Source organism: Chelonia mydas, chromosome 7 (assembly GCF_015237465.2).
Source record: "Chelonia mydas isolate rCheMyd1 chromosome 7, rCheMyd1.pri.v2, whole genome shotgun sequence".
Lineage (NCBI taxonomy): Eukaryota > Metazoa > Chordata > Testudines > Cheloniidae > Chelonia > Chelonia mydas.
Genome location: NC_057853.1, coordinates 43122742 through 43266920, shown reverse-complemented (window position 1 = coordinate 43266920; position 144179 = coordinate 43122742). Strand labels below are relative to the sequence as shown.

The 144179-nt window shown below is 45.0% G+C and overlaps 2 long non-coding RNA genes across 4 annotated transcripts; both read left to right on the top strand.

Moving 5' to 3' along the window:
• The first annotated feature begins 72540 nt into the window (after window positions 1–72540).
• On the top strand, window positions 72541–76658 carry LOC122466666. The gene is made up of 2 exons (XR_006292370.1): window positions 72541–73717; window positions 74357–76658. It is a non-coding gene; the product is annotated as an uncharacterized LOC122466666 (long non-coding RNA).
• Window positions 76659–78391: 1733 nt separating this feature from the next.
• LOC114019979 lies at window positions 78392–130013 on the top strand. 3 transcript variants are annotated; one of them, XR_006292369.1, is made up of 4 exons: window positions 78392–78450; window positions 90078–90176; window positions 117459–117577; window positions 128853–130013. It is a non-coding gene; the product is annotated as an uncharacterized LOC114019979 (long non-coding RNA). The 3 variants fall into 3 exon arrangements; XR_006292368.1 differs by lacking the exon at window positions 78392–78450 and adding an exon at window positions 85243–85414; XR_006292367.1 differs by lacking the exons at window positions 78392–78450; window positions 90078–90176 and adding an exon at window positions 116133–116572 and having other exon boundaries at window positions 128853–129965.
• The last annotated feature ends 14166 nt before the right edge of the window (window positions 130014–144179 follow it).

Here is a 144179-nt window from a genome sequence, read left to right as displayed (position 1 = left end):
CCAGCAGTTATATTATGAGGGAGAAGAAAACACCAGAGCAAACAAAACCACAAGAATATTGAATGGAGAGATAGGAACAAGCCTTCTGCAATCAACGTTTAATTTTGTTAACACAAATTAAGTTTGATTAATTAACATGGATGGACAACGAGATCAAGAGCTCTGATGATGCATCGGACTATGGCCAGGATATCTTCCCTGTAATTTTCTGATGGCTGGAAAATTATGCTCTTGCCTGCTGCTGTTAGAAGATGCTGGTTTTAACCAGAGGCCATGGTCCCTCCAGGACCTCAGTTTCAAGAAAGGCCAAGGTTGAGTTCTGGGGAGAAGAGTTCCTACCACCGTGGCTGTTTCTGCTCCCTGGTACAGCCACTAACTATAAACCGCATCGATGCATGTTGTCTGATTCTTGGCTGCTGTAGTGCTTGGGGAGGGAGACCAGTCACTGTGTAGGGCACTCACTCCCCTACATGTTTGTTTACCCTATTGTCTAGCCACCAGTTGGCACAGGACACCACTGTGATTGCACCAAAGGGCTTAGAGAGAAGAGGGAACTAAAGCATTGAAAAGAAGGAACTGCTGTGCCCCAGCCACACGCTAACCTGGCTTTTTCAGCCTGGGACCCCCAGGGAATGAACCTGTAGCGAAGAGGGATGTAAAGAGGTTGGGCAGACAGAAGAAATGCCACTTCGCGAGGGTTCATGCAGACGTGTTGCTTCCTTTTGGTCCATGTGGGTTTGGCACCCAACTCCTGACTGTTTTTGTTTTTGTTTCCGAGTAGCAACTCAGCTTTTCAAAACTCGTCATTAAAGTCTTCTCAGTCAGCAGCGCTGTAGATTATAGCTTATTGTGTCTCCTTAATGCAGGGGCGGCCAACCTGTGGCTCCGGAGCCACATGCAGCTCTTCAGAGGTTAATATGCGGCTCCTTGCCTAGGCACTGATTCCGGGGCTGGAGCTATAGATGCTAACTTTCCAGTGCGCTGGGGGGTGCTCGCTGCTCAACCCCTCCTCTCCCCAAGCCCTGCCCCCACTCCACCCCTTCCTCCAGGGCCCCTTTCCCTGAGCCTGTCATGCCCTCGCTCCTCCCCCCACCCCCATAGCCTCCCACGCACGTGAAACAGCTGATTGTGGTGGGCAGGGGGAGTAGGTGCTGATTGGTGGGGGCTGCTGGGAGGCGCTGGGGGCTAGGGAGCGGATGGGGGGCTGCTGTGGCTCTTTGGCGATGTACATTGGTAAATTCTGCCTCCTTCTCAGGCTCAGGTTGGCCGCCCATTCTAATGACTGGATGGTTCTGTTCTTGCACAGAACAGAATGGATGTAAATATAGGCCATACCCAGTATCTGTAATCAAGGCATGACAGTGGTGGTAACAGACAACTCAACTTTATGTTCTGATCCCACTAGGTTATCCCCCTATTGGGCGTCAGATCCATTGTTTCCAGTGGCTGTTGTTATAGGTGTATCCCATGCTTTGGTGGCTTGGCTAAAACGATCCCTGATCTAAATTATCCTGGGGTTTGGATCTGCAAAATTAGAACCTGATTGCTGAGGTTCAGGGGGTAAAGAATGGCTCTTGTCTCTTCCTGAAAGAGGCTGACACTGTGTTAGTAGAACAGCTTTGAAATTCCTTTGCCTGGAGCTGTTCAACTACTACTGACAATTGCTTTAAATAAAATAAAAAGTGTGTGTGGGGAGGGGCAGGGCAGGGGCTACATCTGCTTTCTGACTTACCTGGCTAATTCCAAATCCTTTATTTTCCTTCTATTTCAAGCCAAACTGGGTCCCAAATCAAAACCTCTGAGTTTTGGGCTGTGTGAAATGTGGATCTGAAATCTGTAGCATGAGCACCTCTCGAGAAACACTCTTTCCATCTGAGAATGTAATTAGTAACAGCCTTAGTCATGTTCCATGATATTGCTCTGGCATTTATATTGAACACTGTATTGCAGTAGAGCCTAGAGACACCAGCTGAGATGGACGACCGCATTGTGCACTGTACACGTAGTAGCCTTGTCCCAAACAGCTTATAGTTTCATAACTGTTGTGGAGTTTGAAAGGCCCTGACAAACCAGAGAGAACTGGATCCTCTATCTTCATGTGTCTCAAGAAAGTCGAAGACCCTTTGAGACATGGGTAAGATGGGAGCCAGAGGGAATAGTGTAGGAAGGCTGCAGCATTTCCAAGGGCAATCTGCATGTGGTGAGGAGGTGGACACGTAGCAGGGAAGCTGTAGGGATGAAGAATTGGCTCTCAGGCATGTTAGTTCTGGAAGTGACTTATGTGATGAAAGAAAAGGAGGACTTGTGGCACCTTAGAGACTAACAAATTTATTTGAGCATAAGCTTTCGTGAGCTACAGCTCACTTCATCGGATGCAATGAAAATGTTCCTCTCCTCGTGTAAAGTGCTGACTACAAAGGTAACTGTTTTTCAGGGGAGCTAGAAAAGAGCAGTGGACCAAGACGGAACCCTAGTCCTGGGACTACTTGGCATTAGCGAGACCTGTGCATTAACCTGTGTGAGATGCTTTGCATGGCTGTGGAAAATTATGACCATGATGCTGTTGGTATGGAAGGTCTGATATTGTAAAAGGAGCATTTGGTTGACAAAGAAAATGACTAAAACAACTAGTTCAAACAAAGGATGATTCATCTGTCACGTATCCAGCAGACCCCTGGCTATGTGTTTTCAGCCCGTAGGCGATAGGTGGGGTTGGCCTGCTTTTAATTTTAGTTCTTTGACTTTGTATAACTTGTTCAGCTGCCTTATTTCAGTGATAAATGACTTCACATTCTGATAGTAACTATGCAGGAGTGAGCCTTGGAGGTTCAGTTCAGATAATCATCTTCCAGGTGCTTTTTGGATGCTTATGCTGTAGCCTGGAGCCCTGTCTCTTTTGGCTACGAACTCGTCGGCTCTCGCATACTCTGCAGCATCAGGCCAGGTCGTACTTGAATGAAGGATCAATGCAAGAAAAAAGCAGTCTTGGTGGTTTAGTAGGTGATGCTCTTCTGAGGTGGTGGCAAACCCAGGTTTTGGGATGCAGTGTGTTACCAGAGAGATGCTCTTTTAGGAGAGAGGTAAAACAGAGACTTTGAAGGCTTACAGTCACCAATGATCCACCTGCCATTTCTAAAAGGATTGTGGTGTCTTAGTCAAACTCCAGTTTCTATTATTAATAGACTTGGTTGAAACTTTTTTGTTCAATTATTTTTAATGAACATGAGTAATAATCATCACATAATAATATTACAAAAATATATTACTGTATAGCAAATTGGTGGTGAAGACACTGAGCTTAGATTTGGGAGAATCTTGGTTGAGTTCTCTGCTCTGCTACAGACACCCAATGTGACCTTGGGCAAACCACTTAATCTTTTTGTGCCTCAGATCCCGGCCTGTGAGATGAGAGTAATAGTCCCTTTCGCCTATCGTTTGTCAGTTTGCCAATTTATAGGGATAGGGACTGTCTTCTCTCATGGATATGTACACTGAGCACAAGGGGGCCCTGATCTCAGTTAGGGCCAATGAGCACTACTGTAACATACATTATATATATATAATGTCAAACAGCTGTTGTGTTCCATGCCAACTATGACTACATGTCAGTAGTGGGCATATCCCATTACCATTAGTAGTTATTTGGATTACAGTAGCACCCAGAGACCCCAATAAAATTCTGGGCTTCATTGTACATTATACATACATAAGAGACCATTCCTGCCACCAATAACTTACAGGTACAAGGGCAGTTATGAAAACAGAGGGACAGAGAGGGGAAATGACTTGCCCAAGGTCACCCAACGGAGCCGAGAATAGAGCAAGGAGACCTCAGTTCCCCATGCCTTGGACCACACTACCCTCCTCCGATATGCCAGGAGTTCTGTGTGGCTTAATAGTGTTTATAGAGTGCTTTGAAACTGTCAGACAAACAGACTTGCCAAGTATTAGTTTTGTTATTTCCATCTTCCTTCACTTTGTCTCAAATCCTTCTGGCACGACTGAGAGTCGGGCTGTGGAAGCTAGCTCTCCCAGAACCATATGCAAATCTCATTTAATTCTCGGTTATTCATTTTTTTCCTTAAGAAAAGAAGTGCGATTCCCTTACTGTCTGTATAGATTTTTCCACAGACTGGTTATGTGGCCACTTAATTATAAAGTTTTCTTTGTGTTTCAAGAGTAAACTCTCCTAGAGTTCCTCAGCCAAGCTGTAAAACAGAGGCATATTTTATTTGTCTTAGCACAAATGGCTTAAAATAAGCATCAGCCATTTCTGTGAATTGGTTTTTAATTAGATTGACAGCTTAATCTGTTTCATTATCAGTTCAGAGGATTGCATTCGAATCATGTCTACTAACGGGCTATTTAATGAATTTCTTATGATATTAGACAAATAACATCTGAGCTGTTTCTTGTCCTCTTCATATGTAGAAAGTTAATTATTTCTTCCCTTTTGTGTTGCATTGTTGAATAACAAATGATATCTCTTAATTAGCTTCTTGCAATTTAATGCACAACTGAAGGAACAGGGGTGAGTTTATTTCCTTGTGTATTTATTTTTGTGACAGTAATATCTCTCTCTTTCTCATCTCCTGCTCTTTAAGCACTATGTGCTGAATTTGTTTTTTCCCCACCCAGCAGTATCTGTTAATTCTTCCACAGGTAAGTGACTTTTCATGTTTTCACAACAGGTACTTCTACACTTCAGCTGGGAGGGTGATTCCCAGCTCACAGAGATAGGTATGTGCTAGCTCTGCTCAAACAAGTGTGCTAAAAATAGCAGTGTAGCCGGGGGTAGCAAAGGAGGTGGCTCAGGCTAGGTACATACCTCGGGGGTCTGGACAGGTTTGTACTCAGATGGCTAGCCCGAGACATGACCCATGCTACCCCCAGCTGCATTGCTTTGTTCAGCGCCCTCGCTCCACCAGAGCTTCGCACGTCTGTCTACCCAAGCTGGGAAGCACACTCCCAGCTGCAGTGTAGATGTACCCTGAAGAGAGAGAAATCTGGTAGCAGGAAATGAAACTCCCCTTTCTGGTGATTGTTAGAACTCGGGCCGAAAATTCCTTCAAGTTCAAAACTTTGCATATGAATTTTCATCTCAAAAGCAGAAATTCAGGTTCCTTCCTCCTTTTTCATTAAAACACTTAGGGCCGGCTCCTCAGCCTGGGTACATCACCAGAGCTCCCCGGACAGCGCTGACTTCTACCAGCTGAGAATCTGGCCCTGTCTTCTTAAAATGGGGATATAAAAGCTATCTGGTTGCTGCTCTTCTAGGTGCTTTGGGAAAAACATTTTAAAAGATGCTAAAACAGTCAAATTATTAATCCATGGGGAAAATGCCTACTAAGGGCCCAAGCCTGCAAAGCATTCAACACCTGCAGCTCCCATTGACTTCACTGGGGGTTGAGGCCACTCCACACTTTACAGCTTCAAGCATGAGGGTGCGGAAGGAAACAAAGCAGAGTTTACCTTGAGGGCCCTGTTCATCATAGAGCAGATGACTAAAGGTAATAATCAGAATGATACTGCGCTCCCACAGCATCTTCCATCCAAGACACTCACACGCTGTACAGATTTTCATTTAATGTGTCTTCACAAGGCCCCTGTGATGTAAGGAAGTATCATCTCTGGTTTACCCCTGGGGAAACTGAGGCATGGAGATTAAGTACCTTGCCCGAAGGAGCGCAGGAAATCTGTGGCAGAGAAACAGAACTCAGATCTTGTGACTCCCAGTCCTAGACCTTAGCTTGCTACTTTAAAAGCACTTCTTCCCACATGGTCTCATTTTCCTTCCTGCTGTTGGAGTATTTTTTCTCTCTTGCTGCTACTCTTAAGTGTAACCTTTTATTCTTAGAGCTACCTCACACTTAATCTACTCTGTCCTTTCTTTTTCTTGCTACCACTGGGTCAAATTTTCAAAACAGCTCAGTACCCAACATATTGAGCTCTGTGGAAATCTGTCACCATTGGTGGATGCTGAGCCCTTCTAACCATTCCAGGCATAAGGACCACCTGCTCCCATGCATTGTGGCCACCTTGCATTGTACCTCCTGCAATATCTAATCTTTAAAGCTGGTATTACCAGCCCAGGGCAAATCCCCCCCAGGTGGGGGTTATTCCACCATTCCCCCAGCTGTTGATGGCATAAGAGGATAAAAGAGGCATCGCTGGAACATCCCTGATCTACACAGGGCACAAGTCTGGTGTGGAAAGGCCCCAAGGTGGATTAAAGCTCTCCTTCGATCCTGATACAGCCTCTGACTCCAAGTCCTCCTGAGAGTTACTATCTATAATATGGGTGACCTGCTTTGTGTATCTCTAATAGAATGACTGAGTACGGCTAGAATTGGAGAGCTGAGACTGGTAGTCTACATGCATTTAGTTAAACAGATGAAGCGAGTGTGATGTCATCTGATGGCTGTGTCCAGGGAGGTATTCAGTGGGGGCGGGGCTATTTAATGTGAGCACTGAGAGCTATATGTGGCTAACCCCCAAGAGGCTAATTCTGGATGGCGCAGTGGGCTTGCCGGCCTAGGTGCCATTCTTCTCAGAGGCAGACTTGATTAATCTGCTATTTAGTCTAACAGGCAGGAGGAAGCATTTCTGAGAGGTGTGCTTAGACTGGGATAGCAGGGAGTGCTGCGGGGCTGGATGGAGGTGAATTGATAAACTAGGTAGGGGGGGTAGAGGCAGTGTGAACACTGCATGGTGTGAGGGGAGAATCAGATGCTGCCCGGCTCTAGCTGGGGCTATGCATCTTTACCTTTCAACAGCACTAAATTCACTCGCAGATTTGTAAGCTAATAAACAAAAAACCCACAAATATCAGGCAGACGGCAGCCCTGGGACAAGTGCACACTGCTGCTTTTAAGTGGACTGATCCCACTTGGCACTGCGCTGCTTAGTTGCCTCATATGTACATTCCTCTGAGGTGGTCTTGATCCCTTTCCAGGCTGAGGAGAAACGGGTGATCTAAACTGGGTCCAGGAGTGTAAAGTGGCCCAGGACTTGAAAGCCTGTCACACATAGTGCAGCTGGCTTCCCGCACAGGAGCCTTTCTGAACGGCTCTCTGCAGTGCTTACAAAAAGCCAAACAGATGGCAACTGTCAGCCAGTGATTTTTGCAGGCAGAGGGCATGTTTTCTGACTCCAGGAAGAACATAAGCTTCCGTCACCCTTTGGACATCTCCAGGAAGCATACAAGAGGAAGGATAGTTCAGCGCTCAGGGACTTGGGACACCTGGGTCCAATTCCTTGTTCGCCCACAGACTTCCTTGTAATCTTGGGCAATTCTGCACTGTTGGGGATGTTAGTGCTTCCGGTGTGAGGGTAAACACAGTAAGGATTGTGAGTTGTCCACGTCTATGTTAATGAGGGGCAGATAGTGACCTAAGATAGAAGTGTGTGAGGAGGAGGAGTAGCGTTGAGGGAGAGGGCAAAGATTAAAATGGGTCAGGGAGAAATTGCATTGCAGAATACGGTGGGTGAAAGCAGTGGCTTGCCTGTCCCCAACCTTCTTCCCCGATCTCCGTTTCACTTCTGTTGTCCCAGTGCTTAGTCACTTTGGAAGCAATAAGGCTTTCTATGTTGAATGTCAGTATCTGGTTTGTTCTCTTCCAGCTGGGATGATTTACATTCCTGGAGCATTTACACATTGTTTTAGCTTGCTCTGCCTGCAGAAGTGTAAATTTCCTCCTAGAGCCAACCACAGAGAATTGGAAAGTATGCCAGGGAGTCTGGCTTAGTCCTGTCACTGGAAGGAATGGCTGCTGAAGGACCCTCCCTGTGAATGGCACATGGCTGTTGTGTGCACTGGGGTCATTCAGCAAATGAACGTCACCCCATTCCTGTTTGCATGAAGACAATGGGTGACCTCAATAGTGGATTGCCTAATCACTCTGCACCAATACACATGACGGGTGACATAGTTGTAGCTGTTTTCTTACAAGGTGACTTTTCCATGCCACTCCTTATGCCCTTCCACACTTTGCTTGTCAAGCTGCCCTGACCACCTTCAAAAAACAATACTTTTTATTACGCACTTCTTTATCTGCAGATCTCAAAGTGCTCTGCCAAGGAGGTGAGACGTATATCCCTATTTCATAGAAACTGAGACACAAATGGTTAAGGTGACTAACCCACAGCCACCCAGAAGCAGCAGCAACAGAGCCAGGAGTAGAGCCAGGCCCCTTGAATCCCAGAGCAGTCTTCTAGCCACAGATCACACTGTCAAAACACTTCCCTGTGTACCCACCTAGACATAGATTTGCCTAACTGTGTGATCCATAGGCAGTGTCCACTGTGCCTCTTCTTCCTGCTATATACTTTCCTCGCTAGCCTGTCAAGTCCGTCATTTAGACTATAAGATGCTTGGGGCAGGGATCCAACTTCTCTGGGTTTCCTGTGTGGTGCCTCACATGCTTTTTGGTGTTGCTATTACCTAATAACAAATGGAGGGAATGTTTTGCATGCGTAGTGCAGCTGTTGGGATGACTAACTCTCTGTGTGTGTTTGTAAGTGTGTTGGTTTTTTTAAAGGGTGAGTCCGTGCATATTGTTTTTCATTTCAGAAAATTTGGGATGGGTTGAGGAAGCGCCACCGTTTTATGGTTGTGGAAGGGTTATTAGAAAACTTCCACAAAACCAATGCGTTCTAGGGTGAGGGGAAAAGGAGGGTCTGAATCCTTGGTATCCCTATAACAGAGGCCTGGGAACCTTAAACGGTGGGGTTGTCAAAAGCACTCAGTGTTGGTCAGAGCTCTATTGAAGTCAGTGGGAAACTTTCCAATTGACTTCTGTGGGAACTGACTTAGCTTTTGGGAATCCCAGCCAATCCTAAAGGTCTTTCTCCTTCTCTGGTGAAGTTGGTGATGCTTCTACCACTGGAGGTCGAAGGTCTGACAAGAGGTGGTCAGTGTCCTTTCTATCAAATGAAGGGGAGATGGCCTCGTGATCATACCAGTGCACTGGGGAGCAGGAGATCTGGGGTCTATTTCTGCCTCAGACAAGCTGGTTGGCCTTGGACAAGTCATTTAACTTCCCTGTTGCCTCATTTTCATCCCCTGTAAAATAGGACCTGCCTTCTTGGGAATATTGCAGTGATTAACGATATTGATGTAGCAATTTCTTACATATCCTTCTAAAACCTTTAAGTATCTTTGAAGTCCATTGTATGAAACACAAATATTCTGTATTACTATTGGCCTGGATGATCAAGGAACTATAGTGAACAAAGTGGCAGACAAGAATGGTCTTCTGGAACAATATGTGTGAAGTGGATTTCCTGGGAAATATCTAGGGAGAGGGGAATGCAAATTCCTCCCCCACTCCCCGTTATGCAAAAGCCCAGCCTTCTGAAACTATGCCCTAAGGAGGGGACCATTGTCTGCTGATTACCTGTATAAAGGAAAGACTAACCTATGCATGTGGGTGCTTGTTCTGAGCTAAAGCTGTTATAAATCATAGAAAACCCCCTTGGTGGGGTTTGAAGGACTGACTCCTTGTTAGAGTTGGGATGATCTCTAGTAAATTTATTAGCATCTGTGTAGGGTTTTTTTAAATTGTTTTTAATGTTTATTCTGTAATGCTTTCACCTTAAGAATAAATGTGCTTGCTCACAGCGGGCTGTGAGGTAACTTCAAGCAGTGAACAATTACACAGTTTATAGCCTCTGGAGAGAGTGTGCAACGTGTGGACACTGGCTTTTCAGGCAGTCTGGCTTGCTGGGGAATTCACAGTGTAGGCAGGGAACTGCACAGCCTGGAAAAACCCCAGTCAAGAGGGAGAGAGAGATGTGGGTCTTCGCCCAAGAGAGACGACTGCTACGAACTGGGAGCCTAAAAGAGGTGCCCTTGGTGGACCATAGAGGGGAAATACCAATGCAGTTGCCCTGAAACGCTGACCACTAACTTAGAGTTTGGATGTGGTGAGATGCAAGGACCTATGGTGACGGTGGTTGTTCTAGCATGCTCTGTTTAGTTTGGGCATGAGGAATGAAATGGAAACATGACCTCAATGGGCTTGTGAGGAAATGAGTTGAAACCCATCCAGTGAGTGACGGCACATGTCCTGCCTCCTGTTTGCTCAGAGAATGGGGAAAGACAGAAACAGCATGTACCCATTGAGCTGGTGGTTCACAGTAGCTGCTTTATAAACAACACATAATTGGCTGTGAAACAGACCTCCTTCGGAACCTGAAACAGGTTAATTGTTTTTGTTTTCACTTCCCTTCCCATCTCCTCGGGCCACCCGAGTGCCATCCACCCCTTTCATCATTTAACTACTTTCTACCATTCTATTCAGTTGTGTAACACAGGGAGGAGTGAGCTCCAGGAGTCAACGCGTGTTCTTGTGCCATGCCTCCTCGTTAACACTCTGCTTATCTGATTGGCTCTGTGGTCACCCTCAATGAGTCTGCCCGAGGTTGGCTTTAATATCCTGAACATGCCACACTATGGGCATCAGACATGCTCTTGCTCTTTCATTTTTCTGGCAGGGGAGAACTCAACTCCACAGGCTAAAACAGGCAGTAAATTGAAAAGAGAAGGTGTGTCAGCAAAGATTTCAACATGCGCCATCTTCTGAGTTTCCCAGTGTTTATTTCTCCTGACTCGAGGTCCATTTCCTTCATTAGAAATGGGTGCTTCCTGAAATACCCAAATACCTGTAGGGAATATGACTAATCTTGAAAAAGTAGGTTCTGAATGACAGAGGAACAAAAAAATCATGCATGGGAAAAACACTGGCATTTTCATTACGAGTCCCAAATCTGTGTACCGCAAGTCCCTGGCATTTTCCTGAAATGGTGGTGGGTTTTGCTTTGCATCATTGTGCTTGGCAACATTTTAAGATCTGATGCAAAAAATTGATCTCTGGGAGTGGTTGTGCATAGATTCCAGTATTTTGGCTGGGTTTACTGGAAGTATGGACTTTTTTGAAAACCTTCATTGCTCAGCATTTTGCACCTAGACTCTGTGGTGACTGGGAATGTATACAGCCTCAGACTGGTAAAACTGCTTGAAGATGCCCTGCTAGAAAACTCTGGAGCTGGAAAACCAAAGCTTTACTCACTGGTTTGTGTATTGGTGAACAGATGATGACTCTATAGCATATTAGAGGTCAGACTTACCATCCCTGCACATAATGGCTTCATGATGTGCTATGTTTGCAAAGGCCTTTTGAAGAAGCACGCAGGAGACAGAACAGAGCAGTATGGGGTTAATTTACAACCACAGATTTTGTTAATAATTTGCTGGCATGGTTTGAATGAACCCCTGAGAGTTTTGGACCTTCAGTTTCCATACAGATCTTTTTTGGTTGTGAAAGCCAATGGGGATCTTTTGGTGGGTAGGGGGGAGGCTGATTTCCAGTTTATTCTGGGTTTGTTGGAGTCACTGTTCTGTGGTATTTCTGTTTCAGCTGGCAGCTTAAACCAGCAGTGCAGATGCACATTAATGGAGTAACAACAAATTATTAACCAGAGGCTTTGGACTCCAAGAAGTTGCTGGTGAAGGTTTAGTTTGTTCCTCTTTTAGTTGAACTGGTTCCTCCATCACTGCTGAAAACTGTATTCTGGGTAAAATAAATTGCACTATTCCAGGAATAGCCCCAGGAGTCACTTTGACTCAGACACACCAGAATGGAATCAGAACTGCTCAACTGTGTGTCAGGGATTCTGTACTGCTATGCTCACAGCTAGTGGGGACTCCTCTTTTAGCTTAAGTGACCGGAGTCTGTGCTTTTTGGGGACAGAGGATTGGTGTTCTATTCTCACTATCACCATGAAGTTCCTAGTGGCTATGACGTGAAGAATAACGATGGACTTCCGAGGTGCCTAGGGGATTTATTACAGTATTAGCAGCAGGGCTCTGCTGCTATCATGCTTTATAAAGCCTGGCATGTTTGGCTCCCACACTGGTGTGCATAGAATTCCAGGCAGAGCAACCTTGTACTTTTTCTTCACCATTAGTAGATTAATTCTTCACCCCCAGGCAAGTGGGTGGTAGTTTGAGACAACTCAGGGAAAGAGGGGACTGCAAGTAGAGAAATCCTGCACTCCCCACTGAGAATCTCCAAGCTATCATCATCACATCCTTGTGAGGTAGGTAGAACTGTTATAGCTGTATTCCCGAATGGGGGCATTGAGGTATAAAGACTAAGGGACAGATTTGCAAAGGAATGTAGGTGCCTAAAAAAGCAGATTGGCCTTCAAAGGAAATCTGGCACCTTAATTCTCTTTTTGCAAATCCCACTAGGCACCTAAATACCTTTGTAAATCTGGCCCTCAGTGACTTGCCAAAGGCGAGAAGAGTAAATCACTGGCAAAGCCAAGAAAGAACCAACCTCTCCTGACTCCCTGTCCAGTGTTTTAGACACAAGACTATCCATTAGAACTGGTCAGGAATTTTTTGACAAAATGTTTTTAATCAGAAAAGGTTGATTCATCCAAACCAAAACTGTTTGCAGGAAAGGAGCAGGTTTCCATGAATTTCCCATTTTGAAAAATTTTTTGGGGAAAAAAATGTTTTGAAATGTCCCATTTTGACATTTTTCCAAAATGAAAAAGTGTAATCTTTTGGTTCAAACTGACTTACCGTTTTGAAGTTTAGGTTAATTTAAGGTTAAAAATAATCAAAGTCAAAACTGAAACAAAATATTTCAAAATTACTGCAGCAATAACAATCCAAGTTTTTTTTTACAGATTCACAAAAAATTTTGACACTTCCTGATTCAGACATTTTCAAAATGTTGAAAATTCTCTCTGGAATTAGAAAATTGTTTCCCACTCAGCTCTGCTACCCATTCTCTTTATTACAATCACTGTTATTGTAGCCCTGAGCCCCTCCTAAATAGGTATTTCCAGTTATTAAAGTGGGTTTGTGATGTGAACAAGTGGGTACTAAGATGAGACCCCCTGAAGCTTTATTCAAAGATCTAGAGGTGAAAGTGTGATGTACTCTCCACTGAGCCTCCTGGACACCCTCACAATAGTGATCTATTCAGCACAAACCCATCTGTGAATTTCTTAGCAAGTCTGCAAAAAGAAAAGGAGTACTTGTGACACCTTAGAGACTAACAAATTTATTTGAGCATAAGCTTTTGTGAACCCACTAAAACCCACTTCATCGGATGCTGTAGCTCACGAAAGCTGGTGCTCAAATAAATTTGTTAGTCTCTAAGGTGCCACAAGTACTCCTTTTCTTTTTGCAGATACAGACTAACACGGCTGCTACTCTGAAACCTTAGCAAGTCTGGTATCTCTCAGAGCCCAGCTAGAGAAAAAGTGTAAATGGCTTAATGTGATATTTGTGCTGGTACTGTGGCTAGGTGACAAATACACCATGTCTGCTAAACTAACAAACTAGGGAAGCATGAACTGATCGTTATGAAATGTGCCACAGTAAATAGGGGCTGTTTGTTCAAAATGTCAGGAGCTGGGATTCGCGTATAAACACATGGAATAAAAAGTAAATAGGGCTACACAGTAGGGGGCTTCTTAAAACCTAACTAAGCAAACAAAGCCCATTGGGTCAGAGACATGGGTAACAGATAAAACGAGGCAAGGCTGTCTGGGTTTGGGTTTTAAAATCACTGTCTCTGGATTGCTACAACCCAGCACCATGAGTCTCTCTGTTGGGGCTGCCTTGCAAAGCAGCAGGGAAAATATTGCATATAAATGACATTTGCACATATCAGTTTTGGAGTTAGGTTGAAAAAACACGGATATGGAAGAGGGGGGCTGAGAGAGAACCTGCCCTCTCAGTTTCTTTGCTAAATTCCTTCGGCCCCACATCTGTTTGCCTTAAGCTGCACAGGTGGTAGCAAGGCAAACTGTCCTACTTGTTGCAAGCATTCATTTGGTTGCCTGTAGCAGCCTGGTACTTGGGAGGCTTGTTCAGGGAGTGGCATTCAATATCTCAGTAAGGAAGAGAGATTATAAACACCATGGCCCCCTCCTATCTGTAGCTTTTGTTGGTCTCTTAGGAAACCCAGATCTAATTATCTGGGGTGACGGGCATATCGGGCAAAGAGTACCCAGGCAGCAGCGCTCTCTTGAACTATAAAAGTTGGAGCTGAATAGCGTTTTTGTTGGGAGTGATTCCAAAGGTGCTGCTGTCACTTACCTTTGATGAATGAGTTCACTGCCACGATCTTGGTTTGAGACGAAGAGAATCAATGTACCTTCCTAAGCCCTTGATTTTGCACCTGACGCTCCAGAAGCTTGTTAGTTTCAGTACTGACAGATTTTGCACCTGACCCTCCAGAAGCTTGTTAGTTTCAGTACTGACAAGCAATTACTTCTTACCTCCACATGTTCCAGTCCTGATACTCTGTAAAGAATAGAAGAAACGAGAATGGCTCTAGGCTATCTATCCTCTCATTCTCTGGCAATGCAGGATGGTTTTCGATGCAGGGTAGGCCAATTCCTGAAGTATATACACTCGGAGGGAAACCCTGGTCCTATTGACTCAATGGGAGTTTTGCCATTGGTTTGCAATGGGGCCAGGATTCGACTCTCAGTCACGACTCCTATTGATTTAATTGGAATTTGGCCTGAACAAGGACTATAGGGTTTGGCCTTAGCTCTTCCAAGGTAGTTCATGAAATGAGAGTGAAAATGCAATCCTTCAAGATAGGTGTAAGATTGCAGAATGAACAATTGTTATAACTAGTTAGCAAAGAAAAGCTACAGACTTCAGTTAAATAATGATGTGAAAAGAATGGCTGTGTGCTTAGCTAGAATACCAATGACACAATCCTGCATTCGTAATTATTATTAGTCATATTATGGAAGCCCCTAGAGGCTCCAGCCAAGATCAGGGTCCCATTGTACTAGATGTTGTACCTAGTGGGTATGTCTACAATGCAAAGAAAAACCCATGGAACTGAGTCTCAGAGCACGAATCAACTGACTTGGGCTCATGGGGTTTGGACTTCAGGGCTAAAAATAGCAGTGTAGCTGTTCTCTCTCTGGCTGGAGCCTGGGCTCTGACAGCCTACCACCTCTCCAAGTTTCAAAGCCTGGGCTCCAGCCCAAGCCAGAACATCTACATTGAACCCTCTGAGCCTGAGTCAATTGACCTGGGCTCTGAGATTTGGCGCTGCGGGTCTCTTATTGCAGTACCCGTACCCAGTGAAAGGCAGGCCCGGACCCAAAGAGCTTGCAATCTAAAATGACAGAGTGGGAGAGATGGGTACACAACATGCAAGCAAAGTTTGGGCACTGAAGTACAGTTATGTTAAGAGACTCAGTGTTGGCCTAACTTGTCTGTGATTGAAGTTGGAAAGAGTTTTAACATGGACTTCAATGGGAGCAGAGAGACCAATACTGAGTGCTTTTGAAAATCACACCGAAAGTGATTTGCTCATGGTTACAGGGTCTAGGGTGACCTGACAGCAAATGTGAAAAATCGGGACGGGGTGGGGGATAATAGGAGCCTATATAAGAAAGAGACCCAAGAATCGGGACCGTCCCTATAAAATTGGGACATCTGATCACGTTGGACCAGCATCTCCTGAATGTCACTCCAGTTCCTTAAACACAAAATCATCCTTTTTCCATTGGTGTCCATGAGCATTTTAAGTGCCCAGCTAAGCAATCGGCTGTATGCAGCATATTTAAAAAATAAAAGGACGCGAAGGGTCGTATGTGCATTATACCACATTCTCATGGATTCAATTACAATGTAAAGATAAAAGGAAAAGGATTTGAGAAGAGAATATGCAATTTCTTGGTGATCTTAAACCAAATTCATCCCTGGTGTAATTCCAATGAGATCATTAGAATGATGCCAGTGATTAATTCAGGCCATTTTAGTTTATTTCACAGAAGTATGGCAAACTGATAATTTTATATCTACAGTGAACTGGCCTGTCTTGAAATGATTTCAACAGCTTAATGTACTCAAAGATATTGGGTCTGCCTTTTGAAAATGCCTATCTTAGAATTCTCATTGCAGGTACCTTGGTAATGTATGCCTTATTAACCATTCACTGTGCTTGAATTCTCCTCCTGCTGAATGCTTGGTACTTGGAGCAGAACATACGTAATACTGTTTTCTGCTTATGCATTTTTATGTATTTCAAAATATCCCTATAAGAAGGGCCGAAACTGGAAACTTTACTAATGTGAGTAGCTCTTACTCTCCTGAGCAGTCCCATTTAAATGAATGGGACTGTCCCTGAATTTATTATCCCTCCTCATTTATTTATGTTCCCTGTTCTTCTGTGCCTTTTTATTACTTTGTTCTCCACCATGTGGGTTTTAATTTAATCTTTGCTTTGTGCTGCTCTATATGCAGAGACATAAGGAAAGCGCTCCATTAAGTATGAAGAACAGGAGTACTTGTGGCACCTTAGAGACTAACAAATTTATCTGAGCATACACTTTCGTGGATGCATGCAGTGGAAAATACAGTAGGACGATTTTATATACACAGAGAACATGAAACAATGGGTGTTACCATACACACTATAACGAGAGTGATCAGTTAAGGTGAGCTATTACCAGCAGGAGAGAAAAAAAAATCTTTTGTAGTGATAATCAAGATGGGCCATTTCCAGCAGTGGTTTCTCTCCTGCTGGTAATAGCTCACCTTAACTGATCACTCTTGTTATAGTGTGTATGGTAACACCCATTGTTTCATGTTCTCTGTGTATATAAAATCGTCCTACTGTATTTTCCACTGCATGCATCCGATGAAGTGAGCTGTAGCCCATGAAAGCTTATGCTCAAATAAATCTGTTAGTCTCTAAGGTGCCACAGGTACTCCTGTTCTTTTTGCGGATACAGACTAACACGGCTGCTATTCTGAAACCTGCCATTAAGTATGGTGAATTTGGTGCTGGGAAAAGAGGCCAGGTTGTCAGCCTAAGAAAGCAGAGCCCCCTATTTATCCACAGAAGAGACAGTGTACATGCATCAAATGTGCTGGCTTCACTGCATCCTCCCCCCCACCCCCCCAATGCACCACAATTCTGGCTGAGACAAGCCCCATCTAGGCCCCATCTGCACTAGGCAAATTTTCTACCTTCATCAGTGTCTGCAGCCTCTGGAACCTTGGGATCTAATCCTGCAGCACTGACGTCAAGCAGTTCTGCAATTGACATAAATAAGAGCAGGGTCTAGGCCCAACTGTAGATGGTCTCCTGGTGCTTTTAACTCTGTCAGTGCTCATCTAATCAATATGCTGGTCGCAGTGGTGGCGCTGCCCAAGGGTCTAACAATACTAGGTCTTCCAGTGTTCCTGACACAGGTGAACTGGACCAGAGTTAGCAACGGGGGGAAATGTTTTGAAAATTTCCCTAGGGAGATAGGGCCCTTGTTATGAGGATAGTTTGCTCTCCATGACCCTTTCAGTAATTGGCTTCTCCACTGAGATGGCTAGCACAGGTGTCAGCCGTGGCACTGATCTTTGGGCTGTGAACACCAACCCAACAGGAACTGACATGAGGCTGCCAAATTATTTCACCTCGGGCCTTCTCGAGAGGTGACTGCTTTTGGAGCCATGCAAAAGATGGTGGCTTTTTCTTCCACGAGTCCCTGGAAACCATTTTTTAAAAATTTCATTCTATGTGGTTTCACAGCCCCCAAGTTTTACATTTGCGTTTCGGGTTCAAAGAAACTCATTAACTCAAAGCGAAACTTGCTCAAAATCATCAGTTTTCCCCTGGTTTCACTTCAAAACCACACACTTCTTTGCATTTTGACATGAGACCATAAAATTAGTTTGCTAACCCATCAATGAAACTGGTCTGAGTTTTGAATTATACCTAAGACAAAGAGTTTCACGGCTTTGATTTTATGGGACCGATACTGACCCGATACAGTGCAGTGATTGAACTGTTGACCTAGAGATGAAAAGTGTCATAGTCCATTAACAATAATGTGAGCTGTCTAGTCTACCCAGGATCTTGATTATATTTACGTGTTTTAAATATATTTATGGTCAGGAAATAATTTTTCTCATGAATTTTTATGGGCCTTCGAAGTTTTTCCTGACTCTGTTCTCAATGGATGTATTGCATATCATAGTCTCCATACCCAGTTCTGCAAACAGCACTTACATAGACAAAAACTGTCCTTTCTTTTTCTAGGCGTCTGTAAATTTCCGGTGGGGAAGTGAGCAAAGAAAATCCACTTTTCTTTCCCCCCATTCTAAATTCTCTCCAGAGAAGTCTTGCTTTATGATTGCCATGGGGCACAGATTCATGCTTGAAAGCAAAAGCAAAGAGAAACAGATTCCAGGTTTCAATTTCACTGGTCAGGAGGATGGGTTGTTCAGCTCTTGCTACTCTGGTGTACAGAATTCTTGCTTCAAGATGTTCACAGAGAGTAATTAATGGAAGGCACCTGCAAACAGCCAACATGGACAAAAAAAAAACTTCATAAACAGACTCCAATGTGAAGCTGCAGAATTTGAATTAATTTGCAAACTGGACACCATCAGATTAGGCCTGAATAGAGACTGGGAGTGGTTGGATCATTACAAAATCTAAACTTAATTTTCCCAATACTAATTTCTCCCTACTGTTACTCACACCTTCTTGCCAGTTGTCTGTAATGCGCCACTCTCTTACCACTTCAGAAGTTATTTTTCCTCCCTTGGTATCCTGCTGTTAATTGATTTATCTCATTAGACTGACCTCACGTGTGGTAAAGCAACTCACATCTTTTCATGTATTTATACCTGCTCCTATATTTTCCACTCCATGCATCTGATGAAGTGGGTTCTAACCCACGAAAGCTTATGCCCAAATAAATTTGTTAGTTTCTAAGGTGCCACAAGGACTCCTCGTTATTTTTAAGCATAGTTTTTCATCTGTCCTTTTAGATAAAATGTCAAACAAACAGAGATCTCTTCTTCTTTTCTGGTGGCTATGCAAGGTGGACATTGAAGGTGGATGAGGGTAGCAAAGCACTTGAGTAGAACTGGGGGTATTTTTTTTTCTGCCTGTTGTTCTGAAATGCTAAGGATGTGTGTGATTCATACAATAATACTAATAACCACATTGTCTAGAGGTGGCACCAATGCTGCTTCAGTGATATAACTACCAGGATCTGCTAGAGAGTAGGGTTTTTTTGCTAAGGAGCTATCTGGTTCACTGGGTTGAACTGGCCTTCCTAGAAATCTTGTCTTCAAGAAATGACAGTTCAGGAAATAATAGTTAAATGTCAGAAACTTGTTCAGTGCTCTGAAGCTGAGGTATCTCCATTGGGTGTATTGTCTCTGTGCAGATAAGCCTTCCAGAATGGTGAGCAGAGAGGCAAGGGACAAAGATTCACCGTTGCAGAAAGAGGATACAACCAAATACCCATGGTTCATTGGCTTACCAAGTACCACGCTCAGAGGACACACCTGGATTCTCTCGAGTTCTAATCATATATCTCTGGCTTTTCAGATTACATTCTGACTCCAGCGATTGGCCACTGCTGTTAAATTGAACTTGTGGAACCTTACCTACGGCCTGTTTCTGACCCAGATTGTCTCACTGTCACCCTGGAAAAGGGAGCATTTTGCTACTGTTATGAACAAGGGTACAATCCGGACTAATGAGTAGCTGTGTCACTGTGCCACCCTGCCCTGTAACCTGGGGTGCCTTTTACAATGCATTGCTGCTGTAGCCTCCAGCCTGGACTGCTCGCAAGCAGCCTCCGGCATGCAAGTCTCTCCCAGTTATGTTGGTGGGTGTACTGCAGCCAGAATGGGGAATGGGCAAGATTTAAACATGGTCCAAGAGACACAGTGTAGATGAGAGAATAGTCATTGCTGGTCACAGCAACCACAGAAAGAGAATTTTGGTAGACTCGGCTTGCAACGATATTCAGTACTCCACATCAGCCGTCGCTTATCAGGGAACCAAACACCTGCTGGGCCCTGAATCGGCTCAGCCTGCAGGACAAGGACTGAATCCAGGCAGCTGAAGACCGGAATTCAGAGAAGGGTTGAGTCAAAGCTCAGAAGGGGCCATTCTAGCCATTGTTAACATATTGTTAACATACAGAATGAGGGACGCAGTGGTAGCCATCAGTTTTAATGGATTTAAATCACTCTAATCTATGGTATTTCTAATGGGCCTGTCACCTCTGCATCTAAGCACTGACTATAATGAACAAGCACTAAAAATCTAAGCACTGAGTGTAATTAACAAGCTCTTATTTCTCTACCTTCCTGGGGCTCCAAAGAATGCTGTGTGTTCTGTCTGCCCCCTTTTTAAAGTCAGCCTTTGCTAGAGGAAGGCTTTGTTGGAAAGGTGGATCTTACATTTCAGCCTACATTTCGCAAGTCTTGGAGTCAGGCTGACCTTGTTTGGTAAGTAGTTTGATGGCCGGAGTCCTGCCATTGAGAATGTCGGCCCCAGCGCCTAAGCATCTTATCCTGGGCCCTTTGGCTACAATATCCCTGTCCCTGTGCAGCTGACGAGGTGGTTTTTGAGATACCTACGGCCTAACTGAGTCAGTGCATTGTTAATTAGAACCAGGTCTATCCAGAAATCGTTGTGGAGTGTGTGGAGTTTGCAGAGCATTGGTGTGATATGTTCTGAAAACTCTTTATTAATGCTCTTACTATTTCCCCCATCCTTATGACTCCAGATCCAAATCCAGAGCTGCCCAGAGTATGTTGGTGTCCTGCTTTGGCCTCCTATGTAGAAAAGCATGAGTCACAAAGTTACTGGATTCTGCAAGGTGTCAGAATATCACCAAGGGATTTATTTAAGTGATTTGAGAGCAACTCGGAGCTGTGTTTAAAAAGGAAGTTGTCATCCCGGGGCTGGAATGGAGCTTTATCAATTGATTGCAATAAGTGCAGTGTCAACTGGATGTTGTGGTTTGAGGATTATAGGGCTAGAATGGAGACTATCTGCAAATGGATGGAAAGAACCTTGTGTGACATTTTAAATCTTGGATCACATGTTGTCTGATGGCAGCTGGGGAAGTACTGGAGTTCTGAATTTGCCTGGGTTGTTCTCTCTTTGCTGCAATGCTGTGCAAACAGGATGCTTTGTCAATGGCATGATTATGGAAGGACAAACTGCTTTGGATAAAATAACTTGCACAATCTCAAATCTTTCCTGAGCTGATACAAACTGCGATCAATGTTTCTAAACGTTTTCCTCACCTCTTTACTCTTTGCCTTGGACTAAGAGGGGACTGTAAACCGAAACACCATGGTTAGAAAATGGTAAATATTTTCTACAAAAAATTTGAGAAAAAACAGTTGGTTTTTAAAAGATTTTTCACAGAAATTGTCCACCTTATGTGCCTTACCTTATTATTGTTTTCCTGTAGGACAAATGTGTGAGAATGTTTTGCTCAGCTGCTTGCAAGTAAAACATCACAGCATGGAATGGCACCTAAGTTTTGGCCCCTCTTCATGTTGTTGAAGCAAAAGGCAGACATTGCAAGGGGCCAGCAGCACTCACCCATCTCCTGGGAGACCCCAAATCTTCAACCCTTAAACACTGAGTTGTGCTTACATGAGACGTTCCAATGAACTCAGTAGAGGGGATTAAGTATAAGCAAATAATGTGAGGGTTACAGAATGGGGCTCTGCATTAGTACTCCTCGAGGATGTGGGACTATACAAAATAGGATCCCTGGATGACACGGGTGTTATCAGAGTTCGCGCTGGATTATAGGGTGTCACCATCCATTTCATCAGTTCTTATAATTCACACACAGTTATAAATACTTTTTTTGAGAAAAGTACGGGATTCCATGTAAGGTCATTTTGCAAAAGTAAGGATAACTAATTAATGGAATCTGTCTCATGGCTGAATACCAATAGGGATAATTGCATTCTGACCTCCTAAATTCCCCCTGAAGCTCCAGCTGATACGGTATCTCTCTTCACTTCCTGTCCTAAACTGTTGTACGGTGTTGGTGTCATTTGTCAAACAGCTGCTGGCCTCTACCTGAAATCTGGCTGCATGTCAGTGGTGTCTGAAGGGATTGCTTAATAGTCTGTATATCAGTTTGGGATCCGGCCAGATAGAAGGCACTCAGTAAATGTCAGTCATTGTCACTGTTACAATGACTATGTTGGATTAGCCAAGGACAACCTACAAAAGCATTGCTTTGTAAATGGCGCCACGGCCTGGGAAACTAGAGTGGTCTGTCTGGTCTGTGAGCACGTACCTCGGCAGCTTTAGAACTTGCAGAGGCCTTGCACAAGGAGAGGAAACGAATTGCAGGAAATGAAAAGGCTTAAGGGGCTTGTAACAGATTGACTTGTCCTTGGGCTGGAGTGCCTGGGCCTAAGCCAACGCTGATTCCAAGGTGAGCCCTGCAGGGGAGTCCAATATAAAGGCAGCAGGAAGCTGCAGGAAAGGGATTGTGACTGAGAGTGTAGCTGAGGCAGCCAGAGGCGGGAGGCCTGGTAGTAAAGCGAGGAAGAAGACCCAGGTGAGATGGTTCTGCAGGGAGGAGGGGCCCGGCCCAGATGAGGGCTGGGTGGAAGATGTGTTTTTGGAACTTGGTGAATAAAGAAACCAGACTCCAAGAAGGGCTGTGACTGAATGAGACTCTGTGGGCCTTGTTTAAAGAGCCCCAAAGAAGAAGAAAGCAGAGGCATAGCGCAGCAAAGCAGCCTCTGGCTGTGAAGGGGTGCTCAGGTGGTGATCAACCCTGTTCCACGGCCAATACAGGGAGATAAGAGTTTGGGGAAGGGGGCTGGCAGGCATCACTTTTTCCCTATCCTGGCCCTGGCTCCAGCCAGGGATTCGGCGCTGAGACGTTGCTTTGAGCCATGCTCTTGGGAACGAGCCCGAAGCCTTTAATGAAGCAGCGCCTCCGATGGCTCTGTGCATTCCAGCCTCTCATCGGTTCCCTTTGTCTCTCAAGGGCGCTGGCATGCTTCGAGGAGTCCCGTCAGCACCCTGGCCTGTGCTGGATAAGGGCTTTTGAAGTTTTCTGTTTGATATGCGTCAGTGCTGTGGTCACAGAGCACAAGACCTTTTTGTGTTCTATCCACCTGGTATCCCATTTAGAGATAAAACAGAGACAGCCAGTGTGTCTTTAAATAACCACAGCTTGGGGGCACAGCTTCCATCAAAGACTGTCTGACACAGTGTTCTACCCAAACTGGCGTGTCATGGGGCGACATTTATTGCTGTGGCCCTGAAGCACCATAATCCCTCCCCTTTGCTTTTATGGCTGGCTGGACTGGTATGAAGCCTGACCGCTCCCCTTTGTGTAGCACCTCCAGGCCCCATCACGCTGGGCACCTGACAAACACAAAGTGAGGGAACAGCCCCGCCCAGGTGGGAGGGGAAACAGAGACACAGAAAGGTGAAATGTTTTGCCCAAGGTCATAAAATAGATCAGTGGCAGAGCCAGGATTTGAACCTGGACGCCCACTGTAAAACCCCTGTCCACTAGCTAGACCATGCTGCCAGCCCTGGACAGGGTATCGTTTTGTCTGCATTGCCGTAAGACACCAGCGTGCTGCACACAGTCTAAATGCCTAGATACAAAGACGTTTGTTTCATTAGTTGTTTATTTGGTCTCAGATTAAATATCCACAGTGACCGATCAATTGGAGGCAGATGCCCTTTCCTGCTGGGTTGTTTAAATGTATGTGCAAGATTTCCAGTCAGACCCGCCGTCTAACTATGAAATTCTGGTCCGTATGAAGCAATAGCTCTACAGCAGGAGCAGGCTAGGGAACTATGACCTGGCCTATGGAACTGCTGGATTGGGCGTGTAGGGAACTGATGGGAGGTTCCCAACTCCTTTCAAACAGCTTCTGCCTAACTTGCTCCAGAGAAGCTCACCATTCGGGAACGAGAAGGGATTTTAGTTGTCATGAACGTTCAGTCTCTGTTGAGTCTGCTGGCAAGCGTTCCAGCTGTGTTGTGATGGGGTGAGCTCTTCATTAGGATCTGTGCTGGGAAAACTAGCTGAATTCCCTGCTGCTGCATTCAAACGAGCGAGCCAATATGTTAGTGCTGTTGGTGGCAGAAGAAATGCTTAAGGACCGAAGTGCCACTCAGTGTGTGCTTATAGCTTTCATTAAGCTTCATTTCTTCAGTGCTGCCTAAAATGCATGAGGCAAAATGAACCTCCAGTGCCGTCCTGTGTACAGATACTCCACCTTTGAAATGCATGCTGCAAAGAATGCTGTTGTATTGTGCCTAGCGTCAGAGGGCAGAATGGGAGCAGGAAAAGTTTTTGCACGCTGGGCACTTAGCAAACCCAAGTGCGACCTATTTGGCCCTAAGAACACAGCTTAAGCTGAACATGTCCTTGATTTCCCCTAAAGTTTTGCTTGGCACTATGCCACAGGACTTCAGAATCTGCAAAATGAGAGGTGTCCTCACTTTGCATGACAGAACTTCACAAAAGTGGGGGACGACTGATGTTACTTTACTGGCGGGAGACTCAAAAATGAATCAAAGGGTTATTGTCCAGATAGCAGTCACAGCCGAGATTTACAAAGCAGTCTCGGGGATCCAAGCACCTGTCTTCTATTAATACCAGTGAAAGAGGCCTTCTGATTGAGGCCCTAGATTCTGATGTAGGAGATCTCGTTTAATTCCAGGATCTGTCACAGGTTTCCTGACTGATCTGAGGTAAATCACTTAATCTCTTGATACCAGTTCCCCATCTGTAAGACGGAGATGATGGAAGGAGTTTTCTAAAGCACAAAGAGAATCAGGAGATCCAGGCCCATTGCAAGTCAGTGGGACTTGTGCTCCTACATCACTTGAGAGTTTTTTGAAAATCCCACCCAATCATAATTTTTTCCCTCCCCTTGTCCATCTAGTTAGATTACAAGCTCCTCTGGGCAGGGACTGTCCTCATAAGTATTTGTACAGCACATGATGCAGAGGGGCCCCAAGCACAAGTATAAATAAATCAAGGGCAAGGCTCTCATTCAGTTCAACAGGCTTTGGATCAGGCCTCACAGGCCAATTCCTGAGAGGTTCCCAACACCTCCATCTCCCATTAATTCACTGTGCCTAAAGGATGTTGAGCATGCCAGTCAGAGAGTAGCTGACCCTCTGAAGAAGTCACGGGCTCAGCCTACCTCTGACAGGCTCCGCAAAGGGGAATGAGGCAACTGAGGTTCACCTGGGACTAATTAACTTACTGAGCAACTGGGAGGCAGTTAATTAGACAGGGAAGCACCCAGGCATGATAAAAGAAAGCTATTCACACTGGGGATAGGCTAGAGAACAGAGGCTCTGGGGGAGAGGAACAGTCCCCAGAACACTGGAAGCGAGATCTCCCAAGACCAGGGCTTCCCAGAGGGACCTGGGGAGGGGGCTCACCTGGAAAGGAAACCAAGGATGGTTCCTCCCAGGTGGAAGAGGCTCCAAAAGGGAGGAGCAATGAATGGCAGTGAAACCCGGCCCCACTGAACGACTCCACCTTCAGAAGCCACAGGAATTATATGCCTAGCCGAGGAAACTGAGGTAGAGACAAACTTGTGATGCTGTACCAGGCCGCATGGGAGCATACCAGGCATGAGGGCCACCACCACGGTGCCCTAGGAGATGAGTATAGGTATAAAAGGCTTAGTCCATAAAGAGGTCCAAGGCTTTGTCCCTGTGTTGTTCTGGGGCAGAACGTGAGCTCCCGAGAATGGAGGCATGGCTAGATGATATACAAGGAAAACTGTTAATATTAAGTAGGAGGAAGAAAAAAATCTGGCCTGATTCCCAATGTCTAAGCCTCTGCAGAAGGAGGAAGGTAGTGGTGGTGCAGCCTGCTGCCAGGAGTGCCCTCAGCAGCTCCACATGCCTCATAAAACACCCCTTCCATCCACTAGCCAGGAAGGCTCAGGAGGGAGGCTCGTAATGAGAAAAGCAATCAGAGTTCAAATCCTGTGTTGTTTTTTTTTCACTTAATTTGTGTCTGTGTTATTTTTAGGTCTCCTAGACTGTTTAAAACCCACCTGGCTGCTCCAGCTGGCTTGGGCTGAGCCCTGTTTGATCTCTCTGAGGTTTCATTAGAATCTGATGGTTTAATTGTAAAAGTCCCTGCTAGACTTTGCCGCGTGCTGGTTTGTGGCAGCATTAGTTTGATGGCTAGCCGCGCTCAGCCAGTGCTGACAGTCCAACGAAGGCATGGCATGTTAGCTAAATTAGTCTGGATTAATAACAACGACTGCATACATGAAGCTGTAATGTCGGTGGTGCTTTGCAAACCGAACACGAGACACGTTCACAAGAGGTGACAACATCCGGTGAACTGGAGTGGCAGTGAGGAGGAGGAGGGAGGGGAATATTGGTGAGAGAGAGGCAAAAAAATGTATTTCTGGAAGAAGTGCAGTGTGAGGAAGGATGGGTAGGAGTAGAGAGAGGGCTTGGGACGGGCAGGGACTAGGAGAGACTGGAAGTTCAGAAGTGTGTTTCCCTTGTTTGGGGCCAGATGGCAGCATGGCAATGACCCAAGCTGCACTGCCAGTACTGGGCTAGCAAATGTGTTGGCTGGGTCACCAGCCAGAAAGTTATCCTTCCAGTACAGGTGACTTGGACCCCTCCCTTAATGCCGTTCTCCAGCCCCTCCGGCAGCCCTCTGTAGGGTACAAATCTCTCACCAGCATGTTCAGCTCTGGTAATTGACTAGTACCTTTGCCTGGCTGTGACCAGATAAAATCCCCCCTCCTGCACCCCAGAGCCCTAATCCACAGCCCCACCCAGGAGCCTGAACCCCCAGCCCAGAGCCTGTACCCCCTCCCACATCCCAACCCTCTGCCCCAGCCCAGAGCCCACACCCCCAGCCAGAGCCCTCACCCCTTCCCACACTCCAACTCCCTGCCCTAGCCTGGAGCTCTGGGTTGGGGCCGAGGGGTGCAGAGTGTGGGAGGGGTCTCAGGGCTGAAGCAGGGGGTTGAGGTGCAGGAGGGCGTAAGGGGTACAGGCTCTGGTGGCGCTTACCTCAGGTGGCTCCCAGGAAGCAGCCACATGTCCCTCTGGCTCCTAGGCACAGGGGTGGCTAGGGGTCTCCATGTGCTGCCCCCATCTGCAGGCACCACCCTTGCAGCTCTCATTGACTGGGAACCACAGCCAATGGGAGCTGCAGAGCCAGTGCTCAGGGTGACGACTGCACCGTGGGCAGCGGCAGCATGCAGAGCCCCCGTGGCCGCCTCTGCGCATAGGAGCCAGTGGGACGTGCCGGCCACTTCCAGGAGCCGGCCACTGCAGCCAACCAGACTTTTAGTGGCTCAGTCAGCTCTGCTAACTGGGGCCACCAGGGTCCCTCTTCAACAGGGTGCTCCAGCTGAAAACCACACACCTGGCAACCCTAGATGTGGGTGAGCAGAGCCACGGTTTTGTCTGAGAAGCAGCTCCTCCTCCGCACCTGTTGCCACATTGGGCAAACTTGTGGCCCATATCACATAAGGCAGCACAGCAGACACCAAGAGTATGTCTATGATGAAATAAAAGACCCGTGGCATGGCCATGGCTGGTCCAGTTGGCTGACTCTGGCTTGCAGGGCTCGGGCTGTGGGGCTATAAAATTGCAGTGTAGACATCCAGACTCAGGCTGGAGCCCTCAGTCTGAAAGGAGGGTGGGGGGCAAATGTCTCAGAGCTCCAGCCTGAATATTTACACTGCATTTTTTAGCCCCGCAGCCTGCGCCCCGTGAGCCCCAGTCAGCTGACCTGGGCTCTGAGACTCTGTGATCAAAAACCCACAGCACCAAGTCTCAGAGCCCAGGAACTTTGGGCTCCCAGGGCTTGGGCTGTGGGGCTTAAATTTGCAGTGTGGACAGAATCTAAGTGGCCTCCTTGTTTGCAGGCTCCGCAGAAAGGACATGGGGCAAATGGCTGGGGACACTGCACTGCCCTCTCACACCGAGTGGCAGTCCCTCTCACATGGAGGTGAGATGCCTTGGTAGAGCGCTACAAGGGACACTTGCATTCCCAGCTGACCTTGCTTTACCTGGCCTGTGGATGAACAGGATAGAGTCTCCTGGGTTTTCACCAGCATTGACTTAACCCCTCCCCCACTTTATAATTGGCTTGCCCTTGCCCTCTTCACTGCACGTTATTTCCCAGACAGGCACAGTCACGTTATCAAATCATTGCTTTTAAAGGTTGAATTCACTTTCTCTGACGAAGCAGCCCCGGAGATGCAGGCTGCCAAGTGTCTGTCAATAATTTACCGGAGGATATCTTATCTCCTTCTTGGCTAAACACGTTGGAAGGGCTAACACACCATGAATAATAGATAGCCACAAAAAAACACGTATCCTCTTTAAATCTGTCCCAGCTGTTACCATGCTGAATTTATGATGGCGATATGTAATCAAACTGTTTTCAAGCAGAGGGTTGCGAGAATGTTAAAAGTTGTGGGTTGTACAAGGGAACTCTGTGTCTGCCAGAATCAGAGGAGCAATCGGCAAAGAACGGAATAGCAACCATAGGGAATAAACTTGGCTTTTTAGTCCTAAAACTCCCTCTCCTGTTATCCATTAAATCTGAGACAATGAACTGGAAATTAATTCGCAATCTCCATGTGTTCGGCAAGGAGGAAGTTACTGCTTGGCAGAAAAGCAATGCTTGCAAAGACTGGTATTTATCCCTGCTGTCCCTGGTTGGGGAACACCCCGGGTGCATGTACGCTCCTGTGTACGTGTGGCAGGGTAGATGATCTCAGAGGGCTATGCTAGCCCCACTATTTGCAGTCCGATGTGTATATTTGTTGGGCGTGTTGTCAAAGAGCCTACCAAGTGAATAGACATACATAGTCTTCTGAATCAGCTGTGTCTTCAGCAAGCAGCTCACCAAGAGCCAGATTTTGCCACCTTTATGGCGAGTAGCACTGTACTCTATCAATAGTTCTATTGACTTCAATAGGCCTATACTCCTAGAGTAAAGGACAACTCAACAGGAGTAAGATGAGCAGAATAGGCTCTAAACATATATTTATAAACTGCCTGATTCTCCAACCTTCAATTATTTTGAGTAGCACCTACTTAGGTGAGCAGCCCCATTGAAGTCAATGATTCCGTGGTTAATTGGTTCTCAGCATGAGTATGGGTAGCAGAATAAGGCTCAAAGATGTCTCTCAAAACAAGGGTTTGTGAAGCAAACCAGGCGGCATGTGACAGCAGAAGCAGGGGTGGATGTCTAGCGGGGGTGGGGTGAAAGATTTGCTGGTCTCACCTAAGTCACTCCCACTTAAGGATATTTGACATCAACAGGAAAATTTGTAAGCTTTGAGTCGGGTATATTTAATCTAGTCAGTCACGCACCTGCTGCTCACCTGGTAGCTAAGAACATTTAACCATCTCAATCTACTCAGCTTGGAGCAAGTGCCTCCCATTCATAGCGACCTGAAATTTTCCTCTCTAGGTCCCTCTTAAACCAAAGAGAGGCCTGTTCACTTTCTACGCTATGGCTTGGTCCGATGGGGATAAGTGCTTCTTGCTTTGTTTAACTCAGAGCCTTGTTGTTCTAGTATTGCCCACCCCATGTGCTCAAAAATCATGAGTCAACTCTCTCCAGAATCATGAGATTAACTTAAAAATAATGAGATTTAAATCAATAAGTAAGTAGATGTGGAGTCTTTTTATTTGCCTTCTGGTGCCTGGCCCTTTAGGGCTCACATTTTCTCCCTGGCCATGAGGACTACTTTTTTTGTTTGTCACTGAAAGCTGAGATTCTCACGTCAGCGGGGGGTTTGAAGAAACCCAACAAATATTGCATGGTTCACAATAAAATCGTGAAAGTTGGAAACACTGTCATTCACAAATATCTTTGGTGTGGAAAAGTGAAACCTTAATATACTATAGCCCTCTATTTGTGATTCATGCTGATAATAAGCCTGCTAACATTGCTAGCTGACGTAGAACAAATAAACAAAAGGTCATTTCCCAACGCATAGAGTCCTGTGGAATGCAGTGATCCAGGAGCTGAGTTCTACATCTAGGCAACTTTGTCGCTATACATAACAGGTGAGCTCAGATAAGAGTAATCAAATCTCGTGCTTTGGGGGGTGAAATGATCTCTGTTGGGGCCAGGAAGGAATTTTCCTCTGTATACAGCATTGTGAAATTGGGCAAGGGCCAGATTTTGATAGATTTCTTCCCCTGCCCCCCCGCCCCAGTGGGACTGGCCGTGACGTAGGATATCCTTACTCACCTCCAGTGGTATCAGAATCAGTCCCTCAACTGTGTTATTTTTTGCCATCCCCAGAAGCATTAGGTATTCGTGGCTATGGGATTTGATCCTGTATAGTTGTTCTTTTCTTCTAATGGCTGTCCTTTTTAAACTTAGTCCATCACAGATTTAAAAGATTCATAGGATGGTTTAGGGTAAGCACCCAAAAGTGCCAGGTGCTCTTGCAAAGTTCAAACCTCTCTGATCTGGGAGGCAGGTTGGTATATTTATGGAAAAGATTTTTTTTCCCTACCAGATTCGTGGTATTTCCTAGCATCCGTCTTGTGCAGTGTTCTAAATAACCATGAAGGTATATTAGTACTATGCCTTTAAGAACTTCCTGCCTAAGTAAGCTGCCAATCACGTGAATAATTTCTTATTGTCTAACAAGAGCTACAGAGTGGACTCCTCCTCCTGAAGGTCGAAACAACAGACTGGACTTCTACATAGAGTGCTTCCACCGACGTGCATGGGCTGAAATTGTGGAAAAGCAGCATCACTTGCCCCATAACCTCAGCCATGCAGAACACAATGCCATCCACAGCCTCAGAAACAACTCTGACATCATAATCAAACAGGCTGACAAAGGAGGTGCTGTCGTCATCATGAATAAGTTGAAATATGAACAAGAGGCAGCTAGGCAGTTCTCCAACACCACTTTCTACAAGCCATAACCCTCTGATCCTACTGAGGGTTATCAAAAGAAACTACACCATTTGCTCAAGAAACTCCCTGAAAAAGCACAAGAACAAATCTGCACAGACACACCCCTGGAACCCCGACCAGGGGTATTCTATCTGCTACCCAAGATCCATAAACCTGGAAATCCTGGACGCCCCATCATCTCAGGCATTGGCACCCTGACAGCAGGATTGTCTGGCTATGTAGACTCCCTCCTCAGGCCCTACGCTACCAGCACTCCCAGCTATCTTCGAGACACCACTGACTTCCTGAGGAAACTACAATCCATCAGTGATCTTCCTGAAAACACCATCCTGGCCACTATGGATGTAGAAGCCCTCTACACCAACATTCCACACAAAGATGGACTACAAGCCGTCAAGAACACTATCCCCGATAATGTCACGGCAAACCTGGTGGCTGAACTTTGTGACTTTGTCCTCACCCATAACTATTTCACATTTGGGGACAATGTATACGTTCAAATCAGTGGCACTGCTATGCATACCCGCATGGCCCCATAGTATGCCAACATTTTTATGGCTGACTTAGAACAACGCTTCCTCAGCTCTCGTCCCCTAATGCCCCTACTCTACTTGCGCAACATTGATGACATCTTCATCATCTGGACCCATGGAAAAGAAGCCTTGAGGAATTCCACCATGATTTCAACAATTTCCATCCCACCATCAACCTCAGCCTGGACCAGTCCACACAAGAGATCCACTTCCTGGACACTACGGAGCTAATAAGCGATGGTCACATAAACACCACCCTATACCGGAAACCTACTGACCACTATTCCTACCTATGTGCCTCCAGCTTTCATCCAGACCACACCACACGATCCATTGTCTACATCCAAGCTCTACGATACAACCGCATTTGCTCCAACCCCTCAGACAGAGACAAACACCTACAAGATCTCTATCAAGCATTCTTACAACTACAAGACCCACCTGCTGAAGTGAAGAAGCAGACTGACAGAGCCAGAAGAGTACCCAGAAGTCACCTACTACAGGACAGGCTCAACAAAGAAAATAACAGAACGCCACTAGCCATCACCTTCAGCCCCCAACTAAAATTTCTCCAATGCATCATCAAGGATCTACAACCTATCCTGAAGGACGACCCATCACTCTCACAGATCTTGGGAGACAGGCCAGTCCTTGCTTACAGTCAGCCCCCCAACCTGAAGCAAATACTCACCAGCAACCACACACCACACAACAGAACCACTAACCCAGGAACCTATCCTTGCAACAAAGCCCGTTGCCAACTCTGTCCACATATCTATTCAGGGGACACCATCATAGGGCCTAATCACATCAGCCACACTATCAGAGGCTCGTTCACCTGCACATCTACCAATGAGATATATGCCATCATGTGCCAGCAATGCCCCTCTGCCATGTACATTGGCCAAACCAGACAGTCTCTACGTAAAAGAATAAGTGGACACAAATCAGACGTCAAGAATTATAACTTTCAAAAACCAGTCAGAGAACACTTGAATCTCTTTGATCACTCGATTACAGACCTAAAAGTTGCAATTCTTCAACAAAAAAACTTCAAAAACAGACTCCAACGAATGAGAGCCTGCTGAATTGGAATTAATTTGCAAACTGGATACAGTTAACTTAGGCTTGAATAAAGACTGGGAGTGGATGGGTCATTACACAAAGTAAAACTATTTCCCCATGTTTATTCCCCCCCCCCTTCCCCACCCCCCACTGTTCCTCAGACGTTCTTGTCAACTGCTGGAAATGGTCCACCTTGATTATCACTACAAAAGGTCCGTCCTCTGTCCCCCCGCCCCCTGGATATCCTGCTGGTAATAGCTCACCTTAAGTGATCACTCTGGTTACAGTGTGTATGGTAACACCCATTGTTTCATGTTCTGTATGTATATAAATCTCCCCACTGTATTTTCCACTGAATGCATCCAATGACGTGAGCTCACGAAAGCTTATGCTCAAACAAATTTGTTAGTCTCTAAGGTGCCACAAGTCCTCCTTTTCTTTTTAGAGAGTCTGTAGTTACCACGCAGAGCTGTGTCCTGTGCTGTAACAGCAGCAGTAAATCTAAGGCTTCTTGCAACATGCTAAAGCAAACCTTCATAGTGGATTCAGGCATACAGCAAGAATAGCCTTCCATGTGGTGCTTCTGAGGTGTTATGTCTGGTGCCAGACAAACTCTGGTAATGGCAGAGGTGCTAGAAAATTCAAAGAGAGGCTTTTTTCAAAGCTTTGAGAAGGTTCTGATTTGGGGCCTAGTCCTGATGACACTTCCTTGGACTGGGAATCAGGAGAACTGGATTATATGCCTGGCTCTGATATTAGCCTGCTGGGTGACTTGGGCAAGTCACTTCACGTTTCTGTGCCTCAGTTTCCCCTTCTGTAAAATAATACTTGCCTCCTTTGTAAAGTGCTTTGAGATCTGCTGATGAAAAGATCTATATAAGAGCTGGGTGGTATTATTATTTTATAAATCATTAACTACAATGGGACTACTGAAGGAAGTAAGCTCTATGCATGGAAATACGTGTTTTTCGAATCAGGGCCTTGGTTTGATCTGAACTGAGGCTAAAGATCAAGTCTTTCTTTCTCTCTCTCTCTCTCTTTAAATTTAAACTAAATTGTACATTCTTTCATTTAAAATGTCTAGCAGAGCTGATACAGTATTGCACAGCTAGAGATGGGTTATAATTCATTGAATTGGAGGTTCTGTCGGCCTTCCCAGCTATCTTTTGCTTTCACAGGCACTGCAAGTATGCCTCTCTGCTTGCATGGTTCCAGATGTGGGTGTGCTATGCGTGACACAGAGGGACACATGCACACACAAAATCAACCCCATGTTGATGGAGGCAAGTTAAAATGCTGTGGGATTCATTCCCTTTGGTGTATGGTTTAATGATTTTTTGCGTGGTTTCTGATCACTTATTTCTGACCTAAATAATGTTCAACAATAAAAATGAGGGAAAAGCAAATTTTTGTGGAATGTGATTAACTTTGGGAGTCAAGTGAGGATGAACCATGAAATGAGAACTAGCTGAAGGGAATCCATGTGGATCCATTTGCTGGACTGGGGCCTAATTTTGTAACACAGCATTCACACCCCTGTTACTGAATGCAGAGAAGTTACAGTGAAAGAAAGGGAACACCAGGCTTGAGAAGTAGGTAGAACCGTAGACTGAGGCCCCAATTCAGTAAAGCAGTTAGGCGTGTGCATAACTTTAAACATGTGCTTACATCTCATTAATTTTAATGGAACTTAATGACTCTGACTTCAGTGGGGCTTAATCATATGCCTAAATATTTTCCTGAACTGAGGCGCAGGGGACTCGGACAGGGACTAGTAAAAGTAAGCATGGAGTGGCAAATTGATGAACAATTCGTTGGTTACCAGCATAGTAGAGGAGGTGGGCTTTAAAAATGGCTAGGAAATCAGAGTGGGCCTTAAAATGTGTAGCTAATACATACACTCATCTGTCCATGTATGGAATACCAAGGTACTGGGGCTACAAATGACCTGCTCTTGTAGGCTCATGGCCAGAGGGGCCGAACAGGAACGAGCCCTGGAATTCTTGAGGTCTTGTCTTCACTGCTAAAAAGCTGCTTTTTTTTTTTTTTTTTTTTTACTTCAGGGAGCTACCACACATGAGCTATCCTGAGGTTAAAATACAGTGAAGACAAGAGGCTTTAGTTTTACCATGAAGTAAACTAGGCAAGGTCAACCCTAAGTGGGAGTATAGAGCTGAACTCAGGGACTATATCTCATTTTAAAACTAAAGTGTCTGGTCTTTGCTGGGTTTTTACTTCAGGGTAGCCCGTAAGTGGTAGTTTCCACAAGGTAAAAACTGAATTTTTTTAGGCGTGAAGATAAGGCCTAATGCAGCTCAGGAAATGGGGGACTGCCCCTCCTTTAAGCCCCGGGCTCAATGTAGTCACTTGTTTTGCTTGTCCCTGTGCAGGGCATGCTATCAACAAACTCCTTATGGGCATTAACACCTTGGACGGGGTTAATGTCTGTGATAAGGTGTGATTGCTCACTCTTCGCACTGCAGCAGCATTTCCTTCTCAAAGCTAGATTACACTGATCAAACAGTCAGGGCAGTCACCTCGTACATGGTGGTTCTGCTGCTAATTGCGCACATGACGCTGGGTTTATTCTAGACGGTGCCTAACAGGAAAATTAAACCATTGCACTTTTGTACAAATATAGTGGGTATTTTGTCCATTTTATTGTGCAGAGTTTATTATTTTAATGAATCACCGAGATGATGCAGCTGCAATCTGTACAGTAATAAAGATAGTCATTGGCTGACTAATGCCATTGGCCCTGTTTAGAATCATGTTTGAGATACAGCCAAGTTAGAGATACAGCTTTAATGTCACTATCTACTGCATAAAGGACCAAACTGGGAAACCTAGTGCCTTGTCCTGACAATACCAACTGCTGGAACTTTAATCCTAATGGCCTGTTTTTTATGAGCAGGATTAATCTCTGTAGTATCCCACAGTCATTTCAATTAGGTGACATGCTCATGGAGAGATGTCAGTCTCATTACTGAAGAAGCCAATACCATGGTAAATTGCCTGATTTGCATGGAATTCCACAGACCTCTAGATCTTGGTGCGACAAAGGGAATACCCGTAAGTTTACTGCAATTGACCTTATATTTGATTGATTAAATTGTTCCCCTTGGCTTTTCTCAATCTGATCCAAAGACATTCCACAAGGTCCCAGATCCACACTGGCATAAGAATAGTTCAGCTATTGAAATATGTGGGTTCAGCTCCTCAGTGGGTATAAACTGATGTAGCTCTTTTGAAATACAAGGGAGCTATGCCAATTTACACCAGTTGTGGATCTGGCCTGTGATACAAGACTAGCATATTAGAAAAGGTAAAGTGGGGATGTATCATCTTGACACTATTCCAAAATGGTTTTAATGTGCTGTCTCCCCTCGTCTCCCAAAGGAGAGCAACCCTACTGAGCAAAGGGGAGCACTTTGAAAAATGCTAGTGTTTTCATTTCACAGAGAGCTAGATCCTCGTATGGATGAATAGGGTAGGAGATGAGTTTGCAAAGACCTGCCCACATGTACACACTTGAATGGCCAGAGCAAGGACCAGTTACAATTGCAGGCCCAATGGTGTGTAGCTTTTGTTCCCTACTGTGTGTTCTCCATACCTTTTCCAGAGAGCTCAGGGGTGGGTAGGCTGAGCAGCATCCCAGTGCACAGCTGGCCATGCTGGGGGAGCATCTCTTTGGCACTATCTACACAGCTGGTAGCTACAGTCACTGAGATCCAAGAGCATAACCCGTGACTGGAGCTGGGAATCAAACACAGAGGTCAGCACCTTAACCACTAGAGGAGGTCAGCACCTTAACCACTAGACCAGCATTCCTCTCCTTTTCTCTGCTAGCCAAATATGAGCTTCGTAATGTTAGCCAGTGAATTGATTAGTGAAAACGTGGCTACCGTAGAGCAGTACTGTACTTCCTGATAAGCCTTTTCCCTACACACACAGATTGCATGGGATTTATGAATTAGTGCTGTATTGACCTACTGTGTTTACTTAAGAACACAATTCCCCACCCGCACAATAGATTGTAGAGGGCTCTCTATCTTATCAACGATAGAGAGGGACAGAGATCTCCAGTTGCACCGGAACAAACGTGGGGGCAAAGTAGATGGAGCTGCAAAATATGAGTCAGGACTGGGGTTCGTTGGCAGGGCCGTGTAGGGGATCCCAGAACTGGAATAGTCGGGGTGCTGCAGGGCATTGTCAGAGCTCTGTGGGAAGCTCAGGACTAGAACAGTAGGAAGTGCTTTAGGTCACAGTTGAGGTGCGTTGACAGACCTTGAGGGTCTCAATTCATTGTTGCTTGATGGTCCCTTTTTTGGCACTAGGGCTGTGACTTAGGAGACCTGGGTTAAATTCTCAGATGTGCCACAGATGTCATCAGGCAATTCATTTAGTCTTCCTGGAAAAAAGAGGCCAATAATACTTCCTACCTCTAAGGGGTATGGTGATAAATACAGTAATGAGTGTAAGAAGCTACTGTAACAGAGGTCATATATGTACCTAGATACAATCAAATCTATGCATAAGCATATTAAATCTTTTTAACCATGCTAAAATGATAACAGGAATAGATCACGTAACACACCCAATGTGATATGCAAGATTACGGGGAGTATTTTCAAGTGACTAAGTAGCTTAGGTTCCAAAGTCCCATTCTCAAAACAGATTTAGGCATTTATTGAAAGGCAATGAGACTTAGGCACTGAGGTGCTTGTGAAAATCCCCCCAGGTGACTAGCTGCATCTTTAGATGCCTAAATATCTTTGAAAATCTGGCCCTATGTCACTTTTGAAAATGGGACTTAGGCTCCTAAAACACTTTGCTTTTGAAATTTTTAACCCAAACCTTAACAGACAAAAGTCACTCCAACTAAGCTGCTTGGAATCTTATTCAAGAAGTTAGCCATGGACCTGCTTGCATCTGTGTAAATGGGCCCATGGATCTTGGACAGATTCTGCTCTGTGCACTGCATGTTGTCCTACCCATGAATAGGTGTTGAACAATAGCCCTTTCAAATACCACAGAGTCATAATGACTTTTGCCCACACAGTACACACAGGGACAAAAGAACATTTCATAATTGTTTGTCCAGATAAACAACTCTGAAGCCTGCAGCTATGAACCGGTTGTAATGTCTTAAACCAGCCTTCATTATCAGCAAAGGCACTGCTCCTATTTGCTTGGTGGCTTGGGGAGTGTTTGTGCTTCTCCTTATCGTTGGAGTTTTGTTGATCAGTTTCCTGTACACAGATAGGTGTGTAATGCACCTGATGAGAGTTTGCTGGACTTAGCAGTCTGTTTGGTATAATTATAAACAAGCCAGAGAGGCAGATCTTCAGCTGTTAAAAATCAGAAAGACTTCCTTCCCTTCCGTGGAGCTGTACCAGTTTACACCAGCTGGAATTCTCACACAGAAAGCTGGAAAAGGATGAGAGCCGGGTCACTATAATCAGTTTTCAATAGACCGGCATACTTAAATGATTTAAATTTGAATCGGGTGAACTCTTAGGTCAGAGACTTCCCCAGAACGCACAGTGGAAAGCAGAGCTTGAAGAGAAGAGCTATTCTCTGCAGATAGCGTGTCACAGTGAAGAGGAGAGTGAAAGTCCCACAGAAGTGTAGTGGATCTGGGTAAAATGGAAACTCATTTAAACACTTGGAAAGACTCTTCACATGCGACACTTACGCCATAGTTAAATCTGATGTGCTTGGTTTTAAATATAGGGGGGAAATCATAGCTCACAACGAATCTGTGTTGTATCTACAGTCATGCCACTTTGGAGTGTGATCCTAAACTGGGTCAAGCCTGGCTGAAAGCTGGATGGGCAACCTGCTTTTTTAAAAAATGGGAACTGCTGCAGGTAGCACTGTCGCTTTGGTGAAGGACTAAACCAATGCCAAAGCTTGGTGTTGTCATGCCACGCTCTGAGGTGCAAAACAAAATCACTGGCTGCTAGTAGGCCTCAATCCTGCAAACACACAAATGCAGCCTTAACTGAGTCAATGGGATGACTCATGGCAGAAGTTAAGCAGGGCCCTGTGTCAAAGCCCACTGAAGTCAGTGAAAAGACTCTTATTGACTTCAGTGGGCTTTGGCTCAAGCCCCCTGTCAGTAAGTTTGCGCAGCTCAGGGCCCTCGTCCTTACAAACCTCAGTGGATTTTTTGCAACAGTCGGGGTGTTTAGTGCTAATGTCTTGCCAGAACTCCAAATCTAGCAAGTATAGTCTGCTACATTCTGCCCGCATAGGGGAGCTTATTCCCTCTGGGGTCACTCCCATGTCTGAAGCATCTGGTGAATGACCTGGTGTTGGAGACAGGACAGGCATAGTTAATTTACCGAACAGTGCCACCTACTATAGTAATACCTAGCTCTTTTCATCAGTACTTCCCACAGGTCATCACTATCATTATCCCCATTTTACAGATGGGGGAAACCAAGGCACAGAGGTGAAGTGACTTGGCCAAGTTCATCCAGGAGATCAATGGCCAATCTGGGAACAGGACCCAGATCTCTTGAGTCCAAGTGCAGTGCTCTAGCCACTAAGCCACACTGCCTTTCCCTGATGTGGCTCTCTATAAACCATGCCTAAGAAGAATTTCTCAGAGGGTACCGTTACTGGCAAAGAGCGCACAGAGTGCTTAGGAAATCAATTGTGTGAAACAGAGAAGCATAAATTAATATCTGACCTAGAAAACTGGTGTAATCCTATTTGTGACAATGCCTAGACTTTGTAAATAACCTACACTATACGTTAGCGGGCTGAGCCCCTTTTGCCCACAGTAGGAAAACCATGTAAAAATGAGCAAATGGCTGGTGGACTTGTTCTTAAGTTAATAACTTCTGGAGAGAAACAGACCTTATTTCTTTCACCTGCCCTGCACCCTCTTGAAGCTCCTCAGTTGGGTCTGGTATTGTTGGGTGAGCCCCTCAATCTGCTCCAAGACAGCTTAGTAACAAACAAGATATGAGAGGGGTGACTTTATCCCTGGACAAAGAGAGAGCTATCTATCTATCTGGGACTGGGTTTGGCTCAGTGTTCTCTGACACTGGGTCCAAGTGGTCAGCTCTGTGGAAAGCTATGCCATGGCAAAGGTGAGCATTGGGAAAGTTGTCTGCTGTGGATGAGAATGAAGTATTGGATAGCTGTGCTGTTGGGGGACTGTTCTATAGCAGACAGGATTAAACAACCCAACCAAAACACCCAGCAAAGCATGAATGCTCTGAACTGATATGGGACTCCTTTATGCAAAGCATACTAGGTATCTGTGGAGATGGAAAAGATAACACGGGATACTGAAGGAGATAATTGGTGTCTTGCTTTTTCTTTAGGGCATTAGGAAGAGGACAAAGATTGGAGGGATAATAAAAATAAAAGCTCTTACAGAATAGCAGAAATATTATTTGTATTACACTAGCACTTAGAGGCTACAACTGAGATCACTCAGGGCTTGTCTACACTTACCAGGGGATCAATGTGTGGCGATTGATGCATTGGTGGTTGATTTAGCAGGTCTAGTGAAGACCCGCTAAATTGACTGCAGATCGCTCTCCCGTCGATTCCTGTACTCCCCTGGATCGAGACGAATTTGGGTGTTGACGGGAGAGCGTCTCCCATCGACATTGCATAATGTGGATCCTGCGGTGAGTAGATCTAAGCTACATCGTCTTGAGTTACGCTATTCACGTAACTCAAATTGCATAGCTTAGATCAATTTTTCCCTGTAGTGTAGGCCTCAGTGTGTGCACATGGTAAGAAATAGATCTTATCCTGAAGAACCTACATCTAAATTGATGAGGCAGACAAAGGACAGGAAGAAGAAAGTAATGTTACCTCCAATTTATAGATGGGCCACTGAGGCACAGAGAGGATAAATTACTTGCCCAAGGTCACACAGGAAGTCTGTGGCAAAAGTGGGAACTCAACACAGGCCTCCTGAATTGCTTCCATGCTCTGACCAGAAGACAATCCTCCCTTGCTATACACACTCTTACATATACAAAAGATAGATTCTATTAACCCTTAGTTAACATGGCAATAATAGAAGTGAATTTTGCAGGTACTGTCTCCTTTGTTCCTGCTAGAACTATACAATCTCACATAAAATTAATTAACAAGAAATGAAAGAGAGAGCCAGAGTGAGCACAACAGCACCTGCAAGCACTTATTTAACAATGAATAATAAAGTTCATATCTCCATCTCAATTTCCCCAATGCTCAGGAGTGTTTGGATCCTAGGTTTTATTTCTGGCCCCTTTCTAATGACATTACCTAGGTGCTAACAGTTAGAATTTAAAAGCCTTTACAGGTTTGAGCTTGATGCTTTCAGAAGGGACTTCATTAGTACTGTTATCTCTTTTGGCCTGAGCAGTCAGCCAGTTTTTGTAATCTCGGGAAGTGCTTCTGTGAGGTGGAGAGACTGATGATAGAGTCAGGCATTTCTTTGATGCAGGCCTGTTTGTTTACAAAGAGTGTACACAAAGTCATGTTTGCTTGCACATGGTAGGATTCAAGCAACAGGAGACAGTTTCTCTTCTCACAGTTCCAACCCTCCTTCCAGCCAGCACTCTACCACAAAGCTGTCTCACTGAGCTTTTTCTCAGGATCATGCTACAAGTGCCTCTCTGGTTGTCTGTCAGGCTTCCCTGCTACCTTTTTTGTGTGCTGCTCTGGGGTTTCTGCTCCTTCTCTTACAGACACAAGACTGCAGTCAAATCAAACTGCACTCCAGCATTTGTTATCAGACCCCTCCCAGGAAACTCCTTGGACCACATGACACAGGCTTGCATGGGGTCTGGTCCTTGGGTGGTGGTTTTCCATTGTTTCAGCTATCACTGAACAAACAGACATTTAATTGTTCCCTCACTGGAAGGTAGCTATCACACCCAGCAGCTGCAATGAGGGAATGCAATTTTGCAATCCCTAGCACAAGAATATAATGCATTACACGGTTTTAACACCTTCATTTAAAAGCCCCCAACTGTGTGACATTAGATAGCAGGTCTGCTATTGTCCCTGTAAGTCGATGGCCCATGCATATAGGGAATGAGTCCATGTCCCTCATCAGCAGTGATGTTGAGCATGGGTACAGCTGCAGAGGGGCCATTGTGGGCAGTGAGCATTTTCCAGCTGAAACACTGCCCTGCTCCCTATATGCCACCTCACACCAGTGTATTAGCACCATGAGGCGGCTGCCCATTTGCAAAACAACCCCAGAGCACCAGCAATGAGAGGAAACCACCAACCCATCTGCTTGCCCGACTAAAATCTCTAGAATCATGGACCCTCCAGTTCCAGAACCAGGGCATCAGCAAATGGTCATCAATCTGCAGTGCAGCTCTGACCATGGGTCCTAACAAAGAGCTGGAGGAGAAAGCTGCCCTAGGCTCAGCTGGAGGATGGCTATCTACAAGTTCCCAGAAGGCTGTGAATCAATGGTAGATAAGGCCTCACATTTGGGCTGACCCAATGGGATAAATGCCTCATCCCGCTCATTCATGAGGCCGGCTCTCAGCAGCTCACTTACTCTTCTCCCAGGGAGTGAAGGAGTTTAAGCTGGGCACTGCTTGGAACGGTTCCACCAGCTGAGGAGGGGCTCATTACTAGCTTTGCCATAGTCCTTTCAAATGGCCTCCATTAACAACTGTTTTGTGGTATGCAAGTAGGGAGGACGTGCTGGGTAGGATGTTTATATTGCACAGATACTTTATCTCACTTGACTATTTCCTCATTACCTGCACTGTAGAATTCTGATAATTACCTTCCCTAGCAGACCAATAAAATTAAATTGCTAAATACAGTTTTGTGTAATTCTATTTGCCTTTTGTATGACATTAACCTTTATCATATTAGCACGCATGTTGGGAAAGTAGCATAAACAAACAGGAGACCAAGGCAAAGTGCTAGCTCATGAAAGCCAACAGTGTCCTGTTTGTAAAGGCCCTGCAGATAAGGGAGAGCATGATTCATGCATAGAACTACAGATCAGTTGCTGCCCACATACCTAAGGCTCTTATACATCAGAATTTGGTCAAAAATGTGCCCTAGTAAGTATAATGACCATAGACTCCAGCTCAAACTCTTCTTTTTATTCACGGATTTTGGCAGACCAGGATGAATAGAAGTAACCTGGGCTTGAGCTGGGTTTACTAGGAGGAGACTAAGAGAACAATGAAAAGCCCAAGCATTGTAGTTTAAGTTTTCTACAGTTTTGGTTGGTGGTTTTCCAACTGTTTCAACTATCACTAAACAAAGCAGCATTTAATTGCTTTTGCTTGAATAGCGTATACCACTTCCCCTAGAAAAATAAGCTATACTGCCAAAATCACATTTTTGCTGGAATAATTTCTTCCGCACTAGGGATTTTGCTGATATAAAACTGTTGGAAAAAATCCTATCCCTAAGTGATATGACTCTACTGGCAAAAGTTTCTCATGTAGACATGGCACTAAAGATGGGCCTGAAATGCAAAATTTTGATCTAATCTCTTAGAAACTGCAAAGTTTGGGGAAGCCAGGCAGAGAAAGGTTACACAACTTAGATCTGGGTTCAGATTTTAGTTACTCTCATGTCTCCAAACTTCCGATACGTATCAACCAGTATTTATTTCCATTTGACCCAGCCTCTGAACTCACTGCTAGAAAACATAATCGGGATGGGTTTTTTTACATTTAATAGATGTGATATTCATGGGTTAATAAAAATCTTAACACTCATTCTTCTTCGAGTGATTGGTCATGTCCATTCGGCTGTAGGTGTGTGTGCTCGCCACATGCACTGGTGCTGGAAGTTTTTCCCTCAGAGGTATCTGTAGGGGACCAGATCTGGCACCCTCTGAAGTGGCGTGCATATGCCACTTCCCCTCATTTCTTTCTTACTGCCAGTGATGGGGCTGGAACGTCTCCTTTCCTCAGCAAGCTTACCTTCTCACCTGGGCCTAGGTGTACATTTTTTGTATATAGTTATTAGAAAGTTTGTATAGTTTACTAGTTCCAGGATATCTTCCTCCCAGTGTTGCGTCCAAACCCTCACATGAAGAACTAGGAGAGGCGTCTGCACACTCTAGGTGTTAGGTGTGCCCTGGCTTTCTATCTGGGGTGCACCAAACCCTTCCGCAGATCCACCCAGCTCTTTATTGCGATAGCTGACGTGATGAAGGGCCTTTCGGTGTCTTCTCACAGGATTTTGAATTGGATTACCACCTGCATCCGTACTTGTTACGAGCTGGCGCAGGCTGTGCCTCTAATGATAGCGAAGGCTCATTCTATAAGGGCTCAGGCATCTTCAGCTGCCTTCCTGGTGCATGTGCCTATCCAGGACATCTGCAGGGCTGTGACATGGTCTTTGGTACACACATTCACGACACATTACGCCATCACCCAGCAAGCCAGAGATGACGCTGGATTTGGCAGAGCTGTGTTGCAATCGACGTGTCCATGGACTTCTACCAGCCTCCAGGGGTACTGCTTAGGAGTCACCTACAATGGAATGGACATCAGGAAGCACTCAAAGAAGAAAAAATGGTTACTAACCTTTCATAACTGTTCTTCGAGATGTGTTGCTCATGTCCTTTCCATCACCTACCCTCCTTCCCCTCTGTCGCAGTTTCCAGCAAGAAGGAACTGAGGGAGGGGGGAGCCTGCGGCGCCCCTTATACCAGCACATATTGTGCGCCACTCCAGAAGGCACCAGAGCCGGTCCCCTATGGATACCACTGAGGGAAAAACTTGTGGCACCGGTGCATGTGGTGAGCACACACACCTACAATGGAATGGACATGAGCAACGCATCTCAAAGGACAAATGTTACAAAAGGTTAGTAACCGTTTTTTAAAATATTTATGTTCCCCCTATTATTCTGAAATAGAGCTAAGGGCCCCTTTTGCGGGTAGACACCAAACTATGGAAAACTCAGTTTCAGACACAGCAACAGCACTAACTAGAATATCAGGGTTGGAAGGGACCTCAGGAGGTCATCTAGTCTAACCCCCTGCTCAAAGCAGGGCCAATCCCCAATTTTTGCCCCAGATCCCTAAATGGCCCCCTCAAGGATTGAACTCACAACCCTGGGTTTAGCAGGCCAATGCTCAAACCACTGAGCTATCCCTCCCCTAACTAGGATTCATGCCAAACTCTTTGGGCCAGTAATTGTCACTGAAAGTGAAAACAAAGCTTTTTGCTGCATTTGCCTTTGACACAAATGTTCAGGGCCCAAATTTCTGGAAGAGCAGAGGTCACATAGTGTAAGTCACATGGGTTGTATCCTGGGTCCCTGACTGGCTGAGGATACCCTATTTAATGAAAAGGGGCATGCATGTTACTGCCTCAGAGGCTGTGGTTAGTGGAGTCTTGTAACACCATTATGCAGCCACATCCTGGGGGGAGGGGGGAGAGAGAGTTTGAAATTTGAATTTAAACATTTGGGCTTGAATCCATTTCTAGGTAGGATAGAGTAGTAAAGTTGGAGGCCTCACTCAGGTCTAGAGTGATGTTAGGTGACGGGGACTCAGTGGAGCCTTTTAGGTCCTGTGGCTACAGACCTGGAAGTGGAGGAGGGAGATCTCTGGAGAAGATCTGCATTACCAACAAAAGGAGGAAGGGTGGGGAAAGAGCTAGCTTCCCATGCTCCAAAGGCATGAGGAGTGAGGTGGTTTAAGGTGTTGGGGCCCCACACCTCAGAAAACAGCAAAAAGTAAGTGGGGAGCCCAGATTGTCTGTGGGGAAGGGGAGTCCCAGCTTCCAAACTTGGAGGTTTTAACTGCATTTCACACTGACATTTTCAGGCTCATTCAAACCTGAAGATAAACTGGAAAATAAGTTTCCCAAACCCCTTGGATTGTACGGCCCTGATCCAACAAAGTACTGGGGCCAGATTTCTAAAAGCCCAACACCCACAATTGGGGCCAGATTTTCAAAGATGCTCATTGTAACACTTATGGCCTGATTTTCAGAAGTGCCCAGTGAACTCCCAGAGAGCTGATCTGTTCTGAAAATCTGGCCGCTTATGTGGGTGCTTAAATGGGGGCACAGCTGACCACTAGACCGTGGGACTGTTTTGCACGCTTAATGTACAGTGTGCGCTTAAGTGCTTTGCTGGCTTGGGCCCAAACATGCTGAGTTTTGTACGACTGTGTTTAGGAGGAGGGCTGATGGGTAGGAAGGGGCTGTTACTTTATTCCAATACACTCAGGTTGTTGGTCTCAAAAATGCTGCCTAGCATTGCTCCAGAGAGTATAATCCCAAGTGAGTAACTGGATTCCTGGCCCTGTGGCCTGGCAAGTACTCCTTGCTCTGGCAGGTGTGCTGTGCTCAATCGTGCTTTTGTGCTGGATAAAGCATAGTGTGTGGGAGAGGCTCACATCGGTCTACAGAGGCAAAAGCGGCGGTTTCTCAGGGGAGCAGGAAAGCACATAGGAAGCCATTTTAAAGAGGTTGTCATGCAAAAAATCTAAATGTAGTTTCCTAAATATCCTTCTCTAGGATAAAGCAGTTGGGAGAGTCTCTAATAGGTTCATTTGGAGGATTCTGACCTGGCACCTCGATCGCAAGAGAAAATCTGTTTGGATCAACTGGTCAAAATCAAGCCCTGTCCTTGAACGACAACTCTGTAACAGATGGGGAGCGTGGAGAGATGATGAACACGGAGCAGCAAAGCTCAGCTCTGGATCTGAGTGACTTCAGATTTCTGGATGTTGGGCCTATTTCTAGTTGAGAATGACTTAGCAGAGACTTCTAGGGTATTATCAAACAGTTGCAGGATAGCAAGATGGGCATTTTATATCCTGTTGTTTGACAGGAAAGGTTTAATGGGTGGTGGTTTTTAGCACCAAGCGTTGGATGGCTCGGCACCAGGAAAGTGGCAATGAGAGATGGATTCTTTCCCTCTAGGTCACTTTTCTGCAGCTGAGTCAGTCAGAACAGAAGAGAAATCACCTGTACATGAGGTCATCACCACGCGCACATGACCATGGTATCTGGGGAGCAGAACCCTATTTTATCATACACTCCCTTCTTTGCTGCTTTTCTTGCAACTGCCCTGTTCTGGGGCATGTAAATTACCCCAGGTGTAACCCCCTCATGGACTGCCAATGGGGCCAAAAGATGTTCTTTAGCCACTTACGTCTGTTTTCTGACTGCCTTAAACCTGATGCTAGAGAGACAAGGTGGGTGAGGTAATATCTTGTATTAGACCAACTTCTGTTGGTGAAAGAGACAAGTTGATGAGCTGCACAGAGCTCTTCTTCAGGCCTGAAGCTGTATGCAGTTCAAAAGCTTGTCTCCTTCACCAAGAAGTTGTACCATATAAAAGGCTTTACCTCACGCACCTTGTCTCTCTAATATGCTGGGACCAACAACACTTCAAACTGATGTGTAACTTACTCCACTATTTACATAAGTATTAAATTGACCCCAGAGGTTTCCATGGGAGCTGAACACTGGCTGTATTTGGCCTGCAGTGCATACAATTAATAATAAACCTGTGTTGACTAACATTGTAACTTTAAAACACGTTTTTATACCCTGGTGAAGGTATTAACTAGTAAGTTGACTTAGAGCCAATCAAAAGCCATGGGAGGACAAATTAGGTCCTTAGTTTGTTTTCCTTGGGGGTTTTGCCGGCTGCATAAAGATCTCAGGATCAGGCCCTTGGTGGCAATGAGTTTTGCATAAACATCAAGGGTACGCTATTGCTTTTTTGGATCCATATTCACTTCCCTTTCCCTTCAGTGTTAAATGCTTCACAGCTGTTACTCTGCCCTGGGATATATATTGCTGTATCCAGCTGAACAGTCTTAATGTACTATCTTACCACATCTCGCAAGAGTGGAGGTGTATGTTGCCTAGCATACCTGCAATGTTAAGCAATGAGTGGGAGTAGTTAGATGGTTAAGGGGAATTCCAGCTATCAAGGAGTCAAACCTGAGAATGGTGATCACTTGAAAGAATAATGATCATTTGAAAGCCTTTCATCCCTAATGGATTATCAGCAAGGGGAGTTTTGCTTGCATAAGTCTCTAGTGCAGCAAGCTGCTTAAACATCTGCCTAACTTCCTTGAGTTCACATCATTTATTGATTAATGGAGGCCAGAGGGGCCAGTTAACCACTTAGGCTACAAGGTGGGAGAATTAAGGCTGAGAGCCCTAATTGGAGAAGCTCACTTGTGTGGGAACAGGTGGGGTTATAAAGACAGGAAGTTGGTGCAGAGAGGGGGAGGGTCTCTGCATCTTGGGAGAAGGGAGGTGAGTTTGGAGGCTACAGAACTAGGGTACCCTAGAGTCACTCCCTTGGGGGAGGGAGTTGTGGGGCTAGCAAAGCCAGCAGGTAAGGATGGACTCAGGGAAAAGGCAGCAGTGTTCAGGTGGGTGCAGATCTTGGCTGCTGACTTGGGGGGTGGGTTTTCTGAGCTGGAACCTGGAGTAGAGGGTGGTTCTGGGTTCCCCTGCTGGCCACTGGGGAAGTGGCACCATAAGGCAATGAAAGGCAAGACTGCCTGAGACAGCTGGTCAGAAGGGACTTTGATTTCCCCCCTGGAAGAGGGGAAACACATAGTGACCTTGTTGGAGGGCCAAGATGTGAAGAAGGTCTCACAGAGACAGAGTGGCAGTAGGGTGTGTAGTAGGCAGCAGAAGGGGGTCCTGGTACTGGAAGGAGCTGATCCTCAGAGCAGCCAGGAGGAGGTGCCCACCTGTGGTGAGTGGACCCTGCGACAGCCTACCACAGTGGAGCTTGAGGCCTCTAGGACCTACTGCAATACACATGATGATAAATAATCATCATAACTTCCAATGTGAGTTGTCCCATTAGGCATGTATACCCTTGTTGAAGCCAAAGCCAGGCATGTGCTTCAGTAACTTGCTGAATTGGGGCCTAAGACAGGAGGATCTGTATGGTGCATGATATGACAGTAACAGGCCTATTCCCAGGTGACACTCAGCTGTGATTTCCTCAGCCCCTACTCCATTTTTTAAAAATTTTCCTTAGTGTTCTGTAATGGAAAATGCCAACTCTGCAGAACTTTATAGTCCTGGACTTTGGAACTGCAGAGTGAATGGTAACTGAGAGGATAATCTTCTCTTATCTCTCTTTAACTTTGTCCCTTCCTGTCCTGTGCTGGCAACAACATTGTTCATTTGGTCATGGCACATACGTGCACTGGCATCTTTCTGATGTTAACTGGACCAAAGGAATTGGAGAGTGTTTGCAGCATGGGGACATGGGGCTAGAGTCATAGAACTAGCTAGTCTCACTTTCAAAGAAACCTCAGTGAATGGCCAAGAGTTACAGAATTTGGACATTGTCAAAGATGGTGTCTATTTAGGAGATCTTAACATTGCAGGTATTTGTCAGAGCCAGGGGAGACTAAGGAAGAGTCTTGTAAATGCATCTGCCCATAGGGTATTGGAGAACTCCTTCCACAGGGATTTTCAGGAAGGCATCCCCCAGAACACTCAGCTGTAAAACAGAGCCATCTCCAAAGTAAACCCAACGCTGAGTTAGTTACAGGTCCAACAGCAGCACTGCAAAGTAATAAGACACTCCTCCTCCTGATCTACTGCTCTCTTGCCATCTCCCCTGCTGTCTCCAGATCAATGGAGGTCAGGGAAATACACTAAAGTGAGGAAACAGCAAATTGGCACTGTCAACTTGCTCCCCATATGTCTCCCACTGGATCTTCATTCAAAATCAGGAAGGTAAATATACAGCAGCCACCCAGGTTTCTTTCCCGCTCCCCAGTTTTTCCTTCAACTTCCTCCCCATCTTCTTGGTCTTTCCTTCAATTTTTTCTTCTTTTCCTGTGTTCCTGTATTCTCCCTGATCTGTGTACATCTCCCATTAACCAGGAGGGATTTATTCTTTTTCATACTATCCCTGGCAGTGCTCTTTGGAACAGTGCTGAATCTTGTCACTTTCCACCTGCTGGGTAGAATGGTGAGGGCTTGGCTCTGCTCTCTGGAGGTTCTGTGCACTTCATCCTGCAAAGTGCTGGGCTCAGTGGCCCAATCTAACAAAGCACTTAAGCACATGCTTAATTTGAAGCATTGGAGTCTGGATGGGAATAGGAATTAGGTCTTATGTATTTTACTACAGAAATCAACGGGCAGACGTGCATTTATTTTATGACTAATCAAGGTGCAAATCCAGTTTGTATGTTTACACAGATCTTATTCGACTCCTTAGACCCTGCTCTGGCAAATGACTTAAGCACGTGCTTAATATTAAGCATGTAAATAGTCTCATTGGTTTCAAATAAGACCACTTTTGTGTGAAGTTTAGGCACATGGTTAAAAGCACTTGAAATCCCAATGTTTGCCAGGTGTTCTGTTTGCATTCTGACACAGAAAACAAACCTCATCCAAACCTAACTGAATTCACAGTGGCAGCTTAAAGGGTTACTCTGAGAAGATAGAAATCTAAGGGATCTCCTTTTAGTTGGTCAATATAGACAGAATTGACTTCTACACTTCTAAGGGAAAAACACAAATCCATCTCTTGTTAGGTAACTAGAAAAAAATATAATGGTATTTGGTGCCCTGTGTAGAAAATAGGGCTGTTAATTGACAGCCCTCTCATGCGATTAACTCAAATTAATTGCAATTAAAAAAATTAATCATGATTAATCGCTGTTTTAATTGCACTGTTAAGAAATAGAATACCAAGTGAAATGTATTTAGATTTTTTTCTAAATTTTCAATTATATTGATTTCAATAACACAGAATACAAAGTGTACAGTGCTCACTTTATATTTTTGCTTACTAATATTTGCACTGTAAAAATAAGAAACAAAATAGTATTTTTCAATTTACTGCACTACAGTATTTGTATGAGATCTTTATCATGAAAGTGCAACTTAAAAGATTTTTTTTTTGGTTACCTAACTGCACTCAAAACCAAAACAATGTAAAACTTTGGAGCCTACAAGTCCACTCAATCCTACTTCTTCAGCAAAGACAAACACGTTTACATTTGCAGGACATAATGCTGTCTGCTTCTTATTTACAATGTCACCTGAAACTGATAACAGGTGTTCGCATGGCACTTTTGTAGCCAGCAGTGCAAGGTATTTATGTGCCAAACATGCTAAACACTCGTATGCTCCTACATGCTTTGGCTCCCATTCCAGAGGACATGCTTCCATGCTGATGTCGCTTGTTAAAAAATGTGTGTTTACATTTGTGACTGAAATCTTTGGGGGAGAATTGTATGTCCCCTGCTCTGTTTTACCTGCGTTCTGCCATGTATTTCATGTTATAGCTGTCTTGGATGATGACCCAGCACATGTGGTTTTTTTGTTTTGGTTTTTTTAAAGAACTCTTTCACTGCAGATTTGACAGGATGCAAAGAAGGTACCAATATGAGATTTCTAAAGATAGCTACGGCACTCGACTCAAGGTTTAAGAATCTGAAGTGCCTTCCAAAATCTGAGAGGGACGAGGTGTTCAGCATGCTGTCAAGGCTGATTTCCCCACTCTGGCACTTTGAGTGCAGAAGGTGGGGGCATACAAGGATTTGAAAAATTAATACTGGCCACTCCAGGCTTGTATTAAACTCCCAAGGTTACAGCTTCTCTCTGACCTTGGATAGGTAGCTGCTGCTGCTACCACCCAAGTGCAAAACCCCTTTGAAAACCCAGGAAGGTGCACTTGGGAATTCCTTCCTGCGGGGTACCCTCTAGCCCTTTCACACCCCCTCTGGGGAAGAACTGAGAAGGAAAAACAAAGGAAATCAGCTGTTGCCATCAGCTAATTAAACATGTGCACAAACCTCTTAGGACATAAAAATCCAATTCTGTTCTTAACTTTTTTTTTTTAAGAGAATACATCTGGGAACTCAGGCTATTGCTAATTTTAAAAAATACACTTACAAGGACTAAGCATCAAGAATAATGTTCTTGAGGTCCAGCTTAAAGGTTACAAGCAAAACAAAAGCGTTTGAGGTTAGCACAGAGAAGTCTGCAAGCCATAAAGAGATAAACCTAATCACATCTTCCTAGACCTTTCCTGATCTACTTACATACAAATCTGAGATTTCAAATGAGTAGCTTCTAGGTATGATACTGATGATTTTTCGTACTTGGCCCAAAGCTTCTTGCAGCATAACTGCAGCCCTGTCTGCCTCTTCCAGAGAACAACAGACAGACAAAAGGGGAGTCTTTTCAATTTAAAAAAGTTTTAGCCTTCCCATTTCAGAGAAACAGCCGTATTAGTCTGTATTCGCAAAAAGAAAAGGAGTACTTGTGGCACCTTAGAGACTAACCAATTTATTTGAGCATAAGCTTTCGTGAGCTACAGCTCACTTCATCGGATGCATACTGTGGAAACTGCAGAAGACATTATATACACAGAGACCATGAAACAATACCTCCTCCCACCCCACTCTCCTGCTGGTAATAGCTTATCTAAAGTGATCATCAAGTTGGGCCATTTCCAGCACAAATCCAGGTTTTCTCACCCGCCACCGCCGCGCCCCCCCCCCCCACACAAACTCACTCTCTTGCTGGTAATAGCCCATCCAAAGTGACCACTCTCTACACAATGTGTATGATAATCAAGGTGGGCCATTTCCTGCACAAATCCAGGTTCTCTCACCCCCTCCAAAAACCACACACACAAACTCACTCTCCTGCTGGTAATAGCCTATCCAAAGTGACCACTCTCCTTACAACAAAAAGAAAAGGAGTACCCGTGGCACCCCAGAGACCAACCAATCCACCCGAGCATGAGCTACAGCTCACTTCATGTAGCCCACGAAAGCTCATGCTCAAACAAATTGGCTAGTCTCCAAGGTGCCAAATCCAGGTTCTCACCCCCGCGCCCCTCCCCCCCCCCCCCCACAAACTCACTCTCCTGCTGGCAATAGCTCATCCAAACTGACCACTCTCCTTACAATGTGCATGATAATCAAGGTTAAACTTGGATTTGTGCTGGAAATGGCCCACCTTGATTATCATGCACATTGTAGGGAGGGTGGTCACTTTGGATAAGCTATTACCAGCAGGAGAGTGAGTTTGTGTGTGCGGGGGGGCGGAGGGTGAGAACCTGGATTTGTGCTGGAAATGGCCCAACTTGATGATCACTTTAGATAAGCTATTACCAGCAGGAGAGTGGGGTGGGAGGAGGTATTGTTTCATGGTCTCTGTGTATATAATGTCTTCTGCAGTTTCCACAGTATGCATCCAATGAAGTGAGCTGTAGCTCACGAAAGCTCATGCTCAAATAAATTGGTTAGTCTCTAAGGTGCCACAAGTACTCCTTTTTCTTTTAGCCTTCCCATTGGCTCTTTTGGTCAGGTGCCCACTCATTTCCTTTTACCTATTCATCACAGTGACTTTTAACCCTTTACAGGTAAAGCAAGTGGAGAACAACTACTAAGAGGGGATTTTATAGCTAGCTGGTTGGCTGGGTCCATAAAAGGGAGCTCCCCTCCCCCCCCCTTTCATTTATCTCACATGCTTTCACAAGTCTTAAAAGAGCAACACTCCAATGAGGAAACTAGAGAACCCAAACTACCAAAAAAGAAAATCAACCTTCTTCTGGTGGCATCTGACTCAGATGATAAAAATGAACATGTCAGTCTGCACTGCTTTGGATAGTCATTGAGCAGAACCTGTCATCAGCATGGACATGTCCTCTGGAATGGTGGTTGATGCATGAAGGGTCATAGGAATCTTTAGGGTATTTGGCACATAAATATCTTGTGATGCTGGCTCCAACAGTGCCATGTGAATGCCTGTTCTCATTTTCAACTAACATTGTAAACAAGAAGTGGGAGAGGCTCTATTGCAAATGTTTGTCTGAATGATTGGCTGAACAAGAAGTAGGACTGAATGGACTTGTAGGCTCTAAACTTTTACATTGTTTTATTTTTGAATGCAGGTTTTTTACATAATTCTACCTTTGTGAATTCAACTTTCATGATAGATATTGCACTACAGTATCTTTCAATTCCCACATTGCAAGTACTATCTCTTTTTTACAGTGCATATATTTGTAATCAAAAATAAATATAAAGTGAGCACTGTACAGTTTGTATGCTGTGTTGTAATTGAAATCAATATATTTGAAAATGTAGAAAACATCAAACTTAAATGGTATTCTATGATTGTTTAACAGTGCAATTAATCATGTGATTAATCACGATTAACTTTTTTAATTGCTGAACAGCCCTAATAGAAATTAACCATTGTGGTGAGGATCCTCATCATTCATTCCCTTACATTCCTCAGTCCCAAATATTTACAATGAATGCATCCATCTTCAAGCTGTTGCCTTGCAGACTTTTTCCTGAGGATCAGGATTTGAGCAATAGAACGTAGCTGACATGCAGTAAAGTACTATAAATGTAGTACAGTTTTATGACTTGGTTTTCAAATACTCCTCAACACATCAATGGGCATCATTAGATCAAATCTACCCAACATTTATCACATGAATTTAATAGTTGGGGGGGGGGGGGGGGAGGGGGAGGTCCCTTTAAAAAATTAAGAGCAGAACCAACAACCCTGGAGATGTGAGTCCTAAACTTATTCATGCAACAGGTACAACAGGGCAACAGCAGTGCACATCCCTGCCCCCTATGCTGCCATGCAAATGTGACTCAGCCCAGATGTGAAGAGGGGAGTTGGCGTCTCTGCTCAGCTACCAACAAAGGGGCAGACTGCGAACTGAGCTGGTGGTGGTTGTGATGTGGTCACACGGTACTGGAAACTGGACTGTTGCCAACAATTCATTTCATGTGCGCCACTGAACAGCCATGAGATGGTAATTCTTTTCAGTCGCTGCTGCTCTTGGGCCTGATCCAAAGCTCACAGAAGTCAATGGAAAGACTGTCTTTGACTTCAGTGAGGTTTGGATCAGTTCCTGGGATGGATTTGCTCTGGCATGTTTTAATCTTGTCCTCTTTAGGGTTTGGAATAAGCATTACAGCAGTTGCAGGTGTACGGGATATTAGGGCTTGATGGAAATAACATTGGCATATGTATCGGAGTCATTTTGTGAGTGAGATCCTCACCCAGTCGTTTCTGGATTTTCCCCACCTGTTTTAAGCAAACAGGTTATCCTATGGAAGAGGAGAATTTGAGTCTAGCGTACATATATCCCTCTGACTTACGCACAGGCATCTCCCATTTTTCCACAATGGTTGTCTTTTTCACGCAGGGGCTGAGAAATGTAAGGGGATTTCCCCTATTACAAAATCAGATTTCAAGTGTGTCGCTGAATTGTGTGTTTGTGGTGCTTTTGTTTTTTAGAGCAGTGGTTCTCAAACTTTGGTAGAATCATAGAATATCAGGGTTGGAAGGGACCTCAGGAGGTCATCTAGTCCAACCCCCTGCTCAAAGCAGGTCCAATCCCCAACTAAATCATCCCAGCAAGGGCTTTGTCAAGTCTGAACTTAAAAACCTCAAAGAGAGGAGATTCCACCACCTCCCTAGGTAACGCATTCCAGTGCTTCACCACCCTCCTAGTGAAAAAGTTTTTCCTAATATCCAACCTAAACCTCCCCCACTGCAACTTGAGACCATTACTCCTTGTTCTGTCATCTGATATCACTGAACAGTCTAGATCCATCCTCTTTGGAACCCCCTTTCAGGTAGTTGAAAGCAGCCATCAAATCCTCCCCCTTCATTCTTCTCTTCTGCAGACTAAACAATCCCAGTTCCCTCAGCCTCTCCTCATAAGTCATGTGTTCCAGTCCCCTAATCATTTTTGTTGCCCTCTGCTGGACTCTTCCCAATTTTTCCAAATCCTCCTTGTGTGGGTCCCAAAACTGGACACAGTACTCCAGATGAGGCCTCACCAATGTCGAATAGAGGGGAACGATCACGTCTCTTGATCTGCTCGCAATGCCCCCTACTTACGCAGCCCAACATATTGTTAGCCTTCTTGGCAACAAGGGGACACTGACTCATATCCAACTTCTCATCCACTGTAACCCCTAGGTCCTTTTCTGCAGAACTGCTGCCTAGCCATTCGGTCCCTAGTCTGTAGCAGTGCATGGGATTCTTCCATCCTAAGTGCAGGACTCTGCGCTTGTCTTTGTTGAACCTCATCAGATTTCTTTTGGCTCAATCCTCTAATTTGTGTAGGTCCCTCTGTATCCTATCCCTACCCTCCAGTGTATCTACCACTCCTCCCAGTTTAGGTATTGGTGACCCCTTTCACACAGCAAAGCTGAGTGCCACCCCCTCTTATAAATTAAACATTTTTATATTTAGCACTGTTATAAATGCTGGAGATTTGGGGTGGAGGCTGACAGCTTGCAACCCCCCCCCCACCTCTCCCACGTAATAACTTTGTGACCTCCTGAGGGGACACAACCCCCAGTTTGAGAACCCCTGTTTTAGAAGCTGAACCTAAACCCTAGTAAACAGCTTTGTGATTGGAAGACTAGCAGGAATCATCCTAACAAGGCATTGCCCGCAGGCTCCTAAGGAGTTATTGGCCTGGTGTATGCCATTCACATAGTCCCTCATCTGTTCCTAATGCCCCTGCCAAGCAACTGCCTGCTTCCTTCACTTCTGGCCTCATCTACTTGACAGCCATGCCTGGAGGTGGGAGGTTTCTGGTCTCTTGACTGCAGTAGGCCTGAGGCTATATGCTTTCCCCTGCTCCCTAGTGGATAGCCTACCAAAAGTGTTACCTCTTGAATTATCACAGCTACCAAAACTGCCAGCACCACCAGGCAGAAGTTCTCCTTTAATTCCAGGCACAGGAGTCTGTTACCTGGAGTGAAACATCCTGGGTTCTATCTCTATTATATAATACTGGTGTCAGAACCAACTCCAGATGTCTCTGAAGTTTCCAATAGGAAACTCCCCATCGACTTCAGTGAGACCAGAATTGGGCTGGGAGTGTCTGTTTTATTAATTCCTGGCAACACCTTCTAGGGTTCTTCCAGAACTTATCCCATGTAGATTGACAGAGGACAAGTTGGTGACGTTCTCCATCAGTAGCTGATTGTTAAGGTCCCACAGGCAAATAACTGAGGGTTGTTAACAGTGTAACTCATGTGGTTCTTAAAAATTAAGCTTATGTTGCCTTTCCCCATGTACCAAATGGGGCATGAGCTGTTTAGATTACATTGGATAAAATGTGCTATAGGGAATTCATTTTTCCTAACTATCCCATAGTTGATATCTCAACTATATAATTTTGTCTCAGTCAGGTCATTGTTCCATACATCTCATTTCCCTTTCCATATAGTCTAATCATAGTCTCTAATGTTATCTGACACACACAGTTCAATATTCATTTGAAAAATGAAGACTTCATTGCCACCAGACCCTGTTCACTAGTTTCTGTCTTTATTTCATGGTTCATTTCACATGACTAAATTAATAACAATCTGTGATCTTGACACATTCCCTGTAAGATGCAGTCTGGATTGGAAACGGTGTAGTGCTGAATGACGCGGCTGTGTAGACCAGTGGCTCTCAACCTTTCCAGACTATTGTACCCCTTTCAGGACTCTGATTTGTCTTGCGTATGCCCAAGTTTCACCTCACTTTAAAACTACTACAACAAAATCAGACCTAAAAAGACAAGTGTCACAGCACACTATTACTGAAAAATTGCTGACTTTCTCATTTTTACCATATAATTATAAAATCAATTGGAATACAAATATTGTACTTACATGTCAGTGTGTAGTACATAAAGCAGTATAAACAAGTCAGTCTACTTGAAATTTTAGTTTGTACTGACTTTTTTTCTAGGACTTCTTATATAGCCTGTCGTAAAACTAGGCAAATATCTAGATGAGTTGATGTACCCCCTGGAAGACTGCTGCATACCCCAAGGGTATGCGTACCCCTGGCTGAGAACCACTGGTATAGAACTTCCAACAGTGCTGTGACTGTGTCACTGAGCTTCACAGGGGACTTTATCCATAAACACTAAGTTTTCTCTGATGTAACCTCCTGTAGACAAAAGAGAGACCAAACATAGTTAAACTTCACTTAATTATTTTAATTCCTCATAGTCTAAACTCTTATAATTGGAGCATTTGAAATAACAGGGCAGACTCATCCCAGGAACAACTCCCTGAGTTCCTTAGAACTACATCAAGGCTGAATTTGCCCCAATAAGCTAGAGGGGAAAATAGTCCCTCAAATATAGGGCTGTTGTGTCTAGCCTTATATTCTTCAGTAGGTTTCAGACTCTTACCCCCATATCCCAACAGCTTGTCTTGTGCCCCCCACCCCCACCCCGCCACACACACACTGTTTTTAAAGTTTGTAGGCTCTAGCCTTAGAAGAGCAAGGCAACGTAGGGTGATGAGCAATGCAGACTTTCTAGTGCCTTAACCCCATTTCAGACAGACGTGACATCATAATTCCTACACGACCACCCGTAGAGAAGAGCCAATAGTTCCCTCTCCACACTCATTTGCTGCTTGATCTCTCCACTGTGCCTGCCAACAAGGGGGCTGAACCGACAAATATAATAGCATGTTGTTGGGTTTTTCTTCCTACTGTCAGAGATTTCTCCTCTGCAGCTCTTTCCAACTGGAGCTGCCTTCCTGTATCTCTTTGCCTCATCAGCTCTCCACTTTTTTCGCTCTTTGACCAAACACCTAAATAATAGCACTCAGTGTGTGTGTTGAATGTAAATTAGAAGGGAACGGCTGCATTAGCTTGTTCAGTCCCCATCTGCCTTGGCTTATGCACTGTACAAATCCTTGCGGCAGTACTGTTAGGGAGAGAGCTTTCTCCCCCATGTTGTCCAAGGGAAGAACGCCAGGGCAGATGGTTCAGGATCTGGGTGGGTAAGGGCTGCAGACCCTGGTTGTGGTCTGTGGAGAAGGTTGTTGGCTTCAAAACTATAAACATATGAATGTTTTGCTGTGAACTTTTTTCCTGTGCTGCATTTGCTAGCTATAACTTCCTATTTCTTTTCCAAGAGGAGTCTCTGACAGGTCCACTCCATCCCTTTGAGAGTCAGTGCCACATGTCCACTTCTTTACAGCCAATCTGCCACTAGTGCAGCTGGTGATAGGCCATGGCAAAGGGGAAGTTTCTGTAGTCATTGGTAATTTATTGTAACAGGGCCTTAGCTGCCATCTGGTCGTTCTGCTCTCCCTGTGCTCAGCTTGGCCCCTCCGTTGGCTCTGTTTGGGGATGGAGAACACAACTTCTGCACTCAGCCGGGGAGCTGCGCATTCTTTTACTCAGCGCTCCATGTTCTCCAACATGTGCACTTTGAAGCACTTGGAGGAGAGGAAGGTGATTGGGACAGTCAACATTGATTCACCAAGGACAAGTCATGCCTGACCAACCTGATAACTGGCTCTGTGGATATGGGGAAAGTGGTGGATGTGATATCTTGACTTTAGCAAAGCTTTTGATACGGTCTCCCACAGTATTCTTGCCAGCAAGTTAAAGTATTGATTGGATGAATGGACTATAAGGTGGTGTGACAAAGTTCCTCCTCTACCTTGGTGGGTCTTGTACTTATTGGCAGATTTGCTCGCCTCAGAGATTCACAGCAGCCCTCAGTTTGGCCGTTTTCATGAATCCACAGTCCAGGTCAACTCCTCCGGTATCAAGTAGGGAGTTGGGGATGGGGGGAACCCAGGCCCGCCCTCTACTCTGAGTTCCAGCCCAGGGCCCTGTGGATTGCAGCTGTCTACAGTGGCTCCTGTAATAGCTGCGTGACAGCTACAACTCCCTGGGCTACTTCCCCATGGCCTCCTTCCAACACCTTCTTTATTCTCACCACAAGACCTTCCTCCTGGTGATTGATAATGCTTGTACTTCTCAGTCTTTTAGTAGTACGCCTTCTCACTCTCAGCTTTTTGCACCTCTTGCTCCCAGCTCCTCACAGGTGCATCACAAACTGAAGTGAGCTCCTTTTTAAACCCAGGTGCCCTGATTAGCCTGCCTTAATTGATTCTAGCAGCTTGTTGATTGGCTGTAGGTGTTCTTATCAGCCTGTTTGCCTTTAATTGTTTCCAGAAAGTTCCTGATTGTTCTAGAACCTTCCCTGTCATCTTACTCAGGGAAAAGAGACCTACTTAACTTGTGGCTAATATATCTGCCTTCTATCACTCTCCTGTAGCCATCTGGCCTGACCCTGTCACAGTGGATAGAAAGCAGGCTAGATTGTCAGGCTCAATGGGTAGTGATCAACACCTCAATGTCTAGCTGGCAACCGGTATCAAGTGGAGTGCCCCAGTGGTCAGTCCTGGGGCTGGTTTTGTTCAACATCTTCATTAATGATCTGGATGATGCGATGAATTTCACCCTCAGCAAGTTCGCAGATGACACTAAGTTGCGGGGAGAGGTAGATATGCTGGAGGGTAGGGATAGGGTCCAGAGTGACCTAGACAAATTGGAGGATTGGGCCAAAAGAAATCTGATGAGGTTCACCAAGGACAAGTGCAGAGTCCTGCACTTTAAGAAGGAAGAATCCCATGCACCGCTACAGGCTGGGGACCGACTGGCTAAGCAGCAGTTCTGCAGAAAAGGTCCTGTGGATTACAGTGGACGAGAAGCTGGATATGAGTCATCAGTGTGCCCTTGTTGCCAAGAAAGCCAATGGCATATTGGGGTGTATTAGTAGGAGCATCGAGGGAAGTGATTATTCCCTTCTATTAGGCACTGGTGAGGCCACACCTGGAGTATTGTGTCCAGTTTTGGTCCCCCCGATACAGAAGGGATGTGGACAAATTGGAGAAAGTCCAGCGGAGGGCAACAAACATGATTAGGGGGCTGGAGTACGTGACTTATGAGGAGAGGCTAAGGGCACTGGGGTTATTTAGTCTGCAGTTAGAGAAGAATGAGGGGGGATTTGATAGCAGCCTTCAGCTACCTGAAGGGGGGTTCCAAAGAGGCCCGGCTTGACAAAGCCCTGGCTGGGATGATTTAGTTGGTGTTGGTCCTGCTTTGAGCAAGGGATTGGACTAGATGACCTCCTGAGGTCTCTTCCAACCCTAATCTTCTATGATTCTATGTCAGACTGGTCTCTCTCCCAGCAGGGTCCAGGATAAAAGATTTCAGTGGTAAAATACCAAAATCTGGACGGTCTGCCTCCCACCTGCCGGCGATCCCACCAGTCAGCTCCTTCCTCTCTCCCACAGTGCTTCCCACATGCCAGCGAACAGCAATTTAGCAGTTTGCAGGAGGTGCAGGGGGTGGGGAGGAGTGGGGACAGGAAGAGGCAGGGGAGGGGTGTGAAGAGGTTTGGCAGGGGTGGGGCCTGAGGCAGAGTGGGGGTGGAAGGAGGTGGGGCAGGGCTTGGAGGAAGGGGTGGAGTGAGGGTGGGGCCTGGGGCAGAGCAGGAGTCAAGCACCCCCTGGCCTCTGAGTAAGTTGGCACCTATGCCTTTGGACCTGGACCGTGAATCAGCTGCTTCATTGTTTTACACTTGGCCATTTCAGATCCCAGTGGGTCAGTGATGAAGAAGGGAGCCAGCTATGTTGGCCTCCTGGAAATAGAATAATTGATGTTCTGTCCCAAACATGCCCATTAGTCAATATCAGCTTAATCAAATTCCATCCCTGTTTGTTCACTATTGTATCTATTGAGGTCAGGAAGGAGTATTCCAATTAAATTAAAGTGTTTTCCCGTAATATCAATACAATATATGTCATACAGTAAAGTTGCTTATTTGTATGAGCATCCAGTCTTAGCCCTACAGTTAGGCCTACTTTCTTTCAGTAAGATGGTCCTCTAGGTTATACATCCATGCAGGGTTGTAGCAGGGTGGGAAGACCTCTTTACTGTATTTCACAGATTACTTAATGCTGTGCCTCACAGCTCAGAAGAATCTCCAGTGAGCCATTGCCTCCCTTCCTACATAAGTAAGGGTGAAGTGGGTTGTCCAGGCAGGTAGGGTACAGATCCCACCTCTCTACCCCTGCAGTGTGGAGCCATGCAATAATTCTGATTAATGCACATTAGTGTTTGTGGTCCCAGCTGAGTGACTTTAAAAGGCAAATTCTTAAAAGAAATTCCCTCATGGTGTACTTTAGAGAAACTCACACAAAATGGTCATATTTCAAAATGGCTCCCATTTCCCAATGCTCATGTTTCAACTTCCTGGTCTCTTTTGCAACTTCCTAAATTTCAAACAGTGGTTTTGTAACTTTATCTCTGAACTATCTAACATCTGTTTTTTATTTTTCATTGGGCCACTTTCAAAAGCCAGTGCTTACCCACAGTTTGTTTAGTATAAACACTGGTATCTGAGATATCACAGCTTTATCCTATACTTATTTCTATCTAATTACAGGAAATAAGGCCCTGATCCAAGGCCCATTGGAGTCAGTAATAGTGTGCAGTAACTTTAAGTAAATGTTTTATTAGGAGTAACTACTGTATAACTAGTTCATAACAATAATGTTTTAAATAAACAAGTATATGCTTTGTTAGTTAAGTGGGCAGACATTTAGATCCCCAGATGCTAGTTGTCTTGAAGTTTTGGTAGCTAGAGGCCGGATCCAACAGCCACTAAAGCAAAAAGGAACTTCTCAGTTGACATAAATGGAGTTGGACTGAGCTCTATAGAAGCAAAAACTCCTAAATGTCCTGCAGACGCTCTTCCCCCCCCCCCCCCCCCCACCTTAAAGAGACCTTATAGGAGACTGAAATTATGGATGATGACCTCCAAGGTTTTAGGCTGACGGACCACGTTCCATCACCCAGGAGGAGGCCTTCAGTCCCTTCTAGAAAAGCCCTATCGAACGTAATAGAGAATGGTGACATTTCGATTGAGTCCTTTAGCATATGACAGAGAATTAGTTTGTTGGATTTGTAATGATTTCTTTTCTCTGCCTATTTACCATATCTCCAAATGCTGTACAGTGTTAAGCTCACCAGCTGAGCCAGTACGACAGCATTTGAAACATCTTTTAGAAGACGTTGGAACATGCCCCATAGAGGAAAATGGCGTGAGGGAGACAGCCAGGCTTGGCTGATTCAGGAAAGTGACAAACAAGTTTGGGTGCTTCCATTCTGAGGTGCCCGTTTGAGGAAGGGCATGACTTTCAGAAAGAGCTGAGCAATCGCTATCTGAAAACTTCACCCTTTTAAGGTGGCTCAAGTTGGACACCAAAAATAGAGATGCTCACAACCTTGGCCAGAGAGTGCATGCGCTTGGCCTGGCATTGCTGTCAGGTCGATAGGGACAGTAAGCCCAATGGGAGATAAAAGGAAGAAGTTACTGGGAGAGACCCAAGCTCCAGACTAGCTCATCTCTTTTTGCACCATGGCCTGTGAGAAATGCTTGCATATAACTCAAGCATGCAAATTCCAGACGTGCACTGCAAATGAAGTACTAGCACACATGTGGCCAGTTAGGGGCAAGCAAATGAGTGTGCAAACTTTGATCATTCCTCCTGTAAAATTGGCCTGCGTGAATTCATGATTTGTGCCAGTGGAGTTGGAGGCTGGTAGCATGCTGGGCAAAGTATGGTAAGATGCACGCAGGGAAACCTGCTCAACTATGCACAGATTATATCTTGAATTTCAAAAGCACCTTTTACTCAGCAGGAGCATTGTACAAATGATACACATGCAGGCATTTCCTTATCTCCCAGTCAAATGCAGCCATCTCTGAGGTACTGCTGATAAATAGTCCGGAACAATACCATGTAATTGTTTTGGGTGGGAAGCAAAGAACAGCTTGTGTTCTGTTCAGATTACAGGGGCAATTAAAGTAGGGAGAACCTGTACAGTGGTTATTTGCACTTGGCTAGGACACTGGATAAAACCTCTTCCAAAAACTGCCACTGACTCTTCAATGACAACACTAGACCATGCTGTAAATTCCATCTCATCCAATGGATGGAACCTAAAATAGCACAGCAGCCTCCTAACTCCATGCTTGAGTGCTGGTTCAATATTGACTCAGACACCACTTCCTGTAGCACCTCTGAGGTCTCGCATCCAAACACTGACCACACCTACTCCTGCTTCGCTTGTGAGAACTGACAAGTCCTAGCCTGAGGCGGGAGGGCTTCAGGCCATGTTTAGAGCCATTGTTCCTAAGACTACCAAGCATGCAAGTTGCCATCAAACAGGCTGCCAGCAGCCTCTCCCTGCATCCCCTCTACATGCTCGCACACCGACACGCCAGTAAGAACTTGCCTGTGAGTCACTCCATTCTGTTCCCGGGTGGGTGTCTTCTGAAAAGGGCAAGGCACATGGGTTTGGATTCCTTTTATAAAAATGTCCTTTTACAATCCATGTAACCTTTCCAATCCCTTTCAGCATCAAGACTGGCAAGTGCAAATCGGTAGGGAATGTCTTGCAGAATATTTGGCTCAGCATGAGTAACAGTCTCAAATGTAACTGTTTAGTTTGGCACAAAGCATAGTGTAGTAAATATAGTAGAAGGAGAAGATGAGGAGAGAGGTTTTGTAAATAATGGGGCAGTGAGGAAACACAGGGCAACGAGCATGGACATTGCCCCGTAAAGGAAGTATTGGGAAAGGAAGGGGGCTTTGGAGAAAGGACTTTGGAGCAAAGAGCCAATGTAATGGATCAATATGATGTTTTACATCAGCCAAATTGAGAAAGTGTTGGGGGGACAAATCTTCACTGACTAAGTGCATTTGCTTTTTGGTGGGGACTAGGTTTATTTTGCAATGTGATCTGCCAATATTGTTCACTGACTTCAAGCATGCGGGGCGGGGATGGAGGGATCAACCTGCGATTAGTAACCTGTCCCCCTCCTTACCATTTAGAGAAATATAAAACACAGACCAGAACAAACCATCCAAATATTTTGAGATATTTTACTTCCAGAGATATTTGCATTTTAGTGGTCGATTACTTAGTGTTCTCTGTATTCCATATAGCGTGTATGTGTGCCCTTTGTAAATCAATCAATTATCCAGCACAGTGTTTCTGGGATTTCGGTAACAACCTTGCTTTCCACTAACACATCGATTTCTATGTTGTGTAGGTCATACCGTCTTTAATGCACAGGGCAGGTGGCACCATGGCAGTGATTCATGCAAAAAAGAACGTACATGTTACAGCTGACTCGAAAATGTAAGATAGGGGAATCATAATTTTTGTTTTTTATATTGAAATTTTGTCAACCTTCTGACACTCGAAAAATTTTGACCAGCTCTATAGTTGGGTTAAAAAACAAGGGGGTGGGGGGAGGAACTGAATTTTTTTGACTTTTTTACATTTTGACATCAACATTTTGAAATGAGAAAAACTTCAACTCGCTTTACTAACTTCACTGTCATAGCAGCTGCACCCTCCATGGCCAGAGAGTCCCAGGCACCATACCACTTGCAGAACTCAGGACTGTGTAAAAAGAACAGGAGGACTTGTGGCACCTTAGACTAACAAATTTATTTGAGCATAAGCTTTCGTGAGCTACAGCTCACTTCATCGGATGCATTCGCTAATCCTTTGCTCAGAAGATCTTGACTGGTCAGGTTCATTATGAACAAATAATAGTAAAAAAATCTACTTTTTTTTAGTGATTGCAGTGGTGGTGAATGGTGCCATATTGACAACGCTGTATGTTAAAGACACAGACTCGGTAAAGCAAGGCTTGGGCATTGTGAGCTCGTAGGATTCCTGGCTCTGCCCACACCCTATGTCACCTTTTCTTTCTAGAAAGGCACTCCCACCTCCTTAATATCAGAGGTGGTAATGATCACCTACTTCACTGGTTCATCGGGAAAATGTGCATCAGTTCTGATTGGCAAAGACTACCTCTGCAAGAAGAGTGAGCACGTAGTTGAGTCTTTTGTGAACATTAATAACTTGATTTTCCTATTGGAAGCGCCCACTCTCAGACATGGGGGGGGGGGAAAAAGAACCACACTGGCTGCACTGGTGGTACCTACTCTCAGCCTAGCTTTCAAAGCACTGTTTAGGGAATTAGCGGCATGACTGCCATTAATATCAATGAGCCAGACTTACTCTGCGCCCCATCTGTGTTGTACAACGTTTTCAGAGGGTTCTCTCTCTCTAGGGTTTTCTGCCCCACCCATCCTGATGCTATTTGAGCACTTGAAAGAAAAGTCGTGCAACAAGGAAAGAGCCCGATGCACCAGGATGTGGTCAGGCTTGAATGGGCCATGAAGCGCTGAATATCATGTTCTGCCTCTTACTGATTTTTTGCAAGTGACTCAAGGTGAGAACTCTGTGTATGATTCATAAAACACAAGATTCAGTTCAAGCAGGCATGAATTGACATGTGGCATGCAGGGGCAGGGCTTCCAATAACTTACACATTTTGGGAGCAACTCTCTTTTTGCAGCAGCCTGAAAACAGGGTGTGAAGTTGTTCTCCATGCTGACAATGTGGCCTCCACCAAGAGGCTGCAGGAATGATGTCTAAAGGGAAAAACAAGGTGTAGTTCCAGGCAAACTTAATGGATACCATAGGAAGTGTGCTGTCATAGGGCTAATAGCCAAAAGCACACTCTGGAAATAGCGTGGAACGAGAACTCCAGATCCAAACACTCCTCAAACTTTGGGGCAGTTTGGATCCAGATCCAAACTTTGCAGTTTAGTCCCATCTCTAACAATTGTGAGGCCCATGGAAAAAGTAAACAAATTGTCACTAGAATAGTGTGAGGAAAAAGCAACTAATCAAATAAAATGGTGTGCATGCTTATTTGGATGACTACGGCTTTGGTGATTATTCATAAAGGGAAGGCATGCATTGCCAAGAGCAGAATTTCCTAGCTCAATATTGGGCAGTGACATACACTGCACAAGTGATGCAAATCAGATAGAAGGGACAGGTCATCAAGTGGTTTAAACTGGGGTAGTGCCACTAAGAGGTAGTGTGGCCTAGCAGACGGAGCATTAGACTGTGGGTCAGGAGAGACCTGGGTTCTAGTGTGAGCTCTGGCCTGCTGGTTGACCCTTGGCAAGTCACTTCCCCTCTCTGTGCCTCAGTTTCCCCATCTGTAAAATTGGGATAATGATGGTAAGCTTTGTAGATTGCTTGGGGATCTAATGATAAGCTAGGCATTACTATGAGGAAAAAGAATTACTCTTGTAAAACATAACCTCGTTGTCAGAATCTTCACTGCCCCAGGGCTGGATCTGGTATTACTTGATTGGTAACGTCATTGCAGAATTATTTGAGTGTTTCTTTGTTCAAAGATCTATGTATCTTACTTGTACATTTCAATTATCTGTGTGATATCTGTAGTCTCGGGGACACCTTTGAATACAATTAAGCAGTGATAATCACTTGTGTGTGTGGGGAAAAAATGAAGGTTTAATGTGTTGCTAGTTAGGGAGGCTGACCCAGAAAGAACACACACACAAATGCACCTGCATGTTCTCTCATATAACCTAAGTATGAAACCTCCCATGGATCAGTCCAATAGCAGATGCGCCTGTTTACATGGAAAACTAACACACCCAGAAGATATGCTCTTCAGATCCTCTGATGCCATTTGATTACATTTGTCAAGTTAGTGAGTGTGGTACTCTTTTTACAAACATAGAAATATGCACCACTTTTTGATCCAAAGGCCATTAAACATTCAATGGGAAGACTCCTGCTTGCTTTGGATCAAGAGCCCTAGATTGGGCCCCAAGGGTGCTAGTTGTACGGAAATGAGTCAGAGTGGTCTAACCTGCTTTGAGGGCCAGATCACAAAGCTCCGATTGTACTATAATTAGTCTCACAATTCACAGATGATATTCACCTTTATTCACAACCAATTAAATGTAAAGCTATCTGAGTAAGTCGCACCTGGAGAGGATACAGTGGGGAAACTTGCAAATGTCAGACAAAGTTGTTGGTTGCGTACACTGGTCTGGTGTTGAGACAGTTACTTAATTTTACTGACTTGGAACTTGCAGGTTCCAAACTCTGTTCTGTAGGGTGAGAGAACAGGAAACCAGTTTGGAGAGAGGAGAGAGCATTGTTATTGCATTACTTAGCCTGTGAATTGGTTTCTAGGATTTTGGCCATTTTGTGCCACTAGGGACAGTCATCCTGTTTTTATTAGTGTAGCTTGTTTTAACTTTGCCACTTTGATAAGATTACAGGCCCAATGTCAAATATAAGGTTGAGAAGGCAGGCACTGCCCAGCTGTATCATTACCCCACACAGTCACCTACAGTACGCCTGCTACTTGGTTACTGCTGGGCCCTCCAGCAGTTCTGCCACTGCAAATCCACTTCAGTCCTGACCTGCAGCATTCCCTGCTCTTCCCGTCCTTGCCTCTCTCTCACTCTGCCAGTGCACCCCTGTGCAGTATCTCCTGCTTGTCTTCACCTTTGCTGCACTATGAAAAGAAGGGTGCTGGTGAGTAACTGGAGGTAAAATCCTGGTGAAGACATGGCACTTTGAACTTTTCACACAAGTTGCCAGGGTGAGTTGAAGACTAGGCTGTCATAACCTGACCAAACTCGTGTAAAAACTACAAGCTAAGTTTCTTCTCTAGATTATGAATCGTGTTTATTGTGGTAGTGCCTAAGAACCAAACAAAAATGGGACCTCAGTATGCTAGGTAAAACCAGAAGGTCCCTCCCCTGATGACCTAAATAGAGCAGACAGGGAGGGGAAGAGGTAGAAGACGCTGGCAGAGCAAACAATGTGGTGGTAGCAAATGTCACATTAGTTTCATGATTTGGGGGGTGGGAGTTAGGAGGGGATGAGCTAACTGGGGAGTGACCGGGGGGGGAGGGGTAGGAGGGGCAGGTGCGGAGTTAGGCAGAGGTGAAGAGATGGAAAAAGAGGGCTGAACCAAACAGCACAGGCCTGAGAGAGCCTGGTCAGAACTGTACAAGTTTCTCTGAATGTCCAGAGGTCCCTGCTTTGGCAGCTTCTGTCCCTATGGGCTGGAGTGTCTGGCTGGCTCCTCTCTGCTGTCTTCCCCCAAGGCCACTGGTGGGGGGAGGGGAGGCCACGTGGGTCCTAGTGCCACCAGAAGGGCACTCCATTTAGCGAAGGGCATGCCCTGTGTTCTCTGTGAAGGCAAGGCCTCAGTCATGAGCTCCCATAGTCCCGCAAGGGCTCTTGAGTGCTGCCCTGCAGCACCCAGTTCTGGATCCTCACGCGGCTCTGCCAGTGCACGTTGGCTCTGCCAAGCCAGGCCCTCCGGTGTTGCCTTTCTGGACAGATGCTGTGTTCAAGTATACTGAACAGTGAGGGCACCAAGTGACTTTCCCTTGTGAGATGAACAGAATATGAACGTCTGCCTCCTAAGACGAAATGCTGGTGCAGCCTCACCTCATCACTCAGCCTGATCTTCTGGCCCTTTCGCAAAGGTGACATCGCGTCTATCAGACTATTTACATTGCACCATAAAGTGTGGAACTTAAGAATAAAAGCACATACCCCGTGACGATCATCCTTTGACAGGAACACAACTGCATTAGTGTAAGACATGATATAATTGAAACCTCTGGCAGATTTCCCACAGCAAAATTGTTAATCCTCACTAGCTAGGATTAGTCACCACTTCTTACAAGCCCTGACACACAGCCTGCAAGTTATTCAGTTAATCCCCATTTATGGGATAAATATTGCATACTATGGAAGGAAGACACTGCCAAATTTCCCATCCTATTGCATAATGATGCATTGTGTCTCTTACAACTGAAGGTAGAGGTGGTGAAAAGCAATAAGGTGTGATTGATGTCCGCAGACTTCATCCGTCAGAACGTAGCTGGATCAGCAGGGAAATTTTAGTACAAAATAGCTTATTGAAACACAAAGTGGTGAATGCCTGATTTTTCCCTCTCAAAACACTAGAGTATTCCACCTTTACTGTTTTAAAGCGGTAAATAGTCCTTGATTCCAGCTGGGATATACCTACTAATGTTTTCTTCCTTCTTTTTTTCCATAATAGCATGCCGCTGCCGGAAGTGGTGGTGTTGCCTTCAAGCTCATGGGGGTAACATTTTCAGAAGCACCTAAATTCCATTTTGAAAAGTGCCTAGGTGCCTAACCTCCATTGAAATCACTGGAATTTAGGCACCTACATACTTTTGAAAATCCCACTAAGTGCCTATCTGCATGTGTTGGTGAAGTGCCTAAATACTTTAAAAAATCTGGTCCTAAGTCCCTTAGGTGCTTTTGAAAACTTCACCTTACGAGCATTTAGTAAACACAGCAATGGCCAAATCTTCAAATTTGCAGCTGAAGTTTGAAACTGGCAATTTTGCACCTGTTTTTCCATCTGCAATTGAATTATGGGTGCAGATTTGGGTACTTTCATTTACCCGATTGTGGATGCAAATCAGGACACTAGAGTTGCAAGTATTCAACAGCTGTAATTTGTTTGGAAGGCGCAAAAATGCAGCTGCCAGTTGCTCTTGCAAAATGGGAAGCTGGAGCTTAGCTGTTTTTCAGAAGTTAATTCAAAGATACCAGATCAGAGCAGCAGATGATTGAAATCAATGGACCTCAGCTGATTTACACAAGCTAAGGATCTGACCGACTGTAATAAGGCAAAGAGTAGAGCTGCTTGGAAAAGGGTAAATATTTTCTGTGAAAATTTTTTCAAAATAAATTTAGAATTTTTATTTATCTTCCCAAATAGTTTAGTGGAAATATTTGTTTAGCATTTTTCTAATGGAAAAAACAAAGTGGGGGTTTTTGGGGGGTGGGGTGGGGAGATGAGGTTTGGTGGGTTTCAATATCCAAAAAGTGAACTTACATTTTGTGGGGCTCAGTTTTTCATCAAACAGCTGTAAATTTTCAAAAGAAAAACATGCAGAAAAAAAGACTTGTCTTCTAATTTTTTAAAATGAAAAATCAGGACTAGGTTTAGTAAAGAGCTAGCAGGGTTATTGAATATGAACAACTTTGCTGATAAGCCTTTCTGTAACTCACCACAACTTCCAAAATTTGAGTCTAGCATGCACTGGGGCTTAGATAAAGTCTGGCATGGATTCTTCAGGAGTTCTCTGTTGTTCCTGGGTTAGCCCACAAAGCACTTGCTGGTGGGTTTGGTACAAATGAGATCCTGTGTCCCAGAGCTTTCTGTTCCCCTTTCCAATCTCTTGCCCTACCTGATGACTCCCCCCCCCCACAAGACTCTTCAGGACTGGTAATGTTTTCCCAACATCTGATGGCTATATTTGCCTTGTATACATATATTTAAACATTGTTGTATGTGCAACTGAGTTAGCAACTCATTATTCATTCACAGCATATTCATGACTACAGAGGAAAAAAGCTGTTAGATCATCTTTCACATCACCCCTGCCAGTGTAGGCTTGTCCCCTGCAGTAGTACTTTGTCGATTCCTGTTTTAAAGAAGGCCCTGATCCAAAACCCACAAGCCCCATGGAAGGATTCCCTTTGATTTCAATTGACTTTGGATCAGGCCCGAAATCTATGATGCGCCTATCCCTTCCTTATGGTGTTTATTCTACAATCTAATCTCACTATGAGGTTATATTAATCCAATATTCAATTTAGATTTTAATTTTGTCCTAATTATCTACGCCTTATTCCCTGGGAAAAACCCTCACATGTTCTGTCTTGTGATTTGAATTGATTTTGAAATACCTGCAGGTGTGTTGGAGTCAAATTGTGGAGTCAGTTGGCATTTGCAAGCTTTATTTTTCTCCCCTTCCAGCCTTGCTGGGAATTTTCTTTGAGGTTTTTCTTCTGTTTCCTCTCCTACATCCCTTGTCATACAAGGTCACTTCCTCAGTTGGGGACTGGTTAGACTTTAATTCTGAAGCCATGGAAAATTATTATCAAACGGGACTAGTTTTAATGCAGATAATTAACTGGCATATCCGGTACCGGGTTATATTGTAACAGGTTAATATTGCACAATTACCTTCAGCTGTAACAAATCTTAACTCCAAAAATAGGTTTTCACTGAACCCTGTTTTCACTTAACTTAAAACATAGATGGGCTTGACTGTGGGCCAGATTCTCCCTTGCAACAAGTCTATATTATACTTCTCTGGCAGAGTACAGGGGACTTTAACCAGGTAAAACTGGCCCGCTGAGAACACGCCCATTTAGGGAGCCTTCCTGGCTGGTGTATAGTTCATATAAGAATTCTACTCTGGCCCTGCTCCTAACACTTGGGGGTGTGTCTAATACATGGCTGGGATGTGCTACACTATGGCTATTCTCCATTTCCAAAGATTATGGGAAGTAGAGTGTACGGTAGCACAGCCCTGGGGTTGCTCTGAATTACACCAGGGGCCAGGTAGAGCCTTGCATGGCCCCAGAATACATGGAGCACAAAGGTGGCTTCAAGCTTGCCTCTCCTATTCTGTGCCTGCCCCAAGTGCAGCAATGGAGAGACTGTAAATCAGACCTGTTTCTTTAAGACATATCCCATAGTGGTGGGATACAGTGGTGCACTGTGGGTGCATGAAAGAGTGTAACCCTTGATGCACCTGCTCCAGGTCAGGAGGAGTGAATGAATTAAACAGTTTATGCACAAGTGGGTGAGTTAAGGTTGCATGGCCTACCTTCCCTTCAACTTTTGCAACCTGAAAAACATTTTTAGCATAGGGGCTCTTGTATGGCATATGTATTGTAATAGAGATATTTATCAAAATTATCCTATATTAGCCATAGATTTGAACGTTGATTCTTATATGGAAAAATGATTGATTTATAACGAGGGAACGTTGCAGTAAGTTGTAGCCGGGTTGGGAGTAAGGAGCCACAGATTGGGGAATCCTAACGAGAACATGTTTCTAGACTGCATTCATCTCTCCAGGTAAAGATTGCATCACTCTTTCCATTACAGCTCCTCTTTACTGGGTTTGAACTTATGCTAAGAAAAATCCCCCAGAACTTGTTTCAGCCTGAAATGTAGCAGGTAATGTTCTGGCCAAGCCCATTTACAGCCAGATCCTCAGCTGCTAGAAATCGATGTCATTCTGTTGACTTGCGGTGGAGCTACACCAATGTACATCAGCCGGGGATCTGGCCCTTAGACCTTTACTACTTCAGGATATTTTGTCACTCTTTTCATCTGAACTATCTCTGTTGGTCCTTTGGCTACTGCATGGGATGGCACCTCTGTGCAGGCTTCTTATACACAATCTCAAACCGTGAAGGCTGGTTCATCTATGGGTCAGCCTGTCAAAATTTTGGCTTTAAAACACAGAGGGTCGAAGCCATTCCTGCTGTAACTATTGACATCAGTGGAGTTATACTGGCCAAATTCTGCCATAAATGACACCGAGGCTTAGCTGGTATACAACTGTGGACAGAAATTGGTCCTTTTTTACAAGATCATCTCGTTTGATAAGCATTAGGGGACAAATCCTGTGAAGCCATATGTGTAGCCATGCCTGAGCTAGGTTTGATCTGGCTAGTTCCAAGAACGATCTCAATGAAGCTGCAGTAGCATTGGCCACAGCACCAGCTGCACAACACTGAGTGGGACTTGGCGTCCCCGCTATTGTTACTCGAGCGAGCGAAATCCAAGCTAACGCCTCCTGTCTACGTGTGCTGTGGCCACACCTCTGCCAGCAGTGCGGTGACTTAGTTATAGATGTGCAACTGTGAGCAGACTCTTATAGTTTCTCATGGGAGCTCATTTTTAAGGGACTTAATATTGATGATCCACACCGGCTAAAAGAAGAAAATTCCAAACTCCGCTTGATAGTTGGGGTACTTTTTCAAAGGGCTGCACAAAAAGGTTAACTTCGTCCCTTCCATTTGACACGAATGGAATTGATGACTCAAGTCTCAATAAGCTATTCTAAGAGGGTAAAGTTCACCTTACTTACAAGGCTAACGTCGTACCTCTGAACAATGAAAGTCTGACTGCATTCCTGATGAGATGAACTTAGAATGGTGTCATTTGGCTTAACCAGAGAGAGAGAGATTCTCTGACTCACCTGCTGTGGTTGTGTCCTCTGGACCACCAAGAACCTGTTTGGTATCTAGGCTGTACCCATGTGTCAAATGCACATACACATGCTAAGCACAACCAGATGGTGCAGGATTCTGGCAGCTGGTTATGTTGACTCTGATGTTTGGCCAACAGTTGGTAGAGATACTCAGTAATGCCAACTCTAGGTATCATGTCAAGCCCCCAAAATCATGAGATTTTTTTTAAAAATAAATAATTTTGAAGGTTTGGGTTTTTTTGTTTTTGTGGGTTTTTTTTTTTTTTTTTTTTTTGTCCTCTGATTCCTTAGCCTCCATGACATAATTTGGTCACATTTTCAACCTTTTCTCTCCAACCACAAGAGCTGGAAGCTTACATTTTATTAACGATGGCTGAGATTATCCCCTAATTATACAATACCAGCAGCTGGGAAAAACTCGCAAGAGTCATAAAATCAAGAGAGCCAGTCACAGTGGATACCAGCCCTGTGCAATTCTTTGAAATGTGCATTCCTCATGGCATTCTGGAAAATACAACCCGCCACTATCTCAAAGGTAGAGGGGTGTGTGAGGCAGGCAGGCAGGCTTTGCTGGATTGGTGGAAAAAATAGGACAGTGGCTCCTTTTAACGGTTTCCGCCTCCCCACTTTGGGCGTTGGGGGGAGAGCTGTCCAGGAGGGCAGGAAAAGCATCACCTGAAACCTTGGATGGGCTGTTGGGGCTCAGATAAGTCTCTCACACTTGCAGGCAAATATATAAATCCTCTCCCTCTAGCTCAGTGGTTCTCAACCTGTGGCCCGTGGGTGCTGGCCAGTGGCCCAATCAGCACACAGCTGCGACCCATGTGACATCGTCCATGTGACATCGGGCCACACAGGTAGTATTGGATGCAGCCCACATAACACAGTGTGGGCCGCATATGCAGCCCACAGTGGTAAACAGGTTGAGAACTACTGCTCTAGCTGGAGACCCCTATCTCAAAGACATAGTGTCAGGTTTCAGTCTGAATTGTATTATCCAGCTCAGCCTCTGTGTTGGATCTGATCATCCCAGGTAATTTATATTTCTAAGATGCTAGCCCGATGGAGAGATTCAAAATCGTACCTGCTTCAAGTTGCCAAATCATTGGCAAAATCCCAGGGGTGTTTAAAAGGGGGAAACAGATTTCTCTCTCTTTGCTTGTGTTTTCTGCAGAGCTGTGTGTGGTCTCCTGGTGAGACTGCCTGGAAAATGGTATGTCACAACAAGAGCAGTGCAAGTGTCTCCTCACTGGTTCTCATCACCGACTCCATTGGGATGGACTGTCTGTAGTTATCAGCCTGTAGAGTGAAGGAGTACCCTTATCCTTCAGAGATCTCGGTACCTCCTTCAAAGCAGTTGAAACGGGGATTCAGGATTTATTGTACAGTATGTATGTTACTGCCAAAATGCAGAAGACGGAGCTGCAAGGCAAGAAACCGCACACTCATACCAGCTTGTGCTAACTAGAGGCAGGACTGACTTAGCAGACTTGCTTAATATTTTGGATGTTAGGCTTGGCAGGTGACGGTGAAGGAGGAATGGTAACTCAGTAGGTCTCCCTGAGAACTGTTTGCTGCTTAGGACTCTTGAAAACCAGGCACGTGCCTAAATATGGGATCCAGGAGCCTAACTTCAGGCTCCTGTTTTAGAAAATCTTGGCACCTGATTAAATTCCTTCTGCACTTTCTGTTGGACACTAAATTCTTTTTCATTTCCTGCCATACGCTGAGGTGCAGGGTTAATTACTAAATTTCACCTAGGTAGTCGCATTTCAGTGGCAGGTGCAGCAATCCCTAAATATGGGATGAGCCACAAGACCTGAGTAAGGGGCGGTGCCACCCCAGCAGCTGGCCAGGAGGAGTCGGAGAGGTATGCTATGATTCCTGCTTCCAGCCCTGCTCTTGCTCCAGAGGGGAAGTAATCTGTGCCAGCCCTATAGCTTGTCTGATTACTGTGCCTTCTCAGCTGCATCAGCTGGCATGTTTCAGGGGAGGAGAAAACAAGACACCACCCACTCTTTGCCCACCTGTGCAGAAAGGAAAGCAGCAACTGTACCTAGGCGACACCACCTGCAGCAATGCTGTGCCCCACAATAAGCATAAGCCGTACAGGGAAGGAAGGGAATTCGGGCACGTGCCATGTGTCACAGTTGCGCCCATAGCATGCATATCCGTTTTGAAAAGCATTTTGGGTTGCTTTGGGATAAACAGTTCTATACAAATGCAAAGTACTGTGGAATTAATCTGCAAAGGTCACCAGGACGAGCAAGGACTCCGGGAATCAATGAGATCAAAAGGCGAGGAAATGAACAAACAGGAGAGTGGGGAGAAAAGCAAACAGGAGAAGGCACAACCAGCCAAGTGACCTTTCCTTTAGACAAGGCTTCTGCTTTCCTTTTCAGTCCCTCCGTGAGGGGGTATACAGACCCCACACTGGGCTCCTGGGGGTTAAAAGGCAATACTGGATCCAGATAACCTGCTCCTCCAGATGGAGCATGCTTCGCAGACTGGAGGGGTGGGGCTAACAGGAGCTCAGAAGGCCAGGTAAAGGGCTGGTGGGCAGGTTGCGAGAGACAAACCTTCACCTGAGAGGCCAGACAGAAGGTTGATCCTGAGAAGGGACCACAGAGCGGGTAGGGGCCACAGGCAGAGCCTTCTCCAACCACCACCCACTTGGAGAACCAGCAGCTTCTGCAGAGCCCTGCTCAGTTGGACTCTTTGTTACTCTACTGACTGTTTGGGCTATAGGAGCCACGCCCCACACTGAAGGAGCATGGAGGTAGGAAGCAGCCCAGGGTGGCAGATGTAGGCTCTCTGCAGGGAGGACCTTGCTGATGTTGCTTTCCACAGGACCCTGGGTGGGGACCCAATGGAGAGGGAGGGCCTGGGTCTCCCTAACACCCTCCCCCTTATGGGCAAAGTCCCAGATGTGGGTGGAGTCCAAAACACTCCTACCCTAAGGCCCGGAAATAGGCATATCTACTGCCCCCTGACAGAGAGCCAAGGGGCTGGAGGTCAGATGTGCTTACTGCTCGGCCACCTGGCCCTCTGAGCGCCCTATTGTACTCTCTGCTGTGCCCTCCCTTATGTTCAGCAGTTGTGTTTGGTAACAAGGTTACGTAGGGAGGAGTTATTTGCTCAGTCTGGCCAGAAGAATACCAGATGCACCACAAGGGAACGTTGGACTAGCTGCTGAAGCTCCAAACTACAGGACTGGACAACAGGCCAGGTTCTGATCACATTTATGACAGCTTGTCTCTCTAGTGTAACAACATCAACTTCAATTCAGTTGCGCCTAAGTGACTCTATTGATTTGAATGGATTTGCACCTGTTTACACCAGAACTGATTTGACCCTTTTTCCTTACCTGACCTACATTTCCCATTGCTGACTTAAAATGGAAGTTTGCATTTGTATTAGCAACCAGATTCCACTGCAGTAGGCCGCATTATAAAGGAGTGAAAGACATAGACACACACATATTTTATGATTGATGTTTTTTTAGCTGTTGTATGTGGGTGTAGTGCTTTGGGATCCTCGGGGGTGAAAGGAGCAATAAAACATAGGTGGTTGTTATTATATACATTCATCCTGAAGCCTCGTGCAAGTCCCAGCTGTGAAGCTGAGCTTTAAGTGCCACAGTGAAGAATCATCCCTTAAGAAAACACAGGGAAGCATTCAATAAACTGATTCCAGTTTTGTTATGAAATTTCAGGGAGAAGAGAAGTCGGTCAATGTGATGGCAGATTCTTAGGAGTCCTTAAACAGTATTTCCATTAAAGGCCTGATCTCTTTTACGTCAAGACTCCTTTACATGGCAGTATTATAACTGCCCATAACTATACCCACTTTCAGGTAGGCCTGGAAACTCTCTAGGAAACCCCATGCAGCACCGAGTCCTCCATGCTTGTAGCAGGAGTTGACTAGTTCCTTGTAGAAGTACCTGTTAGTTTGGGAGGAGGCTGCTCCTGCCAAAATTTAAACTGACAATGCTGAGGATTAAAGGCAAGGGACCCGGTCCTCAGCAGGTGTAAATTGGTGAAGCTCTGCTAACTCCAGTAGTGCTCCATGGATTGCAATGAGTTGAGGATCTGGCTCATTAAGTCTGCTACTTGAGCTGAAGGAGACACTTCAGTAGCTCAGACAGCCTCATGCAGGCCTCTTTAGCCACTAGGGAAGACAGTCATTGGAAGTGACTGCTAAGGAAATTGCAGCTGTTCTGTTTAAAACATGACCTACGAGGTTGCTTAAGAACGCATTTTGGCACATGCCTACAATTCACTAACGTGGGGCCAAATGTTATCTGTGCTTTCAGAAAATGTCTGTGGACTCACCTGCTGGCTAAACAACCTATCCCAGCATACAGCTCTCAGCTCTTCACCAATCACTAAGTGCTTCAGATAGGTAGCAAGTGGAGCTTGCAGTTTGTCGGGCCTGCGCTGGTCATGGAGACAAGGCCGTGGCAGGAACTTTCCTTCAGCATCTGGGTTTGAGGTTGGTGTGGCGTCACTCCTTCCTCTGAGAACTGAACAGGGTTTGAGCCGGAGAGGGACCGTGGTTCTGGAGGGGTATGTAAAATAGAGGTCCTGGCTACTTCTTGTAATTAAAGATCTCAGGGCACTTGTCTTAGAAGAATAAACAGGTTAGCCCTGGTGCCTCAGTCAAGTCTTCACAGGGTAATTACAGCTCTTTTGTCCCCCTGCGTTTCCTAATGCACACATTCTTCCTGTCAGGGGTCAAACTGGAAAAAATAAGTAGTGATGCTTAGAGAAACTCTGCCTGCAGCTTATCCCCAGATCCCTCCACATCAGTGCATGGCCAGACACCTCCCCATCCCACCTCCAGTTTACCCCAACATTGTGGTCATAGATTATAAGGGCAAAAGTGACTCCTGAGGCCAGCTAGTCTGACCTCCTGTATGACCCCAGCTGTAGGACCTCCCTGAATTAATTCCTGTCTGAACTCGAGCCTTTCTTGGTTGGGGGAAGTGAGAGAGGAAGAGGCAGTGGTGGGGGAGGAGGAAGAAGGGAGTAACGAGTCAATCTTTTCAATGTATATTAATGCTCGTATTTAGTGGCTTTTACATTAAATCGTACTGTATCAGGAGTGTCACTATGCAATGGCTACTGTGTTTGATCTCAGAGATAACTAACCACTCAAGTGCAGCCAAGTGAGTTCACTTAACTAACTGGATACTGTATGCTTATAGCTGGATGAAGAAGAGAGAATGACTCTGGGATGCCTTTTCAGCTGAGAAGTACAGTACAGGTATAATATAAGGAATTTCATTATTATTATTATTGTATTCCTCCTTTTAGAATCCCCAGGGATGGCCTAAGACTCATGTATGCACACTTATACAGAGCAAGTTAAAATGCCCCTGTGACATATAATGCAACCGCATGCACTATGTTTGGGACCCATCCATATTGTATTAGGTTATGAATGTTTTATGTATCAGTGTGGGCTACAGACTGCATGCAATTCCATGGAGGGAGGGTTACCAGTGCTCCCCCAGGAACTAAAAACTGTGTGTGTCTGTGATTACTACTGTCCCTGAAATTGTAAAGACTCCAGAGAAGTACCAACCCCATCGGGTGGTTTGCATAGACTAGTTAAGGCTGAGTTTTCTAGAAACTGGGAAACAAAGAAATGGCTTTTGGTGTATAAAGGCTGAGACTAGGGGGTCTTCGTCTTGTGTCACCAAACATAGGATCATAGGTGCTAGGGGGGCCCAACCCTTGCTGAAAGGTTGGAAAGACTTGGGCTTAGTAGAGCCCATAAGACTGATTGGTGAGTCTGGTGGTATGCTTCGTAAGCATGTAGGAACTTCTATTGGTCTTTGTTTTCTCTGTATGCTTTTTTTGTCCTTAAATGCTCTGCTGAGAGAGAGCGCTCAGCTGTGTGGTCGCTGCTAAAAACACTGTTGACAGCCTTCGGAGAGAAGGTGACACACAGGATCTGGTCTTTAGGCAGACTGGCTTGCTGGGGATATCACAGTGTAGTCAGGGAGCTGTGCAGCCTCCAAACCCCTAAGCAGGAGGGAGAGAGACAGACTTGGGGTCTCCATCCAAGAGAGGTGATGGCTGGGAGCCTAAAACCTCAAGGGAGTTCCCTGGAGGGATCGCAGAGGGGAAAATATAGGTGCAGTTACCCTGAAACTGTGACAGTTCCATTTATCACAAAGGACACTGGCTTTGTTACCGTTTGTCTTCTTACTGTAGTGCCTAGTACCCCATTGTGCTAGCTGCTGTACAAACAGAGAACAGAGAGACAGTCCCTGCCCCCAGTGATCTTATAATCTTAGTACAGTTCTGCAGCAAGGTGGTTTGTTACAGTGGAGAGCTGGTTCCCAGTTGTCTGAGCCAAATCCATTTGGAAAACAGAGTACTTCTCCCCTTTATGAGGTATTTTATGCTCCAGAGCTGACTTACTCACACCTAAAGGCAGGTGGGTGAGACCTGACTGTTTGTCTGGAAAAACAAACAAATAAAAAACGAGTCACTTAATATAAAGCTGGAAAAGGCAGCCTTTGAAAGTAGGATTTTATCTTTAAAACAACAGAAAGTTTTGATGAAGGACAGAGGTGAAAAAAACTTTGTGGATGTATCTGAAATCTTCCATTCTCTTCCCCAACGTGTATGAAAGGGGCCATGTTGGAGAGAGAAAACAGAAAATCAAATAGACTTACACAGTTAGGTATTTTATTTGTTACAGGTGGGTCTTATGTTGTCCTCGAACCACATGTTCTGTGGGGTGGGGGTTATTTTGTTAGCTGAAGTGAGTCTTGCAGGGCAAATTCATTGCTGGTGTAGCTCCACTCAACTCAGTGGAGTTACACCAGGAATAAATTTCACCCTGTCAGAGTATAGGACATAAAATAACACAGCAGGGCCTGCACAGCATAGGGCCTGTGTTATGTCTGGTTATCAGGCTGGGATTTCACATTTATTATAGTACGTCACTCGCAATGTTCAAGTGATCTCACCAAATCGTTATGATCCTTTATACGCACCAACAGGGAGGGAGAAAAATATATTTAGAGGTCTGATAGCTAGACACATTAGGTACACTGTTTGTTTCCACTGAATGGAATTCTGCCACAAGACCTTTAAACACTCTCGTAAAGGAAATGAGATACAAGAGAACTGCATTTTGGCTAGTAGTATCTCTAGTTGCCAACTTACTTTGAGCACCAATTTCATTTAACTCCATCATGACAAGCTATGCCAGCTCACCATCCAGCCAAGCCAGAGCTGCCCTAGCAATAGGTCAGATTAGAGGCCGCCCAGCTGAAAATCAGCATTCTCATCAGAATGAAAAGTCAAAATATTTTATAAAACATAAAACTCTGAAAATCTTCAATTGAGAAGTGCTGAAAAGTTTTGTTTTGACACTTTGATTGGAATAATGTTTTGAAATTCCCAAATCAAAATGTTTCCTTTCAGTTTGGTTTGGCATTGAACTGCGGCTGCCAGAGCTGCCCTGGTGCTTCAGGGGAGCGCAGCTCAGCTGTCTCGTGCCCCCCTTCTCTTCTCTGGACTGGGTTCCTCCACCAAACTACATCTCCTGTGATGCACGGACTCCAATGATACACGTTGGTAGCTCAACATGAGGGCAGGGCCTGGTGTGCCACGGCTAGCTGGGGAACCATATTTTTCCTTTGGGAAAAAAACACTTTGAGGGGAAATTCCTGGCCATCTCTAGTCTCCAGCTTTTCATTCTGCAACCTCTTTGTACAAGAGAGAACTGTTAAGAGGGCTGGGATCTCTCCCAACACACACCTCCACTTCTACCTTCCCACTGTCAAAATCTTAAATTCTGTGGAATACCAGATAGTCTCTGAAACATGGACTAAGAACCACTAGACTAGAGTCCTTCAGCTACCAAAAAATGAATACATACAACTAAGCCAAGTATACAGTGCCAATAGCATTGAGTGCCTCAACCTCCAAACGTCAACATATAAGCAAGACAGAGATAGTGTTGTCATACATGGAAGTATGAATCTCAGCATAGAGAACCAAAATAAGGTGTCATGTACCACAGCATAAATAACTTTAGATGCCTCAAAATGCAACAACACCAAAGCCTCTAGTAATAAAGTTACTGAACCTCCATGTACAACTAGATTACACCTACATCAGCAACAGGTTACAGCTCCACCGGCTAACAAATATGTACAACCCGAAAATAGGGTTTTTTCCCCAGACAACAGACCAACTAACGGGGAAGCTGCGTGAATGGCAAGCTGGTGGGTAGTCTGATAAACCTGACACCAAATTAAAGTCCTGTCACTAAGCAAATTCCCAACTGGTCCACATCATGCAGTGAATGGGGGATAATCTACATTCTAGGAGGGGCTATACCACATACGCTCGTGATAGGGGAGAAACCACCCTGCAAATCTCTTTCATGGCAAGTGAATAGTAATGAGAACATACATTTCCACTGCTAAGAGAATTTCCTGTGCAATGAAGTGCAAATATATGTAAATATTCAGGAACAAAAGACACAGGTTAATCACTGGGCTATGCTATAGCTATGGTTTTGATAGCTAAGCCTGTACAATAGTTTCACCATTTCTGCACTCTGAGTAGCTGAATATTGATATGGAAAAGGCTTTGTCAAAATGAAACTTGTGACTTTGATTCACCTCTTAACTCCTTTAAAAGAAAACTGTCAAAATCACTGGAGCTATTGGATGGAAGTGGGCAGCATATGGGGCCAGCGCTATGAAGGTATTTAAAATCTTCCCTTCCTTGATTGTCCTGAGGTAAAGCAAAAATGATTGACAGCAGGGTATACCTTGGAGACATTAGCTGGAATGATCGCCAGCCTTTCTTTGTCAGATTTCAGGGAGAATCAAATATTTACCACTGAGCGTAAGAAGGAGACGGGTGGAGGGGGGGAGAGGAAGAGCCTGCTTTTGATCTCACTTACATCTGGGAGAATTAGGAATAATGCCACTGAAGTCAATGGAGTGATTCCAGCATGCCACCAGTATAACTGAGAGACCTCTCCCCCCTCCGGTCATTGCTTGCTAGTGTGGATTAGCCCTGTGCTATCTGCGGGTCTCATCTCGAAAGCTGTCAGCGCCCTGGGACCTGAGGGTACTTGGCACATCTCTGGATCAGGCCCTAAGCTGTAAGCTGAGCAATCTCCAACTTCAGAACATATTGTATTTTTAGCACAACGAATGGTGATGATACTGACAGCAGAACAATCCAGCTTCCTCCCAGTGCAACATGATTCACACTCTGTAAAAATAACTCTCAACGAAAGAGTTGAGTGGTAGCTGGGTTAGTCTGTATCAGTAAAAAGACTTAACAGATTTATTTGGGCATAAGCTTTCATGGGCTAAAACCCATTCATCAGATGAAGAGAGCACTGTAGCCTCTTAAACTTTCTAGAATTGACCTCTTTTCCCTCTTTTTTTTTTTTTTTTTTAAAGAAGCATTTTCTTGTGGAGTAGTTATTTTTGGTCAGGTCCGCCAAAGAGCAATGACCAGAGCGCTTGGGCTGCTGCGACTTGTGCTGGGGGATCAGCCTGACACAGCTGGCTGAGGATTGGGGGAGCACAAATGTGTTTCAAACCCACTTTGTCACCTGAATGGTGCTGTTGGCTACTGAGTTCCAGCCGACAAGTTGGGCTCCCTCGGTCCCTTAAATAAGCAATCAGTCCTGTGGGGGCCAAGTACTCCAGTTACTTGTCGGGGAACTAATTGGCTGAAAAAGTTGACTCAGGATATTTCCAGAAAGCTCTCAGGCATCTTGATATCGCAGGAGAGGAAATGCTGATCCAGATACACATGACTGTTTCAGGGAGGTTTCAGAAACGCTCCCTTATTCTAATATTTGCCTGAACAGAGACGCATCTCTTTGAATTTTACATAACTTCTCTCAGTTTCACTGATCACAAGGCTGGAACTCTAGCAGGATTTTGGAGCCGCAGGAAAACAACTCTCTTCATGATGGTTCTATGTAGTTCGGGCTGTATAATAGCACTAGGAGGTGCTGCTAAGGTCCCTAGCAGGAGATGTCTGAGGACACAGCCACGCTTATCTCCTCAGTGCACTCAAGTTGCTCTCCTACTGTACTTATAATAAGCATAGATACTTCCTGGCCAATGACTCCATACAGACAACCCCCACCTATCCCCCTCAGACACAACCATAAATTAGCAGCCAGGGATGCATGACAGAGAAGAAGCCATGATACTGTAACATCTGCCACTATCACATCTTCAACAGATGCTGCTGTAATTCAACCCATATGGGAAATTAATTACCAAAGACAGTGATACTGCATTTCAAGGGAGAATCTGCATGTAAAACATTGGCTAGATTCTATGTTTGTTTTGATTGTTTTGAAGATATGAAATATTTCAATTAACTTATTTGGCTGGCAAGGTATTCAATTGTTTTAGCAAATGGTACAAAAATTCGATGCAAAAGAGGGCTGTAAAGAGTAACCTCAGAGTGTTGGTACCTCTTTAATTATTAGTACAATGAACATGTTCCTTTTCACAGCCCTTAAGTGGGGATGTAATTCATATGCTAAAATGATCGACTTCCTTAGAATCCAGCAATAGGAATTAATAGCCCTGTATGGGGCTTCTACCCACATAGTGACCTGGTGTGAGAGTCACACTTGGTAGCTCTTTGCAAACTCAAGAAAGTCCAGTGCCAGAATTAACATGCAAGCGTACAGAGGTGGCAAATCCTTTCTGTTGTGAATATTCCTTATGTAGCAAATGCTCATCCCAGCTCCCCTTGATCAAATAACTGGGGAGTTTTGCGGGGCTTTTCTGGGAGATGGTCTTGGTGTTGGCACCCCGTGCTGCAATGAATGGGGCAGTTCCGCCATCGCAGCAGAGCTGTTGTTTCAGGCATTAGCTGCTTTGGTCAGACTTGAGTCATGTTTTAAAGATTTTTTTTTTTTTTTTCATGGCCATGAGGGCTAGGAACTTGCTTTCATTTTTAAATGAAAGCTGAGATTGAGATTCTGATGTAGTCACATGAGGTAAAGAGCTGGGAGCGTAGGCCCAGGCCTGGGGTGCCTATACTCTAATCCCGGGCTGCCTGAGGAAAGTGAAATCACAACTTTATTTGCAAGGAAACAACCACTAGTTACAGCAGAGGTTACTTACTGATTCCAGGCGAGGTTTGCAATGCAGAGTTGCTTCGTAATTATATATTTCTGTAGTGTGTGTGCATTAAACGATTCAGCCATAGGTACTGAAATAACGATTTAAGTCAAACAGCACTCAAAAGCTGCAGGGTGGCAAAAGCCTAGTGTGGACTTTTCCCTGTTCTAATACCCACCTCTGACTTTTTTCGGAGTGAGAAATGGCTTATTCAGAAGGAAACACCTGCAGCAGGAATCTAGCTTGTTACTATCACTTGAGCTGCGCAGGACATTTATTTCCGTTCCCTTTTGCAAACTTGATTCTCACATTTTAAATGGCACGGTTTTTATTCTGGGAAGTTGACTGATATATTAGCCACATCATCGAAGATCTTCAGGTTGCATTGGGGGTAAGAAAATAACCATAAGCGGGGAATTGGGGACTACATGGTTGCAAAGGTGAATAAATTTCCAGAGACCTGAATTCAAAGCCTATCTAGGGTCACAACTCATAAGAGTCCCTAGTGAAACTTTTTTTATCAAGTTAACCAAACTGCTGCACAATTTTAAACAATTTGGGGAGCTGAATAGCAAGGATGTCTCAAGTCAGAACTGAAGGGCAGCCGCAGCACTCAGCAGGAGAGGACCCAGTATGTCATAGTGCCAGGTAGGTTGCACTGCTGTAGTTACAGTGATGCACATGTTCCTAATCTAAACAAGTCTTTACTTAGGTTTCCGCCCTTGAGTAGAACAGGAGAGCAGTAACTTGGGTAACTTATTTCCCCAGGGAAGCACAGCTCAGTGCAAGCCCCAGGCACATCGGATGCATCCGATGAAGTGAGCTGTAGCTCACGAAAGCTTATGCTCAAATAAATTGGTTAGTCTCTAAGGTGCCACAAGTCCTCCTTTTCTTTTTGCGAATACAGACTAACACGGCTGTTACTCTGAAACCTGTTCCCCATAGAGGATCACAGTCTGGCCTACCAGAGAAACGTACACCCTCCTGTCTGCTTAACATACAGGCTGTGAGAAAGCCCCCAGACCTGAATCCTGCAGTTGATAGTTGGTGGACATAGCTACAGATGCAGGCCCTAGCTGTGAGGTATGTAATCATGATTGGGGATTGGTCCTGCTTTGAACAGGGGGTTGGACTAGATGACCTCCTGAGGTCCCTTCCAACCCTGATATTCTATGATTCACCCCATCACACTGGGTCAGGGTTCACGCCACACAAGGCACAGGTAATAAATTAGGATAATTAACCTGATAGGCTTTCCCTGGGGAAGAGCCAGGACTTGAAGGACTAATGGAACCCACCCAGCTGGGGAGAAACAGGAAAGGCAGGTATAAAGCCAGTAAGCTGAAAGCAGCTGCAGGGGAAGTAGTCTCTAGTTACTCTCTGGGAGGAGGGCGTTTGAGCTGGTACACCTAGAGGTGGGGAAAGAGCTCAGGGTCTGAGTGAAAGTAGACCACTGTTGCCAGGTATATGATCTCTGGATTGGATCCCACAGTAGTGTGGGGCTCTGGGTTGCCCAACCAGCCATTGAATGAGTGGTACTATCTGGGCAGCGATCCTGAAGACTGTCCGGGACCATTCGCCCCAGTCACTGAGGGAGTGACTTAGCCAGGGCAGTGGACTCTGGATGGGAAGAACCAGCAATAGTGGCCTCATTCGATTTGGTGGTGTCAGCTGAGAGCTGAAGGCCCGGGAAGGTCAGGGCCCATGTCACAATGGCCTAAGGCCTCAGAGGTCACAAAAGGAACAAAGGGAATTTTCCTCAGATAAAGGTAGGTTCGGGCATAAAACAGGAGATGGTAACTCAGTCATCAGAGGGGAAGCTACTTACTCCTAAGACAATGCAGAGGGAGAACAAATGAACCATTAATCCGTGAACAAATGGCTATGAAGTACAGTCCCTCCAGCTGAAGAGTTCCTGGCCTCTATACGGTTCTATAAAATGGGTGCACTAAAGAGATAAACTGGGAATCTGGGGACAACCTACAGCTGGAACGCTGACTGTATCCTGATTCTGATCAGGGCCTAATGGAAAAATGTTAGTTAACTGGCAGGACAGAGAGAGAGTCAAAACCTACACAGTTCTCAGAGTAACGGGCAAAATAATTAGCACATTGATTTAGCAGCTTGAAGAGTAACAATGAAAGTGGCTTTTTATGTTGTCCGTTGCGTTGTGAATACAGTGAAGACCCAGGTCAATCACGTGCTCGCTAAAAGATCTCTCACTGGATAGCCTGTGCTCAACCAGTGGCTGTGAGTCATCATGATCTTATTCGCTGTGGAAATGATGGCTGACTGCTGTTCAGCAAGTCTTTTGTGAGGTATAAACTCCAGTAGTACGTTAATCACTGTCCTTTCACTGTGGGATCGAGAGTCAGGAATCCAAGGGGCTATCACATGATATTTTCAAAGATACATTTCTGCTTTTTCACTCTGACAGCTCTTGTTTGTCATAGGTACAAGACAAAAGATAGTGTGTCTGTCTGTCTTCTTTGTGTCTCATCCTTCAGTGAACAACTACCTTCCCTGAGCAGAGATCTTTGTTTCATTTCGATTACCCTTTCCTTTTTTCCCTGTCAGAGAAAGAAGGTTTGTCTATCCTCCCCTTTCCCCACGTGTCCTATTTTGAAACCTGGCATTCAAACCCATCCAACACCACCACAAACCCACTAATTAATAGTTGTCACATTAGGAATGGGAAGCTGTGCCAGTCTGAATGTGTGAGACTTAAAAAAACAAAATTATGTGAGATTTGACGGGTCTTATTGAACCAGAGCAAACTTCTGTATTATAAGAATGAGATGCTTTTTTAAAAGGCCTTTAAAATTAGAGGACCAGATTGTCACCTTTACTCACTTTGAGGAGCACCTTACTCAGTAAGTAGTGCCAATGATTTCAACATAGAGTAAAGTACTACTCAGTGTGAGGGAAGCCGGCAGAATCAGGCCCAGAAATTATGGAGGCGGGTGTGGAAATGGGTGTGGTGTGGGATTTGCAAACCCAAAATCCAGGAGTAGTTTTGATCCTATTTTACTGGACTCCACAAAATTCAGAGATGGGCGTAGATAAACACACCTGATTTTTGGCTCAGTTCTTCTTTAATATTAATCTGAAAGGCAAGAGTCCCCTCTCCAAGTGAGCTGGGTCTAGAAACTGTGGCTTGTAGTGCTGGTGATTATTTCAACTAAGAGGCAGGGCATATGTGTGGTGATTAATCTCTGACTCTAGTCAGTTACAAAATCTTATTCATAAAAAAAGTCAATAAAACAGCACTGAAGTAAACAGATTGTCGTGCCTTGGACAAATTTCCTGGAATTTCATTCTAAATACACACGTTTCCTGGCACCTTGGCTGTGGAAATACAGTAAGTTCACGTTAAAGTCAAATATTGAAGTTTCAACTGCCAACCCTGTCTTGCTATCTCTCTGTGTATCAGCTTCCCCCATGGATGCTCTGAAAAGGCACAGCTAGGTCATACATTCTGACTGTCTCTGTGCTACTTGTTGTCACGTCTGTTCGGAGCATTAAGTTCAAAGGCCACTTCATACTGAACCCGGAAGATGAGTTTTTTCCATACATGTGCAGGAAATACAGCTTCAGGCTCCTGCTCATCTAAAACAATCAGAGCCTTCCTGTAAATACAGGGACTTATGCGAACACAAAAGGAAAATTGCTAGGGCCCTCCATGTCCTAATGAGGAAATTAAAGAACGGACATTGGACCTGACAGTGCCATAGACAGCTCCATTGACTTGAACAGGATTACTCAGCATCAAGGTTACAAAATTGGGCCCATTATTAGTGACTTGTCCCATTTGGATGTGATACTCAGTTTTCTAGCCCAAGCAACTCACCTAGGTTAAGTTGCACTTAATTCCACAGAGGCTGGTTTATGGACAAAAGCACTCAAACTGTACTTGAGTGCATCCCTATTCAGAAAACCACATGCCTAAGTGCTTTGCCAAATCAGAGCCCAGGTAGATTGTGTGCTATGTCAGTACTGGTGCTTTCTATGAAATGAGCATCGATGAATTCAATCGCCTGGAAAACTAGCACCAGCTTCCCACAGATACAGAAAATGTTCCCAATACTCCTGTCACGCTGGTGCAAATCAGGAGTGACTCTGATGAGTTGACTAGGGTTACACCAGGGTAGGTGAGAGGAGAGTGTGACCCAGTGTTCATCAGTCTTTGGTTCTTATAGAACTGTAGAAATGATGGTTTCGAAGGGACCTCAGGAGTTGATCTAGTCTCTCTCTTCCGTAGGCAGAATTAATTATACCTAGACCATCCCTGACAGATGTTCGGATACAGTTGTGTGCTCCCCACTGGTGCCCAGTTTAGGAGAGCCCAACACAGCCACAGAGTGGAGCATCAAAGGGGGGACCACGGATGTTAAGGGCCAGCTTCTCAAAAATTGCTCAGCACCTAGCTGTTCCCACTGCCACTTGCAAACAGATCTGTAGATGGGCTCGATGCCTAACATGCACCTGGTGCTCTGGAAGACCCGGCCACCTATTCTAAGACCTATATGGGAGCTGAGCTCTCTTAAAAACTTGGCTCCAATTGCGGGTGCTCAGCTGTCTTAAAAATCTGGCCCTCCAGAGTATTGTTCTTCCTCTGTTAAATTCTTTGTACTGATTACAGCGTCTGGGAGCTTAGGCCTAGATCCTCAAACGCACGTAGGAAATCAACTCCCTTAGACAATAAATACAGTATCCACCCAGCTGATCCTTCTCTACACTCTAACCTGGCTGGACAGGAGGTTCTGGTCACTTGGGTGGAGCATGAGGCCTTAGGGGACCAGTGGCAGACAGCAAGCATGGAAAAAGCTGTGTCCCATTGCCCATTCCCCGATCCATGCACTCCCCTTAGTGTATCCATGAGCCTTATGTATAACGAAAGCACATGCCAGTATATGCTATTGTGTAGCTAGATACTTACTTTCTAATGGCTCAGGAATCTTGTCCTGCACTTTGTGCCTCACAGAGGCCCCAAGGTCTTTACACCTTTGTAACCGCACTCCAAACTGCTTTAAAATAGCAAAGCTCCGTGTGAGGCTGGACTATAGACTTTTGCAGTCTTTGCCTCTCTGAATGGAGCTGTGAATGGCTGGTTGATTGCTTCCTGGCTGGTACTGTAGGGGAAACACATAAAGCAACTTGTCTGGGTACTACTTGGCTCCTCCAGAGCATCACAAAATCTCTGTGACATGGTTAATATTGTACTTCTGCTGTACCCTCCCCAGTCAGCTTGTCACAGTTGTCATAGACACTGATTCCCCTCTCTCAGGCTGTGTTGGGAAAGGCAGTAAATGCCAGCTAATTTAATAACCGAATCCTACAGAGACATGAGACTGGAGAAGGCTTTTAGCTACAGATTCAGAGCCCTGTCTTCAGCTACTGGAAATCAGTAAAGTTGATTGACCTCAATAGAACTACACTGCTGTACACCAGCTAAGGATCTGGCCCTCCATTTTTAATAACAGCCCAGAGCCTTTTACTTCCTTCATTCCATCCCTGGTGAAGATGAGCGACGTTTGCACTGAGTTGAAGGCTCGTGGGCCTGAGGGTCTTCCGATGCTGGTGTAAATCGGGAGTAAGATGACTGATGTGAATGGAATTGCACTGACATGAAACTGGTGGGAGAGGGATATCAGGCCCCCGGGTTTGTTGTGCTGGGGACTGTGTGTTTGCACCTCCTAATGAATTTGGACTATAGAGTGACAGTCTGTTTTTTGTTCATTTTTAGAGCGGCATACAGCTGATCTAAACTGGGGCAGCGCATGTTTGGAAGTTCTCTTTCCATGGATAACTCATTAAAGTGCTTTTTATGGAGATCCTCCCTCAGGTTAGAAATCCTTCTGGGATTTTTTTTTTCCGAACACAGTTAATGTACAGCTCCCTCAAACAAACATTAACCTGCCATTCTAAAAGTGGAAACCAGAAGGGCCTGCCAAGAAGAGCTGGTCAGTGCAAGTCCCATGAATCATGCAACCAGCTCATTGGCTCAAGATGACAGCTCCCTTACTGACACAGGGAAGGGGGAGGGAATGTGACTCATTTCTCAAGCTGCTACCTTTAGGTTATGGAAACTGTTGTCAGGGAGTGCAGAACTGGGCCAGAAGTAAATGAACTGGAACAAGGAAGGCAGTGGTGATTTTACAGCTTGGAGGAGGAGCAGGGTGCGAGGCAGTGAGTGTGCAGTGCCCGTTCCTATTTAATTTATCGCTTTGAATAGCTACATGTATCCGATCTCCTTGTCTCAGAAAAGCTGGGGAGAAAATGAGTTAATTAGGATTAGGGGGGCATTGTTTCAGAATTCAATTTCAGCTGAAATTCAATTGCCTCCCGCCGCTGGTGCCAACTCAGATTTCAAGATGTGGCACTTGTGCTTTTGGAGACAGCAGCAGGCTTATAGTGTGTGCATCTCAGCTGTTCGCTTAGAGAGTTTCATCTAATTAGCATTGAAAGCCCTGGCACTCTGGGGTAATAAAGCAAGAAATTCATACTAATGAGTAATGTGAGGCGGTGTTCAGGCAGGAAATTTCTCAACTGGAACCACACACATGAAATATCCTGGGGAATAGTAAGAAAAACAAAGGAAGAAATTGAAAGGAATTGGCTGGCTTGGGTGAGGAAGCTGGGGAAGAGAGACATGAATCCTACATAATGGGAAAGAGGAACATACTTTTCATTACTCAGACACAGCCACTGGATCAGAACACCCATCAACTTTAGAGGTGTCTGCTAGTCAAATCGAGGTCTGACCTTCTCAAGAAGCCCATGTCTTTCTCGTGAGATGAACCCAAATCCTGTATCTGAGCACCCCAAAACTTTTGTATGGTCAGAGTAGGAGCAGCCATACCAGATCAGGTCAGGGGTCCAGCCAGTCCAACATCCTGTCTCTGACAATAGCCAGGATTAGGTGCTTCAGAGGAAGATTGAAAAAACCACCTATCCATGGGGCAATTTTTTCATGCTGTCTCTCTGTTAGCAGTTGATTTATTGCCTCAAAGCATGAGGGTTCACCTTGTTTAATACATCTCTCCTATCTAACGTAACTGTGGATGTTTTTGCTGAAGAGTTAGTCCTGTCTGAGTCCTACCAAGCATGGAGAATATATTGTGGCAAGGAGTTACGCAGGTTAATTATGTAGTATAAAAAGTATTTCAGCTTTAAAATTGCCTGTCAGTTTCATTGATGTCCCCCTGCCTGCACATGTGTGTATGATGATGTAAGTTTACAACTAATGAATAGTGTAGAGAAACAAATAGCAGAAGCAGAAGGGATCGGAATTATTTGTTGTAAACCATTTACTGGGTCTGTCCAGTTCTTTCCTGAGTTGTCTATGAATAAATAATGGCTTCAGCTGATGCATTCAGAGGTTTTAGGGCCAGGAGGGACTATTAGATAATCTAGCCTGACCTCCTGCATAACACAGGATGGAAGAGACTAGTGTCTTTCAGAAGACTCTATGGGGTTTAGGAGCCCAAATCTTTCCATTTCAGTGACAGTTAGGCACCTAACCTCCTTGGGCACCAGCCTTGGTGAGTTTCAGGTAGATGGTTGGCCAAGCTGGATGTATCCACTAAGACTGCGTGGTCTTTCCTTTCATAGACAGGCAGTGTGTCCTAGTGGATAGAGCATGGGACTGACTTGGGAGACCTGTGTTCTATTCCTGTGACTGACCTGCTGGGTGACTTTGGGTCAGTTAATTCCCTGCTCCATTCCTCAATTTCCCCATCTGTAAAAGGCCACACCTTGGTAAGTGCTTTGAGCTCCACTGATGAAAAGTGCTATCGAAGAGCTGTGGGGTGAGGGGTGTTACTGAATCTCAGTGTATGTACTGAAGTTGCCAGTAACACAACAGTACTCATCTGCTTGTCCCCCTTCCCAGGTTTTTTCAAGCAACACCCCTCTTCTGGGAAAAGAGAGCCCCCCTTTTCAGGTATACATTAACACAATATAAGGGAAACAGCACAGACTTAATCCCATTTGGGTCATGGCCTTTGGTCTGGTGGAAGATTTCTGACACTTCATTTGAGAGGCCTCAGTTCTGAGCTCAGTTCGGTGAATCTATATGTATCGTCGTTCAGACTGAAGGCCTATTGAATTGCCTAATATTGTTGATCCCTTAGTTGGACTCAGAGCAGAAGCCAGCAGCAGCGTTTCCCCAACCTTCACTGCTGTCGCCATGCTGTGGGCAGCATCACGAAGCAGTGACTTCGATAAGGGAGAATAATGACTAATTGCAGATAAATGTTAAACCACTGGGCCAGAAAAAGGGAAAAGCTGATCAGTCAGAGAGACGTAAACAGTGTGTCCTAAAACCTATTAAAATTGGGGCTTATGATTTAGTTAAAATTAAACCTGACCTACTAATAGCCTCTACGTTTCCCAAAGTATTAGGAGAGAAATTGCCAGCAGAACAGAGTAATAGTTTATCCAGTCTGGTGTCCTAGCTCCACCAGCGGCTTTTGATAGATGATTGAGATGAGGAGGCAAAACCTGCATAATAGGCCAGATTCACGGATGTTAGTGGAGTTACATCAGCAGAGATGCTGGCCCAACTATCTAACTGCTCCGTACTGTTCCCTGGAAGAAGAATTCCTTCCGGACCTCAGCCATAGATCAATGTATGCCATGAAGCAGGGGCGGGCAAACTTTTTGGCCTGAGGGCCACATCAGGTTTCCAAAATGGTATGAAGGGCCAGTTAGGGGAGATTGTGTCTTCCCAGACAGCTAGACATGGCCCAGCCCCCCACAACCTATCCAAAGCCCCCTGGTTCTCGCCCCCTGATGGGCCTCTGGGACTCCTGCCCCACCCAACCCCCCCATTCCCTGATGGCACCCCCAGGACCCCTACCCCATCCACCCTTCCCTGTCCCCTGACTGCCCCCCACTGCCACACCCAACCCCTCCTCTCATTTCTGACTGCACCCCCCCACGCCTGCCCCATCCAACCACCCCTTCTCCCAGATCGCCCCTGGAACCCCTGCCCCTGACTGCCACCCACCACCCCATCCAACTCCCCTTTCCTTCCTGACTCCCCCCCCCAGGAACCCGCTGACCCCATTCAACCCCCCTGTTCCCCGCCCTCTGACCGCCCCAACCCCTATCCATACCCCTGCCCCCTGACCACCCTCCCGAACTCCCCTGCCCTCTATCCAACCCTCCCTGCTTCCTTATCACGCTGCCTGGAACACCGGTGGCTGTCAGTGCTACAGCCACGGTGCCCAGAGCAGGCAGGCACGCCGCCCGGCTGGAGCCAGCCACGCCACCGCACAGCACAGAACACCGGGTTGGGCCGCGGCTCTGCAGCCCCGCCGCCCAGAGGAACGGCGCAGTGAGCTGAGGCTGCAGTGGAGTGGGGACAGCAGGGGAGGGGCTGGGGGCTAGCCTCCCGGGCCAGGAGCTCAGGGGCCGGGCAGGAGCGTCCCGCAGGCTGGATGTGGCCCGTGGGCCGTAGTTTGCCCACCTCTGCCCTGAAGGATAAGCAACAAATAGCTCTTATCGTTTTACCCTTACCTAGTTGTATTGTAGGCTCAGCTGGTATAAATCAACCTAGCTCCAGTGACTCTTGACGCCAATGTACCTCAGCTGAAGATCTGTCCCTCTCTTCCTACTCATATGAAGTATTCAGGACTTTTGTGGTTTTGTGCGGTATATTTGTTCTAAAGGGAAATGCATGTGCAGTTGCTTTATTATATTGCAGCCACCTTCTAAAGTAACCAGTTCAAAGCTTGGCCCCTCCTTGGCACATTTACTTTACACCCATTTCTCTCAAATGAATAATCCTCAGATGCATCTCACATGGTGCATGTTATGCTGCAAAGATTCAAGCTTTGATGCATCTGGAGCCTCATGGGTGAGCCTTGTAGCTTTAAACAATAGGGGAGGCTTAGAAAATCTAGGGAACTTCTGTTTTAGCAGCTTTGATTCTGTACTGACCTCTCTCTCTCGCCATCGGGTTACTGCAGAGTTTCCAGTCTCAGAGGGATGCTTGATAACATATTTTGGGAGAATCTTCTTTGGCTTTTCTACAAGTTCCTTAACAGCTTAGGGCCAGATTCTGATGCCTTTTCCATAGGAACATTACCGTCATACTGGTACATCTGAGTGGTCATTCTAGTCCAGTGTCTCCCAATACTTTCCAGAACCAGATGCTTCAGAGGAAAATGCAAGAAACCCCTCAGTAGAAAGTTATGGGATAATCTGCCACCTATGCAGGTCTCATCCTAATGCTTAGTAATTGGAGATAAAATCTCATGCATATATCCTTGCCATTTATTTCCGTGGGACTAGCCATGGAGTAAGGTGCTATTCACCATGTGTAAAGGTGTCAGAATCTGGCTCCCTGGCAGTAAGTCACATGAATGGTGTTCAAGGCCCATTGAAGTTCAGAGGAACATTCCTACAGACTTCACTGGGCTCTGGATGAGACCCCCCCTCCCCCCCAGTCAATGCAGTGGAGGTTCCTGTCAGCGATGACTTCTCAGAGATCAAGGAAGGTGGGAAACCTTGCAGGGGGAAGGAACCCCAATAACTGTAGGGTGTCACAATGCTTTTACAGAAGAACCTGGCATGGGAGGTTTACAGCACACATCTCTGGGGCAGATTTTCAGAAGTGCCAGTGGGATTTAGGAGCACGCATTGAAAAGCCAACGAGCCTTGTGCTTCAAATCCAAAAGGCCCTCTTGAAAACCACCCCTCTTAATAATTATTAATAATAAAAAAAACTTATACTAGAATTCACTTCCCTCTCATCGGTCTGCTCCATAGTTCATAGAATATCAGGGTTGGAAGGGACCCCAGAAGGTCATCTAGTCCAACCCCCTGCTCGAAGCAGGACCAATTCCCAGTTAAATCATCCCAGCCAGGGCTTTGTCAAGCCTGACCTTAAAAACCTCTAAGGAAGGAGATTCTACCACCTCCCTAGGTAATGCATTCCAGTGTTTCACCACCCTCTTAGTGAAAAAGTTTTTCCTAATATCCAATCTAAACCTCCCCCATTGCAACTTGAGACCATTACTCCTCGTTCTGTCATCTGCTACCATTGAGAACAGTCTAGAGCCATCCTCTTTGGAACCCCCTTTCAGGTAGTTGAAAGCAGCTATCAAATCCCCCCTCATTCTTCTCTTCTGCAGACTAAACAATCCCAGCTCCCTCAGCCTCTCCTCATAAGTCATGTGCTCTAGACCCCTAATCATTTTTGTTGCCCTTCGCTGGACTCTCTCCAATTTATCCACATCCTTCTTGTAGTGTGGGGCCCAAAACTGGACACAGTACTCCAGATGAGGCCTCACCAGTGTCGAATAGAGGGGAACGATCACGTCCCTCGATCTGCTCGCTATGCCCCTACTTATACATCCCAAAATGCCATTGGCCTTCTTGGCAACAAGGGCACACTGCTGACTCATATCCAGCTTCTCGTCCACCGTCACCCCTAGGTCCTTTTCCGCAGAACTGCTGCCTAGCCATTCGGTCCCTAGTCTGTAGCGGTGCATTGGATTCTTCCATCCTAAGTGCAGGACCCTGCACTTATCCTTATTGAACCTCATCAGATTTCTTTTGGCCCAATCCTCCAATTTGTCTAGGTCCTTCTGTATCCTATCCCTCCCCTCCAGCGTATCTGCCACTCCTCCCAGTTTAGTATCATCCGCAAATTTGCTGAGAGTGCAATCCACACCATCCTCCAGATCATTTTTGAAGATATTGAACAAAACCGGCCCCAGGACCGACCCCTGGGGCACTCCACTTGACACCGGCTGCCAACTAGACATGGAGCCATTGATCACTATCCGTTGAGCCCGACAATCTAGCCAGCTTTCTACCCACCTTATAGTGCATTCATCCAGCCCATACTTCCTTAACTTGCTGACAAGAATACTGTGGGAGACCGTGTCAAAAGCTTTGCTAAAGTCAAGAAACAATACATCCACTGCTTTCCCTTCATCCACAGAACCAGTAATCTCATCATAAAAGGCGATTAGATTAGTCAGGCATGATCTTCCCTTGGTGAATCCATGCTGACTGTTCCTGATCACTTTCCTCTCGTGTAAGTGCTTCAGAATTGATTCTTTGAGGACCTGCTCCATGATTTTTCCGGGGACTGAGGTGAGGCTGACTGGCCTGTAGTTCCCAGGATCCTCCTTCTTCCCTTTTTTAAAGATTGGCACCACATTAGCCTTTTTCCAGTCATCCGGGACTTCCCCCGTTCGCCACGAGTTTTCAAAGATAATGGCCAAGGGCTCTGCAATCACAGCCGCCAATTCCTTCAGCACTCTCGGATGCAACTCGTCCGGCCCCATGGACTTGTGCATGTCCAGCTTTTCTAAATAGTCCCTAACCACCTCTATCTCCACAGAGGGCTGGCCATCTCTTCCCCATTTTGTGATGCCCAGCGCAGCAGTCTGGGAACTGACCTTGTTAGTGAAAACAGAGGCAAAAAAAGCATTGAGTACATTAGCTTTTTCCACATCCTCTGTTAGGAGAGCATCTTTAAAAGCAAAGACCGGGGAGCCAGGAAGCTGGAGTTACTGGAGGCAGGACGATAGAGAGGGTTGTGGCTGTATGAGAAAGGAACCTCAAGTCAGGAGATGCCAGGAGGTGTCAAAGGGAAAAGTTTGCGGGGAGAAAAAAATGGTGATGTGTATCCCTTGCTCCACTAATTTGAAGGGAAGGTGTGAGGGGAAGAAACAGTCCCCTGTTACAACCAAGAAAAGGGTCCCACTAACTGTCAGAGCTCTGAACTCCAGAACAATTCCTCCTTAAAGAGAAAAGAGTGACTGTTCTCTGTGGCTCATGCTGTCTTTGCCCATGGCTGTTTCACTCTGAGGCAGTAAGTAACTTGTCTCAAAGGTCTTGTTTGCACTCGATGCAGCTCTTGAAATCCTGAGTCACTCTTTACCCAAACTCACGCTTAGATACATCTGTTTGCTCTGTGGTTATATAATGGCTGGGAAAGTCCTTGAGTGCAAAGAAAGAAGAACCTTCAACTGCATCTTAAAACTGAGCCCTGCTCACATAATGAGAAGTTAAAATATCATTTTTAGCAAGTGGGTCCCTTGATGAATCATCCCTGATTTCAACACAACAGGTTTGCAAGCCCTGGAGTTGAATTTGGTTGTGCCTTTGGGATGGGAGATCTTTATGGATTTTAAATTCAAGACAAGCCCTACCAACCCCTCTGTTCCAAATTGCTCCCACTCTAAATCACCTTCCAAGAATCGACCAAATAGGTTTCCCCTCGCCACCATTAAGCACTGATAACTTTGAGTCAGCACTCGTGACTCCAGCTGATTCAATGTGGGACCAATGAGAGACTCGGAAGGGCAACAAGCAATTACACTTATCAATAGGCGCTGTGGGTGCTCAGCACCTTAGAATACGGAACTGAGTAGTTTCAAACTCGGCTTTTGCTGTCAATGCTATGGAGATTTAAAAAAAAACATCAAGTTGAGAAGAAAATTGGTTGAGTATTCACACAGCTGTGAAAGTTTAACGTTGGAAAGCCCCTACAAAAGCAGCTGGAAAATCTGCTTTGAGCACTGAAGAGACAAATAAGACAGTATATAATCAAACCTCCCTGACTAGGAGCCCCCGTCACTTCAAATGGGCCTTGTTTTTTCTTTTCAAAAGCTTTTGATTAATAACACTACCACTGCCTTTCTTATAGAACACTTCTCACCCCTAGACCTCAAAGCCCTTCACAATCTTTTAATCTAGTTCTCTTCACAACAGCCCTGGGAAGAAGGGAATCATCGTTATCATCCCCACTTTGCAGATGGGAAATGAGGCACAGAGAGGCTAAATGACTTGCCCAAAGTCCCACAGGAAGTCTATGCAGAGCAGGGAGTTGAACATGGGTTTCCCATGGTCCCTCATGAGTGCCTAACTGCTAGAACCACCCCTTTCAAAGGGGTCTGCAAATCAAATTACATTTGAAGTTGCAGCCACTGTTACATTATCCAAATGTTCGCAAATCAACTGTGGACTGAGCCCATGCGTGGAGAGAGAGAGCACCAGAAGAGTTTAGCGGAGTCAGTAATCAGCAACTGAAAAATGGGTAGGTTGAAGGGAAAGCTTAGGTACAGCTGGCACGGCTTATAAAGTTAAATAGAAACACAAATGATTATCAAGTTCCCCTTTTGAAATCGTACAAGACCCTTTATACAAAAATACAACAATCCTGCCACCTCAATCTTTGTTCTCAGATCCAACAGAGCAGCAAAAACCCTCTTCTGGCCTAGTGCATTTGCTAATGATCCTTTCCCAGCTGGGTGCATTACAGTGGAATATGCAGGCGTTTTTGTAGTAAGAGCCCTTTCCATAATGTACAGAGATTGGGGTGAGCCCGCCTTTGCTCTTGTCTTTGCCAGACAGGACTCCCAGTCGCTCTCTGCCAACTGCACTCACTTAATTCCTTCCCTTTGCTCCTGTGTTTCCAGTCTCCTTTTTGCACCTCAGGGCCACATCTTTCAACCTGGGTCATCCTGGGAGCAGGGGAAAAAAGAGAGGAAGAAGATTTAAAGACAACAACATGTTGGCCAATGACTCCAAGAAGATGGAACAGTAGAAAATCAGACTGGAGCCACATGTACTTCCTAGCTGGGCAGTTCACTTTCATCTGGCCATTAGATTTCAATCAACAGCCGTCAACTTCCCATGTACTGAAACCTGGTTATTATGGATTCACATTCCCTTATTTTCATCCTAAATCTAGAGAATTAAGGGAGTTCCCCTAACCCTGCTGTTTAGGAATTCTCCCCTCTCAGGTAAGATGTAGTGAGAAGCTGATGCTTATCTGAAACCTCCAATCTTAAAATCTCTTAGCCTCATCTCCACAAAGGTACTTAGGTGCTTAATTTCTATTGATTTTTTTATGTGATTTTTTTTTTTAAATCCTGTCCATTTCAGTTACATGACATCAGGCAGATGATGATAAACCCATCTGACTTTGCTGGCAAGGATATTAGCAAAGCCCCCAAACGCCAAAATATCCTGCAGGAAATAATTAGGAATGTCTCTTGACTCCAGCTTCAGGGATAGTGAGTGGAAGCCTTGCTATGGGGACTGGGGTGACTGCTGGAAATGAATGCACTATTCTCATTACCTAAACACGCTAGTCTTAAGAGACAGGAAAAGCCTTGAGACAAGGCAAATCAGCTTATTAGCGGAGAGTGTCTCGAGGTCCTGGAACAAAGCATTGTAAAGAAATAGGGGAGTAAATAATTCTGTTTATGAATTGTTTGTTTGTTTATAAGTTTATTTGTTTGAAATGATGAGGAGCAAACAAGTCTCTCACTATACTGTCTGGACCTAATTTTTCCATTGCCCAGTGCAAAGTGAGGAGGAAAACTACCATTTTGCCTGGGGAGTGTATTGCACCCGGTCTCATCCTGCTGTCAACGACCACAGTGTAGGGCAGTGGTGAATCAGGCCTATTATATGTGTCTGGCATTCTCATGAGCCTTGAAGAAGTTGGCTGCACAATGAGCAAAATGAAAGCTCCGTAAATTAGGTGGCTTAAACCTCCATTCATGTTATGCACCATTGGCCCTGCCGCCTGGTGTCGTCTGGACTGTCTGTTTGTAGAGCCATCAAGGGAGGCAGAGATGTCATTGAAACTGACAGTAGGACTATGCACCAGGGAATCAGAATGACTGGTGGCATCTGCTGTGTCATGTCTGAGCCCCTCTTCTCCAGGAAGGGTTTCTGTCCCAGCTGATGATAGGAATCTTCCAACAGGAGAGAGTTGATGTGTCATCTTACGGCAGTGGCATAGCTGAGTGTGGCATATGACAGGGCTCCCAGCTTTGATATCTCTGTTAGGGCTAAAAAGTATCTCTTGCGCCTATGTTAGCCCTAAAAGGAGAGCGAGGCAAGGGTGTTGGGTTTTTTTTTTTTTCTATTTAAATGTAATGTTTTTATGGAAAACATCCCTGTTTGTTTCAAATTTTCAGATTTTTCTGTTTAAAAAACAAAACCAAACAAAACAGAAAATTGAAAATTTTGAGGCCTTTGAAACCCCAGATTTTTTTTTAAAGAAATTGATGAAAAACAAAAAAGATTTTTGTTTTTCATCAAAATTTTTCAAAGATGAAAAAAATAACTTCCTGATCTGCTCTAATAAGTTATGAACCACGGCAAATGGGATGAGAGATACAACAATCTAAAGGGCAGCAAGCAATTGCAGGTACCAAATTTATCCCCTTCTCCAGTCCAGTACATTTTCCACCTCTGCCTTCCCTTTCCTATTGTCTGTCTGTTTGCCTCTTAGATTGTAAGCTGTTTGGGGATGGGCCTATTTGGGGCTGCCATGTTTGGAAAACACCTGGTATGTTGAGGGCACTACTAGGAAAAAATGATAATGAGAGGGTGAAAAGTATCCATAAAAAGATGCTGCATGAAGTGTCCGTTTGTTCCTAGCAGGATAGTTGCACCTTCTGTCTGACACAGAGAGAGAGATTCATACGAAGGAACTCCCACCTCTCCCGGTAGGATTGCACACATAGCTGGGATGCTAGGGGAACTCTGGAAGGTATGATCTATGCATCTGCATTGCATTAGGAAGCAAAGGGTCTCAGTGACCCTGCCCCGCAGCAGCTAAATGAGTGCCTGAAATTATTTAGATTGTAAATGCTTTGGGGCAAGGACCTCTCTTTATTATGTTTTTGTACAGCATCTGGCACAATGGGGCTGTGGTTGGGGCTCCTAGACACTACTGCAATACAAATAATAAACACTATACATCCAGTGCCTTCAATTTAATTTGTTCACTGGTACATTGGGTTCCTCATCAAATTTGATCAAAACTCCACAAACTGAATAACTGTTAGTAAAACAAAAGCAACTTTTGCCATTTATTTGTTACTTTTGCTCGCATTGGGCTGATTATCGTTGGATCATTGATTCAACCATTGGCTCAAGACAGTTGTCATATAATTATAATAAGGATGAGACCTTTTGAATGAAGAAGAAACCGCTCCCTTCCCACAGCCCCTCGTTGGCTTTTCTGGAGCTAGTGGGAAAGGAGTTTGGGAACTTTAGTTCTGTCCCCATGTGACCAGAGTTCACATCTCAATAAGTAACCACCACAATTGCCACCATTGTTGGCAGTCTCAGCAGAGAGGCCAAAGACTCAATGGGCCATGGAAATGGAACTCCAGCCTTGCCCTTAGAAGAGGTCAGCATCAGGGAACACGGACAGAAAGCACTGTAAGGGGAAGCTATTATATGTGGATAAACAGAGGATATCAGTCTTCTATAGATTAGAGGGGCACAATTTATCTCAAAGATGACCGTGAGAGCATCAATGAACATTTATGCTTGCAAAATGGGGAATCTCACAGGCAACGGGCGCTTAATGTGCAAGTACCTGTTTGCACATGCAATTTCTCTTATGCGCACATATATGCATAACTCATCAATTACACCCTGGGCGCATACCATGTTTGATATTCTCCTTGGTGGTCATCTGGGTTGCAAGGTCAGTCACTTCATTCTGTCAAAGTACTTCCAAATGGACTGGACTGAAATGAGCAGAAAGCTAAACAAAATATGCTAACAGTAAGTCAGTATTCACCCCACTCTTCAGATTCCAGAACGTCCGATCAGTTGTGCCAAATTCTTCTCTTCTTTCATCATCTCTCCAGCGAGAAGGAAGAGTCCTCTTCGCGGGAAATTGTTAGACGTTACCATCCCCAGCTGCTGCCTAAGCCTACGTGATTGTCAGCTAAACGTTAAGATATGCAAAAACTGCTTCCAGCCAAGACAATCATAGCATGAATCCTATCTGTTTGGTCAGCTGGAGGCTTCCTCATAGGTCTCCTGGCTGCACTGCCACGTCAAAGGAAATGTGCTAACTTGGGATGAGCTCTTGCTGCACAATTCAGAGCTGGGTCTGAATTTGGAATACTTCCGTTTCTGGTGTGTTTGGAGTTGATGTTTGTTTAGCCATTTACCCTATTATGAAAACTGGGATAAGCATTTGAATAAGGAATTTTGCCCTCCGCCCTGGGTATTTAGATCTGGGGGGTTGGTTCAGTAATGTGAGATTTTGCTGGATGTAACAGTCGTGCAAAACATGCAAGGGCCAGGCATGACTCGGGGTACGCATCGACTGCCGTGAGAGGAGTGACTGCAGCACATGTAGTTGTACCTAGCTCAAATAACAGTAGCAGTGAAGCCATATCCAGGGCCCTGAGCAGGTGTGCAAAGCCCATGCTAAGGCCGCACTGCTAGCACTGTAGAAGTATCCTTAGTCCTTACTCTCACAAATGTCCCACTGAAATCAGGGGAATTGAGTCTGCTCTTCCACTGGTTTTATGTACCATGACTCTCCCTGAGTTACTCCTCATTTACAGTGATGGAAGTGGGGATCAGGATCTGGCCCATTATTCATTTCTTTGTGACAGACGTGCTCTGATCTCTTGTGCTCAGTCACCTTCCCAAATCACAAGAATCCCTGGTGAGACATTCCATGCGAACTTGACCTGCTTCTGTGCAGTCTAATGATTCCTGGTCTCTTGTTCGTGTTTGAAAATTCTCTGAACTACTGGCAATTTTGTGTGAATACCTTTCCTGAAAGAGGAAACTCTCTAAAGATTTTCAGTTGTCGCCTGTTTCTAAATGACCCCGCTATCTGCATGCTGAGTCAACCGTTTGTCATGTACTAGGTTTAAGTAGCTGCACTATAATCCTGCCTCAGGGTTATTCCATGTACATCCCCTGTTTAGTGCTTTTGAATTTCCCTAAAATATATTCACATAAATTTAAGCAGCAAAGAGAAAATCCCCCCACAATGCATGTTTGTGATGATGCTCCATGACTTGGCCTCAAATGTCATTGCACCACTGGGGAAATGACCTTGATCATGAAATACCACAGGCCTGTTATTTTTTGTTTTTGTAAAACTTTTTCCATATCTAGGCATAGGATGTCTTCTACATAATACTCGCTCTGCACTGGAATATCTTTTGTATCCTAGGTCAGATGTGTGCTGGAAGCCACTGTCCAGTGTATACTGTGGAGTGAGTGACTTAGTCCAGCTCCCAGTCAAGTCAATGAGAGCCTTTCCATTGACTATATTGGGAGCTGAATCCTTAGGCCCTCGCTCTGTTTTTAATTACAGTAACTCCTCACTTAACGTTTTTGTTATGTTCCTGAAAAATGCTACTTTAAGCAAAATGATGTTAAGTGAATCCAATTTCCCCATAAGAATGTAAATGTGGGGGTTAGGTTCCAGGGAAATTTTTTTCGCCAGAGAAAAGACATTATATACATATACAGTATAAGTTTTTAAAATAATTTTAAACAAACAGTGTGATACTGTGATGATTGTGAAGCTTGGCTGAGGCAGGGGCGTAGCGGGGTCGGGGTATGGGGGCTTGCCCCGCTTTGCACACCTGGCGCTCCTGCCACAGAGCGGGGTCGGGGCGTGGGGGCTTGCCCCGTTCCACCCGCCTGGCGCTCCTGCCAGGGAGCAGGGTCAGGTCAGAACGGAGCAAGCCAAACCACCTTAAAATGGAACATTGCACAACTTTAAACGAGTATGTTCTCTAATAGATCACAACCTAATAACAAAACAATGTTAACTGGGACGACTTTAAGGGAGGAGTTACTGTACTCAGGCAAAATTCTCATAGGCTTAGGGTCATTATGATTCCATTTTTACTCAGCCCTTGTTCAGGAAAACTTCCATTGGCTCCACGGAGTTATGATCTCAGGAGTTGGCTCCATATATGCAAAATCATAGTAAGCTTGCTGTAGGCTGGTGCTGTGAGTCCATCCGTGACAAATGACACAATAAGCTACCCCATCAGTCCACCACTATTTGTAACCCGGGGTAGCTTGAGATATTCATAGTTATTGCCCTTAGGTAAAATCAGCAAAATTCTCAAGTGCCAACATTGTTGGTAACATTTTGAGGCCTAGGATTCTGATTTCTCCATCTTCACTTGTGAATTAAGGCTTTGTGGGCAGAAGGAAAGAAGGGGGAAAATTCAAAAATAGATCTATTAATTTGAATAAATACAGATAAGTTCTGTAAAACTAAAAAGCTGTGCTTAGCAGTACATTAAACTTAGCTGGAGGGAGTTTTTAGACAACAGGAACTGGCTTTAAAAAAAAAAGAAATGGTGAGTTTTGTTACTATAATATATGCTGCTTCATGGAATGAGGGACAATATAAAGACCAAGGCAAAGGGCAGAACATCTTTTATGTTGGTGCGTCGGCAAGGAAAAATAACATGCTGTAAATATTGTAGCTGACACAGCACAGACCCATTTGGACTGGAATAAAGGGTAATAAAAGCCATCAGGTGATTCCTGGGTGCTTTGTTAAGTCTGCCAGGTAGTTAAGAGAAAGCAGATCAGGAAATAAATATGGCAGATAAGGGTGGCTTGTAGGGAGACCAGCACCTCCTGTGACCGTGAAAGGGTTTAATGATTAACTGCATGGAAAAACTAAAGAAGAGGGAACGTGCTTCCAGGGGTCACACAAGATTGCTCTCTTGCACCATTAACTTGATAGCTGCCTTAGCAGAGCCAGGGACTGATCTGCCTGGACCTCCTCATGTAATACGAGCCAAGAGCAAATTTTAAGGAGCTTTTAGGATCTGAGATCAAAGAGCAGCTTGATTCCAAGGTTTGAGTGTAGCATCCAGAACATCTGACTGGGGGGAAAGTTAGCCAAGGGGACCAGAAAGGCTTTCGAGGAATCCTGATGGGGAATTCTAGAATCAGATGAAATCCATCCCAGCAAAATGTAAACAAAGGGGAGGGCAACATGGCTTTAATGGTGTTTGGGGAAGAGATGGGAAGAAGAATGAGCGCTTTGCCAGAGTAAGAACTGCAGGATTTGGCCTATAGGTATTACAGGGCCAGATACACTGATTTACACCAGTTGAGGATTTCCTGTGAAGCCCATTTACACCAGCTGAAGCTTTGGCCCTAGGATACTATTTTTGAATGTTTTTCTGTCAGTTTCCTTAAGAACTGATGGTAGCAGCAGATGGCCATAAAAGTAACTCTTACCAACTTGATCCTTCTTTGGCAGTCTGTAGCTCTACCCTCGTTGCGTGACGTACAGCACAAAATGGGCCTGATTTTCCTCTCACTTAACCAGTGTAACTACATGTGCTTCAGTGGAGTTACTCCTGATATGCAGCAGTGTAAGGGAAAATGAGCTAGTGGCCCTGTGCATTTTACTTCAGTGGATTACGAATCTTCTTGAAAGCCAATAGAATTTAGGCCCCTACGTCATGTGGGCACTTCTTAAAATGTTACCCTTTGTCCTTTACCTGTAACAGCAAATCCAGCACAATGGGCAGATCCTCAGCTGGCTTTAAAGCAGTATAGCTCCATTGTAGGAACTGGAGCCTGGGCAATTTAGACAAACTAAGGAGCTGGTGCAGAATATTAAGAATGCTGTAATACCAACTGGTGGGCATCATGAATGAACTAAGGCTGGGAAATATAAGTAGTCTTGTATATTATATAGTCTTATACACATGTATATACATATACACCCAACTGTAAGTCAACCTGTGGATTACCTCATTAGTGACAAAAAGAGTGCCGGGTCCCTACAGTATAACAGAGCCTGAATATTTAGAATTGCATTTGTGCAATTGGGTATGCAAAAATGCACACTTATAATTTGTTCACACAATGTTTGCAAGTGCATAAGTGACCATGGTAGCTGCCAGGTCAATCGGCTACACAGTTACCATGAATGTACATGTAATCATGAGGACTGCATGCACAAAAGATGCATACAGATTTGTCTAGTAACGGCCTAGATACCTACTACGTGATCGTTTCTCAGAAAAATAAATCATTAACATATTATTCATTATTATAGGTAATCAATATGCTCTTATTCATGAAGAAACTAAGTGCGTGCTTAGGTACTTTGCTAATCTCAATGGGAGACATGTTTAAAGTCTGGCATGTGCTTTGTTGAACTCAGGGCTTTATGCTTTTGCAAGTAGTGTGAATGATGGCCTAGCCACAAGGCACAAGATGCTTACGACATAAACAGGACCCTATAGTTGAGAGGTGCCATCAATAAGTAGAAGACGGCTTCGAATTAAAGCCAAGGAAAGAGAGGGACAGTCACAAATAAGTGCATTTGTGTTCCTCCAGCTGTTGGGGGTCAGCTTACTCATACAAAGTGTTGATGCCAGAGATCATTTATTGTGGAGTGTGCAAATGTGTTTAAATTGCATTGGACTGCCCTTAATGATTGTACTAGAACACTATGTCCATGAGGCGAGAGAAAGAGAGGACTTATTTATGGAGAGGCAGTGAAGTGTTGCAATGGCTTCTGCAGCACGTACTGGGAGAAATAAAAACATTGACTCATTTTCAATGTACTGTTGTGCTGCACCGTGTGGTTATTTACCGAATCATGGTTGAAAACAGGCCACTATTTTAAGGACAAGAAATCAACAGTAATTGTTAATGGATAGTTTCGTAGGCTCTTGGCACATTATTATCTGGCTTTCAGTTTTCTTATTCAGTTCAGGTTGGGTAGTTGAGCCGTGGTCTACACTGGGGGGGGAGGAGGGAGGGGCGATTGATCTAAGTCACGTAACTTCAGCTACGTGAATAACGTAGCTGAAGTCGACGTACTTAGATCGACTTACCGTGGTGTCTTCACCGCGGTGAGTCGACTGCTGCTGCTCCCCCGTTGACTCTGCCGGCGCCTCTCATGGCGCTGGAGTACAGGAGTCGATGGGAGAGCGCTCGAGGGTCAATTTATCATGTCTAGACTAGATGCGATAAATTGATCCCCGCTGGATCGATCACTGCCCGTCAATCCGGCGGGTAGTGAAGACATACCCTGAGTCTTTTAATCAGTTCAGTAATAATCCCCTAATTGTCACACATTTTATCCAATTAAAATGCCTTACAAACATAAACTTATCCTCACCGATCCCCTGTAGAGAGTCCATTCTTGGGGGGGATGGGAACAGAAGCACAGAGTGGTCAAGGCCAGTGTTTTTGAAATGTGGATGCTTAAAGTTAAGCATCAAGAGTGAATTTTTCCAATGCATGTAAGTGTTTTAGAAACGTAAGAACTTGTCTACATGGTGGACTAATGCGCTCTACAGCGGTGTGACTTCTAAAGCACACTAACGTGTGGCACATTAATTGGTCTGTGTAGTGTGCACCAGCAGAGTCTAAAAGTTCCCTAATACAGTTTAACATAGTTCTGTTTCAAACATCAAAGCACACCAGCAGGATCTATACAGACCAATTGATGTGCAGCACACCAGAACCTTTTAGAAATGCAGCCCACCATCCCAGAGCGCATTACCCCATGGCCTGGATAAGTCCTAAGTCCCGCTGAAAGTTAGTGGGACTCGGACACCTAAGTCACTTGAGCTCAAAGGTGTTGAAATCAATGGAAGCTAGACACCCGAATACCTTTTGTGGAGCTGGATTTGAGGCACCTTTTGAAAAATGGACCCCAAATCCATGTTTAGGCACCTCCATTGAAACCCTGACTAAGTAAAGCATGTGCTTAACTTTGAACATGCAGGTAATCTCGTCCTTATTCAACAAAACATATACTTAAAGTTTAGCACACATGTGCTTTGTTTGACTAGGGATGGGTCTAAGGAGTAGAACCCAGATCTGCAGGACAGTGGGAAACTGATGCTTCCATACTGCCAGCCATGGCAGAGTTGTGATCAATGCACTATAAACACTGGGAGATGAAGTGCTGCCCATGGAAGACCCGATTGGTAGCACTCTCCATGACATGTACACTATTTAAGAATAGAGGAAGTTCCAGGAAGTTGTCCGTGCAATTTAGCAGAACTTGGCTTGTTGCTACAACAGATCCTGATCCCGTTCCCTGCTATGGACCCTGGCTCTGTTCTTCAGTTCTGACCTTTTGGTTTGACTCCTGGTTTCTGACTCTTGGCTTAAGGCTCTATTCCTGCTCTGATTCCTAGTCAGCCTGCACACTTCCCAGCTGTGGCAAATGTGTGATTCATGTGAGTAATCCCATGAAGTGTAGTGCTGAATTAGGGCCGAACGGGTCTGATTCTCAAAAGGGTGGGGCACCTAGTGCTTTTGTTGCTAGAGAGATTTCTTCTTGCTGTTTGGTGGAGCGTCCAGAAGAGCTCCCAGCGTTTTGTAGTCATGTTAAGAAAGAAATGACCTAAGGGTGGCACCACCTCAGTGGAGACTTCACGCTCTGATCAAGAAAAGGATACTGAAATGGCAAGTTGGAGGATTCTGTGGCCCAGATGCTTTGCTGGTATAAAGCAGTGGCATTCTGTTTAGTGAAGCTTTGCTTATTTACACCAGCTGAGGATCTGGCTCTGGATAACTATCAGTGGGGTTTTTAAGTGAATTTAATTTCCATTATCTTCCTACCTGAATCCCCTGCCACCTGCTAAAGCACCATAATTCTCCTCTGTAGTGACCTGCCATGATAAGACAGCTCAGTCTCCATACCCACTTGATGAAGGCAATGGAAAGATTCATATTGACTCCAATGGGTTTTGGATGGTCCCTTCCTACTGAGACTATCCAACAAGCTACTGTTCTTATGGTTGCCAAATACAATGTATTCTATCCCACCCCTGTGTCCATAATGAGAGCCTGCAGCTGTGCCTGCCCATTGGTCAGGCAGTCAATGAGCACAGCTGGACCACTGCAGAACCACCTGCTTGGCTAAGGCAGTCAGGTGGCTTGCTCGTCAGCCCAGTAGTTGCAGAAGATCAGCAGCTGCTCAACGCATATACTCATGGATTCTCTGCCTCCCTGTGCTTTCTTTGCTCCAAGCCCTGTTCCTGCTTTGCTCCAGCCTAGAACCTGCCCTACACCCAGCCTTGTTCCAGTCCTGTCCCAGCCGTGCTCCTGCCTTCCCTGATTTTAGGTAATCTGGTGCTGACCTTTGCCTCTGATTCTTGGTTCTGACTCTGTCTCGACCCTTGGCTCTGGCATTGAGACTCTGACTCTGGTTCTGACCTTTTGACTCCAATCCCTGTCTCTGGCTCTGCTTCAACCTTGGGCTTTGGGATTTGGACTCTGACCACTAGGCCTGTCTGCCTACCACCCAGCCTCCTGACACACCCCCACCAACTTCTTTACCATGCTGTCTATTCTGGTCTCCCTAGTAATATGTAGAACTGCAGTGCTAAAACCATCATCTCTCCATGTTCACTGATCCAGTCTCATAGCTTAACATTTAAAATGACAAATTCTGTTTTCAAGGTCTTGGTTATAAATTCTCTAATCGTCCTAGTCTCTGACGTAGCTGAACCCCGCTCTTCATGCAAGTGGGTCAGAAAATAGCCTGCTTATTTAACACACTGTCTTGATTTTTCTTTGATCAGACCGTTAGCGCTAGGGCTGGCTCAGCAAGCTCCAGGAAAATCTATACGCTGGCACTTGGCAAGATAGGTCATGCAGGCCCTCAACACAATGGGGCAGCCCAATCCGCAGGTGAACTTTTAGCTGTGTCACACAAACAGTGCAGAGCAGTGCTAGGATAGCAGAAGTGTGAGCACACTAGCTACAACTGATTTTTTTTTTTAACTGATATTTTTGGACTGTGAAACTCAGTGATGTTTTAACCTTTTAAAAAAAGGGAAAGACTTGAAAGCATTAGCTAATCTGAGGGATAGCGTAGCCAGAGGCTGTTTGGGCACTTGGTACAGTTTGGATCCCGCAGTGAGGAGCAGAGTACTACACAGATTGGCTCAGAGAAAGAACGGTCAATCAGGATCATGGTCATAAATATCTCAAGCCTTCCAAAGGCTGGGACTGATATGCTTGAAGGGCTGCCCCTCTCTCTCTACAGCCATGGACATCCATGACAGCTGAGCTCTTCTGGATCATACCAAAGGTAAGACTGAGAGCTGAAGATAGGTCTTTCTCAGGTGTGCTGCTCCCTTGCTGAAGAGATGATAACCATGAACCTTACCACTTTCCAACCCAAATCTTCCTGGGCCCTGGCTTTCCCTTGACAATAGAACAAACCCTTCCCCTGCCCCATATCCCCATTTCACCCCTTGTTTCTCTGGGACCAAGAAAAGGGAACCATGAGCACCAAGCCACCTCTTTATTGTCTTGTAAGGGTGTGGCGTTCTGTTCAGGACACCCAGAACTGTGAGCCACCATTACTCCTCTGCAAGTGAGAGCTTTGCTGGAGATTAGACTGTCAGTCGCCTGCCACACCCGGCTGTCTGCCTCACCAACAAACTCCTCAAGACTCTTTCAGTGTAAACCTTGCCTTGCAAATAACAGTCAGTGAATCCCAGTTCCTGAGTTCCCCGGGGACGTCTCACTGTAGTGTCCAGTCTCTGTGTGACACTCACAGAAATTAAGTTTGCTGCCTCCAAAGAGACAGTGCGCACATCAGCGTGTGAGGTTAGCTGAAGCCTCTCACTGCACTTGAATACCCCGCACTGAGAAGGTTTTGTAATAAAACCAGAATAAGTTTATTAGCAAAGAACAGATTTAAGTGATACTAAGCAAGAGAAAACGACAGGTGTGGTTACAAACAAAATAAAGCATGCTTTCTAGCATCTAACGCTTAACGAATTAAATCTTGGTCTCAGCCAATTTCTCATTGATAGGCAGAGACTTCAGCTCCCATGGTTGAAGGATTCACCTTTCATGTTGTCCAAGAGCTCTGGCCTCTTTTGTCCCTTAAGCGATGGATAACTAGAATGTCTTTCTGCTCCCCTTATATTACTCAAAGTCCATTGACTCTGCCTCAAGAGCCAGGCAGGATTCCTGGGGTGCCTGCTCTGCCCTCTGGTGTGCTCACTCAGCTGCCATTTATTAGCTTGATGGCTTTGATTACCTCATATGTAAATGTACTTTCATTGTCCTCTGCCTATAGACAAGCCAGTCAGAGAAGCAAATCCACATTCCTTTGTCAAAGGCAGGCTGGGTTTGTGCACTGTGTAACAAATACATTTTAAGAACATACTTCTGGCACACGCACGTGCCCACACACACACGACTCTCTGCACACAATCTGTACATACATCATGCAATGATGTTACCAGTTTACATACTGTACCTTACACAACACCTTTTAGATATGTATTTCGACAACCATATGTAGGGATAGTGAGTGTTTTAGGCCTGATGCGAGTTACAGTAGGGTGGGCCCTCTGCCAGTGGGTATTGAGGAGCTCCCAGGGTCACAAAGGCACTCTGATTTCACAGTGATGAGCTTCAAAGTCACCTGTGGGAATGAGGTATCCAACCCCCACAATTTAATAATTGGGGTTTGGGGACCTATCTCCATAATACTCCTTTGAAAATCCCCACCTAAGTAGCCAGAGAGAAATTTGCTTATGAACCTGAATCCTGACCTCTATGGCCCAAACCACTCTTCCCATACTTCCCCTCCCTATATCTCTTCCAACGTACCTCATTTCTGATCTGGAGTGTCCCTTGCTGTTTCATTTCCTCTCTTGTGGAGACACTGCAAAGTGTGACCATTCTACACAATGGTTTTATAATCTATGTGCATTTCCGTGAGAGCCTATGCTAAAGCAGCAAAAATCATTTCACTCGTAATGAGCTGAGTCCGAGCCAACACCCTGGACCTGAGCACTTCAAAGTTGGGTGGATGTTTGGCACCAGATCTAGACCCAAACTTCACAACTAGCTTCTGTCTCTACACTTGGCCCAACCAAACTGCTGGATCCGAACACACCTAAATATTGGGGAAAGTCTGGATCTGGGTCTGCTCTCTGCAGCTCAGCCCCATCTCTATGTGTAGCAGATGGACTGGTTTGGATAAAGTAGTTAAAGAGGATTTAGTGTCGCAGGGGTTGGCAATCCTACTTCAGATGCAGTCTAGGTGCGACAGTCTGGTGCAAAACATGCCGAAGTCAACACAAAGGCTTCCACTGACTTCAATAGGCTTTGGGTCAAGCCCCTAATGACTAGGGACGAATGAAGCTTTCCGGATTATTCAAGAACTAACGTGAACCTTCACACAGTAAACCTTATCTGAGGTCTGGCAGTGCTCAGATTGTCTACGTGTCCTGCAGAGGAGTTGAAATTCTGCAAGAAGGGCTGTTATAAAATGTCAAGCCTGTTTTAAATTTGCCAGGCCCCAGAGCTTTAGGCTGTTTGGATATGGGCTAAAAAGAACGTCTGAGCAGTTTGAACTTTGCCCATCACTGACCTCATCACAGCTGGCACTGGCTGGCTTCCTTTTGCTTGAAATCTCAGCCCAAAAGTCAACACCAGAAAGGGCCATGGAGGCTGAGCTCCCCTCTCACCCCTCAAAGTCAGCCCTGTAGCCTCGGACAGAGGCATATTGGTGAGTCTGCCGCTGCAGGGCCGGTTCTTGGGATACTAGGGAGAGTTAGTCTTTGAGTCTGTCAGTTTCAGGGCTTTCAGGAATGTTGCAATTGACTTGAAAATTGGAAAATATATTAAAAAGCAAGCTGTGTTGTTAACGTGTAGCAAAACTCAGTGTGACCGATACTGCAATGGCATACAGTATCTCTGGGGATCCTATTGTACTAAGTTTATGTATCACTACGGACCAGGGATTGTATGCAAATCCAGGGTGGGAGGGTTACCACAGCTCCTCCGGGAGCCAGACATGGGAAGGGAAGGGAGATGATTCAGCCTACTAGGACCTCATAAGACTAAAGATAAGCTGCGGGTATTAACTTGTATTGTTTTTTTCCTTCTGTAATCCTTTTACAGTAATAGTAAATGTTTTGCATTGTGCAGGCTGGTTGGTAACTGATATACGCCATTGTAGCCCCTGGAGAAAGGTTAACCCTAGATGCTGGGCCCTGCTCCGACCTGCCGGGGAAATCACAGTGAGGTGCAGAGTGACTGCAAACCTCAACCACCAATCTGGAGGAAGAGGGGCATGGGTCTCCACCCAGGCTGGGAGCCTGAAACCTTCAGTGCATGCCTTCAAGGAAGACCAGAAGGGGGCTCAAAAGTGCAGTTAACTGTGACACTTGGTACTTACCATACTGTTCAGAATAGATCGTCTTGTGTCCATTTGGTTCAGATGTTAGAACTGCCTAATTTGGCTGTACATAAAATATACACACAAGGCACTTTATGATTCGTATTACAAAGGTGTGGAACACGTAGGGAATTTTTCTCTTTCCAATGTTGGAAATGGCACAGTAAAGAGTCCAAAGAAGATTTTGTGTAAACTGGCGCTGATGCCAATTATTTTATATATTTGGAAGTGCTGTTTTTATCAGGAGAATCACGATGTAAAGAACCAGATTTGGGATTTTCAAAGGGACCTAATATAGTTAGGCACGTAAATCCCCCCCACTTTCAATTGGAGTTGGGTGCCTAACCCTGTTAGGCATCCAGCCTGAGGAAATAGCCAAAGGCATCACTGTAAACGTTAAGGTAATCTTGTTCTGTCAATGCATGTGCAGCGTGTTCCCATCTAGAGGACAGAAGACCCCTATATAGAAACCTACAGCAAGGAGACAGGAGGGAACAGGACTCACTAATGTCTGCTCTGCAGGGTGTTCATCATGGGGGATGGGGTCAGCTGACCCTAGGAGATGATGGTTCCTGCTCAGTGATCCAGAGGAAGGTAACTCTCCCTAAATCCTTGTCAGTACAAGGTGGAGAAAATTTCTGAATGTGTTTAATGGGAGATTATGTTGCTCCTCATTAAAAAGCAGAAGTCACAGGATATGCAATTGGCTAGCTGCTATGCTACCGTTCAAACAAACACGGGTAGATTCTGTTTGCCATTCAGTAATGGGCCTGTCATGCAAACAGGCTCCGCTTTTTGTACTATAATAAAGCTATTAAGCACTTTTCTAATATGCAGATTGCCTTTGATATGTTCACCTTTTACTGATATTGCACAATCACAAACAGTGCTGGTAACTCCAAGCAGAACGCATCTGCTGTATGCATTAGTCACTGTCAGCTCTAGCAGTCCATGGATTTCCATGGTGTGTCCATGGACGATGGCAGTGACAGGGAGAGCTGAGCAAATCACTGGGGATTTTTTTTTGGTTTTGTGGCCATAATGAAAAATCCGGACAAAGCTTCACTTCAAGTTTGGCTGAAATGGAAACAGTTTGATTTTTCTCACTGAGAAGAAAAACCAAAATAATATTTTGTTTATTGTTAAATGAATTTTTGTTTCATTTTCTCCGCCCCACCTCTTCCCATCCCTGTTCTGCCTCCTCCCCCGAGGGTGCCCTATATATGACCTGGTGCCTCCTCATAGTGGGTGGGGGGCATGAGCTAAAGGGCAGGTCACATGTCGTCTGCCCTATGCCCAGCCCAGGGCCACCACGCTCTCCCCGCCCCATGTTGCCTGTGGGGGGACAGGAGCAGGAGACACCTCCCCAGCCAGGCTCTCTCAGGCAGTTGCCGCGCAGGGCTGCAGAGCAGCATCTCAGCAGCTGGAAGGAGCTGGTCCCACCCCTTCCACTCCCGGCATCTGGGCCATGCGTTGCCCAGGCCCGCCCCGCCTCTCCCCTCCCATTCCTCCTCCCTCCCCCAGAGTCTCCGGCATGCAGCCAAACAGCTGATCATAGAATCATAGAATATCAGGGTTGGAAGGGACCTCAGAAGGTCATCTAGTCCAACCCCCTGCTCAAAGCAGGCCAATCCCCAACTAAATCATCCCAGCCAGGGCTTTGTCAAGTCTGACCTTAAAAATATCTAAGGAAGGAGATTCCACCACCTCCCTAGGTAACCCATTCCATTGTTTCACCACCCTCCTAGTGAAAAAGTTTTTCCTAATATCCAACTTAAACCTCCCCCACTGCAACTTGATGGCGGCGGGCGGGAGGCACTGGCAGGGACGGTGGGGCTGATTGGTGGGGCCCACTGCTGCCAGGAGGCACAGGGGGAGGAGGGGCCCATTGGTGGGTGCTCAGCACCCACTCAGAGACTATGCCTAGGAGCCCTGTGGCCCGCCCAGGCAATTTAAAAGGGCCAGGGTCTCCTGGCCGCCACTACCTCAGCAGTGGTGGGGGCCCTAGGCCCTTTTAAATTGTCCGGGCTCCTGGGCAATTGCCCCCTTTACACCCCCCCCCCCCCCCGCCAATTGGTGGGCCTGCCTGCAGTGGTGGTGGGGGTCGCTTTTTCTTGTGGTCTGCTATGTAGGCCAAAGTTCTTTGCATTAGATACTATTCCCGCACCAGTCACCTTCCAAAATGGAGCTTTTCAAGGAGATCCATTTTCTTTAGACCTAACATGTTTTCCCTCTGTGAGATTGTGCAGCTGGCCGGACAGCTCTGTGTGCAAAGAATTTGCTTCCACTTGGGCTTCCAACCAGACAAGATGCAATTCCAAAGTGCTTGCTGCTTTGCTGTGTGTTGAGAGCAACAAGTCTTCCTCATTTTCTTCGGATTCCCGCTCTGTGTGGGCTGTGGGGGTTGGCATGCATGTGTATGGCCCAGAGGGATAGTCTGATTGTGAAGCTGAGCCAGCGAGGGTTAAGCAAACAGCAGACTAAGTGACCCAAAATCAACCTCTCAGGACATATTAGAAAAGTATTGAAATGGTAAACAGGGCCATTTCTTCTTGATAGTTATCAAAGCCACGTTAAGTAGACTAAATGCTTTAATATGTATGCCTGTATTGTTAGAGAATCAAAGGCTAGATACTAAGTGTATTTGTCTGTGTTTACCTATATCTTGTTAGAAGTTTAACCCTATAACCAGATTAGCTTGTAGATGCTAATTCCCTTTCATGTCTTAATTGCCTTAATTATGTATGCATCTGTATTCAGTTAACCTTAAGATCAAAGATGTAAGACAATGTGAATAATATCATTAATTTCCTGCAGTATAGCTATCTGTGCTATAATGAAGGATCAGTTAATTGCCTTATGTGAAGGAGTATAACTAGTGTACCTGTGTATGCATAGGAAATAGCAGATTCGCTTCAAAGCAAAGAGCTACATTGCCTATTCTTCCTCAGGAGGAGACCTTGCTGTGACAAGAGGCTTCTCAGCTGCTTGGGAACTATAAAAGAAGGTCTCGGGCCTCATCTTTTTTCAATCTCAGCTCTGCTTAAACTTTATCAGGGGAAGTTAAAGTTGCTAGACTGAGGTCTATTCTGTATTATCCCTGCAAATTCTCATGGAAGAATTTGAACAAACTCTGCACACGGACTGCCTATTTGCCTATAATCTGTTGAACTGATTCTGGAAGGACTTTTATAAATCAGCAGCCTCACCATCTTCGCTATGAAACTGACCTGAGACCTTTATTCATATCTGTATGTATAATGATCTTTTAACCACAGTAACTCTTTCTTTTAGATTTAGTTAATAAGAATTGGCTGTAAGCATGTATTTGGGCAAAATCTGAAGCATTCATTGCCCTGGTGGGTAATGTGTCCGATCCCTTGGGATTGGTAGAACTTTATATATGGTGAATAAGGTTTTAAATAATCCTCACTATATAGGCTTGATTGTCTGAGTGGGAGCCAAAGTCTAGATTGCTTAAAGGGAACTGCATTTTAGCTTCTTGGTAACCAGTAAGGTATTACAGAAGCTGTTTTGTTACTGGCTTTGTGAATCTAATTATAAGACTAAATCTCTGGTTTTGGAAATCATCTGTCCTATTCTTTGCAGTTTGCCTTGATTGAAGGTTCTCGGCACAGCCCCTCCAGCGACCACAGTCGCAACGATGCTTTGTGAACTGGAGCTTGAAATGGAACTTCTTTGGGGGAGAAACAAATGCACCTGTTATGCCACAAAGCTTTTCTCTTTCCTTGGTTAATGCTTGTCTTACACCAGTGCCTAGATCAGCTCCATTTTGCTAGGCACTGTACAGTTGTTAGAGATGGTCCATGCCCGAAAGAGCTTGCAATCTCCATAGCTAAAAGGCGAGTGGGGAAACAGGCACAGAGAAGTGAAGCAACTTGCTGAAGGTCAGTAGTAGACCCAAGAATAGAAGCCCAGATGCCTGACTCATATCCAGTGCTCTGGCCACTTCACCAGCCTGCCTTTTACAGTGCTGAATTGTTCACGAAAGGTTTCGTTTCACATTTTGCATTTGCTGCCAATTAGATTAGATTCAAATTTTTCTTTTAATGGTTTTAATGAGATATTGAAAAACTATTGTAATTTAAGGTATTAACCGCTTCTTCTGTTAAACAGACTATGCATTCCTGGAGAGGAGACATCAGCTGTGAGAGTGCCTGTCTCAGGAGACTTCCAATTCAGGTTTGAGGCTTCTCCTGCGCTGTGAATCAGAAGGAATTCCTCTGAGATCAAGTGTAAGTGAAATTGGAATCAGATTCCTTGCATCTTCAAAACCAAGTCAGAGGCTTCAAATATTTTTCCAAATGTTGTTAGGTGCTTATCTGAACTGTAGCCCAACACAGAAGCATTAGAAGTTTGCCCATCTCTCCAGCTTCTGTTTTCCCATCCCCAAAATGTCATCTTTTGCGGAAGCACAGGAAGATTTGGTATTTCCTTCCAAGCAGGCTATGTTCTGGGAAATGAAGTCCCAATTTCCAGTAACTCAAGGGAACTCTTCAGTGGGTTGTGAGAAAATCTAGGCTCCCATGTTGCCAGTTCTCTTAATAGAAAGGCGTGTGGTGTAGTTGTCTGAGCAAGCCCCTGAGAATCAGCTATACTGGGTTCTATTCCCTCTGACTGCTTACATGGCTTAGGACAAGTCACTCATCTCTCTGCAATGTGTTGTGAATTAACCATAAGATCATGGGAGGGAGATTGCTGTGGGTCTGGTAGGGTTTCCCAGGCTTACATTGGTGTTATTCCCTTGATTTCAATTCCATGGAAATAGTGTAAAACCAGTGTAAGGCAATGGGGGATCAGGTCCCATAGGAGCAAAAACCCTATATTATTATTGATAGACAGCTGAGGGTACATTTCAAAACCATCTGTGGATGAGAAGGTTGCAGCGTAATAATACAAAAGTGGGGGCGGGGGGGAAGGCAGTGCTGCTCTTAGAGGAGAAGTGAGCTTCCAAGAAGGCTAATTGTACTCTGAGTTGTTGATGTCTGGCTCCCTGGGCTTTTCAGAGGAGGAAAGCATTAGCATTGGAGTTACTGAATGGGCTAAAAGGCAGTATCATCCCTCATGATGTGCTGCAGGCTTATTGGCTATGACTGTCAGCAAGAAGTGTGGTAAAATCCTGGTCGTGCTAGAAGACAGGCAGTATACTGCTGTGGGTAAAGTACTGGTCTCAAAATTGGGAGACTGGATTCTAGTCCCAGCCCTGCCACCAACCTGGCTGAACTTAGACAAGTCCCTTCATCCTTCTGTTGCTCATTTTCTCCATCTGTGTTTGCTTCCTGTGTGAGGTGCTTTGAAATCTACCGATGAAGAGATTTCAGTATTTAGTTCGTGTGCTCAGCCTCAAAGCTAAGGGCTGTCTATTTTCCATCAATAGGAGCAGCAAGCATATTTATTAGGGGAATTCTTCTATCCCTTCCTTCAAAGGCCAGGACTTCTAAGTTATCAAACTAAGATGTTATCTGTCAGCAGTAACATGACAGGAGCTGTAGTTAGAGTAGAAGCATTCCTGCCGGAGGGGCAATATGACCCAGTGGGTGTGTGTGTATATACCAGATTCTCACATGCCTTAGCAATACCACATGAGAAGGTGTGTGTTTACCAGACACTTGAACGCCTCTTGGGCAGTAGTTCACAGCAATGCATGTGGTTATGCTGCATATACCCCTGCTTCAGATATATTGTCCAACCAAGGCTCTTCAGCCACCTGAGCAGTGCAGGTATCTTGGTGAACTATTTCCTGAAATGTTGGTACCTTTATGCAAATATGATCTCATTAAAAGTATTTTCAACAAATTTCCTAATGAAGCTGGTCCCAACCAGTTATTCTGGACACCTGCATAATATAAACCTTGGTCAGCCTCTTGGAGTACTTTCATAATGCCCAGATTATAATTAGGGGCCAGTTGCATGTGTGGTTTTGAAGATGATAATGAGATCAAAACCATGCATAATTAACCTGTGGAACTCACTACCCCAAGATATCATTGAAGGCCAGAGCTTTCCAATAGGATTATCCCTTTCTGCAGATATGGAGAGAGGATAAAATCATCTTATGGCCAATATCCTTGACTGTGTGTAGGAAGAGACACCATGAGTGAAATCCTGTTCCCACTGAAGTCAATGACAGGACTCCAGTGGCACCATGATTCCATATTTGCTCGCTAGACATAGGCTTGTATGATTCCCCATGTGGAACCCTAAAAAAGAGGGTAAGAATCAGGGGTGTTACAACCTCAAGGGATGCATTTTTCATAGCGCTCAGTGCAAATCCCATCGAGGCTAATAGGAGCTGAGTGGCTCATGCACAGTGTTTTGCCAATATTGTTACCCCATGAGTGAAAAGACCTGGGTTGATGAGGGGATTGGGCTCATACTCATAAGTTGATAACAGTTGTGAACAAAGCAGGCTTCTGCAGAATAGAAAAGACCCCTGGCATAAAAAAGACCCCTGGGTATAATACAGAATAATTGGAAGGAGGGCCTAGTGATAGTTGTATGGATTGGAAACTGGCAAAGTCTAAGCCGCTTTTTCTGTTCTTTCCCTGCAGGGGTGAATTTACTGTTGCTTTCCGTATTGATTTTAGCAAGCCTTAGTACAATATTATAGTAGTTGGTGCTGCCTAATCCCTTGCTTGCTTGCTTTTGCCTTGTCTTCCTGACATCAGGACTGTTTCCTGCTTAGACTAGTATTTATTTATACTGGACTCCTGTAGTTTTGCCAAAGGTTATGGTGGCAACTTAGCCAGCTTCTGAAACTCAATTTATTTAGCGACCCCCTGTTGAATACTTATTGGCTTTATTATCCTACCCAGGCTGTTCCCAGAAAGCCATCTTAAATCGTTTGGATGCTCCTACCATGCTCACATCAAAGGATTATCACTGCTCTTCCTCGATATCAAGCACTTTGCATGAAAATTAAATCAACTTTACCACTTTAAAATGGTTGACAGTCTCGATTCTGGGCTGAGAGCCAAGATCAGTTAGAATTCAAGTGAGAATATGCAGAAAAACCTGAGCAATCTGTAGAAACTCTTCCACATTCTGCATCTTGTTCGTTTCTTTGACATGGTAAAAACCTGGAGTGGCTAAATTATGACAGCTTTGCAAAAATGTCCTGACCGCTTACCAGTCTAGAAACAAAATCTCTTTGCCCACCCTAACCAAAAGAATGCTGAAACTCAAGAACAGATGCTATTCTACTTATCCAGAGGAAGTTGATGAGTAGAGTGTTCCCAGGTCTGACTTATGAGACAAATATAATAATGATTGCCCAGCTGATCCCAACCAAACTCAGTGAGCGTGGAGGGCCCTCAGTACCTTTCAGGACTGCATCCTCTCAAGCAACAGATGGAATTCCCCCTCGTGCTGAGGATGTCCACGAGAGTGAAGGGGCACATAGTGCTTGTGGCACAGTGACCACTATTATCCTCAGTTTACGGATGAGAAACTGAGGCACAGCGCGATCGAGTGGTTTGCACTGATTTCAAGTGAAATCACACTGGAAAGCCTCTACTCTGCACCGCCGCTGGAGGATTGTGCCAGATGTACAGTCAGCAGTTCCTTCCTGAATGTCTCACCGTTTCCAACATGGGAATGCCATTCCTGGAATAGAAATGAGACGCTCATTTGAAATCCCTGTACACCACGCCATAATTAAGAACAAGAGATAGGTTTGCTATTAATTAGCTTGCACTGACCCAGTTTTGACCCTCCAAATGCTGTAGCAGTGTGCGAGGTCTCTGAGAAGGCATGTATGTCCTCCTCTCTGGGGAGAGATTAATCTTCATTACTTCTATTACATTAGCCTGGCACTCTTTGTTACAGTCTCATTACGGTGTCACGTGCATCAGAGCCACTGGCTGAGAATGCGACATGTTCACGCTTACCCTTATGAAAACTATGCTACAGTAATGGGTAACTGCTGTACGATACAAACCATTTGGTAAGGACTAGGCCAGTGGCAAATAGCCATTCAGAAGTGGTGATCACCCAGTATTGTGCATACAGCTAATCTGAGCTAAAACACCCTATTTTTTTTTGTTGTTGTTACCACATATGGCCTCCTTTCCCTGCCCACTTGTTTGTCTCATCCCCCTGTTATATTTTGTCATAGAATGTAAGCTTTTTGAAGCCAGGATTTTCATTCATGTTTATATAGCACCGGCACAATGGGGCCTCTAGGCGTTCCTGTGATACAAATGTTAAACAATAACACAGGGCTAGATCTAGCTAAGGATCTGCGCTGTAATGATTAGAGTAATTATGGCATGATCCCGGCCTCCTTATCTGTAAATGAGGAGTGATCCATTGAATCCTAGCTATAGAATTATGCCGAGTACAATGAATCAGGCCTATAATGTGGGGTATGGTTGATGGTTTTTTGAAAGAGAGAATGAACCACTTGGTCCCTCATGCAGTTTTCTTTGAATTGTTCCAGCTGACATTTACCAATAACATTTGTCATGGGAAGCTCAGCACCATGAGATCACAGTGCTTTGTTGACAGCTGTGGGGGAGCCCGTTCTTTGTTTTGGCTGCATCTCCCAAAGTCTGGTTATATCAGTCAGCCAAACTAGAAGACTCTGGTTTGTTGGTGCTCTCTCACAGCCTGCCAGGGCTGCTGTTATTATTTATGGTCTCACTGCCATAAGACCCCAAAATACAGACAATCCTTTCCCTGCAACATTTGTAACCCACAGGAGATATCAAGAGGTCAGGATGCTGTGGGAAAAGCAGGGAAAGGAACAAGCAAGAGAGAAAGTATAGTCCAACCATTAGGATGATTGCTTAGCACTCAGGAGAGCAGGATTCAATTCCCTGCTCTCCCACAGCCCTCATCTATCACAATGGTCCCATATAATCTAGGAAACGTGGAGAGTTTTAAAAGATTCATTCGCAATACTATATTAAGTCACTTCTTGTGGGCCTTCTGGAAGGAATGAGTTGATGAATAGGAGGCCACAGATGGAAAGAGCTATTGTATACATACAGGACACAACATTGTTACAATAGGAAATTGGCCAGAGCCTAAGTCAACTTCAGACTGTTTTCTTCTTTCTGCTCCAAATCTGATGTCACACAAATTTCCATTTGCTTCATCAAGGCAATGTGAATGTTGTAGCTGGTAGATGGAACTGGAACATGAAGGGGTTGTTAGTCCAGCCTTATAGTTAGGGCCCTACTAAATTCATGGCCATGAAAACTGTGTCATGGACTGTAAAATCTGGTCTCCCACCATGAGATCTGGTCTTTTGTGCGGTTTTACCCTATACTATATAGATTTCACAGGGGAGACCAGGGTTTCTCAAATTGGGGGTCGTGATCCAAAAGGGAGTTGCAGGGGAGTCACAAGGTTATTTTAGGGGGGTCATGGTATTGCCACCCTTACTTCTGCGCTGCTGGTGGTGGCTCTGCCTTCAGAGCTGGGCTCCCAGCCAGCAGCTGTTGCTGCTCTCCAGCTGCTCAGCTCTGAAGGTAGCGCTGCCAATAGCAGCCGTACAGAAGTAAGGGTGGCAGTATTGCACCCCCCGCCCCCCACTATAACCTTGCAACATCCCCGCCCACTCCTTTTTGGGTCAGGACCCCCTACAATTACAACACCATGAAATTTCAGATTTAAATAGCTGAAATGATGAAATTTACTATTTTAAAAATCCTATGACCATGAAACTGACCAAAATGGACTGTGAATTTGGTAGGGCTCTACTTAGAATCCTTTCCCTTGACTCCAAAGCCCAGCTGTCCTGGACACACCAATTACATGGTATGTTTTCAATCTCCAACTGGATGAGTGTAGCACTAAGAATCTGGTTTCAGGTGTAAATGCTTGCCATTATGGATTCAAATGTTGTTTTCTACAAACATCTAGAAATTCGATTTGCCGTCTCAGCAAACATTGCTGTCAGGGAACTCATTTGCTAGCCTGTTTGGAGAAAATCCAACAGAAGGGACACAAACACACTCCAAGCTAATTCTTTTACACAGTTGGAATTAATATTTGCAAACAGCCTGTGGTACTGGAGTGAGTGAATGCGGAATCATGCTAGGACCCCTGTGCCTTGCTCTGCTATTACATTAGCAGAGAAGGAAATCACCAATGCTGAACTTACTGTCAGAGCTGGTCAAAAATTGATCTTGTTACCAATGAAAAACTTTTGGATTTTCATCAGAAATTAGAAACTCGACAAATTTTAGCCAAAACCCAAAATATTTAGATTTGGGAACACTGCTGTGGTACATCTTAGGAGGCGTAGTTGTGTGCCTTATGCTCTCATTCTCCTCTATAGGCCAGGCTCCCTGGCCAGACTACATCTTCCATAATGCATCATGGTCTCACCTCTTCAAGAGGGAGGCGGTATGCCATGGGACTCCCTGGCCATGGTGCATCATGGGAGATGTCCAGCCAGAGAGCCAGGCTCATAGAAGAGAATAGAGACCGACGGCATCCATACAGCAGTTCTCATAAAGCACCACAGTAGTATTTCTATACTGAAATATTTCAGAGTTTAACCAAGGAAAAAAAATCCATTTTCTGTGGAAAGCTGGCACTCCTCACAAAAAAAATTAGTTTGATCAAAAACCCAATTCTCTGTCAAAAATAGTTGTGCTCAAAACGTTTTGACCAGCCCTATTTATTATTTATTATTATTTTTTTATGTTTGCATTTCATTAGCACCGAGAGCCCTCTGTCAGGGATCAGGACTGCATTTTGGTAGGTCTTGGCCTTGTGTATATATGTAACAAAAGAGCCATTGCCCCAAAGAGGCCGCAATCTATACATATTGTGAGAAACAACTGAGGGAGAAAAACAAGCAGATGGAGAAGGAGGACAAGAAAACAGTGAACAGCAGCAATCCTAGCATGCCCATTACATGACAGTGAAGAGGATGAAATGCTGAGAATCAGCTAAGAAGTGGGTTTCGTGATCCCATATCTAGATGGGGAAGAAAAAGTCTGTAGATTTCTTCCTATCACAGTGGCTGGAGATCAGGGAAAGGGAGCCACCTGCTCAGGAGATGGCAAGACAACATGGCGAAGTTATTACGAGTGTTTTAAAAAATAGAATTAAGCTCAAATTTAGTGCAGTAGGTTGCATGGTTAGCAGCTGCTTAAGGAAGTCAGGTTATGATTATATAATTCTCTGGAGAAACACTACTGCAAATGATAATAGGATCAGCTCAAAGCACTATATTATTTAAAATAGACGATTTCTGAGTGCTGAATCTGTGTGGAGGAGGATAGCGAAGTAGTGAGCTTAAAAAAAATTCTAAATGTATGCAGCATAGTGGGGGGGGGAGGGGCGGAAAAGCCAGCGAAGAAAAGGATTCATTTGATATGTCAGAGATATTAACAGCATAGGCAGTGTCAGCTCTAGTGACATCTTTAAGAGGTAAGTGGAAATTTAAAAAGAGACATTTAGAACAGAAGCCTCAAAGCACTTTAAGAACAATAAATTAAAACAATGATACAAGTGTCGTATAGCTCAGTCTACCTAGGAATGTCAAGAAGGCTCTTTTCATGACCATGTATGGCTATTTCTCTATATTACAGCTCAGGGTACTAACACTAGACCAGCTCAGAGCTGAGGAGTTAGGGCCCGATCCAAAATTCATTGAAGGGAGACCCAACAAGAATCTACAAACCACAGCGGAGATCAAGGGAGAAGAATTCTTTGAAAAACCAAAAGCTCACAGCTCTTTGATTCAAGAATGTCGTAGGCTAGAGACTGTTGAGAAGATGATCAGGACCCCTGGGTTCTCCTCCTAGCTCTGTCAGGGGCTCCCTGTGTAACCTGGCACAAGTCACTTCACTTCTGTGTCTCATCTGTGAAATGAGCATAATAGTATGTCCTTCAATGAGCAGGTCAAATTATTTGATTCCAAAAAATTTTTGGAAGAAAAATGGCTTTTCCCCCTCTTAATCAAAAGACTTTTCCATGGGGAAATGTCTGGTTTCAGGAGCAACTTATCTGTTTTAAGCCCAAATTTTCTTTTTGAGGTTGTTTGATTAAAATCCCAACAACTTTTGAAGAAAAATTGTCAATGAAAATTTGTCACGGAAACAAAAACTTGTCGTGACCGGTGTAGTCTTTAGCTCCCAGGAATACACTGTAGTGCAGTGAATTAATGTCTGTACAACGCTTTGTGATTCTGGGATGAAATTTGTTTTATAAGTACAGCATGTCGTCATTATGCTGACCATTCAGAACCCCATGCTGACAGCCTGGGTACAGCTCAACTCCTCCTGCTCCAAAAGCACAGCCCTCTGCCCACTGATCTCATGGAGAATCTCCATTAGCTGTTAGTAGTACAGGGTGTATGGTCCACAGCTGAGCAGTTTTAATTGTCTGTAATAAAGGGCAATGGTGCACAGACCCAATAGTAAGTGTATTACACTAATAATTCCATATACTGTATTTAACACTGAGACCTAGTGAGGCAATGGCTGACAAAACACTAAGATCTGTGGGTTAGATGGAAGAGGTTTTTACATCCCCTTTGGATTGCAAGATGTAACAGATGATGCACTGTCCATTTCCCTGCGCTGTGTGCAATCATTCACAGCAGTGCAAAGTGAGCATAAAGCACTATCCAGTTCATCCTATCTGAACTCTTGTCGCACTGGTGTAAATGAAGGGCAGAAGAGACTCAGGCATTTGCTGTCTTCTTGGCTCCCTTCTCTTGGTACGTGACCTCTATCAAGTTTACTTTGGCTCTGTCCTGTTTGTGAAAGGAAAAGACACCACAAGGGAGTTTGTTGATAACTGATCTGAGATTGGAATCTTTAAGCAAAGTCTTGACTTGCCTGACTTTCGGTTTCTGATCGTCTTTCTAAGCAAGGTACAGTACAGTACTGCACCAACCTGGTTGCTTTCCATACAACAGATCACATCACACTTAGCAATAATCTCTAACACCATGAGGCCTCCCTTGGTTAATAATCCTCTGTCCCATTTATTTCAGTCTCTGCCAGTGTCATGGACATTAATTTGTATCCCCCTTATTTCAAACAAGCAAGTAGAGCAAGGTGGGAGCAATATGATATCTGTGATATGTCTCTTGGAGTCGTTAGTGCCTAGTTTAATACAGAACATTAGGCAGTCACTGCAAGCTGACATACCGAAAGCTTTTAGAGACACCCAAAGCAGTGGCTGAGACTAGGGAGCAGTACACAAGCTGTGTAAGGAAGTGAGAGAGAGAGAGAGAGCAAGAGAGACACAAACGTTCTCATTTCCTCAGGAACACAGCCTGATGCAAACAAAAGGATGAGTCAGACACAAAGGACACTGGCCTCTGTCAGTTGTGTGATTTGGCAGCTGCTAGTTTTTAATTCTGTAATGTTAATATATTGGAACATTTAAAAAGGGAAATAGAGATGGGAAAGATGTGCCTCATTGTGTGTGGAGAATCTGATTTTCAGATGTGGGCACCTAACCTGGGCTTTCTGATCTCTACTTTGGAGGTTTGCCAGCTGTTTAAGCTTGTGGCCACGGTTATGCATAGTCTACAAAGTTCTCTGGGGATTCTACAGGATGAAATGAACTGAAGAAATGTAAAGTTACAGAATTCTCTCCTCTTTGTCCAGATACACTAACATTCATCTGTATCTCTCGAAAAGCCCAAGATCTTTTTACTCCTAGTTATCTTTTGCTAAGGTTCCCAGAGGTCTTCAAAGAATGATCATTTATTTACTTGGTTGGTGCTGATGGCCTGTACAGGTAGCACCTTTTCTCTGGGTTAGGTAGGTCAGAGAACAATTCTGTGTGAAATGGACAGACAGACCTTTCCCCTTTCCTTAAAAGTCCTGCTTTTGGCAATGGTCAAAACAACAGAAACTAAACTTAGGGGGATTAGGGTGAGATGTAGTTTGAAGGATGGAGACTTGAGTTAGACGGATAACTGAGGGAATATCAAGGGTATAGAAAGATCTTTAGTATACATCAGACCAGAATTTCTTTAGCCTTCAGTCACTATCATGTTTCTACGTTTTGCTTGGGGCTGGACATTGGCATAGTCTTTACTAGTGCATCTCATAAACTACTAAATAACTGAGGGTATTGCTAATAAGAACTGAGGAATTGTGGCAGAGCTGTGTCAATGATAACTTGAAATATCAACGTTCAGTGTTTCACTGCTGATCAAAGCCTAGCGGAGAGAAGAGGAATGGTTATATTAGGAAGTTATGCGCAGTCTACTGTGCATGACATCTGATTTTTGGGCCACAAGTAGGTGGCTCTTGGGAGATACCATTTTTCTTCTTCCCCAGTTGAGAAGCAACCGAGACTAGCAGAACCCAGCAGGGCCAGATTTCTAAAGTTAGTTAGGAGGCTAAAAGTGCAGATAGGCTCCAAGTGGGATTTTGTTATGTGCCTGACTCCCACTGAAGCAAATGGGAATTTGGTGCTTTTGAAAATCCTACCAGGCCCCTAGCTGCATCTTTAGCCTTCGAACTAATGTTAGAAGTCTGGCCCGTAGTCCTAGATCCACAAAGGGACTTGGCATGTAAGTCTCATTTGTAGGCATCTCTGTGATTCACAAAATTCCCACTCAGCTGCCCCTTGACCCTGTAGGTGCCTACATTTGCACTGCGAAAGTTTTCTAGACACCTGCGTTTCTGCCTGTGGGCACTGCTCTCTGCTGCCTCATGATCGGCAGCTGGATGCCTGTCTCCTGCCTGAGCCACAGTGTGATCCATGAACTGGGGGAGATAGGTGGAGGAACACCTAGCTCACCCATGGGGCCTCATCCCGGTGGCATAGTCAGAGGTCACCTACCAGATCGGGTCCTATTCAAAATCTATCCAGACAAGGAGCAAGAGATGTAACTTTTTTCATCCAGTGGTTAGGTTCAATTCGCCACCCTCTGCCAGAAAGGGAGAAGGTATTTGAATAGGGGTCTCCCACCTCTGGGCTAGGGGATATTCTGATGAGGGACTCCCAAATGCCTGCAGTGAGGCACCAGTGAGCAATGCCCAGAGGGGCAGATACTTAGGTGCCTAGGGAACTGACAGGGGAAACCTACTGTGAGTGGCATCTCATTTGGATATCTCAAGTGGGCATGGCTTGTTTGTGGGGTAGTGACTATATTTTTGGCTGGAGCCTGGGAAAGTTTCACTACCTCCTCCCGCCATTCCACCTTTGCCTTACGTTCTGATAGTAATAGTACCCCTGCAATTTGCAATGGACCCAGCTGCAATGAGATCTAATGGTGCACATTGTAGCAACCCACATGATGCATGAAGGGAGGAGCACAGACTGTAGGAGGGAAGCATTTGGAGGAGGCACCGGGAAGTCAGTCTGTGTGCGCATGACTAGAATACTAGCTGCAGTTGCAGCATCTCTTTAAATAGTTTTCCTGATAAACAGCAAAATTAGTTTCCCAACATGGAGTCCTTTTGTGCATGCAGTACCTAAAACACACACATTGCTCTTCTTTTATTTTAACTTTTTATTTGCTCTATTTTCTGTCTGCCTTTTTTTTTTCTCTCTCTCTCTTTTGATTTGAGGTAGATAAAATCCAGACAGCACCTGACACCTGGCATCTGAAGGAATCTGAATGTGGATCTAAACCAGCCACCCAGCTCCAAGAATGCAAAGGAAGGGAGAAAATGCCTTTGGTGTTTGTGGGGTGATTTATTGCTTGTGTATTGGTCTAACTAAACTCATGCTTATCGAGGAGCCTCTTCAACTGCTCAGTAAACTAAGGAGATGGCTTTCAAAGCCCTTTTGTGCCAGAAACAAGAGGGAGGACAGGACTGAATTGATTCCCAGTGTCTTCTGCAGTGCACTAGTTTCAAGATATTAATGTAGCCCCTCTTCCCTCCTCCCAAAAAGGCACTGAGCTTAGGGTCTTGAAGCATGAGAGTGAAAGGCTTAGCACATCAGGTAGAGGCCGTTGCTATACAGATTTCTCCCATAGAGTCAAAGTCTTGGTCCACACTAGAGCTAGGTGGGAAATTAAAAACGAAATTAATCAAATAATTTGTTTGAAAAGTATCACAACATTAATTAACAACATTGACTGGAAGATGCCCGAGAGCCACCTGGATCCCAGGACCTTTTCAGAGAATCTTGTACTTCAAGGTATAAGCCAACCATTCAACTAATTGAAAGAGGTTAGGAAAAAATTTCCCTTGTGGGCAATCTATTCCATAATTATGTGATTTCTTTTATCTGCCTCTGTGGCATCTGGTTCTGTCCATTTGTTATATACAAAATACCAGACTAGAGGGGCCAATGGGGGTATTCTCATTTGGCAATTCTTCTGCTCCTAAAAATATCTAAGAAGAAACTATAAGAGAGTATTGACTTTCACCAAAAGAAGTGATTGATTATTGCAGGGTCGGGTCAGGCTTACACAAAGATATGAAATAGTAGAAAACAGAATTACTTAGCAATTAGCATCTCTCACTCAAAAGGTTAATTGCTTCCACTAGATAACTTAAGTGAATTAGACTGGGTTTTTTGTTTACATTATTTGACACAGGAAATGTAGCCATGGCCTTTCTTTGTCTTCATCAGCTCTATTCAGGGGTAAGAGGAAATGGTTTGTAAATGCAATTTAAAGGTGGATTGAAGTGGGTTTTTTTTTAACTAAATAACTACTAGTTTAAGTTCTCAAATCAGTACTGGAATAGATATGTCAATTTTGAATAAATGTAACTATATTTTAAAACAAAATATTTGAAATCAATTCTTCCTTAATTATTGATTCCTTTTATGACATTACTTTGGTCAGTCTGGTGTTTATAAAAGCCAGGTAGTCTTGTCGTTAAGGCAATTCACTGGGACTCAGGCGATCCTGGTTAAATACCCAGCTTTGCCACAGATGCTGGATGTGACCTTGATAAATCACTTAGCCCCCAGGTGAGGAAACAAAGTTAAGCATGTGCTTAAGTGGAAATGTGAATAGCATTGTTGACTTCAGTGGGGCTATGTAGTGAGGCGATGTGGGTCTCTGCCGCCCCAGGGAGAGACAAGCCCCTCCAGATACCAGAGAGGGCAGAGCCAGGAAGCCCTGAGCCAGCCCCTCAGAGGGTCAGGCATGGCATAGGAAGTATAAAGGCCTGACCCCAGAGCTCAATGAGAGAGCAGCTGCCGGGGAGACCAGACACCTCTGGCCTACCTCCTGGTTGGGAAACCCCAGCAACCTGCAGCAGACCAGCTACCCAGAGGAGTTGCCGGGCCTGCCCTCTGCCAGCTATCCCGAGGAACCCATGGTGCTGGACCCCCCTGAGGACACCACCCTGACCCAGGTCCTCAAGAGGGAGAGTCTGGAAGTAGCCCGAAGGCAGCCAACCCTAGTCTGGCTGCAGCACTGCCAGAACCCATGTCAGTGAGTGGCAGCCAGGATCCACACTGACGCAGCAGTGGGTCCTCTGCCGCTGCTATGGCCCTGAGCTGGGACGCAGTGGAGTGGGAGGGCCTGCGTCCCCCCTGCCACCCAACTCGCGGGTGGCAGTCTCCCCCTCTCCCAGGCCTTTGGACCGAGGGCCTGGGCTCACTGTTTATGTGCTTTTATTTCTCAGCCCCTGCCTGAGGGCCTGAGCACGTGACTCATCATTGCCCTGCCCTGACCTAGGGCCTGGGTTTACGACTAACTGTGTTTATTTCTGCTCTCACAGAGGCCGCGGAGGAAGATTCCTGCGGCCGGACTAATTCCCTGCTAGGCCTCCTCCCAAACTTAGTGAGGCAGTGGGGGTCCCTGCTGCCCCAGGGAGAGACAAGCCCCAGCTAACATGGTTAACTGTAGACTTAAAATTCAATATGTGCTTTAGTGCTCTGTTGAACCAGTTCCTTAATTTTTCTGCACTCAATTCCCCACATGTAAAGTAGGAATAATTACTCTTCTACCCATTTTCTGTTTTGTCTATATAATTCACAAACTCTTTGGTCAGAGAGTTATCTCTGACTGCAGGCACCCAATAATGCTAGAAAATGAAACATCTGCAACAAGATGAACCATGACAAAATATTAGTGCAATCAGGCATCAGCGATAACGGGGAAGTGACAGGATAGCAGGAAAACCCTGTGATCTAATGAATTGCTGTCACCTTTGGTGGATTTAAAGACCCTGTTAAAGCCCAAAAAAATGGAAAAAATAACCTAGCCTAAAAAGAAAATTATGATGATTGTGGAGGGGGAGGGGCAGCAAATAAGATTTCTTGCTTGGATGCAAGACCTTACAAATAGCTCCAAGCAAAACCTACTGGCTCATCTAAGCCATCATCAGAATGCAACACAACCCCTGGGGATTAATCTATTAATCCTAGATTACTGAGATCACAAGGCTACTGAAATGTGCATCATTTGATGGATTTGGAATTTTTTGGAGAATCCTCTCCCATTATGTTAACCTACTTTGAAAAGTTGAAAAAAAAATGCTGTTTTGGGTGGGACAAAACATTGTGTCCAACCCAAAACTGAATGTTTCATTTTGACTCTCAGCGTTTTTAAAAAAAATAAATCAGTTGGAAGGACATTTCTAAACAAAAGTTGTTTCAAACCAAAACCAATCAAAATACTTTGTTTCAAAAGTATTGAAATAAAACATTTTTTTAAAACTTTTTCAGATATTTTGGGGGGTAGCGCTGGTATTTCTACATTAACAATTAGCTGAACATGACATAAATTCAGAAAAGGGTTTTGTGTTGCTGGAGCTGCATTTTTTCACTGGAAAAATCTTTCAGACAAAAAAAAATTCACTCAGGGGTGCGTGTGTGTGCATTTTGAATAAGTTAGAATGATACCAAGCAATATCTTCCTCAAAATACTGGTGTCCCTCTACAAAAAATTACCCAGTTCCGCATGGAGGATGCATGGTGGCAGGCAGCAGCCAATAGATGAAAGATCAAATCCTGAATTGGTGACCTCAGTGGAGTTACACCAGTTTATACCTGCAGAGGAGCTGGCCTCAGGTGTCAGGAAATTCTACAATTTCAAGTTAGTGGGGAGCCTGAGCACAGATGTGTCCTAAACCCCACTCCAGATTGGGTACATCCAGGAGCTGAAGTGTGGTGGTCTCTGTAGTAATGTAGCTTGGGATCATTCAGGATGAAAAGCCGAGTAAACACAAGCTATTCCTTTTGCCATTAGTGACCCCAACTGAAGAGGATATAGTGTTAGTGCAGAAACTTGTGGCTTGGCATTTGCAGCAGTTAAAAGTGGAATGGAAAGTATGCCTGGCCCAGGCGCTCCTTAACCTAGAGTGCTCAGATTGCGATAAGCGAGTTTCAAATAGGCCACTCAAGCACTGGATCTTCAGGGACAAAGTTTCTATGAACTGGAGAGAGAATGGCCCCTGACATTCCATGCAATTCAGATTGTGTTGGCTGTCAAACAAAGCTGAAAGGATATGGAATCCCATCCTGAAAATTCTCTTTTCTCCTTCTTGATTTAAAGAAAGATGAATTTCTCCTTCAACTATGCAATTTTTTTGGACATTGCTGATTGCTAATGTTCAAAAAGAACATAAATGGACCTTTACTGCTCTAGAGTTAGCTCTCTGGCCTGGTTATTTCTGAGGTGGACATAGAGTTGGGTGGAAACCTGATTTTTCTATTTCATGGGAAATACCCTGAGTTACCTTCTCCCCCCGACCCCATTCTGGAACAGGACCATTTTTTAAAATGTCCAGTAAAAAGAAAATTTGTTTTGGGTCAATCAAAATGTTATTTTTGGATGTTGACGTTTTAATTTTTTAAAAAATTGGTACAATAGAGAAAAGAAATTTCTAATCAAAAAGTTGTTTGGCAAAAAAAACACCAAAATGTTCCCCAAAAGGTCCAAACAGAACTTTATGATGCTATCTAAATGTTTTGTCGAAACTGACAACGTTTCTTTGAACCATTCCACTCTCGACAAATGGGCATTTTCTGGGGAAAAAACCATTCCATTGGAAAGCTACTGACCAGCGCTAGTGCACACCAAGTGCTAAACTTAGCATACCAATGTGATCAAACAATCAGGAAATCCACTCATCTGCAGCCTGCAACCCTCTAACATTGTCCATACAGCCACCTCTCCTCCACATATTCTAGCCTTTGCTCCTGAGCTGCTGCCCTTTTATCTTTCAAAAGTTGCTGAGTGCACAGTAGCATGCTGGGCCCTTTAACACTAGATGTACTACATTGGGTGTTACTGGCAATGGAATGCTGGGAAATGTAGTCTGAAGGGAGCCTGAGAATTATAGCCCAGAGATCAGGTCATTGAGGGAAACTTGTGACTGTGATCTGGTGGGGCGGGTCTGTATAAAAGGCAAGCTCTGTGGTCAGTCAGAGGGGGTAAGATGTGGGGAAAGGATCCAGAGTGGCTAGGCTGGAAAATAGATCGGATGGGCTGATGGAAGGGGCCTGGGGCAGGATGTAGAAAGAAAGACCTGCAAGGAGGGGTGAAGTGAGAATGAAGAGCGTAGTGCACTGCAGGGTGTGTTTGAGATCTCAGTTACCACCTCCACCTATAGGGGCTTCAGGCTGGGACTTCCATTGAGTTTGGGAGAAGTCTCCTCCCCCTTCTCTGGCCCTGTGTCATCAAGAACAAATGAACTTCTGAGCCCAGGGCACAATGTTACCCAGCAGGAGGCTGGGTGTAATTTGACTGTAATGTAGGTATTTTCATTATCTCCAGGAGGGAAAAGACCTTATCTGAAGTTTGGCTAGAGTGCTAAACCCGAATTCACCCATCTTCCAGTGGGAGACTGCAGGCCCCCTGGAGGGAAACTGAGGTACAAACAGAGACAGAGATAAGAACCTATTATGCTCAGTAAGAGGATCAATATAAATTTGAAATTTATTTGCCTGGTCCACCGCAATGTCTGCCATACCATATTGTCTGAGTGCTTGTGAATTTAACTGGAATAGTTCATCCTGCCAACTGTGGAAGCACTGGGCTGTTGTTATTGGGTGGAGGGATAGCTCAGTGGTTTGAAGATTGGCCTGCTAAACCCAGGGTTGTGAGTTCAATCCTTGAAGGGGCCATTTTGGGATCCGGGGCAAAAATTGGGGATTGGTCCTGCTTTGAGCAGGCGGTTGGACTAGATGACCTCCTGAGGTCCCTTCCAACCCTGATATTCTATGTTGAAGATGTAGTAGGTGGCATCTTTAAAATCAGGTCATTTTAGCAAATTCTGCTCTTTCCCTTTCTACCCTATGTGAGGAAAGAGATTACTCCTGAGGGCATTCTGTGCCAAAAAATTAAAAATTCAGTGCACAATATTTTAAAATTTTGCAAAATTCTGCAAATTTTATTTGTCAAATAAATGTGGAGGCTCCAGCATGGCATTGGGGAGCACAGGCCACTGGCTGCACAGAGGTGAGAGATCACTGTGCAGCTCCCCTTGGGACATGGGCTCATCAGTGAGGCTGCACCCAACCCTCACACAGCGCAAGGATGAGGCCTGCCCCAGAAACATCTCAGGGCCCTGCCCCTCCATTCCAGGTGCACCAGGCATGGGCAGGCTGGCTAAGCAAGGCAGGAACCAAGTATGGAGGGGCTTAGTATGGGGGGCAATCCAGGCATGGTTTGAAAAGGTTCTGTGTGGGACAATCTGGGTGCGGGCGGCTCAGTGGGGGGGGATCTGGGTGCAATGGTAATGGGACTCTGCAGGTGGGTCCAGGTGAAGGTGGTTGGGGCTCAGCGGGGGGGGGGGGGTGTCTGGGTGTGGGCAGGATAAAGCTCAGCAGAGGGGTCTTGGTGTCGGGGGCTCAGTTGGGGGGTCCAGATTCTGGAGAAGTGGGTCTCAGTGGGGTGGGGATCCAGGTGCAGCTGATTGGGGTTCAGTGGGGTGGGGATCTGGGTGTGGGTGGCTTGTTGGGGTGGTCCAGTTGCAGGGGAGTGGAGTTCATTGGGGGTGGTCTGATTGCGGATGGGGTGGGGCTCAACAGGAGGATCTGGGTATGAGTGGGTCTGGATGCATGGGGGTTGGGCGATGGGGGAGCAGCTATCTGTACAACGATCTTTCGCCCTGCAGCTGAGGAGTGATGGGTGCAGGAAGCGCGGGGTGGGCGGAGAGTTTCCAGAGCTTCGTACAGCCGGGGGAGAAATCGGGGCGGGGAGGGGGGTGTGACACAGCCCTGGATGCTGTGCAGGGAAAGAGGAAGTCCTGTCCTCCCCAGCCCAGCTGGGACTAGCAACTGAGCCCAGCGCAGGGTAGGAGCCACCAGTCAAGTTTTCCCCAGTACCGCCCCCTGCCCCACAGTGATTTACCGCTCTGCCAGCTGCCCTGGGCACCCAAAACATATTGCTGGGGAGGGTTGCATGACCACTCTCATGGCTTCCCTTTGCTTCCCTGTCAGAAAGTCATTTTTCTGTGGGGAAGCAAAGAAATCTGCAGGGGACATAAATTCTGTGCATGCGCAGTGGCACAGAATTCCCCCTGGAGTAAGAGATGATGGAAATGAAGAGGTAAACTAAATTCCAGTCTATAATTACAGACACAGAGAGAAGATATCTGATAGTAGAGGACTCTTTCATCTAACAGAGAGGTGCATAATAAGAGTCAGTGGCTAGAAAATGGAAGTCAGCAAACCTGAAACTGGAAATGAGATGCAAAGTTTTAACACAGATGGTAATGAACTATTTGAATAGTTTCCCCAGCGCCGGGGGAAAGATTCACTCATGGAGTCTCTAAATCAAGATGGCATGTCTTCCTAAAAGTTAAGCTCTAGTTCAACCACGAGTTGTTGGGCCAGATGCAGGAATCACTGGGTGAAGTGCAGTGGCCTGTGTTATGCTGGAGGGCAGGCTAGCTGATCCTAATGGCCCTTTCTGGCCTTGAAATCTATGAACTCCTCATGAAATAAAAAGCCAGATTATTTTTGCAAACTTCACAGAGACACGTATACGCACACACTGCATCAATTGACAGCAGGGACTTGAAGGAGGATCAATATTGTGCACTAAACAGTATGGGTCAGTGAGCTAGCTGGGAACACACAGCAGGGAAGCAATTTTCTTACAGTGCAAGAACATACTTGAATGATGCAAAATCCTTTATTGTGCTGTTCAGGAATATGTGAATTTGCCTTCCTGGTTCACATTGAGAGTCTCTACATATGAGTGTAACTTGAGAACAAGGAAATGGGTTTTGTGTTTGTTTTTTGATGGATGTGAATTCCTTGATCCACCAGGAAACAGATAATTACAACAGGCTGGCTTTTAGTTGTTTGAAAGTATGCTAAAGGTTACAGTAGCATTAACTTTTGAGGCACAGTGTATGAAAGCGAAGAGATACCTCCCCTGTTAGGTTTGGTTGCCACAATGTCCTATGAATAACTCTGATCTGGAACAACTTCCCAGTACTCTGTGCTATTTAGCTCTGAACTAGTGAAAGCTCTGCTGCTGGGACTCTTTTTTAGACCAAGCAGAATACTAGAAAATGTACTGCCACATTGATGGGGTCACCGTCTTGTTCCTCTAAATTGGTAAGGGCCTGTTCCAAAGCCCACAGAAAGTCTCCCATTGACTTCAGTAGTCATTGAATCAGACCCTAGTCTGTGAACTAATGTGCCAGGCTTGCTGTGGCTTCTGTGCAAAACAGGCTGAGTGGAGGACAAGACAACTCCAAGCTCTGTCCTCCCCACCCCACCCCGTCTCTTGCATGGGTGTTAAAAACTTGTCAACTTTGTACCCATCTCTGCCCCCACCAGTTTCCTTCCTGCTGTCTGTGAGGTAAGGGAGTATTACATCCCGTCCCCCCCTTATACTGATGGGAAAACTGAGGCATTGAAAGTCACTTGCAGAGTTTGATAGTAGACATCACTGCTATTTCCGTGCCAGGGTTCAGATCTGATGCGGAAGTTTTGCTCCTCGCAGCCTAAAGGTTGTTTATGAACTCTTCACTTTGAATGCTCTTCACTATTTGTTGCTTTTGGCTCTGACTGGTCTCCTGTGTATCTGCATTTTTGTTGCATCACTGAAACTTTCATAAGCAGGCAGAGTGAAATCAAAAAGATGGATGGTCACGGGAACATTCTGGTACAAACATTTTCACGAGTACAGGCTTGCAATAGTATCCAGGAATCGCCTTCTTTCTGCAGACATTTTTTGAATGTGAAATCACTTGTATGAATGTTAGAAGAAAATGGATAAAGAAGGAGAGGAGTCCATTGAAGTAAACTTACGGTTTTCATTTGAACAAATGATAGTTAATACTATTTTTTGCAATATCTTCCTAGCTCTAATGTTCACACTGAAAATTAGAGCTGCACTATACATTCCTCACCAACCTGACATGCTACCCTGAGAAGAAATGTTGACATGAGCTCATCTCTTATTCATTTTTGAACCCTGACAGTACTTGTCTACACTAGCTGTTTTTTGAGGCAAATAGTAGAAACTTTTGGTACACTGATGTAATTCTGTTATGCTGTATTTAAAGTTGAAAAAACTTTAAGGGAAATACACTTCTTAATAGAACATAGATAATTTAAAATGCATCAGACAGCCAGGAAATGCACACGAAAGGAAAAAAATACAGTTGAAAAGTACGGAAATGCAAAGTTAAGGACCTCAGAGAACTTTAACTCTGCCCCATATCCCCAGTCACCCTTTGTCTAAATTCACAAGACAAACTTATGTTTGCAAATTATAAACCAATATTGATCTTCTGTTTGTAAAGGTATGAAAACACCTCATCAGTTTCTCAGCTGGTTAATCCACCTAATATTGACTAATAGGATTCCTTCATTAATCAGTACAATTCTCAGTGCATAATTGGGAGTAGATCAACTACTACAGTGATTCTCATTCAGATATAGGGGTTTAAACTGATTTTGGACCCCAGATTCGGAAAGGCATTTAATGTCTGGCTTCCTCTGGGTCACTGAGCTGGGATCTTCTGACCTGGGGATCAATTCATCATGGGCCATGTGATTGCAGTGAGGGGGCCTGGATAGTGGTCCTTTATACCTTGTCTTTCTACTTTAGTAAAACCTATCTGGAATGAGTTAAAGCATGTAAATCATTTTTCACAACGGAGAGAGGTAAGTAGCAGGGTCTCCCAAGGATCTGTACTTGGACCTGTGCTTTTCAACATATTCATAAATTATCTGGGAAAGGGGGTGAACAGTGATGTGGCAAAGTTTGCAGAGGATACAAAATTACTCAGGATAGTGAAGTCCAAAGCTGACTGCGAAGAGTTAAAGGGATCTTACTATAGTGTGACTGGGCAACAAAATGGCAAATGAAATTCAGTGTTGATAAGTGCAAAGTAGTGCATGCTGGAAAACATAATCCCAACTATACATACAAAATGATAGGATCTACATTTGCTCTTACCAGTCAAGAAAGAGATCTTGGAGTGATTGTGGATAGTTCTCTGAAAACATCTGTTTAATGTGCAGTGGCAGTCAAAAAGCTAACAATGTGAGGAACTATTAGTAAAGGGGGATAGATAAAACAAAATATCATAATGCTACACTATAAATCCCTGGTACACCCACACCTTGAGAACTGCAAGCAGTTCTGGTCACCCCATCTCAAAAAAGGCTTGGAAAAGGTGCAGAGAAGGTTAATGAAAATGATTAGGGGTATTGAACAGCTTCCATCCAAAAAGCGATTAAAAAGACTGGAACTGTTCATGTTAGAAAGAGGATGATTTGGGGTGGGGGGGATATGATAGAGGTCTATAAAATCGTGAATGGCCTGGAGAGAGTAAATAGGGAAATGTTGTTTACCTCTTCCAATAACACAAGAATTGTTCTGAAATTTTTTTTATCTGTTAAAATTAATAGGCAGCAGGTTTAAAACAAAGAAAAGAAAGTACTTCTTTACGCAATACACCTGTGGAACTCATTCTCAAGGGATGTTGTGAAGGTCAAAAGTATAAAGAATTAGGCAAGTTCATGGAGGATAGGTCCATCAATGGCTATTAGCCAAGATGGTCATGAATGCAGCCTCATGTTCTGGGTGTCCCAAAACCCCCAACTGCCAGAAGCTGGGACTGGACAACAGGAGATAGATCACTCGAAATTGCCCTGTTCTGTTCATTCCCTCTGAAGCATCTGGCACTGGCCACTGTCAGAGACAGGGTACTAAGGATACCAGTGGACCATTGGTCTGAGCTGGTATGGCCATCCTTATGTTCTGATCTTCTAAAACTAAGAGCCACCTGATCATTGTGGAATGATACAAATACTAATTGAGCTGTTCTTCTTGTTCGAATGGAGACATAGGGAGTTCTGGATAGTTTCATTTTTGGTATTAATCAGCTGTTTTCCAGCAGCCAAGACAAAAAACCCCAACAATTTCCTGGTGCAAGCGCTGGAGGAACCAACTAGGGGCAGAGCTCTTCTCGACCTGCTGCTCACAAACAGGGAAAAATTAGTAGAGGAAGCTAAAGTGGATGGGAACCTGGGAAGCAGTGACCATGAGATGGTTGAGTTCAGGATCCTGACACAGGGAAGAAAGGAGAGCAGCAGAATATGGACCCTGGACTTCAGAAAAGCAGAATTTGACTCCCTCAGGGAACTGATGGGCAGGATCCTCTGGGAGAATAACATGAGGGGAAAAGGAGACCAGGAGAACTGGCTGTATTTTAAAGAATCCTTACTGAGGTTGCAGGAACAAACCATCCCGATGTGTAGAAAGAATAGTAAATACTGTATGGCTTGGCTTAACAGTGAAATCCTTGCTGATCTTAAACACAAAAAAGAAGCTTACAAGAAGTGGAAGGTTGGACAAATGACCAGGGAGGAGTATAAAAATATTGCTCAGGCATGCAGGAGTGAAATCAGGAAGGCCAAATAACACTTGGAGTTGCAGCTAACAAAGGATGTTAAGAGTAACAAGAAGGGTTTCTACAGGTATGTTAGCAACAAGAAGAAGGTCAGGGAAAGTGTGGGACTCTTACTGAATGGGGGAGGCAACCTCGTGACAGAGGATGTGGAAAAAGCTAATGTATTCAGTGCTTTTTTCACCTCTGTCTTCACGAACAAGGTCAGCTCCCAGACTACTTCACTGGGCAGCACAGTATTGGGAGGAGGTGACCAGCCTTCTGTGGAGAAAGAAGTCCATGGGGCTGGATGCACTGCATCTGAGGGTGCTAAAGGAGTTGGCGGATGTGATTGCAGAGCCATTGACCATTATGTCTGAAAACTTGTGGTCAGGGGAGGTCCCAGATGACTGGGAAAAGGCTAATGTAGTGCCCATCTTTAAAAAAGGGAGGAGGAGGATCCGGGGAACTACAGGCCAGTCAGCTTCACCTCAGTCCCTGGAAAAATCATGGAGCAGGTCCTCAAGGAATCAATTCTGAAGCACTTAGAGGAGAGGAAAGTGATCAGGAACCGTCAGCATGGATTCACCAAGGGTAAGTCATGCCTGACTAAGACTGCCTTCTATAATGAGATAATTGGTTCTGTGGATGAGGGGAAAGCAGTGGACATGTTATTCCTTGACTTTAGCAAAGCTTTTGATATGGTCTCCCACAGTATTCTTCCCAGCAAGTTAAAGAAGTATGGGCTGGATGAATGGACTATAAGGTGGGTAGAAAGCTGGCTAGATTGTTGGGCTCAACGGGTAGTGATCAATGGCTCCCTGTCTAGCTGGCAGCTGGTATCAAGTGGAGTGCCCCAAGGGTCGGCCCTCGGGCCGGTTTTGTTCAATATCTTCATAAATGATCTGGAGGATGGTGTGGATTGCACCCTCAGCAAGTTTGCAGATGATACTAAACTGAGAGGAGAGGTAGATACGCTGGAGGGTAGGGATAGGATACAGAGGGCCCTAGGCAAATTAGAGGATTGGGCCAAAAGAAATCTGATGAGGTTCAACAAGGACAAATGCAGAGTCCTGCACTTAGGAAGGAAGAATCCCATGCACCTCTACAGACTAGGGACCAAATGGCTTGGCAGCAGTTCTGCAGAAAAGGACCTAGGGATTATGGTGGACGAGAAGCTGGAGAGCGTGCCCTTGTTGCCAAGAAGGCTAACGACATTTTGGGCTGTATAAGTAGGAGCATTGCCAGGAGATCTAGGGACGTGATCATTCCCCTCTATTTGGCATTGGTGAGGTCTCATCTGGAGTACTGTGTCCCGTTTTGGGCCCCACACTACAAGAAGGATGTAGAAAAATTGGAAAGAGTCCAGTGGAGGGCAACAAAAATGATTAGGGGGCTGGAGCACATGATTTATGAGGAGAGGCTGAGAAGAATGAGGGGGGATTTGATAGCTGCTTTCAACTACCTGAAAGAGGGTTCCAAAGAGCATGGATCTAGACTGTTCTCAGTGGTACCAGTTGATAGAACAAGGAGTAATGGTCTCAAGTTGCAGTGGGAGAGGTTTAGGTTGGATATTAGGAAAAGCTTTTTCACTAGGAGGGTGGTGAAGCACTGGAATGGGTTACCTAGGGAGGTGGTGGAATCTCCTTCCTTTGAGGTTTTGAAGGTAGACTTGACAAAGCCCTGGCTGGGATGATTTAGTTGGGGATTAGGCCCTGCTTTGAGCAGGGGGTTGGACTTGATAACCTCCTGAGGTCCCTTCCAACCCTGATATTCTATGATTGTATTATTCTATGAATTGTTTTTCAGGTATTACTCTTCCATCAGTTATTATAGTATTTATGAGTTACTATTCTAACTTATAACTTCCTCATACACGGACCATATCTAGGAGAAGAATATCAATTTTCTTTAGCACAAAAGACAAAGCATCATGAAAAAGGAAGCTTAAAAGAGAGCAAGATGAAAGATTACTTATTTTGTAAACTGAACAGGGAAGGAGGATAAAGATGACATGACCGTGTAGCATGGTTAGAATGTCTCCTTCTAATGTTCTACAGTGTGGTGTGGGATGTATTGAATGTATTATTGGATGATGATGTAGCTCTGGTGTAGAGATAAAATCATAAGGCCATCTTGAATTCCTCTAAAGGACAATTGAGCATCCATCTTGTAAGCCCTTCTTGTCCCCTCCTAGCTGTAGTTTGGCGCTTTTTCTGTTTTGGTGGGAAATAACAGTAGCTGTCAATCACCTAATCTGCTTAGTGACCAAAAGTCTATATAAGGCAGTGTTCAAATCAGATCAGGGCTGCCCATCTGAGTGGTAGTGTCTGGTTGAGACAAACTCGGTAACTGAGGGTAGGTTATTCACCCCACAAGGGTTACTTGTCATACTTACCTACACACACCTGATCCACCTGTATAGGATTCACTCACCACATGCGTGACGACACATGATAGGGAGTGGGAGGGTGTTAGCAACTTACCTGAAGAAGCACTCGTCTGATCCTGTTCCGGGTTCCCTGGATCCATCTGAGGGATCCAGCAGTCCTGCTGTGCTGTGCTACCCTAAGGACACCAGTGAGTCAAACTGCCAGGAATGGTACTGTAACCATCACTTGGTTGTATTCACAGTTCCCTTATTGGTACAACCTGCCTTATTTTGTAATTTGCCTGATCGTTATCTGTTTACCTTGTTTATCCTGGGAGTTCTTGCCACCCTCTTTAATAAATTCTGTTGTACCTTTATTGGTTTGAGTTTTATGTAAAGATTACAAGCCCCCGGTGATAGATACTGGTAGGAGACGAACCTGAGACTGAAAGATCAGGGCCACTTTTAATTTCAGCTCCTATTTCGGTCAACACTGGAAAAGTATCCCATATAAATGAAAATCAGTAATTTTTGCCTGCTCGGTATGCATATTTTTTGTGGTTTTCTAAAATGACTTAAAGCTTGACACATTAGAAGGGGCTTGATTTTTTTTCAGAACATGTTGAGCATTTGCCTTCTAAAAATGAGTCCCTTTTTAAGGTGTCTCAGATTGGGCACCCAAACTCATTAGTCACTTAACTGATCCTTGGCTGTCTCTTTCTGCCAATGGGTCATAGAGTCTTTGTCTCACAGGTGGTGGTGAGTTCACTGGTATTTTCACCCCTGCTGTTAGCAGTGCCCTCACTAACGACGCTGGTGTTTGGTTGTGGGGAGAGTGGCTTTGTTCATTTCAGAAGTAGCGATCATCATAGTAATGGAAGGTGCGCTACTGTTTGACTAGCTGTGCTCAAACTCCCCAAGATAGTGGTGGAGGGATGGTGGTCTTACCAGGTGGTCTGCAGCATTCATACCTACAAGAGCAATAAACAAGAAGACCAGGTGTTCTGCTTAGCAGCATTCCCAAAATTCTACAAGAGTCTCCAAACAGAAACAATCCAGTATCAGGTGGGGGAGAAGAGGTCCATCTCAGATCTTTTCCCCCTATGAAGTCACATTCACAGAATGTTCTGAATTATTCCAGTCATCAGAAAGTTTTATTTAATTTCTGACTGAGTTTGGTTAGGAATTACAGCCTTAACCATTTAAGGGCTGGAAAGTGTTCCTATCGGGGAAACTCTCCCATCCCAAAAGTGCAGTGTCTTCAGAATACTGAGGGCTCAACCTCAGTGTTCAGCTAATTTGGTTCAGTCTGGGAAAGCTCCATCTACAATTTCAGATGTATGACATTCCAGGGTGCAATCCAGACACATGAGGGGTTGTGTCACAACCTGTCCCACAACCTGGGGTGCCTCTCAATGCTTTGCTGCTGAAGCTCCCACCTGGGCCACTCACAAACAGCCAAACAGCATGCAGGTCACACCCTGAGTGTCTCTGTGTAGCTGCAGCCTGCCAGCCGAACATCAATCACACTCTGATTTCCACCAGCCTGAGTTACCACTTGCACAGTGACCCCAACACACTCCCAGTCTTGGATTTCCCCCCCAAACGTCAGTTCTACATTGTCCAGCCCCCTCCTGGACAATCCAGATATATTAAGTCCATTGCCTCCTAAGGGGATCAACATACAACAGTTTGCTACTCTAAATGGAGTTACTGAAACAATTCATAACACTGGATTAGTTTTGATTAAAGAAT